Source organism: Polistes fuscatus, unplaced genomic scaffold, assembly GCF_010416935.1.
Source record: "Polistes fuscatus isolate 324 unplaced genomic scaffold, CU_Pfus_HIC Scaffold18, whole genome shotgun sequence".
In the NCBI taxonomy this organism is placed as follows: Eukaryota; Metazoa; Arthropoda; class Insecta; order Hymenoptera; family Vespidae; genus Polistes; species Polistes fuscatus.
Window position 1 is genome coordinate 2,155,048 of NW_025113086.1, and position 144,179 is coordinate 2,299,226.

A 144,179-nucleotide genomic window follows, 5' to 3' on the forward strand; every position below is an offset into this window, starting at 1 on the left:
GGGAGCACTTTGGAAATCAGATTGCACTGGGGGGAAAGCGTGTTCTTCCTCTCCCTCTTTCTCTCTCTCTCTCACTCTCACTTTATCTTTCTTTCTTTCTATCTCATTCTGTTCCTTTACTCTCTATCAAGTTAGATGTTCAGATCTAGAACATCGACTAGAGACAACTACGAGAAAAAGCATCGAATCGATTCATGTAACCGAACAAAACCGTTTCTACTATACTACTATACTTATTTCTAGGTTATGGTAGAATACAGTTTTTCAATTTATCGATAACAAAGATAAGAATGAATTAAAAATTAGGGTCCCCTCTGGGAACCGGAAGCTACTAATTATTCTTTTTTATTAAGTTAACAAAATAACTTCAAAAAAGAAAGGAAACATATTTTCAATCGATCGATATATTATATATATATAAGAAAGAATAAAAAGAAAGATCAAAATCACTCTCCATTACATTTTCCCCTACGCGCCAAAAAAAGTATAACCTCAAAAATATAAAAATATATGATTTTTAAGATTTAATAAATTTATAAACTAATTTGTTTAATAAATTCTATATTAAATGTGAATTTGTATGAAAATTTATTTACTTTTCACGGTTATAGTAGAATAATTTTCTTTAGGTTATTAGTAAGAAAGATAAAAGTGAAGTAAAGAATATAAATATATATGATTTATAAGGTTTAATAATTTATAAAATAATCTGTTTAATAAATTATATATTAAATATATGAATTTGTATGAAAATTTGTTCTACTATATATAAACCTACTTCTAGGTTATGGTAGAATAATGTTTTTCAGGTTATGAAAGGTTATGAAGTAAAGAAAAATAAAAGATAGAACGAGAGTGGAAAGAGGTGAGGAGGAGGAAAGCAAAAAAAAGGAAAAATCTAGGAAAGGTTTTTGAAAAGCGATTCCCCTTGTTGGAAATATTCTTATATCGAATCGAATCGAATCGAATCGAATCGTAATACGATATTTTAAATCGAGTAGGATCTACTACTCGTTTTCTTGAAACCCATATCAGAAAGAAAGTTCTATGACTTTTCAAATGATCGATCAGTTTGATTTGAAACATTAGATCTATTCGTTCGTTGAAAACAAAAAATAAAAACAAGAACAATTAAACAATTGTTTATGCGTAATCAATTGAGTATTAGAATTAATAGATAAGCAATTTCAATTGTTTTGTATTAAATTAAATAGGATTTAATTTGTCATCTGTAAATAGATCGATTGATTAATTAATTAATTAATTAATTAAATATAACCAAGCGTTAAAAAAACGTTTTACCAACTTTGACAAAATGAAAACGGAAATAATCGTTTAACGGGAAAATTCTTATCTGTTCTTTTCGAATTTAACCACGTACATCGACAAATCTTGGAAATTACATTAAACAAAAAAAAAAGAGAAAGAAAAAGAATAGAAAGGAAAGAAAAAAATGGCTTTGCTCTCAGAAATGTTTATCGAAGGATTTTAAAATAATCGTTTAATAAATTATGAAATAATTCAGAGATGCGAATAACACGAGAAAAATTTGGAAAATTTGACAAGCCAAACGAAACGAGAAGCAACGAAAAACAGGAGAGGAGGAGGAGGAGGAGGAAGAGGTGGAGGGGAGGGGAGAAAAACCGGATAGATCAATTCATTATGTCGAGGTGAAAAGCATGTACGTGGCATGTGTCGGCGGAAAAAAAAAAAAATTCTTCGCGCTATAAATCAAGACACACAACTAGTTATTAACTATACGTAAATAACATTAACAAGCAAAACGAAAAAAAACAAACAAAAAAAATACAAAAAACACGTAGGAAGAAAATAAATCAAAAAAAAAAGAAAAAAAGAAAAGAATATTACAAAAATGAAACAAAGAGAAAACAATTTCGACGATGTGCAGAATTGCAAAAATTTTGTTTAAACTCGTACATCGAAATATTCTACGAAAAAAAAAAAAAAATAGGACAACCAAATTCTCGAATTAACGATTACGTTGAAATAAAACAATACGTGTTTCTAAGTTGTCGCAAAAAAAAATGAAATATGCCAAAATGTATCGACAAAAATTGTTAATTTCGTTTAATTATTGAATGTTGCAAAGAAAAAAAGAAAAAAAAGAAGGAAAAAATTAAATAGAGAGTAAAAAATGAATCAGTCGCGTAAATAAATCCTACTTGTTCTCTCGCGTATTTGTATAATTATTATGGGATACTATTTATTTAGTATAGGTTAGTTCTTCTGAAAGCCCATTTTCGAAACATGCCAAGTTACAAATGGAGTTACGACGATGTTAAAAGAAGAACCGAACGAGTTAGTTTTACAACGTGTAACACGTGTGAAAACATCCCCCTACGATACTACGAAATTTTGTTATACAGTTGGTAATAGTAGTAGTAGTAGTAGTAGTAGTAGTAGTAGTAGTTGCTACGTCAAACGTACTAGAGTTAACCGAAAAAAAGCCTCTATGCTCGATCGAGGGAAAAGAAAAAGAATTACAAAAAAAAAAAAGAAAAAAAAGAAACGATTGAAAGCTGATCGAGGGGGGGGGACACAAAAAGATAGAGAGAGAGGGGGAAACACACACACGCGCGCGCGAACGCACAAAAAGGGCTTGAGGAGGGTGGGGGGGACGGAGACGCGAAGTTTTGCGACAAAGTAACGCAATTCGACGTTGGCTTATGATTTGTCATTTTGAATTTCTGTCGAAAACTATAATTAATTATTATTCTCTTTTTCGATTATCGTCGATCGCAAAATTTCATTATGAAAAAAATGAAAATTAATTCGATTGTCGCAAATTCGAAGCGAGTACAATTTGCAATTTGTTCGTAGAAATGAAAACAAAACAAAAATATATATATATATATAGCATAGACATAATATTTTGTTTATCTACGAAAATGACATATTTGTTAAACATTAATTTTTATCAAAAATATTTCATTTATTTTCAAAAAAAAGAATATAAAATAATCGTTTCGCGTAAAAATAAATATAAAAGAACTTTTATCTTTATCGTATTAACTATAAATCATACTAATTAAATAAAAAATACGATCGCATTAAAAATTCGTTATGTAAATTCTTGTAAACGTATAGAAATGTACGAGTTGAATTATTTTGAATTATCCTCATCTTTCTCTATGCAAATCTATTTCCATTTATCTAACTCAATAATTACCTGCACGTATATTGAATACTATGAATAATAGTGAACACCAACGTTAGAATTCATTGAGTGATTAAATGATTAATACGTAAACCTTCTGTACAATCTGTTAGATAGTATTAAACAATAAAAGAAAACACGCAAAAATAAATAGATCAAATTGGATCGGATTTGTGTACAATAAGAACACGTGAATAAGGATTTAGGTTATGTTTTCTCAGTATTTCGATAAAAACTAAAACATTTGAGAAAATGGAAAACGTTGAAATTTAGGAAATGCGAGTACACGTGCATAGACCGAAGAAAAAGGTGCGTAATCTATCCGAACAACACGTCATGCACTTAAAACACGACGTAGAAATATTAGTATCTATCTATCTATATATATATATATGTATGTATGTGTGTGTGTATTGGATAAAGTGAAACAGAGGCGCCGAACTTTTTACAAGGTAGTCTGCGATTTAACAAATCGATTCAAATGCTACCACGTTTCTTAGAAACCTAAATTATTTATGCTACCGTGTATATTTTAATTAATTAATACTAATATATTATTTTTATTCGTATTCTTATTTCTATACGAAGATAAATATTTGTTTGTATGAAAACATTTATGTTAATAATATTTTAATTCAATACAATAAAGATTATATTTATCGATAAGGTGTATGAAAATTTATAATTGTACGCAATAGAGATATTAATATATTTATATTTATATTTTTATATATTTAAATTTATTCTAATACCTATATACATATACATAGTATAATATAAATTTTAAATTATATTTCTAATGAAAAAAAAAAAATCCTCATACACTTTCTACTCAATTTGCAATAAAAATTTATTACTTTAATACTGACAACATTAATTATTAGAAAAACAAGAATAAACGATTAAAAGAAAAAGTACAAATAATTGAGACGAATAAAAATTCGTGCCACGCACAAAGGATTCAGGTGGTAGGAGCGTAATTTTAATAATAATAACGGGCGTTTCGATGCATCATCGGATGATATTATAGTAGTGGTGATGATGAAGGGGGAGGAAGGGTGGGGAGTCGAGAACGAAAACCGAGTTGGGTGATGGGAACGTAGAAATTGAGTTTACAACGTATAACCAAAGTGGATTATATTTGTTTCGCGATGTATCTCGCGACGCAGTAGAGATAAATTTTCGGGTTCTAGGGGGCCACCCAATACGAACTAACCCATCCAGTTTTCCCCTAGCAAACCCTTCCTTCATTCCCTATACCACCACCATAACCTTCGTATCCATCCACCAATGCTCGTACGAGCCAACCCTAAAATCCCCAACCCCACTTCGCAACACCCCAACAACCCCCGGCCCACACCCCACCACCCCGTGTACTCCTCGTCGCCTCGTTCATCCTGAAATCTAATCTCGGCTTGTCGTGGTGTTAGCGTATTGTTAATTATTTCACGAATCCGTCCCTAACAAAATTTCCTGTTTTGCGTGTAACCTCCTAACGGATATTCATCAGCGAACAACTGACTGACTAGCCGGGTATATTGGCTGGGAACGTTGTTGATACGTGCCTATGAATTTTCGAATACCAGAGAAAGAGAAATAGATTATATTGGGTTACATGCACGTACGTGTATACACACACATACACACACTTACAGACACATAAAAAATATTCCTACAAATTTACATATTTCATTATATTATTATTGTTATTATTATTTTGTTATTTCTTTTCTCCAAATCTCGTGGCACAAACTATTCCGGAGGGGTACTTTCAAATAATATAATTATTAACGATTTATTTAAATATTATTAAAAATTCTTATGTTTTTCAATTAAATATTATTATTTTTGTGTTTTTTTTTCTTTAAATTAACATCAATTATAATTAATATAATATCAATTATTATATGTAGCGTGTATGACACGAAACGCATTAAATATATTCTGCAATCGTATATAATTTTTATTTTTGTTTCTATTATTATTATTATTATTATTATTATTATTATTATTATTATTATTAAAATAAATACAATAAAATAAATGAACAGATGAGAATGATAAAAGTCGAGTCTAATCTCACGTTAGTTTGATAACTTTGTGAAGACAATCCAACTATCTTGTACATAGTAGGTATAGTTAAGTAAGAATAGAGAAGGAAAGATTATGTGTGTAACCATGAAGATGATAGCCGAAGGCTTCTAAGATCCAGCACGTAGACTCAAACTGGTGAACAAGACCTCTCTCTCTCTCTCTCTCTCTCTCTTTCATTTTCTATCCGTCTGTCTATCTTTCCTAGCGTTTCGCGAATTCTCACTATAGTAAATGTGACAAGGAAAGGTTGTTAGAGAGAGAGAGAGATACAGAAGAGAGACTTCTCGGACTTTACTTTCGTAATACGCGTTCGGTTTCGTACAGAAGTTGTTATAAGTTATACGAGCTATCTTGACTTTACTTATATAGGGTGAACTAAAAATATACAGACAATAAATGATAAGATTTATATAATAATTTTTGTATACTAATATTTTTTTTAACTATATTTTATTTAAATTTAATTCCCTTTTTTTTCTTTTTAGATAATTTCAGAAGATTCATCATAATGATAAATAATTGAATTGTATCTGTCGATATATATATAATTGTATATGTAATTTTATCGTTTAATGTCCATCTACTTTTGGTTCACCCTATATATAGAAATATATCTTACGATTATGATACTATTTGTAAAGTATGCGTATATGTGTAGATTTAAAAAAGAAATTCGTACTTTTCTTATACAGAAATATTCGACATGTTGAAAGCTTTAAAATTCTAACCTAAAACTAAAAGTACTGGTTGGTAAAAATACACTGCCAAAATAGTTGCTTGGTTTAATGTTAAATAATTCATAATTAGACTCCTACTCTTGTTCTGTTTTTAATCCAACAAACATGCACATAACATTTAGGTAACTTCCCTAAAACAATTTTATGTTGATTTTATATATATAAAACAAAAACCTAATAACCTAAAAGAAAAAAAAAGAAAATAATAAGAGAAACCTATAAAACATCGAAAAGAATTATCGCAATTTTACATTGCTATCAGTTTCGAGAAACTTTTCTCAAGTATTATTGAGTTATGCGCAAAGCTTTGGAGATCTTGGCGTAGAACTTCGAACGTGAATATAAAGAATTCAGCATTTGAGAAAACGCGCGTGCACACTTCAGTCATTAATAATAAAAAAAAAAAAAGAAGGAGAAGAAGAAGAAGAAGAAGAAAGGAAAAGAGAATTTGCGACTTCTTCATTAATGATAATGATCGCGTTCTAGAGAAGTCTTCTTCGTGAACTAGCGAAAGGAAACACCACGATTTGTATTCAGTACGACGATATGGCCGAATTTGTAGGTTAGGTGTATATCTATATAAGAAAGTAAGTAAGTAAGTTAGTAAGAAAAGCATACCACGGAACAAGATTCGAGCCAAGTCTCGATCCACCACCACCACCACCCCTCTCTTCAACCCCCAACCCTCAACCCAACTCTCCAACCATCCTCAAGCCCTCAGAAAATCAGGGGTGGATTCGCGAAATAAACTGTAACGATGAGGGTTGCAAAAGTATAGAAACGGGAATGAATTAGGGTGGGGGTCGTAGAGGTTCTAGGAATTTTAGGAGGTTGTGGAGGGTTTTTAAAGAGTGGGGATAGTTTTGGTAGGTTGGTCGTCGTTCCCGTGCTTCAACTTCCGACGATAAAAGTGAGCTAAGACCAACGCACACACAGTTATCTTTTAACATGAACGTAACATAACGCTATAACTGTACTCGTACTCTTATTTTTTTTTTTCTTTTTCTAGGCTAACATTCTGGGGTGGCCTTTTAGAGACTTTATTTGGCGACGTAACTGTTCTCTATTTCTTTCTTTCTCTCTGTGGCTCATTGCACACCATAATCGAACTAAATCGATGTATAAATAAAAAACACGAGGATAGGGAATATCGGAATAGGTGATTTCTTTGTATCGAATGACCTAAATGAACAACGTTAGATGTGCATTTTATTTTTATCTTGATATTTTTCTATACTTTATTTTTCTTTCTTGGTATGTGTTTCTACCCCTTGTGAATTTTGAATGCACGTTCTATAGGAGAAATGACTTCCCATAGACTTTCAGGATACTGAAAAATGTCCTTCGTATTATCGATTTAGGAAATGCTGAGCTATTCTCTCTTACGATATTTCTACTTTCGTATCTATCAAATATTTCTCTATACTATCTATCTATATATATTCTCAAATCTATTGTTTATCGATCAACATCGAGGAAAATAGCTAAAGCTTTAGAATTTTGCATGCTCACGCTTTTAAAACCTCCACAGATGTTTCTCTCCGAACGATCAAACAAAACAAAAAAGCAAACTTTTCTATCATAGATTCGTATTTGATAGATTTATCTGACTTATACCTACAAATACACATACACATGTCAAAAATATTCACATAAATTATGTTCATATTTTTTGATTTTAAATCGTATTAATAATTTATTATTTATCGATCAGCATGTAATTAAAAAAAGTTTTAGAAATGTTAAGAATTTAATCTTAAAACTATCACATAAGTTATTTTAAACAAACAAAAAGATATAAAAAGATCCATTCCTATTATATAAATTATGAAGAAAACTGTATAAAATATTTTTATTATAATAAAAGTGTCACATTTTTACCTTTACAGAAAAAGAACACGCTTACGTTTATTTTTTAAAGTCTTTCAACATTCGTCAGTTGTAATTAAAAACGTTCACTCGAATAATTTACAAATGGCTGACATAAAACAAGATGTCGGTCTCGTTATATTTTACATCATCTTTATCATAACCTCTAAAAAAAAGGAGAATACTATTCGTATGCAAAGTTGAATTTAAAAAAAACAAAAAAGAAAAAAATTGCTCGTAAAATGATAAATCCCAATGAAATTAAATGATAAATTGAGAAAAAGAAAAACAAAAAATGGACAACTAGGATGCAAACTATTCGATTTTTCGAAAAGTAATGCTAAGATTTTGATTTATGCGTGGTATAGAATACTATGCAAGTATTCGTATTAAATTATCACGTGTAAACTACGTCTCTTCGTATGAGGAGTATATAAGTACTTGCGTTCGTTAGTTTATACATGTTAATTTCATGCAAGTACTTGAGCTAGTTTGTAATTCTCGTGAGTTTACTAAGCGTACGTATTGCGCGTGTATGTTATGAAACCTTATATATGTATATATAATAGTTAGAAAAGGGACAAGCATAACTAAGGAGTCTCAAGCCTCTTGACTTATACTAAAAGTATAGGCGAATACACATATACAGTTATATACAGGTAAGTATAATAGAATATATATATCTAATCGTTAGAATTTATGCTAAAAAGTCAATATATTAAACCTAATAATACGTACAATTAATCATAAAAATATTTTAATAATTTTATTATAAATTTATAGAAAATAAATAATAGTTAATAAATTTGAACCCATTCGTAATGACATACTTTAAGATTCATATATGGGTCGGTAAAAACGAAAAGATTATTAATTTTGATTTTTCAAGTAAACACGTCAATTAACACACGTTGAGTGTGCAACGTCAGTCAACTGAACTTTCCGTTTAGGCCACGTCACCCACCGGTGACTGACACACAATCGTTTTTTTAATACTAAGTAATGCGCGTGGCTTGACGGGGATTATAAATTTGCGTGACATTCAACGTGTTCAAATACAAAAGGGAGAATAATATTAAAAAATCTATATCGACGACAAATGGTTGACAAAAAACAAGATGTCGGTCAGGTTATATCAAAATGTCGGCATCATAACCTCAAAAAAAAACTATTTAACATAATATAATAATTTGATGTTTAATAATTCGTAAAAAAATCTAAAAAAAAAAAGAATCGGAAGAAGTGTTAAACGTCGAACATGGTGAAACAAACAAGATCTTAATCACGATTTAAATTTGATGTTAAATTAAATGGTGGATAATAAAAATAAAATAGAAAACGTTTAAAGAGATAGAAACGTGGGGTAAGAGTCTTTTGTTAATCGATCATCGTGATTTTATCTTATAGTCGAGAATGGTAGGACACAATAAAAGCTCGAGAAAGAGAAAGACGGAAATGAGGTTCTGTTCAGCAAATAGAAGTCCGTTGCTTTGGATCATTTTCCTTTTTACTGGCACGTCTAGTATCGATACCAGAGAAACGTCGGGTTAATTACTGTCGAACTTTACGACACCTCGCGAGCTACGTCTATCTGTTTTAAACGATAAAAGAAGAACAAGAGAAAGAGAAAGAGAGAGAGAGAAAGAGAGACACTGATTGATTGCCTCGGGGTTATCGAGATCGCTGTAAAATAAATTCGTCAATGCGAAAGAACGAATGGGGAAAATTGTTCTAGGTTAGAAAACGCCCATGAAATAAACTTAATCAATCCATTTACGAAAATACTCTATCAGATTTTAATAATACAATCCAATTATTATATATATCAATTTTATAATTATTGTTACATAAATTCGCTCGTAAAAGCGTATTTTTTTTCATCTAAATGAATCGATAAATCAATCGTTACGAAATTTATGCATGGTAACGAAAAGTTTGATAATATTACAAAAAAAAAAAAAAACAAAATTAATTATAACCTACACGAAGAAAAATAAAAAAGAACAAGAGAATAATAGAATTCAAATAAATATTTATATCTTCTTAATATCAACCAAACCATCTTTCCTTACGAAATCCCGAACGGTAATTTCAAGCGTAGTTATTTTTGGAATGACATCCGATATGTCATCCAATGGGAGGAGGGAAGGAACAAGAAAATGTATTTTGAAAAAAAAGAATCGGATAATATTGATAATCGAGTAAAAGAATAAGCATAAAAAAATAACACGTTAAGTATAATACATTTATCTGCAAAGGTTCAAATTTATTTTATCGGATATATACCGATATATATATATACATGTATATAAATCTTCATGATTCATTTGGAAAAAGAAGAATAGTAAGATTGCAGATAGTTTCGTATCTAATCTCGAAATGAGCTACTGGTCATCACTTTACTGGTCCATGCTCTCTCAGGAGGATTAGTCAAATCCCAAAATAATACCGTGGGCGAGCAGTACCGTGCAACTGTACAAATGGTAGTAGCAATGTAAATCAGTTTCCTCTGTTTCCCTATCATCCATCTATCTATCTATCTCCATCTTTCTCTTTAAATCCCATACCCCATCCCCCATCCCCCATACCTATCCCCATCCCCATCCCCATTCCCATCCCCATTCCTATACCATCAGTTCCTATACCTCACCGAATTTGAACGATCTAATCGGCAACGATGTCGGTAACGTCGTAGCAATAGAAACCAGCACAGTAATACAATTAGAGTACATTACCGCAGCTTAGAGAGCTCTACGCTTTCTTAAGCAAATATCCTACCGATTGAATGGGACGCGCTTATGGTTCGAGGTTCGAATCCTATAGGACAAACGCATGCTTAATTCCTAACGGAATAATCGAATCGTTTGGCTAACACCTCCTGTTGGAATTACGGAATTCGTTGGATTATTAGGAAATTCATACTTCGAACCTAATAATCCTGATTTTAGATAATAACCGAAGATTTCATCCCCGAAATGTTCAGAATTAATTTATGTTTATATCTGTAACTCACAATAAAAAGGATTCTCGTGTTTTTAACTAGAACTATTCGGCTGATCGATACGATTATGAATGGTTGTTGTTGTTGTTGTTGATTGACTTTGAAATCAAACTATCTAAAACGAATAATTCCATTTATCTACAAACCCAAAAACTTCTTCTATATTTAAATCGTCAAGAATTCTCCGAGACAACCTCACCCCCTCCCCCAATACATTCATTCCGAAATATAAATACATATTTTTCTTCTCCTACGTAGATTTGTTGTCTTCGTTTCTTGTCTCTTTCCTTCAACGAGTCAGTTTAATGAATTTCACAAGAGTTCAAAGGGGTTGGTTGATAAAGTAGAACCAAAATATTGGCTGGGATGGGGTGGGCTGTGGAATATACCATAGAAATAGATATTCCCCGTTAAGGAGTGGAAATGGCGATAACGCGAATGGTCACTGAACCACTGACACAATATTTTTTCATCAAACGATCGTGTCATCCGTTGAGACCTCACGATTCTCTGTTTTGATTTCTGACGGTAGTCGTACCAAGAGAAACAGAGACAGACAGACAGACAGACAGAGAAAGAGAAAGAGAGAGAGAGAAGGTAAAGAGAAGGAGAGTGGACTTGAAATAACTCGTGCCAGGAGAAACGACGTCTATTAATAGTTGCAGAAGAGAAGAGCATCTTTGTCGGGAGTTTGGTATCCCGTGTCTCCACAGTTTTTATCCGAAAAATATAAACCATAAATATTAGTCGTCTCCATTCCTTTGTGAGTTTCCGATCATTCGATAATTCCACCATACATACATTTGATAATTCAATCAGATTGTAGTTTATAAATTAAAGTTTAACGAGTACTGGTTGGTGTGCTGGTACTACTGCTGAGGAAAACAAGCAGGTCTAGTGTGGTGAATGTACGATGTGCCTAGACTGTTACAAAAATAGATCTAGGGAATTAGAGTTGCGGTTTGGAGTAGAAGAAAACTAAGAAGTAAGAGAAGAAGAAGAAGAAGAAGAAGAAGAGGAGGATAGAAGGGTAGAGAGAGGTAAAGTTGAATAGTTGGACAAAGACGTAAGAAGACTTTGGGAAGACAGAGAAATAGATTTTGGTTTAGTCGAAGACACTGAACTTGGGATGATTCTCGGAGGTTGCTACAGCAATAAGCCGTTGCTACTGGAACGAAGTTAAAATCACGTTGGTGCGAATCTAAATAAAGAACTATGGTTAGGAATGAGTGAGTGAGTGAGTGAGTGAGTGAGTGAAAGAAAAAAAAAGAAAAGAAAAGAAAGAAAGGAGAGAGAGAGAGAGAGAGAGAGAAAGAGAGTGGGGGAGTCATCGGTGTTCCAAGAGAGGGATTTGTGAGTAAGAATGGTAGAACGAAACGCGTGCACCAACAGCACCAGCAGCAGCAACAGCAGCAGCAGTAACAGCAACACCAGCAACGATAACAGTAACAACGGTAATATTATTAACAACAGTAGTAACGTGAATAAGATCAATACCGTGTCCCTAAATGGCGTGTCAAATGTTGCCCGTGAAAGTGGAGTTTTCGAGGAAGGTGTTGGACTGGATGAATTGACGAGTTTGCGTCGTGCAAGTGGTGCGAGATTTTCTATTTTCAAATGGTTCAAACGTGCCGGTAGTCGGGCTGCTACGATCGAAAAAAGAAGAAAGATACTGGATAAGATTTCACGTAGCGAAGAAAAAGAAGAAGGAGAGGAGGAGGAGGAAGAAGAAGAAGAAGAAGCAACAGCTGAAGCAAAAGAAAAGGAAGAGGAGGAAGAAGAAGAAGAAGAAGAAGATGAAAATGGAGGACAACGTAGCGTATCTTCCAGTGCGGAAAGTGTAGACACGTTTTATAGTACAACAACGGTACGAAGTTTCGCATTTCATAGTGGTGGACTAATAACTGGTAAAGAATTGTCATTGGATATTTTGAAGCAGGCAGCTGAGGTAGGACCGTTCGCAGCTGGTGCTTCGAAATTGGTTGCTAACAAAGAGAACACGGTCGCGGATGTCGCCTGTACGTTGCCTTCGAACGTTCACTCGCGTAGAAGGGATATCACTGCGAGATATTCCCTTCAACCAACAACGACAAGTTACTCCTCCTGCGATAATTTACCATTACCTGAGAAAAGACCACTTTCCGGTTCCTTGAGAATAAGACATCAACATCATCATCATCATCATCATCATCACCATCATCATAATCATCAAAATAAAAGGAATTGGATGGTATAGAAATAAACGCGGTTAGACGTAAAGTTCACGTTAAAGGTAAAAGAAGAGCACCGAATCCACCGGAGGAAAAAGAATTATCAACAAAGATCACCGAGGTCGATGTACTACCACCACCACCACCACCACCAGCACAATCACAACCACCACTACTAACACCAGTGGTTGTCTTAGTAGCGCCATCAAAAAATAGCAACAGACGAAAGAGACCAGCGCCGAGACCACCAGAAAATCACGATACTTTATCCCGTTCTTTGTCCCTACAAAGAAATCTATATAACAAGCCAACAAATATCACCGATGGTGGAATGGACTCGAAAGATAATTATCATAAAAAACAAGAAGAGGGACAGGTTATCAGTAACGATACTTTGATATTACAGGGCGGTCTTTTGCACTCGAAAAAACATTTGGAAAGGCAAAGTATTAAAAAAGATCATAAAAAAGATACGACAGTTTCGAATAACAATTTAGGTCTAATTGGTGTTGGTACTGTTGCCGGTGGTAGTACTGCTACAACCTTAGAAAATATTCAACAGGATACAACGAACTTTCGAATCGTCGGTGACACGGGAACTATTTGCACGGCCATGCCGCGACCTTGGTACAAACGTAGCGTCTTTGAACATTCTCGAGATTCCACGACGTCTAGAAAGGCCGATGTACTTCGTACTTCGAGTACGACAATCGGGACTACAGATTCCAAAGATGAAACAACTTTAACCGGTGCTCAATCATTGTCATCCAGCTTAACATCCTCGTCTACTTATTCCGTGGATGCGTCCTTGTCCAGATTAAGTTTTTTTCATCGCGGGGAACGACAGACGGAGGAAAGGAAACGCGACGTCAAAAGAAAATCAGGATTATCAATCTTAACGAACATAAGCGAGCTCGACAAGGAAGCGGCAGCCATCGTACAAGAGGAACAAGCCCGTGCACGAGCATCGATGCTTTTAAAAACTTCGAGATTCACGGAAGCTTTCGAAAGGACGAGTGACGTTAACGAGGAACTCGTACAGGACATGATCGCATCAGCGATGGAAAATTCATCCCCCAAACAACGCGGTACGCGTGCATTGATATCTAAATTCAATGCTATCAGTAATATAACCAAGGTCACTGTTAACAGTAACTTCTTTGCTAGTAGAAGGGATCAACAGGGTTCCAAATTTGAACAGGACGTTATCAGAAAGGCTAGAGTAGAACAGACGGAATTTAAAGAAAATTCTTCAAAATTTAGCCGAACCTGTCAAGGACAAAACGTCAGGGTATACGACAAAGATATTTCCAAATATTTTTTACCCCAGCAACCAAAAACTATTACGACGAAAGTTGACGGCAAAGATTTGGAAAGTAAATTGGCGACGTCCGAGAATAAGTTTACACCGAAAAAGGATAACAATGATAGATTGATAAAAGAAACTTCCAGTAGGATATCATTCTTACAAAGTCAGTTAATTGCAAATCGAATGAACAGCGAGCCTTTAGCTTCTGCCAAAGAAACGTTCCTACCATTGATGGAAGAAAAAATGAAATCTAAGAAGGAACAAGTTGGGTTCAACGATAGAAGGGAAAAAGAAAGGAAAAAGGATAACGTTGTTTCGGGAGGAATTGGGGGAGACGGGGGTGGGATAGGATACTTGTTATCTCGTCCGCGTGATTCATCTAACCCTAAAAGCATAGAAAATGTGTTAACCAAAGAGCCTAGAAAATTGAACGAGCGTAACTTCGAGAATACGCAAAAAGAATTTTCCAATATTTTCGACGAAATAGAAAGACAGTTGCGTACTAGAAAAGAATCGAAACATGCCGCTCAACTTACGCCAATTTCCAATCTCGAGGTACCCAAGGATAGGGAGATATTATCTATCGAAGAAGCAGAAGAGGCAGAAGAGGAGGAAATAGAAAAAGAAAAGGAAGAAGGGGAAGAGGAAGAAGAGGAAGAAGAAGAAGAAGAAGATGAAGGAATATCGAGTAAAGTGACTAAAGTGCTCGACATCCTGGTGGAAGCCGAGAAAGATGGGAAAGCAAAGAAGGCGATTATGCGAGCGACGAAATCGATCCCGAAGGAAGATGAGATTCATCGTAGTTTGATCGAACCAACTTACAATAAATTCAAGCCAAATAAAAAGACACCGGGCTCGTTGTTGAACACCGTGGAAGACCGTACTACGACAGATTTGAAAGAAATGTTGAAAGAAATGAAACATTCATTACCGAAACGTCCGAAACCGAAGAAACCTAGGTCAACCGATGAAGTATTATCGATTAACAAAGATTACATGCCGAGTACTAGCAAGATATCTTATATAGCTAAATCCGTATTGAAAAAGGAAGCAACCCCGTTAAATCAAGTCCCTCAGTTGGATTATGAGATTGAAAAGCAAAAAGTATCCTCTTCCTCGCAAACGAGTGGAAATGTACGTCGATTGAATCAACCGTCAACATCTTCATCTTCGTCCTCTTCTTCGGTTTCTTCCTCTGCAGGATGGAAACAAGAAGATGTCGTTTACAGGACATCCGGTAAAGCTGTCTCGGGTTTGGCATTAGCTAAGAACACTTTTCAATTGATTCGTCCTCGTGATTTCGCTGTGATAGAAGCTATTAAGACAACCAAGGGACAACAACAACAACAACAGCATCAACAGCTACACAAGGAAAACACTTATGCGAATGTAATCGAACGATCGCTTTACGCTAACGCCTTTGTTCCACCCACGACGAAGCACCAACGTGATGAGGAAGATCCTTCACGTGCTAAGGGGGTCCTTCACTCTTCTCAGAGTGATCTAGGATTACCGAATATATCTCCTTCGAACGAACGACCATTTCTACAATATGACGAGGAACCTAAAGAAGGTTATTCATTCTATAATAATCCAATAATTAATGATTCATAATTAAGCCAATCTAGTAAGCTCAAGTTAGATCGATAAAATCAAATAAATCAAATCAAACGCGAGTCCCGAGAAAAAGAGACGCGAATTAATTCGATTAATATTTTAATATCAATAGGGGGTAAATATATATTATATTATTATTATTTATAATTTTTCTTTTCTCTTTCTTTTATCTTTTCAGAAGACACGACGAACAATAACATGAATACCTTGGCGATAAATCGTTTGTTGAGAAAATTGGAGGCAGCAATAGCTTCGGGTCATCATCAGCAAGCTGCAGGATTAGCAAAGGAATTGGCAAGATTAAAGATTCATTGTTCGGTTATACGACAACGTACAGCTCGTTTAAAAGATCGATCGATAAAGGTTAATATGTACATAGAGGATAAACTAGCGCATCAAGGACCTATACCTCTTCAGGTAAGTCGAGTGTAATTGTGCATCAACCACCCACCATCAATAGGTTGATCTAGGTATCTGAGGTATTTGAAGTCATTTATTAAATAACATTACTTAGAAGTTCATTAAACGAACCCAACGCACAACCTTTATCCTAGCTACCAACGAGAATGACGGTCGCCGAATTGAAGATTAAAGTCTACACGGAATTCGAGATACCAACTAACGTGCAACGTTGGATTATTGGAAAGAATTTAGCTGATCGTGATGAGACTACGCTCGAGGAATTACAGGCGATCGATGGTTCACCTATTTTCTTATATCTCGTTGCACCGGGTAAGTTTTAAAATAGGAAAAAGGAAGGAAAGAAAAAAAAAAGAAGAAATAAGATAAAAGACAAAATAAAAAAAAACAAATATCGTGATCACTTTTCTGGATAATTAACTACCGACTAGCTGAGACGAAAAAAAAAAAAAGAATAAAAAAGACGTCCCCCCTTTAACCCCTTCCCCCTTAACCCCTCACCCCGATCTTATTTAGAATTGCAAAAGGATTCCGTCGTAGTGCAAGCCGGGAAATCAAACTCCCTGGAAGAACTTTCGAAGGTTGAGAAGGAAATACGTCAACCGGAAGAAAAAGTAATAACGACGAAGGAGGAAGTTAAACCGACGACTGTCACTCCTTACGATAAACAGGTAAAATTGATTAACCTTGGCAAAAATAAAACATATATATACACATTAATGTTTAAAAATCAATCCAAATATTCGGTTTTTTTCATCAACGTATTGAGGTATATGTTGACATTTAACAACGTGAATCTTAACATTCTCCAATTTCGGTTTTTCACCTTAACATTTATCACTGTCCCCTGTATTTCTTATTTTTTTATCGAGAGTAAAAAAAGAATTAAATGAAAAAAACATATGGGAATCGATAGAAGAGAGTTAACATTATCGATTGCATTCGATACAGATTTATAGATTTTCGTTAACGAGTCTTCTTCATATTTTTCTATACCCTATTCTGTATTTTTTTCTTTTTTTTTTTTGTATTTCTTTCATATGGAGGGACAGGTCGAACCTGAGGAGGAACAGACGCCTGAGGAAGTCAAAATGGAACGTTACGAGGAACTAATATCCTTGGAAAATTGTGATGTTATACCAAATTCCGAAGCTATCGAGTGTCCAATATGTTTCGTAACTTATGGTCCACGCGAGGGTGTTATTCTTAGAGATTGTTTACACATGTTTTGCAAGTATGTCCTATTATAAAACGAGAACTAATCATTTTCATCGAATAATCCTATAATTATTTGTTTTTTGTTCAGATTATGTATAGCAAACACAATAAAATATTGCGAAGATGCTGAAGTAAAATGCCCATACAGGGACACCGAGTATACCTGCGAGTCAACGCTTCAGGAACGTGAAATAAAAGCGGTTAGTCGATTATGATTAAACATTAATTATAAAAATGAGTAATTATTAATAAATATAAAAATACAATGAAATAAAACGTTTAGCTCGTCGAAGCTGAAGTTTATCAGCAACACCTTGCTAAGTCGATTGCTCAAGCAGAGAACAATGCTGGGAATAATGCATTTCATTGCAAAACACCGGATTGTCCTGGTTGGTGTTATTACGACGATGACGTTAACAATTTTCTCTGTCCCGTTTGCGGTATTAATAATTGTTTAACCTGTCAGGTAAGAATATTGTTTCTTAATTCGATCTAAAATCAATACGAACAAATTCAAACAAAATATATATTCGTTAAAATACGTTTTTAGGCCGCGCATACTGGAAAAAATTGTAAACAATATCAACAAGAATTAAGATTATCCAAAGAAACCGATCAAGAATCTCGAAGGACAGCAGCGATGCTCGAAGAAATGGTCGACAGGGGTGAAGCATTGGCGTGTCCTACTTGTGCAGTTGTTCTCATGAAAAAGTGGGGCTGCGATTGGTTGAAATGTTCAATGTGTAAAACAGAAATATGTTGGGTAACACGAGGACCACGTTGGGGACCAGGAGTAAGTTCAAATACATTGGCAACAATGATTTAAACAAAACTATACTTTCAAACGTATACATATAACAGTTTTCCTTTATCGATCCTTTTTTATCTTTTTCGCAAACCCCAAAGGGTAAAGGTGACACATCCGGAGGCTGTAGGTGCGGAGAAAATGGAGTCAAGTGTCATCCTCGTTGCAATTACTGTCACTGAGAACCATCGAAAGTATTCTGCTTATTATCTTATCAACGCGGAAAAACACAATGCTCCTCCTCTATCTATTCAAAAACGTCAAGTCGACCCACTACTATTGCTGTTGATATTCTAACGACGCTAGAGATTCAAAGTAACACGTCGTTGTATGATTTCAAAGTATGCCAGAAAGAATGAGAACAATTCAACTCGTCATTATCAATTTATAATTAACAAGATTTGTAATAAATGGATAAACCATCAAAAAAATATCATTAGTCTTACCTTTAAAATACCATACATCTTATTCATTGTAATCAAATGTTCATTTTTAAACTCACGAGTATACTAAAATGTGCATATACCTTTTACATTTGTTAAATATAAAATTGAAGTATCGCTGAAGTAGTACAATTTCAACGAAAGACAAAATGATGATTGAGTAACTGCAATTGTATTGATTGAAATTAATTGGATAAACCCTTGAACAGTATTAGTATAAGGCCTACGAAGTTAATGATCTTTGGAATAAGCTGATTTAATTGTAACACGCTTAGAAAATGTTGTAAATAATATGAAATAGAAAAAAACAATCGTAGAACGTGTAACGTGTTAAACATACACACACATGTGGATAGGTAACGAGTTTTATTTGTGTGTATGTTCTAACAGATGTACGTATACACACGTCCGTTGTCATCGAATTTGAAATCCTAACATTGAACGCGTTATGCTTTACGTATTTTACCTCGTACAATTGAAATGGACGAGATTGGGAAATGAAAGTGTGTGTCGACACAACGGAACTAACAGGAAATATATACATGTATATATATCGTGTAATCGAATTTCTGCATTTTTACTTTTCGCGAAAACATTCGAATCGACATAGCATCGAGGAGAATCCCCATTTTATTTGATGGTATTTTTTTTTCCCCTCTTCTTTTTGTTGTTTATTTTTTATTTTCTGTCTTTTTTCTCTTTTTTTTTTGTTTTTGGTCATTTCAAACCAACGAAACGGATCTCTGGGGGAAATACATTTTTTTATGTCTTCTTTCGTTCACTTTAATAAATTTATATTTCATCGGAACGATTATATTTTTTTTTTCTTTTCATCGAAATTAATATTCAACAATTGTATATTGAAAATATGATTGTAATCTAATTAAAATTATAACGAATTGTTTTTTTTTTTTCATTTTGAATGAGGAACGTAAAAACAAAATATATATTGTGAAATGAAATTTGATGAAAAAAAAAAAAAAACTGTAACGATTAAAATTCGATTCGATGGAATTGTATTTGTGTTTGTGTTCGATTGAAAATATTTCCAACGATATTCTCTGCAAATATTTGTAACAATTATTAATGAAATAATAATTAACACGTTCGTATTACAAACCAAGAATAAGTTTCCTTGGTCTCCTTGGAAAAATTAACATCAGTGATTCGGCCCAGCTTTCAATTCCTAAACTTTCCCTAATAAGTAAGTGGCTTTTTACGAGGTTAGGTTATCAGCCCAACACTCAACCCCAATTAGTCGCCTTTTACGACAAGCAGGGGATACTGTGGGTGTATTCTAACCCCCGACCCACAGGGGGGTGTAAGGAGGGTGAGGAATTAATTTACCATTATAATCATCTATTTAATTTTACAATTAATTAATTTTCTATTGATACAAAAGAAAAAACAGAAGAAGACAATTTTTCACATTTACGATTTATTATAATTTATATTTATTTTCATTTTTATATTCATTCGTTGGATAATCAATTTCTTTATCTGTACGTCGAATAATTGTCACACTTCTTTTTTATTTTAATATTTATTTTATACACATAATAACGAATATTTATATTATATTTAATAAATTGAAGTATCTTTTATCTTTCTATCTAAAAAAAAAAAGAAAAACGAAAAGAAGAAAAAACCTCTCTGATGCGTAAATACAATGAATTTAACTTCTTGTTAAAAATACAAAGAAAAAATACCATAATTTGTTGCCATGGAAAAAACTTCATATCGTTGAATGCAAACAACCGTTTGAAACATTGAACACATATTCACACGCACACTTTCGCATTTATCGTTTCTATTTTATTTGTTTCTTGTCTTTTATCATTGCAAAATGCAGCTTGAACTTAAGAAAAAAAAGAAAATATTTATGTTAGTTGAAATCGTTTCTACGAGATGTCACGTCGATTACAAAATATCGAGTATCGACATTGTTTTGTTTATGAAATCTAATCTTATTTATCGATTTATGTATATCAGAGACCTCCTAATGCATGGCATTCGTAGTTTAACCACATTGACTGGTGCATAGTGTTGTTTGATGTGCCTGAAAGGTTTTATTTTATAAACGAAGTAAGAAGAATTTAAAAGATAAAAGTAAGAATTTTGTACGAGAATTGAAGATGAACTTTCCCACGATTGATTCAACACCAATTTTCCCTGAAATTGGGTATGTGTTATCATATTTTTATTTTAATATTACACATATTCGATTATTTATTTATTACTGTTTTTTTTTCTTTTTTTTTTTTTCTTTTTCGGTAGGCGGATATTTTTTTTATTTCAAACTTAAATTTTTCTTACGAACAAAATTCAATGTAAATGTAATTAATAATTTCTTGGTCTTTTTTTTTTATTTTTTTATATTTCACACTGTGATATTTCTTCTTCTTCTTCATTCTTTAATTTAGACAAGTTGCCTGTTTCGTAACGACGTTTTTCTGCCTATTGCACTGTTAAATTGTCGCACCATCGTTTTCGTGGGCGCCCCGCACTTCTGCGGCCAATTGGTGATTTATCCCGTGCAATTCTGCCGATTCTTGTTGTCCATTCTGCTAATAGACAGAGTGTCGTTTCTATGAGCCGCAAATGATATTTATGAATAGGAAAAATAAAAAAAAAAAACTCTAATTTTTGTTCCTAATAAACTTATTGGTCGATTATTAAACAAACAAAAAGCGTACTGAAAATGTTGAAATATTTATTAATTTTAATTTTGTTATAAATATTTGTTGTTGGTCGTTATGGAAATGACGCCATTAAAATTGAGAGTTACAAAATACAAAAAGAAGAAAAAAGAAACAAAGAAACACCGAGTTATATATCAATTTATATACGAACACATATACGAAAACGCGTACGTATATTCGATTTATTTGTTTTATTTATTTGTGTGTCCTCTGTGATTATAAGAAACCTAAATGTTTTCACATTTGCGTTTATTTTTTTTTTTTTTAATTAATATTAATTATAAAAGAAAACATAATTAATTTTACTTTACCAATTGAAATATACAATTTGTTGCTTTTGCTAAACGCGTATTGTATCTCAAATAAATAAATAAAAAATAATCAAAAGAGAGACAATTAAGTAATAATCATTAAACATATGTATATGTGTAATAAAAAACAAGTTTAAGGAGGATAAAAAAAAAAGAGAAAAATATCCAAAACTTATGCGATTTTTTTTGTTTCATTTTTTTCAGGGAACATTTGGAATCTATATATCTTGTAAGTAATAATTAAATAATAAATACCGATTGAGATAAATTAATTCGTTTATAAATATATTAATTGAATTTGTTTTTATTCGTTCGTTATTTTTTTAATTTTTTTTTTAACTAAAAATTAAAACTACAAATGAATTTAGGAAACGGACGATAAAACTGAAACAATAGTTAACACGCAAATTGATGAAAATCAAGAAGAAGAAGTAAAAGTTATTGAAGAAATTCAAATGGAAGGAATGAAAGAAGTTAAATATGAAATACCGAATAACATATTAGTATTAGAAAATCATGCTTCCTCGCATGAGATTGAAAATATCGAACAATCTAATGACAAAGTAACAGAAAATAAAAGTAACAATAACAGAAATGGAAATGTCGTGGAATTCATGACTAAGGTGGACCAATACGTGGTAAGAAATGATTTTAATTAAATATATTTTATTTTATATATATATATATAAAAGATTATATTTTGATTAATTATTTATTAAAGGTAAAATATGACGTATTAAATGAATCTTATAAATGTCCTCTTTGCAATAAAGAATTACCGTGGTATGGTGAAGGAGTTACAATTACTCTGGATAATTGTAATCATGTTTTCTGCGGGTAGGAATAGGTTTAAAAAAAAAGAACAAAAAAATAATAATATAATATCAATAAATAATATTAATCAATTATTTTCTTTAGATATTGCGTATCCAATTTGTTGGAAAATATAATTAATTACAAAACGGTAGAACTTCAATGTCCGTATCCAGAATGCAACGTATTGATTGATCAAGAAAAATATAACATTGAAGAGGTGAGTTAAAATAAAATAAAAACATATATATATATATATATGAAATAATAAATTGTTCGATAAATTATATCGTTTCTTTTCTTATCTTTTCTTTTTGGCTACCATTAAACATTACTCTAAATTTCAAAATTATTTTACGTTATTGTAAATTAACGAAAATTGTGAACAATGATTTTTTTCAGATGGTCGATCCGATACTTTATAAAAAATATTTAATAGTATGGACTGAAAGATCGAATAATGGTACCGAAAGTAGAATATTTCGTTGTAAAACTTTTCTATGCGATGGTTGGTGTGTCATTGAAGGTTACAATGTAACCGAATTTTTATGTCCAATATGTAAAAAAAATAATAATGTCAATGTGGAAGTAAGTATTAACAAAATAAGAAGAAAAAAACAAACAAACAAAAAGCAACAAAATTTAAGCAAAAGTTCTCAAATGATCTTTAAAATGAAATTGTAATTTTTAAATCTGATTGTAAGAAAAATTAGCTTAAAACAAAGTGTCTCTTGAAAAAAAAAAATAATAATTAATTTATTAAAAATCATTTATATATAGAAAACTTTGATGGTCCATTGTGTAAGCGTGTTATTTTATCTGATAAATAAATGAGTAATACGATTTTTTCTTTTTTCTCTTTAAGCTTGAGCAAAATAAAAAGGATGAAATTGGACAAGAACAAATTGAAAGATACAAAGAGCTTGTAGCATTGATGGAAAATAAGATGGTGCCAAATTTCGAGCCGTTCGAATGCCCTATTTGTTTGATTTCTTATAAACCGTTAGACGGATTGGTATTAAAAAACTGTTTGCACACATTTTGCAAGTAAGTCATTAATTAAATCATATTTTCAATTAATTTTCTTTATCTCTAATATGTTTTTTTGTTTTTTCTACATATGCATGACACACAATGATCGTATTTATTTTTAAAATTGACAAAATTTGTCTATTTATACCATATATATTATTTCTTTTTGTTTGTTGTTCCTTAGAGAATGTATTTCCAACACGGTGAATTTTTCTGAAGACGTTGACGTTAAATGTCCATACAAAGATAACAATTATTCGTGCAACGCAATTATCGAACAGTGCGAAATCAAAGAAGTAAAAATATAAACGTTTTTCAAACTAATCCAATTGAGAATTAATTTCTATTTAAATCTTATTCAAATTCAACGTAATTTTAACTTTATAGGTTTTAAAGCCAATTGATTTTAACAAATATTTGGAAAGATCGATTACTCAAGCCGAAGCTAGAGCTGGACAATCAGCTTTTCATTGCAAAACACCGGATTGTCCTGGTTGGTGCATTTACGAACCGTGTATTGACAATTTTACATGTCCAGTCTGTAAAAAAACAAATTGTCTTCGATGTAAGGTAATTTTAATTAATTCATCTAGTGGTTTTTATGTTTCACTGCGTATTTTGTTCGTTTATTATTTGTGTATAATATACGTTTTTTATTTTAATTTCTTTTTTTTTTTTTTTTTATAGATGATACACAAAGTAAGCTGTATAGAAGATAAGATTAATTTCGCTTTGTCGGATACAGAAAAATCTGATCTATTGATAAATCAAATGATAGAAGAAAAAGAAGTAATGTTATGTCCTAAATGTAAAACATTGGTTATGAAGATAAGTGGTTGCGATATGATTATTTGTGCTGCATGCAAAACTGAATTATGTTGGGCAACACGAGGATTTCGTTGGGGTCCTAATGTAATTTAATTATCAAAATGTATATATCTATGATTGTTCGCAAAGTAATTTCGTTTTGTGGCTAACGATAAATTTCTTTTCTCGTCAATCACCACCACATTTATCGATAACACCATAAAAAACCTTACTGCTAATCAACAACCCCCTTTTTGCGGATGAGTGTCGGTAAATAGGCCATCCAAGTTTTCTTTTTTTCGTCGTATTGTAGAACAGCTCGCCTTTGTCCATCATTATGAGCTTTTAAAATACGCAACGGTATAATAAACTAAAGAGTATCACGTTCGTTTTGAAAGGAAATTAGAGATCTTTAACGATGAAGTCTTCTTATCTTCCGTTTAATGTAAACTCGCAATGGGGGATGATAATGGCCGAGTAATGGCCTATGCAAGAATTTAATACGTAGTTTTACATTAACATAGCAAAAAATATTAATTTTACTTAAATAAAGTTTTCATTTTTATAATATGTATAATTTTCTCAATACCACCTCTATCGTTTCGGTGTGTTTCTTTCGATTCGTCAAATAAGTAACAAAAAAAATGAAATTACTTTGCGAATGCATGTATTATTAAATACAGTCTGGGCCAAAAGGTGATTCTAAATAATGTTTGATTAATCAATTGTTATTATTTTTTTTTCTCAAACTTTTTACAAACCTATTTATTGACATAAAAATTTAAAAGTATATCGAAAATGGATGAATTAAATTTATAAATCATTTCTATATATAACTTTTGGTCCCAGATATTGTATACAATATTATATATACAATATTGTTACATTGAAATATTACGTAAATTATTACTTACTAACTTTAGGGCACTGGTGATACTTCTGGAGGGTGTAAATGTTCTGTGAATAAAAGGTGTCATCCATTGTGTCGGAATTGTCACTAACTGTGTTCAATATTATACGAGTTATGAAATAAACATATATTTTATAGTGTAAAAATATAATGTTTAACACTTAATAATTACTTTTTAGTTATATAATTTATATTTGCTAATTATAAAGATATTTTTGTTACTGTATAAATTCGGATTTTGTTAAGTTGTTCTGTTATTTTTAACAATTTTATAATAAATAACAATTTAATATAATATTATTTTAAAACTAATCACTTTCTTAAAAACTTCTAATTATTCTAACTATAAAATTTTAGATCAATTATAATTCTTATCTATCAAGCAATTCCAATTGATAAATTACCGGCCGTATTAAATCTAAAAAAAAACTTGATACAATTTTTAAATACATTTATCTATTATCGAATTAATTTATAAAATACAAAAACAAACGATTAAAATAAAAATCAATAAAAAAAAGCTCTTTGTTATGATATGTTTTGTAAATCATTATTGTACTGATATTTTCTTTTTATTATTAATATTATTACAAGATACTCGTTAATCAACTGTAGCTCTTATTTAAAGCTTTACTTACAAATCTAACACGTATAATAAATTATAAATTTAAATGATTGTAAATCTGAGACCTAACAGATTACTAATTAGCTTTCTTGAGAAGGCACATCACTTGTACCAATTTGTCGCAATTGACTAACCAACTTTGATGGATAATGAATGAGTTGTTGGTTTAAATTATTACCACCCGCATTTTGCAATACTTGAACTAAAGATACTTGCGCAGAAATAAGATCCATTTCACCGTAACGTTTAAAATCATTAAGGTTCAAAAGCTTTCCCTCTAATATTCCAGCTATAATATAATAGATTAGGATTAAAAATGATTTAGTAATAAAATCATTCTTGTACAGAATTAAATAAACTTACCCATTAGAATTACTTGTGGGGTCTTTTTAACAATTTTTTCAAGATCTATTACATTTTTTTCTGGACTGAATACTATATAAAATGGTGCCTGAAATAATGTCTTTACAGCTTCATACTTCGTACCTTTTAAAGCCAATTTTAAAACAGAAGATGGATAACATTTCAAATACATATTTTTTCTTTTCAATAATACAGCTAAATCAAAAACGTCTTCTTGTTTTATTGAATTTCTATGAAGGAAAGCTATCATCTTAGAATTATCGAACCAATTTAAAGCCTCTCGTGCCAAAATTTCATGATACGGATTGTGTGTTTCTTTACGAGTTTTTTTAGCTTTGGTGCATAAATCTATCAACGTTTTGCCTTCCTTATAGTTTGGATAAAACGGTGTGAGAAATGTTTGATGTAACGCTTTGACATAATGCGTTGGTCTAGGTTTTTTTAAATTAATTTTCGCTCTAAAACGCTTTTGCTGTAGGAAAAGTTGATTCGGTAATGAAATCTGAAATGCTGAAACAAAATATTAAAATAATCATTAACTAAATTTATTCCGATATTATTAAATATTAATTTTTATTAAAGTATTATAGTACTACCCACCAGTACTATTACTTGGATCCCATTAAATTTAATCTAATACAATATAACTTTAACATTTAATAATCTAAGAGCGTGGATTGGTAACAAGAAAATAATTAATGCTCTCAAGCATTATTTATTTGACTGAAAAATAGATTAACGTAGTTGACACAGAATGTAAAAAGGAGACGAGTATAAAATAATTATTTACAGAATGATTTATTTCATTATTAACGTTATAAGGCACTTTGGGACAAAATCGTACATGTAGATAAAAAAAAATATATATATACGCATATACGAGAATAGGTGGTGTCATATTTGTATGTATGCATGTATTTATGTACGTATGTATGTATATATATATATATAAATGTATTTAACTCGATATGTATGTGTGCAATAAAAATTACTAAATATATATATGTATAACAGTTTTACTTATTAATCTTAATTTAATATTTATTTAATCCTACTTTGTCTTTAGTATTATGCAATATAATTAATTGTTCCACTACAATAATTACTGCTTTCATGACGACCTTCGATATTGTCACCAAAATTAAGCGACTTTCTATTTTTTCCAAGTCTTAACATCGAACGAATTCCACCTTTCTTTCTAGAACGTTTATATCTATCATCCAAAGCTGAATTAAGTGACGCTTGTTTAACATCCCCACGAGTATTAGAAAATCCTTCGTGTTCATCTTTGAAATGATTAGTACTAGATATATCTCCATGAACATCATCAACAAGCCAATGCTTTCTTGGTGAAGTATACTTATTATTACATCCGGGAATAGTATAAACGTATTCCGATTTAGTCGGATCTACCGACTTTTTATCGTAAGATTTCATATTACTATCACATGAGGTACTTTCAGTTACCGTTATTTTAATACCACTTTTATCATAATTATCAGTTTTACATTCTTTTCTAGAACCATCTTCCACTTCTCCTGATTGATTGTTTGATTGTTCTACATTTTTATTTTCTCTACCTTCTCGTAATTTTTTATTTCTTTTGTAAGTATCTGTATTTTTAGCGTCAAGAGCAGCGTGCCTCTTCTCCGACATACTTTGTCTACCCAAAGCATCACGTGAAAATTTATTAGACGAAGAATTGAATTCTTCTAAAGATAATTGACTATCGTAAGTTGGATCGCCAGAATACTGACTATCTTTGTCATCCACATTTTTCTTAGTTTCTGCCGGCTGAGAACATTCGTTATTAGATTCCTCTAACAATACAGTCTCTACCCGATCTTCTCTTGGTCCTATAGTAATTTTTTTAACATTGCTCACAGTGACCGGTTCTATCCATGTTTTATTAGTCGCGATACAATAACTCTCGTTTCTTAAACTATTTTTATTATATTGTTCTGTTAATCTATCAATAACGGGATTCCATGGAGAAGCTGTTACACAAGATAATAATCCTGCATTATCGAGTGTTTCCGATTGTGAATTTAAATTGTTTTTTTCCTTAACTCTACCGTCATTGACTTTAGTGGAATCCGAAATGTATATGGAATTAGAAGATTCTATTTTACAATGAGAAGACATATTATCGATGATATTTTTATCGTTAGTATCGTACGACGACGACAGACGCCTAGCAATTGTAAGAGTAATAACACCGGTGACTGAACTATTTGTATTAAGCATTGCTCTTCTTAATGTTTCCATTGCATCAGAATTTGACAATCCTAAAAGTGATACGCCGTTAACGTTAAGTAATTGATCATTGGTACGTAAACGACCATCTCTAGAAGCTGCACCGCCATGAAGTACACTTTTGATAAAAATTCCCAAATCCATATTAGTATTATCGTCTGTACTACTTGTTTTACCTTTAACACTGACACCCAAGCCAGCTTTTTCCGAATCGTGTACTGGAATGTCTAATGTTAATATCATACGATTTTTACGAGGAGATAATACGATATCCTCCGAAGGTTTGACAGCTTTGAACGTACACTTTTCATAATCGTGTACATTTAATTTCTCTTGAAAATCATTATTCTTATTCGTCGGAGATCTATCCAATGCGTTCCAATATTTGGAACCCTCTAATACTTCTAACGGTTGATTAACAGGAGACGTTTGACAATGTGAATCCAAGGAACTCGAGGAGACTTCTTCTTGACGCGAAACCACCAATCTAACTTTACCACCAGCTGGAATACTTCTCAGCAAGGAAACAACTTCAGCTTGACTTTTACCAGTCATTTCCTTTTTGTTAACTTCAAGTAATCTATCACCAGGCCTTAATCTACCATCCTCGACAGCAGCACCCATAGACAAAATATTTTTAATATAAATTGGACAATGCCCTCCTGCAGGATTATCTCGTGTTGTAACACTAAATCCCAATCCATTATTTCCTTTAGTTAATTCTATTTCTATCATACGACCAATCTTCCTGGTATTCGCCGTTTGTAATATATTGTAATTGCTGCATTGCAATCTCTTGACATTGTCTTCGTTCTCAGATTTGTCAGCGCTATCATTAGCATTAGAATGATTTTTCCTAACAGATTTATCATTGTGAGATTTTTTATGCTTAACAACAGATATCTTTAAACATTTTTCAGTCATACAAGTTCTAAAGATATCTTGAACTTTGGAAAATGGTATGTGTAACAGATTATGCCTATTTATTTTAATTATCTTATCATGTAGATCTATCTGACCATCACGAGCTATACGTCCATTAGGTTCAATACCTTCCACTCTGAGACCTTGATCATTACCCAAAAGATCATAACACGGAACGACGTGCAATCCTAACGGGCCAGCCTCATTCTTAATCACAATTTCACGAATCTCTCCTTGATCCAACGGATCAATATTGGCACTTGCAAAATCGTAACAAGCTTTGGCATCTTGTCCTAAAGGTTCTCTGCGTCGAGATTCTCGAGGTAAAGATTGAGCAGAGTACGTAGTTAAAGTTGGTTCTCTGTTAGAAAGTGCATGCATAGACAAACGTTTGGCTCCTTCTCTTTTGATACTACTGTTCGATATGGATATATGAGTGTCGATCATATAACCTTGATCTTTCCCATCGGAATGAAAAAAGTCTGGACTGTTGGTACCAACCGAGCTTGCTCCATCACCACCAGCATGTAGGACATCGTTGCTTGTAAAATGTGCAACAATTTGTTCTCTATCATCAGCAACATCGCATAACCTATCATCAGGATCAAGTAATCCACCACCGGTCAACGTAGACAAACTATTAATGGTTATACCAGTGTCATTTTTTCCAGTTGCCTTTTTATATCTTAATATGGCTTCATGCATCAAGTCTTTGACAAGCAGTGTCCCATTTCCACATGGGACTACCACTCTAACGTTTTCAAAACACACAGTTACCTTCATCGCGTTAATTTCATTATTTAAGAAAATGATAATCTTACTTTTGACATAAGCGTTTTTAATATCATATCACCTTGTCCTAACTTTTAATTACGAATAATTAATCGGATAAAATACTCGTGTATTTAGGAAAAATAATTTCAATTAAAATGCAACGTTGGTGTTAATATCATGATGCAAAATGCACAATGCATTTGTTTAAGATTAAAATCCTCATAATGCACTTGTAGTCGCTCCGTTTACCACCATATCTTCCGAGTGAATCATCGACGTAGCAATCACTATGTTTAAGAATACACTTGACAAACGTATAATCCTTATCTTCGATAAGATAACCGTACTTTTTTTTACATATATTTCTAAGGAAAATAAAAGTAACCTGGATAATGTAAATAAATTGAACAAATATTTGTCTATTAGTTCGATCATTAAACGGACGCTTATGGTCTGAAATACTTCGATCCTATCAAATACACCGAACAGACGCACTCGCCATTACGACATTTTGTTCCGACGTTCCGTACACGCGGAACGATAGGAATTCGAAACGAAACGTAAATCTTTCTCTCGACAGGTTAGCCAATACACAAAATATTCATTTATAGAACGTGCCGCTAACGCTATCGTCGATATTATATTATTAATTAATCGATAATTCTAACGAATTTAATGATAATTATAAATTACCTTTATTTAAAAGTCGTGCCATTTTTCAATAACAACGTATTACTTCAATGATTTGAATTTAAATCGAAGATACACGTGTGTGTACGCTTATTTTATCCTCTTCTTAACACTCCATCCTTATTTATTCCCCAACTACACAGGAATGGTCCAAATCCATTGATTCTCTCGACCAACATATGGTCCAATTTTAGGGTTCCTTTACAATCGAAGTTTAATTTCACTTGCAAGCAATAAACTTCTTTTCTTGTCGAGTTCGATCTATCGATTATCGTAACTTAAATCTTTTACTTTAAATTACTCTTAATAAAATATATTAATAAATATTGTATAATATCCTAATAATAATATTAATTAAATCGAAATACCAACTTAAAATATCACTAGTAACTTAACAAATATATTTATCAATTAAATAAAAATCACGTAGTCCTTGCTATCTTCAATATGCGTAAATATTTCTATGTGTGTGTGCGTGTATAAGAAAAAAGGACATATTTAAAGCCCGTTTGTATCTTGAAATATTAACCTTAGGAGAAAATTTCTAGTATCTTACAGTAACCACATTTTTTTTCCCCTACGTTCTCACCTTTAAAACTAATCTTCTCTCTCAGGCGTATATAAAAATATTATAAAATTCAAATAAAATTAATCGAATTGGATATATTCTCTTTACACAATGAAGTGGTTCGAAGAAAGTATACATCTTGCTGTACATAAATCCAAATCAACCAAAGCAATTTTCGTTGTTTTCGTCGAAGGTGAATATGTTAGTCCTTCTTTATAGGTTATGTTAACAAAAATTCAAATAAATTTCATAGTCATCAAGATTATATATATATATATATATATATAATCACTTCTATCATTATTATTTATATAATTATTTTTATAGGAAAAGATGATGCTTCGGTTCAATTTATGCAAGCATTGAATGTTACTGAAGTTTCTAAATATTTTGAAAGTGAAGATTTTGTAGCTGTTAAATTGGAAAGTGGCAGCGAAGAATACAGATTTTTCGCACAGATTTGTATCCTTTGACTCAATGTTAATCTAACTTTTGATTTTCGTTGTCTTTATTACTCTCTCTTTTTTTTAAAGGTTTTACAGACCTTGACAATACTTTTTCATAGGCTTTTACACACCTCTTTGAAATCAATAGTACACTGTGTTCTAAAGTGGTCACCCATCCAAGTACTAACCGTCTTCATTGTAGCTTAATTTCAAATGGAAACTAATTTTTTCAACGATATTGTTTACTTTTCACATTGTAGTCATATCGATCCTTAATATTTTTCCTTAAACATTGTAACTACAGATCACCTTGTTCCAGTACCGTCTTTATTCTTTATCGGTGTCAATGGTATACCGCTTGAAATAATAGTCGGTAGTACAACTGCAACTGAGCTTACATCTAAAATCGAATCTGTTTTAATTAAAGCTGGAAAGAAATGTTCAAATAGTTCTTCTGATTTAATTGAATCAGAAAAAAAATCTTCAGAATTGACTAACACGCCGGATGCTTCTACCAGCGAAGTAACTACTGATACAGAAAAAGTTACAGAAAAGGAAGATGTACCAGAAAAATCAACAGAAACTGTTACGAAGACAGAGGTTGAAAATAAATCAGAAGAAAGTACATCTACGGATGTAAATGAAACTGATGTAAAGGAAGCAGATTTAAAAGAAACTGATGTAAAGGAAGTAGATTTAAAAGAAACTGATGTAAAGGAAGCAGATTTAAAAGAAGAGGATTTAAAAGAAACGGATGTAAAAGAAACAGATGTAAAAGAAACGGATGCACCAACTACAAGTAACGAACCTAAGGAAGACAGTGATACGGATTTAACGATGCAGGTATGTAATTTATATAATTTTACTATTATTTCTTATTTAAATAAGAAGAAAAAAAAATAATCAATTATTAATTGAACGATTCTAGGAAAAGTTAGATAGAGCTAGACAATTGATAGAAGCACAGAAAAAGCAGCGGCAAGAAGAGGAAGAAAAGAAACATAAGGAAAAAGAATTGGAACGTCGTAAGTTGGGACGGGAAATTCAAAAGATGAAACAAATGCAACAAGATTGGCAAGTGAAGAAAGCTCAAGAAGAAAGGAGGAAGGAAAAAGCGGCTGAAAACGCTGCCAGAGAAAAAGTTAGATTACAAATTGCTCAAGATAAACTTGAACGGAAACAAAAGGAATTGGCTTTGCAAGTGCGTATATGTATATAAACGTATATTATCAAACGTATATAATTATAATTATTATACTTTAAATAATCGTTATTAAGAAAAAAAAACAAATAATTATTGTTTACTATGTTAGCCTAAACAATCATCACCGCCACCCGCAGAAGAACCAAAAGCACGACCAGCTTGGTTGACTGATGCTACTATAACTAGAATTCAATTCAGATTGCCATCCGGTAATCCCCACATGGCACCGTTTTCGCCATCAGATACTTTAAGCGTTTTACGCACTTACGTTACCGAAAATATTGATTTACCTTTTCGTCAATTCGTCATGTCAACTTCATTTCCTAGAAGAAATTTAACCGACGAGGACGACAAGAAAACTCTCTTGGAATTGGAATTGGTTCCACGAGCGGTGATTTTAATCCTACCGTTAAAAAATGTAAATATCATTGAAATCAAATATCGTATAGAATTAAAAATATAATTTTTACCAAAAATATCTATTTTATATTCGTTTTTCTTTTCAGAATAATACAAAAGCAAATACAACATCTGTAACATCCGCTCAAGACGTTGGTTTTTTCTCGCGTTTCATGTGGTCTCTATTTGCTCCTGTAATTGGCATATACAACTATCTGATGGGATATTTTAACAGGACATTAAATGGCAATACAGATCCAAATAACGAAGACTCTGCTAATCCCTCGAATGGTTCCAACACTGGTGAGGAATCAACTTTTCCAAATTTACAAAATATAGCTCGATCAACAGGGTAGGTTTAAAATTTTCTTTGAGAAATTTCTTTAGAAATTTATCTAGATCAATAACTTATCTTATTATTATTGTCCTTTTTTTTTTTTTTTTTTTTTTTTTTATGGGTGGGATTGGGGATTAATCCAATTTAGACGAAATTTTAGCAACTTAAACGGTACGACGATCAGAGCGCAAGGTAACATACACAGACTACATACTGATGGAGATGATAACGATGAAAATAATACTTGGAATGGCAATTCGACGCAACAAATGTGAATGATTTAGAAAATAAAGTTACGATGCGCCGAGAGTACTGCTACCAACTATTACTACTATTATTATTATTACTACTAACAACTTGTTAAAATGACTCTTTCGACTTAATTTTTAATGAGTACCTAGATTTTAATACGATCATGATTAAGTATTATATATATTTCTTATATAATATATGTTCATTTATTTATATATTTATATTTATATAAATTATATATATATATAAAAATATAAATTACACATATATAAGTATATAAATGAATGTAGTTATTTCTTTTTTTTTGCCAAAAAAAAAAAGTATCCAAATAGTATCAAAACGCGCAAAAGATTAATATATGCGAATGGAAATAAAGTTTATATACGAAATACATTTAATACCTCCATTTTAGCAACATTTATGCGAGAAACGTGCATATATAAATGTTAAGTTTTGTTATCTATCTTGCTCTATTTCTGATTCTATATATACATGTATATATACATATATATGTATGTATGTATTTAGCTTTGTAACGTTACACTAAAGAATAACATTTCGGCCTAATTATATATGGTATATGAAAAGTGAAGAATGTATCTAAACTATCGAAGAAAGGTATAAGGACCAAAAGTAGCGAACAGATTATTTCGCAGGTACTGTCAAGATGGTTAGAACTAATATAATTGATAATAGATTATTCGTATCTATATGTATACATATGTAGTTTGCGCATAATCAATTTCTATAACTGGTGCTAAACAACAAATTTTGATTATCTGTGTATCTGTTTTTCTCTTCGTTTCTTTTTTTTTCTTTTGTTCCATTTCATTTAGTCGGTGCAATCATCAAACCGTGATTTATTACATTCACAATTAGTGATAAACCACAAGAACATCCATCCGCGCGCACACATACGACACATCATAGAAATTAGGTTTAAAAAAAGAAAAAAAAAGAAAATAAAAAAACCTTGCTAATTAATCTGTATAAATATTTATGTACTCTTATAACGTTATCTCTTCTATTTTCACTTATTTTTATTATAGTAATTATATCTACTACTATAATTACTATAAGTAGAAACTATTATACTATATGATAATCTATTGTAATAAATTTTCAAAGTAATACATATATATATATATTTATGTATATGCATATATATATATATATGTATGTGTATAAGTATATATATGTATACAAATAATATATTAAACTAACTAAAATAAATATAAAATAATAGCAAAAACCATTTTTATCTGTCAATTTATCTCTCCGACTATAATAAATATATCTGTAATATCTTATTAGCTTCATCACACATGTTAATTTTTATTTCTATGTATTTAATTATTATACTATTGTAGATGAGAGTGTTCAATAAACGAATCCTTATCTTGTATCTTATGAAGTATTTTTTTGTTCTGTTTATATATTATTCGTACGTATCGATAATATTTATTTTGTGTACGCATAAGTGAATACTGATTGAGTACTTAAAATGAATTTGCGAAAAAAGAAGAGAAATGTAATCCTAATGAAGAGAATGATTAATATCTTTCTTCACAAACAGAGGAAGCTCTAGATCGTGACAAAAAATGAAATGAAGCGTTAAATTAAACAACTTTCAATATGAATCAAGTTTCTAATTGTGGGTCTCAACTTTCTTCCAGAATTAGACATAACTTCGGCTGTTCTAAGTGTAACGTGATATTTTCAGACACACACCCACCATTTCTACGAGATACCACGTTTCACAAAATAACTTAACCAAAGAGAAAAAAAAAACAAATAAATAAAAAAAGTTGATGATTACAATTGAGTAATAATTGTTTTTACGTTAAGCTTAAAACTTTTCCCACCACCACCCCCCTCTCTCTACGTTCACGTATTTTAATTATTTTATTATTATTATTTCATAATAAAACAAAAATAATAAATACAAGTAAATATATTTATAATTAAAAAAATAATTATTGTATAATATGTAATTAAGAAATATGTATAAATTATTTGATAGATTTGTAAAATTTGATATTTTCCCAATGAGTTATACAATTAGACTCAATTTCATGATAATCATCAACTCGTATATATACTAATGAATATTATTTTGATTGTATCAATTTCTTCATATTAATTTTTTTCTTTCCTTCTCTTTTATAGTTCGCAATAGTAAGATACAAAATTATAGAATCCTATTTCTACAAATGTCGTTAAAATGATACTTTATCGTACAGCTGGTAGGTGCATAAATTGACTCACTTGCACGGTACTATGTAATACGAATCATGCATATCAACAACAAGAGATATTCAAGCTAATAATACATTTTATTTTTCGACTGATTTATTCGATTACTCGTACTATAAACCGATTTGCAAGAATTTCAAATTCGAAGATAAAACGAATGGAAAAGTGGGGTGTGTGTGTGGGGAAAGGGGAGGGAAAGAAGATTCGAGGTAAAGACTTCTAACATAAAATTAAATGCATTGCGAGTTCATAAAATACAAGGGTAATTCACCAAAATGTAATTCCTAAGTTATACGAACAAATGTTTTCAAATCTAAATATCTTGATAATAAAATGAAATATTTTTAAAATAATTGCTACAGCTTTTTGAGCTTTTTCAAAAATAAAAATGAATTTGACCGAAAAAGAATACATCGGTATTATCTTATATCGAAAATTGTTCAAACAATTTATTCATTTAGGCGTAAATTGTAACACGCTGTTTTTGATATATTATACAATTTTCGTTTAAAATATTTGTAATAATAATAATAATAATGATCTAACGAATAATTCATTAATAATTTAAATGATACACTTTAAGATCAATTATTCTATAGAATAAAATATTTTTCTAACAATAAATCATTGATTTAAAATTGAAAATTATTCGAATTATAAGTAAAATAATAAAAACTTTAAATTGATTCTAAACTCATTTAGATTTACTATATTATATGGTGGTAAAGTTCATTAAAAAAGAATTTATTGACGTATTTACAATGTTGATTAAATCATATTTGTGATGATTGGTGTCTTAACAACCCTTACTCGAATGTATTTAATATTTATATTTAAAAAAAAAAAAATAAAAAAAACTAATATCAAATTCCGACTGAATGAATATTAAAATATTAAATAAATTTAAAATATTAATAAAAATAATCGACATATAAAATCAAATACACAATTTGTACTCTAAAAAGTAAATTTAAATTTACGACGATAATTGATATTTTTTTGTGTATTAAAACGTATGTTAAAATTCTAAGTAATAAAACAATGAAGTAATAAATCGATCCTTAAAATTTGATTAAACGACCTTCTCGGGTGTATAATAGTTGACAGAAATTTATGAGCGGCTCATTACCACCGTTTAGTGGATTCTACTACCGTCGTATTCCTACGAGATCATTAAAACCACCTCTCACTCTCTCTCTTCTTCTTCTTCTTCTTCTTCCTTTTATTTTATTTTCATTCTCTTTTTGGAAGAAACCCACGTGCTTGCCAAGTTACGCCCAAGTTAACTTGCTATTGGTTAATCTTACGATGACGTTGTGAGCACGTGGCTTTTTGACACCGCCTTGGAGAACCGCCGAAGAATTTGACTACTTCTTGGCCGCCAAGAATGAGAATGAGAAAGAGAAAGAGAAAGAGAATAAAAAAAAAGAGAGAAAAAAAGGAGAGGAAGAAAAAAAAAATATTATCCTCTACACCTCGAACTATCTCGACAAACAGTCGTTTCTGTCGAGTCTAATCTCACGAACGAATCATCCCGCCGCGATCATCGATGATTCAATTTACCTTTCGATATTTTACATTTTTCGTATCGTTAATTGGTTCCCACTTTTTCTTTATTTTTCTTCTTTTTTTTTTTTTCTTGTTTTTTCCGAAACATTAAATTTAATTTATTATTTTAATCAATGTTATTTTTTTGCATTAAAAATAATTAACGATTTATAATTCGTTGATTTTTGTTTTTGTGGGATATTTAAATAATGAACAAATGTAGAATGATGTTTGGTGCTAATATTTGAGTACAGTGTTACGTGTTATTATGAAGGATTTGGTGAATACGTATTTGAATTAGATGAAATTGATATATTGACGTGATCAGAATGATCGAATGTGAAATGATTTTTTTAAATGTAAGATAAATGATTTTGTTTATTCATTATGTCGGAAGAACGTACGATTGGTTCGGAAACTTCGAAAACTGGAAATAATGCTGTTGATGTTTCTAAGGTTTCGTTTAGTATTGAAAGATTACTTGCACCTATTGTGAAACCCATCAACGATGACAATAATTTATTGCAAAGGGCTCAGTTTTCTTTGCGCGTTTGCAATTGTAAGTATAACGAATAAAATTAGTCAATAATTAGCGTATGTTAAATGTTTTTTCTTTTTTTTTTCAAAAGGGTGAGTAAAATGTCAGAATTGCATTCAAATGAAACGAAAATATGTGCATTTGCGTTTATGGAATAATCTTTGTTGATATTAATAATAATTTTATGTTTATTTTCATACAAAATTTAAGCCCTTAAAATATTTTATTCTTCTTTTCTATTTTTATCACCCTATATTTAATATTTTAATGCAAGTATACTTGTTATTAGAAAAATGTAAATTTGTTATTAATAATTAATGATTTAGAAAAGAAAATAATTATAATACTTAATATTTGATATTTAAAATAATATTAATAATATTAAATATTTTATATATTATTAAATATATAATTTTATTTTAAATAATATCTCAAATATTGTGATGTTAAGAAATTTAGAAATTTTATATTTGTGTTTTTATTAACAGCAAACGATTCCAAAAACCATCTTTTTATTATTACTTCTCTATCTCATTTTATATTATATCAATAATATTTGAAATCTATTTAATATTAAATTTCATTAGAAATATCAAACATTATAATTGTTTTAAATGATTTCAATATTTTAATTAACAGCAAATGATTCAGAAACAAAAATATTGGTAAGCCCCGACTCGTCGGTTTCAATGGCGGAAGAAATCGAGCTTGATGATACCGATATGGTTTGTTCTACTTCACCTGAACCAGAAATGTGTTATGGTACGTATCCAATTGTTATCTTAAATATTAATCAACGATTATTTCGAATCATAATTATCCATATTTTTCATTTGACGTTTTTATTTTTTATTTCCCTTTACGTCTTCCACTCGTTTTGATTTTCTCATTAGTTTTGATATGATGTTCTAAATATTCGTTTTATATATTTGACGTCATGTTATTTGGCTAATAAAATCTTTTCGAAACAAGTAGGAAATTAATGTATACGCAGATGGTAAACACTTGTGTCTACCTTGTTAAATCAGCGATGTAATGAAGACATATTAAGAAAAGATGATGATGATGATGATGATGATGATGATGATGATGATGATGATGATGATGATGATGATGATGATGATGATGATGAAAAGATAATAATTTATAACATTTATAATCCAGTAAATATAAAGAACATTAAATATAGAAAAGAAAAAAAGAAAATCTGCTGCGTGTGGGTTTTTTAAAGGAAAAGAAAAAAAAGAAAAAGAAAAAGAAAGGCCAGCTTTTAATTAAACAAATTGAATAAATTGTTTAAATCGATATTGAAATTATTATCTTATCAGTAGTATTATCTAGAAATACATTTATCGATTTACGATTCATTATCAGTTTTTAAATGGCATTTAATTATTATTCGCTTCTTTTTTTTTGTCTCTCGATCATACTTAAAAATGTGATTATAATTTTATGCTCGATATATTATTTTGTTCAAACAAATGTGAATTCACTTGAAATGTTTGCGAATGAATAATTATATTTCGTTTTATTTTGGATAGTAAGAAATAAACTACTATCGAATGTTTTGAAAATGGTGGATGTTACCTAAAACATCTCAATTAACTTAGGTGACCAAGTAATTGATACTAAATTCAAAGTTATCGTTCTTCTAGTAACGAATACGTAAGGTTAGTAAAAAGGAACATGGTTTCACGAGTTTGATCCATTACTTCCTGTGGGCTCCACGCCCACTCAATGTTCCTACTTCTCGTCCACTATTTATCTGTCTCCTGCTAATTCTGCCATGGAAATGCAACTATACTTGAATACCTAACATACGCGTATCCACAAAAATACAAAAAAAAAGATAAAAAATAAATAAATGATTGAATCGACGAGTATCCATGGATTCTTAAATCAGCCATTTTGGTTGCTCTAATTCAATTCGAATTCTATCGAGGAAGGAACAATATTTTCTAGATTTAATATTAAGAGATAAAATTGTAAAATGAATTTTTCATCGTATTCTTGAAAGATCAAATTTAATATTTTACACGTACGCACAAAAATCAGACGAGTGTGTTCGTGAATTCTTAAATCAGCCATATTGGTTGCAAATTCAATTCGAATTCTATCGATGAAAGAAATTTATTTTATATTATTATGAAAACACATTGTTAAATAATTTTGTCATGCAATATTTAGAGAATAAAATAACAAAGGATTACAATAGTATATTTAAGATTCAATACTTCACACGTAAATATAAAAATCATACGAGTATCCGTGAATTCTTAAGTCAGCCATGTTGACGATTGCAAACAAAATCCTAACCTCATCGAAAGAAAAAAAAAAGTATATTATAACGAATACTATTTGTTTAGAAAATATTTCAATGCTGTCGAGACGAGAAGAAACGATTGATCGATTGTTTTTTTCTTAAAAAATATTTCAAATCAAACAATATATTATTGAATCAATTATATAAATTATATTCTCATTTTATATCTTAAATAAAACATATTCTCACACAAAAAAAAAAAGAAAAAAGAAACGAATAAAGAGTCGAATATTTTTCAATGTAATTTTAGTTGGCAATAAAATGACAAAGGATTATGGTTGAACGTTTAAAGTATAATTAATAAGATGGTTTAGCAGAGCAAGACTCTCCTCTTGGTAGCATATTCATACGAGAAACTTTAAAGTCGACTAATTTCTACCCGAATTGTGCCGTTTCTTGTGATTTACATGGCGTAATGCTCGGCACAATAAATTCGAGATCTAAGGAAAGGACAATTCTCGTTTGCGCCATGAGCTTGGACTGAGATATGTGGGACGTCGACGTTCAACCACAAAGCCGTCAACGTTATACGTAAATCTTAAACGAGAACAACTCGAAGAAACGAAAGAGAGAATAACTATCCCTCTTTCATGCTGGCCAAAAAATTAATTTCCATATTATTTTTTTTTTTTCTTTTTCTTTTCGTTAACCAACAAAATATATTTCGATATCGCAATAATTTTCTTTCGTTTTCTTCTTTTTTCTTTTTGTTATTTCTATGGTTATTAAATTAAAAATATTCTACATTTAAGAAAAAAAACAAGTAACGAATGTCACATCTAACGAACAAAAATTAAGAATTTATATCTATCTTTTATTTTATTTTTTTTTTTTTAACCTAGACGTATAAATTTATAAGCGTATCAAACGAGTTTATTTTTTCTTTTTGTTTTTCCGCTGGTCAAAAATTAATTATCGAATTTATAATGTTGCCAAGATTATAAATTTAAATAGAAAAAAAAAAAGAAATGAAAATTTATGATATTATTTTATGAAAACCGATGCGCGTGTGTTTGCACGTTTTTTACGATTAATTCAATATGTTCAAGTTCTCGAAGAATAATATATTAAACGAACGTTTAACGGATGAATAATTAATGATACTTTTTATTTAAAACAAACATTACGAGTCAAGATAATATAATGTTACGATTATCGATTTTTTTCATCCTATCAATTACGAAATTAATTAACCGTGCGTTGTTCGGACGAATCGAAAATTAGGCAAAACTTTATTGCGTATTTTTTTCTCTTTTCAAAAAATTCTAATGTCATTCATCACCGAATAATTAGAAGACAAGTTCACCGTGGCTCGCGGCAATTAGGTAAACTAGAAGGCGTGGTGTTCTATTTCCGCGACGTTCTTCTCTCTTCTCCGAGGTTTTTTATACTTATTTCTTTTTTTTTTTATTTCTTTTTTGTAAGATTTCTTTCGTTAGTCTTAAGAGTATCTTTTTGCAGCCGTTTATCTCATCACAGTTTGGTCCCCTCGACCAACCCTTTTCTTACTTCCTCCTCCTTTTCTTCATCTTCTTCTTCTTCTTAGAGCTCGTTCGTCAATGCAACCGAGTCAGAAACTTGACGACAAATGAGCCAAACGTGTTTCTTTCTCCTCTTATACACTAGAGAAAGTACTTCTTCTCTGATATCACGCACACATTCACATATATACATGAATGTATATGTACAAACGTATAGGAGAGGTAGAAATGTGATTTGATACTCTCACACAAACACACACACACACATACACAGAGTACGAATGCAATTTCGTACGAACTTTCAAGCGAATCAAAGACACGGGTACGATTTTAGCCGCGGAATGACTCCGTCCAGTTTCTACAACATGCCTGAGTTCGAAGTTCTCGAGAAACATGCGAGAAACGCGACAATTACGTCCCCCCATCTGACAATTAGTACCCGGTTAACGTTAACTACGATTTTTTTTTCCCCGATTTTTCTTATTTCCCTTTTTGTTTAAACGAAATATTTATTACCCATCTCCAAAGCAACCGATCTAATCTAATTTTAAATAATTTAAGAGATGCCACGTGTTTTCTTATAGAATCCTTCAACACGGTTTACTATCAAACATTAATAAGAGTAAATATTATTTATTATAGATTTTAAATAATTTATTCTGATTTGTTCAATGAGTCTAACAAAATTATAGATAATTTTTTTTTAAATCTTTAACAAAAAAGTATATTTCCTGATATTAATACAAGGAATATTAATACAAGGATTGTAATAGGTTATTATTTTTTCCTGTTCTATTTATTAATCATTTTGCAATATTCAATAAAATTTTCTTACTTTTCAAAGACTCTATTACCTAGAAAAAAATTATAAACATTACAAAAAGAATTAGATTTTGTTTAAACAAGATCTTTCAAAAGTATATTTCCATTAACATATGCGCACAATATTGGAATTAATAATCTCGCGAGTTTGTAAAAATTACAAAAATAAATATTTATTATCAATTTGGAAAAATTCGATCGGATTTCTCGATTATCAATGCATCAATGTTATTTAAAAATTATAAACAATATAATCGTATATAAATAATACGGATATTAACGCGAGATATGTAAAACTATTGGATACATAAAAGACGGTTTTACGTCGGATGACGAATGGGCAGATAATTAGAAGATGATCCTCACCGTTTAAGAGCTCACAGACTTGTTACCAGAATACTAAAAGAGAACTTGGAAGACATTCCTCATGGTTAAACCGTGAGACTTGTCTTGTACCACCGTCTTGTAACTTCAGATAAGTATAAATATAAACAAGTTTGTGGGATATAAAGTTTCAAGATTAATGAGTGTACGGCAATTTTAGGGTAGTTAATTGGAAAGATTAACGATGAACTGCAAACACCCACTTCCAACCCAATCCCTAACCTCTAACCCTCTACCTACTTTTTTTTCCTAACCTATCAACATTTTCCAAAATACTTTATAACGCGAAACATATTCGAGAATATTGATTATCCGATCGAAATTGACCGATTGATCATCTTCATTTGTTTACAGAGGCTTGTACGAGTAGCAGCGGAGCCAATTCTACGACAGGTGTAGAAAGGGAAATTCAAGAAAGAACTGCCAACGCGATTAGCGACGATGAGAGGAAAAAAAGACCGCGTACTGCGTTCACAGCTGCACAAATAAAGTCATTAGAAGCTGAATTTGAAAGGAACAAGTATCTAAGCGTTGCGAAGAGATTGCAACTTAGCAAGACTTTGAAACTAACTGAAACTCAGGTAAATCTTGCGTTTTTTTTTAATTCTTTGCTTTTTTTTGGGTTCTTTTTTTTATAATATAACAAAATATGTATAACACGTGTAAAATATGTGTATGTGTGCAAGGTGTGCGTCGAAGAGATAAATTTTGAAAAAGTTGATTAAGAAAATAAAAATCTTTTCCAATTTACAGACAGGATATTCTAACCAATAAATCGCAATAATGTCTCCACCAACTTCCTCAGAGTACGTCACCTGAAATAGTTTAACTTACACGCATCCAGAGTTCTTTCTAAGGAATCAACTTGACTCTAAATTATTAGTTAGTAGTTTTAGTCACGGACCATATGTGTTTAGGCGCCGATAGAATGGCGCCAAGAGGGAGGATTGCCCTTTAAGACCAATTAGCACTTATCCACCCTTCTTCCTTTCATTCACCTAACGAAGAAAGTGAATATGTTTTTCTCAAATCTTTTTTCTTCACTTCCAAGAAAGTAATATTCTTTGAAGATAATCCTTAGTCGAAAGAGTTTAAATCATGATTTTTAACAATAAAATATCAAATCGAATCTTAACGCAATTCTATTTCTTATTAAAAAATACTCTCCGATCATTTACATTCAATAAAATATATCGATCATTTACTTTGAAAAAATACTGAAAATAAATTCGAAAGAAAAATCGTTGAAAAATTGTACACACCCCAAAAATGAAATGTCCAATAATCGTACAATCGTCGAACATCAAAATATTCCTACATTGAATCTAAAACATTAGCACGAACAATTATCCACGATATATACATTGTTCATAAATATTTTGATCATATATATAAATATATTTGTGAATAATATTAATTAGAAAATAAAATCAAATAAAATTAATTGTTTTACGACGATACCAAAAATAATAATTAAATGAGGAAGTGTTGCACGTAGAAGAGTATCTCAAACAAAATATCCGGTGACTCGATAATTGTTGTTGAAAGAGGTCGAAATATTCATACACGAGATCTAGAACGGGACGGATAATTATCCGGAGGATCAGGAGAAAAAGGGGAAGACGATCAGACGACGGATCAGAGGGAAGAAGAAGAAGAAGGAGACGTGTCGTACCGCGGACGTAACTGTCACAATATTTCTCAGAGTTAACGAGCCAGCACCGAGTTGCTCCCCTTCTTCTTCTTCTTCTTCATCTTACTCTCTTACTCTTTCTGTCTTTCTTGATCTCTTGCTTTTACTTTATCTTTCTCGTGCAAGCACGATGTTACATAGAACGTTCCATCGTTTCTTAGCCTTTTCTTCAAGTAAACGTACAGCAAACCGACGGATGCTGTGCGCCATCCGAGGCGACGGACCGGAGAGGCGTCGATTTTTTAATTAGGATATATTACCAACCGAATGTCACGTTTTAAACGGACTGCTACTTCTGAAGATTTCTTCATGAGGGAAATTATCCTCATGTTTTTCTTCTTCTTTTGTTTTTTTTTTTTTTTTGATAAATTTTCTTTAATCTTATTTTACATTACTTATACTTCTAACGGTGTCTTTGATAATTTTACATAGTTAAATATATATTTTCTAGGGGTGGTTGTTGTTGTTTTACATTTTATATTTCAAACAAAGTAACCCTCGAATCAGCTGGGAGTACATTTTCTAAAAAATAATCCGGTTTGTTTATTGGAATACTTCCTTTGTTCTCTTAGGTTAGCTTGGTGTCTTAAATTTTTACCTTTACTCACTTTCCAAAGATACTATTTGCACCTAATTGAAAGAAGATCACTTCTTGGCCTGTGGACGCAGTTTAATGTCATGCCCGGGACACCTAGTTATATATAAAACAAAGCTCAATTACTTCGAAGCTTTTTTTATATAAAATTCATCTCATCAGATGAATATAAAAAAAAAGACAGTTCATAACTATTAACATTTGAAATATTTTAAACCGATAATTACTTGATCTATAAATGTTATTTTCAATTAAAAATTATATTGTACTATTATTTTTTAATATAATTCATCTAATGATATAAACGTGAAGAGGTTCTCACAAGAGCCTCGGTAGCGCAGTAGGCAGCGCGTAAGTCTCATAATCTTAAGGTCGTGAGTTCGATCCTCACCCGGGGCAATTCTTTTTATTTTGTTACCCTTTACCACCAGTAGGGTAGCAAAGATTTTCTAAGTTTTACTATTAGGTCTTACCTGACGAAAATAAAATAAACCATTTGGCATTCGTTTCCAACAGCCTCGGTAGCGCAGTAGGTAGCGCGTAAGTCTCATAATCTTAAGGTCGTGAGTTCGATCCTCACCCGGGGCAAATTTTTTTTCGTATCTTCATTAATTTTTATAAATTTTTATATTTACAGATTAAAATATGGTTTCAAAATAGGCGAACCAAATGGAAGAGAAAATATACTAACGACGTAGAATTATTGGCGCAACAATATTACTCGAGTTTGGGTATACCTGCACCCAGGCCAATTTTTGTTGGGGATCGTTTATGGTAAATTGAATTTTTTTTTAATAAATAAATTTAAGAAAATCTAATACAAAATAAAAATGAAAGGATATTTTTGTTTACAGGTTTTTTAATTATCCAACACAATCTCAACCAAGCGCTACATTTTTTCCCCAACATTTGACGCCAATGCCTTTACCACCAGCTTTGCCAATCGTACAACCGTTACCCAGTAATTTACAAACTGGACAACAATCTACGATTTTTCATAATATTCCTTTAAGTCATCCCACGCATCATCTTACCCAGAGATTAGATTTTAGGCATCAGGAACCTTAAGTTAAATTTATTAATTATTATACTAAAGAGGTGAAATGTGTGTGCGTGTGTACAGAAATTGTTCATTAGAAAATTGATATCACCGTGTTATCTTTTTATAATTGCATTTATAGTAAGAATACATGAACATAAAAAAATAAACAAAAATTATTTAATTAGAATAATTAGAGTATATGCATATAAAAGTATAAAAAAAAAAATAGAATAATACTTTAATCAAAATCCAAGTAGTATAGGTATCTCATTATTTTATATTTATAAATGATCATAGAAATATTTTAAACAAATTATTCCAATGAAGATTGCTAATGATGAATACCTATACCAATTTGTATTTCATAAAGCGGATGGAGAAGATAACATTTTATTAACACCTAAAGTTTTTTCATCGTGAGCCGCTTGGTCCTGTATAATTTTGGCATACTTTTCATCATCTTGTAGATCCTCTTCTAGCAGCATTTCTTGCATTCTTTGCTTGTATCTGTGAAGAAATTATTTTATACAAAAACATATTTTTAAACGTCGACGATTGAAAATAAATTACTCACATCTCGCTGTCTGGATTATTTTCTTGATTTCTACATTTGTCTAATTTTTTTTCTATCGCTCTTACAACATCACGCGATGGTGGTTCTACGCATTTAGCCATTGATCTTATTTCTACAATATTTACACGCAACGATACGTTATTTTATTCTATTACATTTAACTATACGACGAAATATCATTGATTATTTTACAACTTACTTCTAACTGCTTCTATTATGCCTCCTAATTGTTCGCTTGAAAATAATGTATCGGTAACATAATTGTCTAAATTCGCTGATGCTCTGGACGCTGCATGCAAAGTCGCAGCTAAAGCGACTTGACTTGGTGCATAAATTAAAACACTGTCCGTTAAAAAAACTCTTTCTAAGAATTCATCTATGTGTGGCCTCAATTTTTCTGGATTCTCTAATGAAGTATAACGAGTCTGCAAGTTACAACACAATGTGTTAGCAAACACGTCTATAAACAATTATCAGCGATGAAAAATCAATACACCTTAATATCAATCATTAATCCTTCGACGGGCCTGAACGGATTGTGAATTGTTAAATTGTAATTTAATTGTTGCATGAGTAACAATTCATTGTTAAGAATAATATCTGATGCTTTTTCTCTATCGCCCTTAATATTAGCAACAAATTGAGATATTGAAACATTAAATTCTTCTACCTGTAAAAATGACAATGTTACATCGTACAATCTTAATTGTCTTCTATATACAGTACTAATTTTATTACAATATAAAATGATATTAACTTTACAAGCTAAGTATACGCATGTGACCAATATCTCCTTTGGATGATAATCCATTACGCTGTTTCTCAAATAAAATCTCTTGAAGTAATGCAGCGCAGTAGCGACGGTAGCTTTGGGCATTGGAGGTGTAAAGCGACGACAGAAATCACGCAATTGTAATTCATAAAATCTAAGTAGTGTACGCTCTTCGTTGTCTGAGAGAAAATGTGCTTCTCTTTCTTGTGGCTTTGTAATGATGAAATAAAAATATACAAGTTATCCTGTACATTTAAGAAAATATGAAATACATGTTAATATTAATACTATCTACGAGTTCTGTTTTATCGACAGACTCAAACGTAAACATGACATTATTTGTATATACAGTATTACGGAATTTAAACGCTAAACTGTTAGTTTTTATTTAGGTTTCAACGATGACATTAATTAACGGTTTGAACATTAAATAATTTTTATTAGTAAAATGTACTCCTAAAATTTGTATAATGTATCGCATGGAAATAAGAAAGATTAGGATTTTACAATGAGGTTAGAAACGATAGATAATACAATACGAATAATCTTAATTAATATAATACGATTATTTCTAACAAATAATTAAAACTTACCGACATATTGGCACCATGTTTATTGATGAATTCCGCATTAGTTTTTTCTCTTAATGCAGTTAATTCATTTTCATCTCTAAACATCCAAAATCTTTTTTGCGAACTTTGAGGAAACATTCTTTTAGATTAAACAAGAAAAAGAACAAATAAATTCGAATGTGAAATTAAATGTAAAAATGTATAAAAATAATTGACGACGCCGACAGGTGTTACACGTGCAAGCTCAAGAAGTACTAAATATTTCTATGAACAACTACCTAGAGGGCAGCACTGCTAATTGTTTCGAGCGTTTACAAATCGATACAATCGATAACTGCATTTTAAATTTACAAATTAAATTGTTTTAAACAATAATATAAGATCGTTTTCTCGGAAAATTTGTAAGAAACTTATAAAAAGAAAACGTATTGTTAAACGATAAAAGTGATTATTTTAAATTTAATTTTTTTACAACAATTTTTCATATAACCTAAAAAATAAAATGAAGATGAAGTTTTTGAGATAGATGAAGTTTTTGAGATAGATGAAGATTTTTTTAATCTTATTAATAGAATACAATTAATGATTAAGTAATAATCAAGTGAAAATATAAGACAAAAAGCGATAAATATTAATGAATAATTTTAAAGTACTATAATGTTAAATAATAGTTGGTAAAAAAAAAAAAGAGAAAAAAAAAGGATTAGGAAGGATGAACGAATACGATGTTTTCTGGCAAACTGGCCGCCTACGCAACGGTAATAAACAAGATCGGCGACAGGAAGAGAGAAAAAGAAAGAAAGTAAGAAAGAAAGAGAGAGAGAGATGGTGGAATGAGGTAGAGCCGATTTTAATATGGACGCCTCCCCCAAGCGGTTGCACGTCCGATCTGAAGGGGCGTTCCAACGACCCTTTGTCAACCGACAACGCCGCTGCATCTTATCACGATCGAGACTTGGGATCTACCCGTTTTGCTTCTCCACCTCGTTTCTGAACCCTTAGGCCATCGTTGGCCGTTCGAGCTGCCGCTCGTTCTAAGAGTACTTACAGACCTCACCCATAACTCTTCCTCAATATTTTTTTTCCATTCTTTTTATCCTTTCTCTTTTTGTTTTGTTTTTTTTTCTTATTACAGGCTAGTTTACGTTGCTTTCACGTTAGAGGTACTTACACGACTCCTTCCGTTGTTGTCCTCGGTAATGTATCCGAGACTTGGAATATATTGATTTGATCAATCTTATGATCATTGTAGGATCTTAAGTTTCTTTGGTAGATTATATCCAGCTAACATTCACTTTACTTACTGTATTTATCATATTATCTTACATCAGTAGAAATCATAAACGGTTAGTAGCATAAGGAATCAATGTGTAATTTATTTATTCCTTCCTTCGTATGAATTTGATTTTTAAATCAACTACTGTTGTACTCAAATATTTTCTCTCATTCTTTATTTTTAGGTTAGATTTTTTGTTGTTTTATTTCGTAGTAATAACGTGATAATTTGTTAAGCAAATTAGGATACATGTACACAGATCTGCGTGGTATGCATATTGGTATTATACTTAGATATATAACTGTACGAAACCCTAGCGGTTTCGCTTCCGCCGAAATCCAAGAAAGGAAGGAAAGATATGGGCTATCCCCGAAAGTGAAGTACATCCGCCATTAATCTAACATTGCGGTTAGCAGCACCCTCGAAAAGTTCGCGTGTTCCACCACCCTTTCCCTTTTATACCAAAGACACGCACGTATGCGAGTACACTCTCTCTCTCTCTTTCTCTCTCTCTCTCTTTCTCTTTCATTCTCTCGTATTATTCTCTCTATATACATACACCCACGTTTCCCAATAATCGCGTTTGCCGTAAGGAAAAGGGAAGTCAAATGGTTTACTCGCCTCGTCCTAATGCAAAATCAATATTCAACTTGGGCTACCGAGGTGTGACGGATTAAAGTGGATTACTTTCAGTGTGTTATCCAACTTGCTTACTTCGTCGTAATCAAGAATGACTTTCTCGTATACGAATGAACCACCCTCTTTCTTTAACGTCTGACAAATTACCTGGCTAACTGAACAGACATATTCTTACTTTGGTTTACAACATTCAATGTATACTGATTTCTGATACGTTCCAAACATGACTAATGATTATTTTTTCTTTCTTTCTTTCTTCCTTAACGAGATTTGATCAATATCAATATTTTTATTAATACCCTCAAGCTGAAAATAAAATGAATTTAATCAATTTCTAAGAAGGAAGAATATTTAGATTTTACTTTGGTCTGAACCTGTAGCATTTGTGAAAGAACTTTCATGAAATACGTACGTGACCTAGTACATATTGCATGACCGTTAACCATGCTATAGTGGTATCGTCGTTGGTTAACCCGCAAAAAGCGGTATCACGCCTGATTTTAACACTCCTCGGGGTTTTGGCTTTGGCTTGACTGCTTTTCTCACTGCACGCAAACCTTCCGTGGTCAAAACGTCACGTGGCCTGTTCCTCATATGTCAGGACCTTTTGTGTTTCTCTATTGTACTTTTACCTGTATGCAAATCAATTTCTCATGTTTCATCACGTTCATGTAAATGGATCAAATATTTAACCAATTCGAAGGTCTTGGAATACATCGTATATCTAATTGTACACAGTTTAGATCAATATTTCGTATACTTGCAATTTTACAATTTGATAGAGAATAAGGAAACAAAAAAAATGAAAAAATATTGAAGAAAAGATCAAAATTGATTTTCAAAACGTTATTTCTAATAACTTTTGATCAAACCTGTACTTGTTTCTCCCTGTTGCTACCAGTTTTGATATTTCGATAATCTCGAGTTGTTTGATAAATCATTATCGACAACCAAATGATTCGAAAATCACGAGTCTCTACGTTCACATGTAGAAGAAAGACAAAGGTAGACAAATAAAATAAAATAAAATAAAATAAAATAAAGTAAAATAATAATAATAATAATAAGAGTAGAGTCTGAAGAAGTTCGGGTGCAAAGTTAGCCAGAGGCATAAACGAAGAGAAAGATCAGCAAGCAGTGAAAAAAGAAGATACACAGAGAGAGAAAGAAAGAGAGAGAGAGAGGAAAAGAATAAGAATAAAAATAAAAATAAAAAACAAGAAGGAAAAGAAAAAAAGAAGAAGAAGAAGAAGAAGACAGCTAGTACCAAGGAAAGTCGAGATGGAAGAAAGAGACAGCAACGAGGTGGGTTCGTATACATGGGTGTATAATTACAGAGGACAGAGAAAGAGAGAGAAAGAGAGAGAGAGAGAGAGAAGGAAAGAGAGTGCAGTGGCTAGACCTACTACAGCAAGTTTGAACGTTGCCTTGAGGCAAAAGTATACTCCAAATCGGTGAGGCCCCCCGATTCTTTAGCGATCCTTTTCGCGATCCTTTCGCGACTCTCGTTCCTAATTCTTATTCGTGCCTCGGGTGAAAAACAGGGACGAGGAAAGAAGAATTGCTATGGTGTTTTTATGCTACCGATTTTTCCCTTCCCATAAACTTTTTATCTTGTTTTATTTTTTTTCTTTCCTTTCTTATCTTCAACATTTTCAGGGCCCACCTATTTCTTCATATTTCTTTATTCTTTTCTTTTTTCTCCAACCCCCTCCTCTCCCCCTTCCCGATCCTCCTTTTTTCTTTTCAGGAATTTTGAATAAAAGCAAAAGAAAAAAGTAAAGAAAAGAAGAAAAGAAAACATTTATTGAATAATAATTTATCAGGATAATTTTGAAATAGTTGAAAAATGCAAGCGCGGGGTGACTGCATTATGCATGAAGATTATTATCCGTTGGTAGAGTCATTAAGAAAATAGAAGAAGTACGTTTGGCTTGATATTTTACGAAGGATTTCTCGATAGATTATTATGATCATACGCATACGTACAGAGGATTCTATTATAGAGAAGCCTAACTACCTTTACTTGGTCTCTGGTGCGCATATGATGCGTATTGCACGTAAATGTTCGAACCGATTTCTTCTTACCACCACCGACATGTAATATTATTTTTTCTCTCTCACATTGCTCATCCTCTTCTTCCCTTTCGTTATTATCTCGACTTAATTCGCGAGAACGAGAGTTGTGACCTTCTGAATCCTCTAATTTTGGCTGGCCGCGGTCAGGGCGATAATTAACGAACTATAATCAACGGCCTACTCGACGCGTAACGCAACGTAACGTAACGTAACCGAGAGGATTCACCTTTTCATGATGTATGCTTTTACCGGGGTGAGTACATTAAGGTGCATACACATAGAAATTGCACATTATGGATTTTAATCGAACGTTTTCAAATGATTCTAACTGGTAATGATGTAAAATAATTGATCCTAGTTTGTTGCTTTAGGAATGCAACCGTTAACAAACTAACTGTAATTGAATTTATTTAATTTATTTTATTAAAATAAAAATATTTGTTGTTCTTAATATGAGTTAGGACACATCGAATAACTCAAAATTATCCACTTTTGCGGTAATTCCCGTCCTCTAAGGCGCACACAAGTTCGCGCAAGATGGCCGCCGCATGAAGAGTTCCGATTGGTGACGGCAAAGCGGGCTATTTGAGCGGCGGTTGGTGGTTCAACCAGCGGACCAAGGTACGAGTAATTTTGATCGCGATTATACTAATTTCATAGTATGCCCCTTCTCGGTGGCTTAACCACTCGTGTGGCCGAGTTCACACGAGTAACGCCACGAGACAGGAGTAACGTGTGCTCGTGATATGCACACTACTGTGCATACTTTTATTTCGAAGAAAAAAAGCATTATTTATTTTCCCTATAACGAAGAAGAAAATATCTTTTTGAAGGAAAAACTCTCGTGGAGTGTTTTACATTCGGACTCGATTATTACGAATCGTAATTAGAACTAAATCGTGAGTAGTTTACTCGATAACACGTGGCACCCAATTCCTGTTTATTTCAAACATGAACGATAAAGTAATAAAAGGTATAAAAATGGAATAGACTACGTAACTGTTAACGTGACCAATGGTTGGTGTACATGCATACATACTAAGTTATCATATCAAACTAGTATAATCGTCTCATGTCTATAATCGTTAGCTGTGGTCGTAGTCACGGGCAAATAGGCTCTTCCCTCTCTTTTCATCTGGCAATCTCGCGAGGTTCGCCATCTCCTTCACTTCCTCCCCTACCTTTCTCTCCTCTCTCTCTCTCCCATCCCTCTTATGTTCTCTGGGCTCTCTTCTCTCTTCTCTCCCCGTGGGCAATGAGCGGAGGGAGCCTTGCCGGGTATCGCGCGGTGGGGGCTAAATTACCACAATTTTGTACTTTTTATACCGCGAGGGAAAAAAGAGGATAATTTTTGGTGGAAACGCAACAATTTTATCGGCCGTTGTTATGTGAGATCAGTTGGTGTCTACTGCCGCTACGCGTTACACCTGTCCGTTCTCCTGCGTCTTTCACTAACAAAATCTAACTTATGTTACTTTTTCTTATTATTATTCTTTTCAAAGAATCCTATCGAGAATCATTGCATTTCGATCGATTTCATTCCAATCATGGATTCCTTCCTTCAGCCCGGCGCCATTTTGGTAACCTTGGACTTATCATTTCTCGATTTCTTATAAACGAACTTACGATTAGTTCAATTTCATTTATCGATTTAGGTGTTTTATTTGCATTTTATTGTACTGAGTGTGATGATCGTAGAAAGTGAAACTTATGTGATTCGATCAGTGTAATTTGGAAGACTTCCCAGTCGCCATTTTGGGAAACGTATACTTACTCTGTAACCAGAGTTTATGGTCATTGGAAAGAAATTATACGAATGTGAGTATTTAGTATGTAAATACTATAGATGATTAGAATTTATGAACTGAATATTACACTAATCCTTTATCCATTCAATTTTCTATCGACATTTGTCACGACATGATCAAACCTGACGATGTCAACAGTACAGACACACATTATGTCCCTTTATTTTACTAGCAAATATTCAACACGTTGATATTCTAACGTACTAAACATTAGCCTAGAAAATCTGATAAGATTGACGTTCTAACGTTGATCATTAGTTGGTCGTTGCTACTGGTAGTTAACAGTGTAACTTGATAATACCTTTAAGTTATTCAACAGAGAAACCTGTTTGCTAAGATTAAAAATCAAGGTTCGTTTGACAGCGTGGGATATAATAACATCGAAGATATAAAAAAAGAAAAAAAAGAAAAAAAAAAGATTATTTAAAATAATTATTAAAATCTCGACCGGTGTATAGAAAAGATGTTTATCTAAAGTAGAAAATTATTACTTTTACGATAATTCTCTCCATCGAGAATTGGTTATTAGATTTATAAGATAAGAGGAAAATGTTCATAAAAAAAATGTTATGTAATATATATAGAAAATTTTGTATTACAGGTTTATGTATCTATAAATATAACGCGCAATATCTATTGTTAATTTATTATCTTTATCATAAAGAGTATTCGCGCGGTATCAATTAAATGCGATAAAGTATCTCTAGTCTGAGATGTTATAAATTCATTACTTATAAATATTCAACGTATCCTGAGATAAACATCTCTCTAGCACGTTGGAAGAACATATTTTTTATTATGATTATTTGCATTACGTCAAAATTTATCTTCCATTTGTATTGAACTCTAACAACAAATGTTATCATATTACTTTTTGATCTAAGCTAAAATGCAACAATTATAAAAAAGGACCAATCATGGTTGTACAATAAATAATTTTGGCTTGGACAATATTACATTGTTTTAAATATAAACTGAAGTGCAACGATAAACAAAAAATGTAACCCAAATGAACCAAACACAGTAATTAAAAGAGAGGTTGTTCAATAATCGAAATTTTTCATTTACGAACAAAACAAAAACCAAACAAAGTAATTGAAAGGAAACCATGATTGTCCAATAAATAATCTTGAATTAAATCCTATGTTAAATAAAAACTGAAATGTAACGATAAACAAAAAACGTAACCCAAATAAATCAAATACAATAATTAGAAGAGGAAAATTGGGGATGCTGTTATTTTTTCATCTACAAATATAAAGTGTTGTTTAATAAAATTCAAAGTATTTATATCAGTTTATCTAAAATAATCCAAACAATCATCGTATTATTAATTTAACGATAAACAAAAACGTAACTCAAATAAATCAAATACAATAATTAGAAGAGGAAAATTGGGGATGCTGTTTTTCTTCCATCTACAAATATAAAGTGTTGTTTAATACAATTAAAAGTATTTATACCAGTTTATCTAAGATAATCGAAACAATCATCATATTATTAATTTAACGATAAACAAAAAACGTAACCCAAATAAATCAAATACAATAATTAGAAGAGGAAAATTAGGGATGCTGTTATTCTTCCATCTACAAATATAAAGTGTTGTTTAATTAAATTCAAAGTATTTATACCAGTTTATCTAAAATAATCGAAACAATCATCGTATTATTAATTTAACGATAAACAAAAAACGTAACCCAAATAAATCAAATACAATAATTAGAAGAGGAAAATTAGGGATGCTGTTATTCTTCCATCTACAAATATAAAGTGTTGTTTAATAAAATTCAAAGTATTTATACCAGTTTCTCTAAAATAATCGAAACAATCATCGTATTATTAATTTAACGATAAACAAAAAACGTAACCCAAATAAATCAAATACAATAATTAGAAGAGGAAAATTAGGGATGCTGTTATTCTTCCATCTACAAATATAAAGTGTTGTTTAATTAAATTCAAAGTATTTATACCAGTTTCTCTAAAATAATCGAAACAATTATCGTATTATTAATTAAACGATAAACAAAAATCTTGTGCTTAACTTCTGTGATTAATTTGAAAAAATAAAAAAAAGAAAAAAATAGAAAGGAATTTGAGCGAGTATATATGAAAAAATGGATTCTCCGTAAAGATGGTAGGATAGAAGTGAAGATACCCAACTCGTTATTGATGCCGAGGGTATCTATCGCTCCCGGGCTTGAAGGACCAACGTCCACGTTCGTTGAAAAAAAAAAAACTAAAAAAAAATGAAAACATAGAGCAAGAGAGAAAGAGAGAGACAGAGAGGGATGGGGGAGGCGGGTGGGAGTGGGGGGAGGAGGAGGAGGGTAATAAAAATGCAAGGGCGAAAAAGGACGGAGGTAAATAACGGTGGAGTAGGCGTGGTTGGCGCGATGCGGCGCCCTCAAAGCATGATCTCTTACCTCGAGGGTGTACCTTTTAAAAACCCTAAGGTAGGAGAAGAACCCTCGAAACTGGGAGCACCAGAGATAAGATCCTCCTAGTTATCGAACTAACTCCTGTTCTTCATCGAAACTCTTCTTCCGTCGGCATACTTTAACTTGGATACAATCGGTCAACCTTGATCAATCAACGCAACGAATCAGGGGAGGATCAGATTTATTCGAGTTATTTCCTTGGAATGAAGAAATTTATAGAAGGTATTTTAGAAAAGATAAAAAAATCATCTGCAACGTTTTCTTAAGAGGAAATATTTTTAAACGGGAATGATCAAATTGTTCTAAATATTGACGAGGAGCAAATTGATTTTACATATTTTTATTTTTCTTGAAAATGAAGATTAATTATTGTCAATTTGATATCTTGTTAATGGTTCAGATATATGTTATGCGAATCAATAATTAGATTTAAATATATTTATCTTAAATTCTCTCTCTGAACAATGTTCTGGTAAAGTGAAATATTAAGGAATTAATTTGTTGAGATGATTTAATTGTAATTTCTTTGAAAATGACAAAACTAAATGTTTCAATCGAACGTTTCATAAGATTTTACAAATGTTCGATGAACAAATACCCAATTAAACATACTTTAAAATCGTAGCAAATGCAACAGGAAACAGAACGAACAATAATCACGATATCGACATAACCTCAAAATAGTTGAATTTTCGTCAAATAAAAAAAAGTATAATTATCATTTTCCTGAAAAAGGGGAAAAAGGAAACTATTAAAATACTGAGACAATTTGATGTCTCAGATGTTCTAAAACGATTCAAGCAGATTAGACCCTAAAATCATATTAAGAAAAGGAAGAGAAAAAAAAGAAAAGAAAAGAAAGGAAAGAAAGAAATAGAGGAAACACTAACGACGATACGATGAACCCGCGGCTACGGAAACAAAGACGTAAGAATGACGGAATATACGGCATTTAAAGGCCCTAATTACAGCCTCTTCCCTGTATCTCGATACGAAGGAACGTGGTCGTGGCAGATGTGGATAATGATAGCCCAAATCCGCCGATCTGTGTCCTCCTTCGAAGGAAACCGAGTTCCACGGATTCTGGCGCCATCGATCAGACATTTCTACCAACCATTAATCGAAGTTATCGAAACTTAAATTTTCTGATCCTGCCGACGGGATATATACGCACCTTCAAAATATACACCTTTCCATTTCGAAACTGAAATCTTTGATTATGTTTTCGATACTATTTTTTCATTTATTTTTATTCGTCGCGATGTGATCCACATTTCTTCTTTCCTTTTTATTAAATATTAGATTTGTATTAGAACGTTCATTTTTCTTCTTCATTTGGAATAAAATAAACAATTAGATTTGATTAATATCTAATGAAATACGTTTCTCTCCCTACGTCTCTATTACTCGAACGATATTCCATCTATATGCAGATTTACTTTGGGTTTTGTCGCTTTCCTTGAAATTCAATTTTGTGGAGTCCTGTTTTTTTCTATACGGGACGAAAGTCTAAACGACGACGACGAAGGACCCCGTTGTCTTGTTCTGTCCACCAAAGGAAAATAAAGGAAAGGAAAAGAAAGGAAAGGAACCAAAGGAATCGAGGAGAGCATGCCTCTAAAATGCCCGCCCTTCACCTTTACCGGCCTTTAATTACTCCAAAATTTTACGAGCCGCGCGTTCTGTTCTGTCATTTGTTTGCTCAAGCCACGCCGGAAGTTCGAGCTAATTGATTATCTGCTAATTTGTAACGTTCCCTGTTTAGATCATGCCGAGTTTATATTCGAAAACTGTTTTGCGACGGTTTCTTTCCTTTTTCCAAAGGACACTTTTTTTTTATTCAGGGCCCGCCCCCTCCCCACTTCTCCCCCCGCTTCTTTTTTTTATTATTATTATCTCATCTTCCAAAGTTTCGTTAATTGTTTATCCCGGAGAAAAATGAGATTCGTTAATAATAATATTACTATATCTTATTATATTTTAATTTAAATAAAACCGAATGAATTTTGTTAAATAATTTAATATCAAATTCTCGAATTATGCGTTGCATAGCAGATTGAGTACTTCAATCAAACTACGACCTAGGGGGACAACGTAATTTATGGTTGTTATCCATGATATATTTACGATGTAAATAGATGCAAGAGGAAAATTCTTCAGACGTTTTAAAGGATAAGAAAACGAACATTCTGATTATCTTTGATAAACTATCTTTGACGTATAGATATACCCCAACTATTGCCATTTATCTTGTTCATATGGAATGATAGAATCCATCAGATTCCGATAAATTATTTATTTTCACGTTAATAGAAAAAATGATGATTCAAAATCTTTCAGATTTGACACGAAAGATCTTCCCACTTGTTGCCCAAAAATACATTAGACAATTATAACAAATATTCAATCCTGTTTATCCAACTATTGTCCACACTATGATACTTGATCAAAAGTAGAAATAATTAGAAAATATTAGAAAATAAAATAAGAAACTAAACGAAATCATCTCGACACGATGCGAGCCTGAGTGAAGAAATCAATCATTTATTTAGTATTTTTGTGTTCAACGCGAGAAGAATAAAAGAAAATATTGAATAAGAGAAAAAGAGATGGGTTGTATGGACCCTAAGGGCTAACTGGTCTTCTTCATAAGACCGGAGGAGAGCTCTGGGGAGAATGCTCATGGAGAAGCCGATGGGGCCTTACGTAGGACCGTCTACACAGGACCCCGCGTAATAACACGGCACCGCACGAAACAAACCGACGAATTAGGAGGTACTACTACTATCGGGGGTTCTGCGAAAGAGAACTCGACAGACGGACGTAGCAGGACGAACCGACAGCTAGCCTCATCGAGTGTTAGTCGAGTCGAAAGAGCATGAGGAAGAAGATAGCGTAGGGAGGAATGAGGGAGGAGGAGGAGGAGGTGGTGGTGTTGGTGGTGGTGGTGGTGGTTGCAAGAAGAGGAGGAGGAGGAGGAGGTTAGGTGGTGAAGAATGGTGAGGGGTAGGGTGTAGAAGAGGATGGATGCTTCGAAAGGGCCCGGCCTCGTGCAATTACGGTGCCTCGGCAAACCCCAACATTATCTCCAATTATCCGCTTGCGTTTTGAGGTTAGGTTTTCGGTACCCCTCGAGGGCCCAGCAACAGCCACCACGAGGCAACGCGATCCACGAACGTCCACGGGGCTCGATCTTCGCGAAATTTGCCCAGAGACAGAAAGCAGTTTCTACTATACTGTTATATTGGGTAGTAGAGAAAGTTTGAAAGAAAGAGAAAAGAATATATGGTTTGATGTTTGGGTGTATACGTATGTATGTATGTTTGTGTGTACTATGGTCGATCCCATTATGTGGCGTCTGCCGACGGATCGATTCGAACGTTTTCGTCCTATGTGCCCTTTTTCGTTTTACCGCAAGGCATATAACACCGCAAAGGATCGACTTACAAAAGCCACCTAACTATTCTGACTGACCGCAGATCGAATATCTTTTCTTTTTCTTTAGTTTTTTCTTATTTTCTAATCGCTTGGAATGTCCGTTGAATATTTAAGGTTATGTTACACGTTGAGATATGTTTGCTTTACTGTTGGATATTCCGTTGGATGATAGTTTTCAATTACAAATAATAAGATCGAATGACGTTTTCGTTGATAGGGGGATGAAATTTGGATTTAAATTTATATCAAACTTTAAATACTATCAATATTTAAATATACATTCAATTTTTAGCAACGCGTCCAATGAAAGATATTGAACACTTGGTCGAATTCGAATGAATTGTTCGTGAAAAATGTTTGTAATACTTGAAAACAAAGTTATCAAAATAATAACAAGTTATATTGTAATAATGACGGTATAGGTTACTCCCTTTGCAATTCGAATTTTTCGTATGATTCGAGGGTTCGATAGAAGAAACTACCATCTTGCTAACCTTTCAGTAAGATCATCGTGCTGATGAAAATAGGGCAGTTTCGAGTACTCTAGCCAGCGTTAGCGTGCTAAGAAAGATTTACAGTCTTTAGACCGGAAAGGGTACCGTGAGGGTGGTTGCTGCTGGAAGAATGGTTTCCGGCGACGGTAGCTCATAGTCTTCTTTAGACACTGTTACTATGGTACACCCACCGAACTGATACACGTGCCGACGCCTCGAATATTAAACTCCAACGCGATCGTAGATCAAATTCTAAGATTTCTAAGTAATCCTATTTGAATCGTGTGTTTCGACGAAAATATAATAATCAAAATCTAATTGCAACGATATATTATATTTTCTTTTCTCATCCCATCGTTCGTTTATAATACAAAATCTCAAGAAAACATTTGATCATATAAATTCGTTGAATAATTTTTCTTAACGTTGCATAGACGATGTGGTCGTTGCTTTTTTATATTTTTTCTTTCTTTCACGATACTTTACAACGCATCCGAGAATTTCAATTACAAAGCAGATACCACTAAACACGTAGAAAGAGTCTTAACATGATTACCAGTTACCACTTCCTTCTTGTCTTCTTTTGCTTTTTGTTTTTTATTTTTTTTTTTCTGTTTTCTTCGGATTTTTTGTTGCGTTTATATTTTTTTCTTTTGGTAATCGCGAACCATGTGTTACGCTGGAAGCTAACATTTCTCCTCGAGCCTTCAATCAGGAGGAGTCCAGACGTAGCATACTCGATACGAATTTCACTTAAGGTGTTATCCGTATAAATGTGTGTATGTGTATATATATATGTGTGTGTATGTGTTTGTGTGTGTGGTAACTAACAGTGGCCGGAATCGATTCAAGCGTTACACCTTTTGAATACAATTTTCGTAATGATATGCGAAGAGAAAGAGAGAGAAAATACGGTAGATATACATATACCGTATGTTTCCACCTGGCGTTTTGAGGGAAACAGGCAGACAGACCATCCCGATGACCAACCGATGTCTAACATTCGTTATTATAACCACCTCTAACCTATGCTTCTTTTTTTCCAAAAGTTCTGCAACATTCAAATTTTTTCCAATGGAACAACTTAAACTCAATGTTTATCGTCAAGAATTTTTACCAACAAAATGTGATCTTTGTTTCTCTTTAGTTTATTAATTAAATGAATTAACAATAGATTATAGAATTTAACGATACTTAAAATTAATAATTTGTTAAAAGAAAATAAATCCAAAAAAAAAAAATCAATTATTAAATTTAATTAATTTAAATTAGATAATTAATTTAAATAAAAAATAAATAAATTGTCGATTACAATTCGACAATCGGTTTTGTTGATATAATTTTTCTATAAAAAAAAATGTATATGGGGGTTTGAAAAAATGTAGTTTCGTTTCGTTGCATGTAATAAAATAAAAAAACTGGGGGTGGGGGTTAACTTTCTGGTCTAAATTTCTTAACGTGAGAAAGAAAATACAGTGACGAATGAACATCGATATTCTTTCTTTAACGCAAGTGCGAATCTTTGGAAATATTATGGTGTCCTGCACTATAGTTCGGTACCTATCAATCATTTGACTCATGGTCCGGCAATAAGACTTCTCGAAGAAGGGGTTATTATCCTGCCAGACTCTTGTGATGCACGACCTCCATGGGTCCAATACTGGACCTTAAGCCCTTTTACCTTCGTGCAAGTCGTGCACGAAAATTTCTATGGTGTTTTATTGTAAAAGTAAGTAAAGTTAAAGCAAGTTAAGCATTTTATTCTAATCGTAATATTTTATAATTTCAATAAAACTTCATCAATTTGTATTTTAAACATATTTTTATACTCGATAATTCAGCCAAATGAATCAAACAATTTTTGTTTTATAAATTGCATTAATTATAAATATTAATATGAACATTTTTAACAGTATACATTTTTTTTAGAAGATACAATTTAAAATGAATATAACAATAACAAATACAGTAAGAGATAAAAAATAAATGTAAAAAATATCGAAACAAACGAATAATACAAAAAGTTGTCAGAAATGTTTCCAAATAAAACGAATATCTGTACAATTATTATAATATAAATAAATATAATATAATTATAATTAAAAATTATATTATTATAAATAAATAATTGTATGAAAAATGTTAATTAAATTTTATGAAAAAATTAATTAATATAAATAAATAATAATTTTGTTTGTTTATCCTTTTAAACTTCAATTATTTTCGTAACAATTGACGAGTGAATATACTTATATTCACATAATATTCTTATATATATATTGGTATTATCAAGGTAGAAAGGAATTATGATAGAAAGCTCTCTGGTTTATGGCAGCATAATGAAAATGCAGACACGTATCATAAGTTAAAACCGTCTGGAAAGAAAGAGTGATCGAGCTCGTTCTCCTTTTGAATATTCATACGTTCCTTCCTCCTATCACGATAGAAATACTTAAAATATCGCAACAAGATCAAGAGTCGTTGTTATCGTATCAAGGTTGCCAATAAATAACATTTCTGATTAATACATATTAAAATCATAATAAATTATCATCGAATACATCGCAAACGTTTCATTTTATTTATTCAATATTTCATTAATTAATATATAATTCTAATTGATTATACTCTAAATTTAACTAATAGATTAATAAATCAACCAAATTTTATCTTCTTCTGATTAATTTAATCAAATAATCAATATTAAAATCCTAATTTTTGTATTTAGAACAAACAAAATAATTAATTAAAATACATTTTAAATACAAAAATCGAATGAACGTAGTAATAAGTATTAAATATGTATAGTATATATTTAATATTATTATTTTTATTATTATATATGATATAAATATTAAAAATGTTATCTTATCGTTAGATAAAATTACTTGTCGGTGTAGTTGCGTTTGATCTATCGTACATTGTGTGTAACATCGAGTAGTAGATTCGTTGATGGCGTGCGTGAATGCACTTTTTATGCGTGTACATCTATGCACGCGTGTCCGACGGTGCGAAACTTCATTAGAAATGCAAGTGTAATGTTGCCTTCACAAAGAAAGAGAGAGAGAGACAGAGAGAGAGTACCTTAGACCGCAGGGAATTCACCAATCACGCAAAGTTACTAATTTTCTCCCTTCCTTAAAACCCCTTTTTCAGTTTACTTTGCTCACATTCACTATTTTACTTGCTAATTTCACGATCTTTTCCCTCGTTTGTTTATGTCAATTAAAGTTGGAAATTAAACGTTTCAATTAATCGATCTATTTTAATTCGTATTATTTCCATATATCAAACTTTTTATATTTAAAATTAAATTCATTCAAATAAAAATGTTAAATCGTTGCGGGGTATTCATAGTTCAACACGTTTACCCTAATTAAGATTATTTTTTTTTAAATATAATCATTTAGTTTTTTTTTATTATTATACAAATTATTGTTCACAAATATCGAACAAACGAATTAAAAAGTATCGTTCAGTTGAACAAATAATTCGTGACACAAATTGGGCTGATAAGTTTTACTGGGAACAAAAAAAAACAGCTAATAACTAATAAAATGAGGATAAACAAAGGAGATATTGTGAAATAAAAATGAAAAATAAAAGGAAAAGAAAAAAGAGTTAAACCGAAAAAGAAAGAATCGTAGTTATAGAATCGTATATTACAGTCGGTTCAAAGAGTACGTGCTGTGTGTAATCGTATTTTGAAATGACATGCAAATGCAATGGGCATTAAAGGCGAGCCTGGTTTTTCAGGGCGTTACCTTTCGGAAATTCTGGTCGGTTGGTTGGTCGATGGTGAACGTCGAGGGCGGCGCATCTGTCGGCAAAAGATTTATATCCCGAGGCTGAAGTTCCTTCTACGGGTTTCTCCCCGTTAGCGCGAAGTATTACCTCTGTTAGGCACGCCAACACACTTCGAGAAAGAGAAAGAAATAACTTTAGCGATTTTAAATCCCTCTCTCGTCTAAATATTTTTCTTTTACATTCCTATTCCTTTCCCAACTAAACTAAACTAATCGAAATAAAAAGTAAAAGAGGATTGCAATTCTTGTTCGGCTGGAAACTAAACAAATTACGAAGAATTCATTCAAATAATGAAACTCATCATACATGACTGGAAATAGTACATGTTTGTATGAACACAGGAAGGAACAGATTGATAATTTTTGTTCAGTGATATTTTGAACAAATTAGGAAGAATTCATTCAAATAATGAAACTCATCATACATGTCTGATAATAATGTTTGTATGAACACAATAATAACAGGTTGATAATTTTTGTACAGTGAAATACTGAACAAATTAAGAAGAATTAATTCAAATAATGAAACTCATCATACATGTTTGGAAATAGTACATGTTTGTATGAATACAAGAATAAACAGGTTGATAATTTTTGTTCATTAAAACATTAAACAAATTAGGAAGAATTAATTCAAATAATGAAACTCATCATACATGTCTGATAATAATGTTTGTATGAACACAATAATAACAGGTTGATAATTTTTGTTCAGTGAAATACTGAACAAATTAGGAAGAATTAATTCAAATAATGAAGCTCATCATACATGTCTGGAAATAGTACATCTTTGTATGAACACAGGAATAAACAGGTTGATAATTTTTGTTCAGTGATATTCTGAACAAATTAGGAAGAATTAATTCAAATAATGAAGCTCATCATACATGTCTGATAATAGTACATCTTTGTATGAACACAAGAATGAACAGGTTGATAATTTTTGTTCAGTGATATTCTGAACAAATTAGGAAGAATTAATTCAAATAATGAAACTCATCATACATGTCTGATAATAGTACATGTTTGTATGAACACAAGAATAAACAGGTTGATAATTTTTGTTCATTAAAACATTAAACAAATTAGGAAGAATTAATTCAAATAATGAAGCTCATCATAGATGTCTGATAATAGTACATCTTTGTATGAACACAAGAATAAATAGGTTGATAATCTTTGTTCATTAAAACATTAAACAAATTAGGAAGAATTAATTCAAATAATGAAGCTCATCATACATGTCTGATAATAATACATGTTTGTATGAACACAAGAATAACAGGTTGATCATTTTTGTTCATTAAGACATTGAACAAATTAGGAAGAATTAATCCAAATGATGAAACTCATCATACATGTCTGATAATAGTACATCTTTGTATGAACACAGGAATCAACAGGTTGATAATTTTTGTTCATTAAAACATTAAACAAATTAGGAAGAATTAATTCAAATAATGAAACTCATCATACATAATACTGAACGAGTTAGAAAAAATGAACTTAAATTATGATATTAATTCAATGTGTACTACACATTGATACAAGAACTAACAAGATGACGATTATCGATCACTGTGAAATTGAACAAATTAGGAAGAATTAACACCAATTAGGTTATTAATGATACATTTACAACTGGTAACGTTTACAAATGACTTACATCTTTTTAAGAAAGATATATTATCGACAGTTAAAATAACAAGGTATAACTCTGAAGTAATAAATGTCACGTTCACCAAGATAATACCTTGCATATTAATTTTGATACCTCACTTTAGAGATTCCCTGAGAGTTTATAAAGACATAAGTTTTAACTCAAACGTTTTTATGCTATACTATATTACTCTAACTATTTAAATAGACTCGTTTAAAAAAAAAAGAAAAAAGAAAGCTCAAAAAATAAAACAATGCAAGCAATCGATCGATCTCAAGAAACCAGATGATATATATTTTTTCTCCAATCGTGTGCTTCAAAGATACTGACACTTGCGAATTAGTAAGTCTCTCGTGATAGTAATTAAAGTTCCTAAAGAGAACAAGAAGAAGAAGAAGAAGAAGGAGAAGAAGAAGAAGAAAAAAACAACAAAAGTGTAAGAGAGAAAAGATTCTCACTGTGGTTCCCATGGTTGGGGCTAGCTTGGAAGAAAACAACAAATAAAAAAAAACGAAATAAAATAAAAGAATACAAAAAAAAAACGAACGTTCAGTACAAAGTGGAAAGAGAAGGGAAGAGAAGAGTGGTTCATTGGTAACCCCATGAACAACACGTGGGGTATAAGAAGAAATTCTTTCTTGTGATCCACCAACAGGGTCGTGAGAGCAGAAAAATAAAAAGAATATGAAAAAAGGGAGATGGTAGTAAGAAAGAATGAAAGAAATAAAGAAAGAAATAAAGGAAGGAAGGAAGGAAGGAAGGAAGAAAGAAGTGGAGGCTGCGGAAGAAGAAGAAGATGAAGAAGAAGAAGAAGAAGAAGAAGAAGATACCATGGAGGGCAATATTTACGAGAAGGGTTGGGTTCTGAGAGTTTCAGCTACAAGACGTAATTGTACCGCCAGGTACAATCTGATTTATTGGCTTATTACCGAAGCCGAGCAAGGAGAACCCAGGGCACGTGGTATATGGGGGTCTTCTTCTTCTTCACTGTTTCTTTTTCTTATTCTTCTTTTATTTTTTTTTTTTTAACATGATATAAATATTCTCTTCGTAAATTTACCAAGAAAAATATTGCAAGAAATTTGATGATTGCATTTCTTTTGTCCTTTTTTTTTTATTACTGCGAGATAGTAAAAAGTGGATATTGAAGTTTTCTGAGAAGTGTTCTATTGCTAGAGGAATATTATGAGAAATGTATTTTTTTGAAATAGTATTGGATCATTTTTTAAGAATCAAGTTTAAGTTTGACAAAATGGTTTCTTTTTTTTTTTATAAATGTCACGATACTATTTAGATTTGGTCTTAAATATATGTTACAGTTAATTCAAATTAAACCGACATACTTGTACAAGATTCATATTAGTGATTTTGTTTGAAAATAATTCGTAAGTACGAACATTATTATAAAAATAATTGACTAAATTCAATATTACATCAATGGTTCATTATTATTTCGATTGAATCATTTTGAGATCTAAACGGGCTTGAAATTATTTGACAAAAATATCTAAAAATAATTAATTTGTTTAAAAAACAACAATCCAATAAATAACAATTGCGTTTAACAATTTTCCAATTACTTGTATCAAATGAAAACTTCGTTTATCATATTTTACTACGAACTATACGTTTATTAAATCATTTTTAAATCCGATTCGACAAAACTATTCTCGTTACGATTCGCACAAAGTCGAAGAAAACAAATTCTATACGATTCTTAATACTTTCTTTTTTTTTTGTTTTGTATAAAGACAAACGCGATTCTAATTTTGTAAAAGAAAGAAAAAGAAAAAGAAAAAGAAAAAGAAAACCAAGAAAAATCCAAACAAAGGAATACACTCCTTAAGGGTCACCAGTTAAATTGGTTTCTTTTGAAAATGATTCGAGTCATGCGAGACGTACGTTTGAAAATGACGACGTGCCTGTATAAACTGACAGGTGTATATCATTCGAGAGACACACGAAATTCTATCAATTTTGTCATTCTTAGTGGAAGGTTGAAAAGAAGGGTCTTTGATGTGAGTGAGTTTATTATTCTTGACAGCCGGTAGGCGCCATTACTGCAATAATATACCAATGGTTCCAGTTTGTTACAACCATTCCGAGTTGTTTCTTTCTTTCTTTCTTTCTTTCTTTCATTTATTATATTTTTTTTCCTTCTTTTTTTTCTCTCGAATACCGGGTGTCGTATTACATCGACAGGATAAAAGCTGAAGGAGAGAAAAAAAGGATAAAAACAGTCTCCTCCCCTTTTTTCTTTTTATTTCTCTTTTTATTCTGTTCTTTTTCTTACGATAGCAACCAATGAATACGAATATCGCATGTTTCTGAACGATACAACATAAACGTTCACGATTATTGACCAATAATTATTCCGAAAAAATGGTTAGTCTCTCTTTCCTGTGATATTAAATAATGTTACTAGATTATTATTATTATTATTATTATTATTATTATTATTATTATTATCATCTACGTTGTAAATGCATTAATGATGTAATACGAATCATTTTGGTCATTAGTTAGTATCATTCGCACTATCCTCGTAAATTACAAATTGATCTTATGTAATAAAGAAAATAATACCCGTAATAATACTTTTCGATTGATTAGTATTGTTAACTAAGTGACATCATTGTTATTGGAATTATACGACACTGTTGTTTCTTATTATTTTGTTGTTTTTTCAAAATTAATTACAAAAATATTCATTCGAAATAACCTGTGAAAGATTGTCCTTGAGGAATTTGAGGTTAGGTAATAAATGATAAGACATTTCTGTTTAATACTAATCAATAAAAATTCATTCTCAAGGGTAATATACGTTTACTAATTCTGTATTTTTAATCTTAATCATTTTAATATATACTGTGATCTAATTAAAAAGAAATTCGAAGCATCCCATAGGTTTATCCTTGAAGAATTTTGGAGTTAGGTAATAAATCATCGAATGGGGGGTCTTAGGGGAAAAAATAGAATAGGACGAATCAAAAAACACTAGAGTATACATTCTGCCAATAGATTTACGAGCCTAACCGTCTTTCTGATGATCATTTCGCGCAACGTGTTTGAGATAAAAGCAGGTCTACCTACACACGCACACATTTATATATTACATCTACAAATATATGAAATATATATATACAGTTCCCAATGATCAATATTTTTAATGAAAATTTATTGATTTTTTCACCAAATTTAATTCTAACTGTGATATATTTATTGACTAGCAAAAATATTATTGTCGATTTTGAAAAAAAAAAGACAATGTATTTATTAAATTATTAAAAATATCAATCAGTATGAATATTTTAGGCAAATCCAATAGTGTAAACGATAATATATAAGAAAAAACACACACATATAAACTCATATAAATACATATGTGCATACGTAATATTATTATTGTGTGCATCGATGCACACATATACATATAAATACACGCATACTGTATTATGTAGGATCTTAGATGAACAGTAGATTATTATAACTCACGGGACATAATTGTTTCCAAGGAATTGACTTACATGGCGAAGACTATGCCATGGGAACTCCGAGGTGTTAGAAGCCATTTATACAGGACGTTTCAACGATAGTGCCGATAGTCACGAGCCTCAACAGAATAGATTCTAATCTAACATCAGCGAATACTAAATGTCTTCTGTATAGTCCTATTTTCATTTCTTTTTTTTCTTTTTTTTTTACGGAATCATGAGCGTGCGAAAATTCTTAACTAAAATCTCACGTTATTTCATTTTATTCTGACTCATCATTATCTCGGAATATTTTTCATTTGTTTATTTATAATACTCGTAATACAATTTTATTTTATTTAGTTTGTTAAGATTTTATTTAATAATGTTATTAACCAAATAAGTAATATTCATTTAAATTGATACAATTTTTTTCAATAATACATCGATGACACATTCTAACCTCACTTTTCATCCGAAAGATCAACTTCAAAGTATTTTTTAGGATTTTCTGTTAAACGAATTGCAGCCAAAATTGGTAAGGAATATTTCATTATTATTTCGACAACATTTATTCATTCAATATTTCGAAATAAAATTATATTTTGAATCTACGATTTATTCCTACGTGATGTTGTACAAGAAATCATTACATTTTCATTTCGTATTTTTGTTACAGTTTTGTTAATAAGTAATTTACTAATTCATGTTTATAAAACATTATTTTAAAACTCTGTTCATTATATATTACAATAAATATATTTGATTTTGATTAAAACATGTATAATTAAGATTTAATAATATAGTAAAATAATATGGTAATTAAATTACTATATTCAAATAATATAATTGCGTTATATTTTTCTTTCCTTTTACAGATATCACGGAGAAGACTATCTCGACCGAATGAACATGTCAATTAATCAATTAGTGTACAAAAAGCTGTTTTAAATATCATACAAAATGTAATTGAAAATAACCATGATGTACGTATTTATTAATTTATTAAATAAAGATAGAAATAATATTACGAAAAGAAAGATCAATTGTTCATATCTTTTTCCCAATCAGAACTTCATCGCCGTTAGTTGTTCGCTTGATTCAAAGAAAGAAAAAAACAAAAGCAAAAAGATAAGATGAAATAAAATAAAATAAAATAAAAAAATAACAAATAAAAAATATAAAAAAGTTTTCAACATGAACCCGGAACGAGGGTAATCCTGCATTAATCTTGGCACGCCCATAATACACGTTGCTCTACATATATTTATATACATATTTACATACACGCTCATGTATTACACATGCACACACACACATATACATAGACACAAATTTTCTTTATCCTTAGGATTACGTGGTCAAGCGTGCGTATTAATGGTAATTAAAATTCGAGAAAAATGTATTCCAAGTTTTATTTTTCTTTATTTTTGTATTTTTTTCTTCCTTTGCCATTGCGGAAGAACGTTTCGTTACGCGGTGATAGTCACGCATTCATGCTAGTCACGGATCATCTCGTTTAATTACGCCACCGGTTGCCTCGTGTTGATCCTACCGATCTATCAAAGATAAAGATAAAGATAAAGATCACGGATCTTGTCGCGAATGTCAATCAATGATAATCATTCCTTTCGGAAAATAATTCATTTTTTGTTTTCCATTTTTTATTTTTGGTTTTTACTTTACTTTACTTTACTTTTCTTGCACTTTTACGTCATTCATGTTAATAAATTTTTATTCGCTCTCGCGTAGATGTTATTTTTGTTTTGTTTTCTTCATAGTAGATAAACAATGCATTCCTATTTTTACGAATAATTAATAAATTATTTCTTGACTTTTAAATGATAAATTATTTACAGTTTTGTTTTATGATTTATTAAAGTAAATGTGTTAACATATTTCACGTAATTGTGATATAATTTTTACGTATTGCAATTGAATGGTTATATTCTGTTTTTACATTAATATTAGATACAATAAATAACAATAATTAGATAACACTTTAAAGAAAAAAAGAAAAATATTATTTAGATTTTTGATTAATAGTTGAAACAAATGTGTTAACCAATGGCGGTTCAAGTTCATGTTGCATTCAACCTATAAGAGTGAGCCTCGAAAGGGGGCATGCCGACCACCATTTTGAAAGATAGCTCACGCTGCGGTCCGTGTTAAGTACACCCACGCGAAGGTAGAAGGTAGAAGGTAAAAGGTAGAGAAAGAGAGAGGAGTTGTTCGAGAAAAGCCGAGGGCCCGACAACCACCCACGTTCGAATCCCATTGGTCGTATAACGTTCTCACCCATGGGATACTACACCACCCACGAGTCAAGAATTCATGTACCTTACTGACGAGTTTATACAACGTGTTTCTTATAAACCTATCATATTTTCTTTCAACATTTAAACATTTTTTTCAATCATTTCCAAATAATTACAATCAATTATGATTTTTAATAACAACTTTCTTTGACAACGTGTTTAATTTTAAATGCTAAATATAAAAATGAATGTTCGCGGTAAATGAAATTTTAGGTTAGGAATGAAGATGATTATTCGTCGTAATATTTATATCGAATTATATTTTTTTAAGTGATAAATTTAAATATGGTTTTAATAATTGAAATTTTAGATACATTCTATCCTGAAACATATGATTTACTAATAAAATAAATGATACGAAAAGAATACGAGCTATTGTGTTCTCAACGTAATGCAGTTGTTATGAAAATATGTGAATGCAATGCAACTTTTTGTTCTGCACGCATAACTCGAATATGTTAGGCGAATAAGAAGATTTTGTTATGTTTCTAAAGTAAATTCGTATTTTTCCTAACCTATAATTGCACCTAACCTTAAATTAATGTAACTTAAAATCTAACTCGTATCTGTGAGTTAAAAATTGTTCTAAAAGAACCTAATGATCGATATTAACGACTAGCATTAATCGAATTTGAATCTTCCCGATCAATTATGTCAAAAAACAATAATTCTAAAACAAAAATCTATAATTGCATCTCAACTTAAACCAATACACTTATGATCGTAACATTCTTTTGAGCTTACAACTCACCTCAACTAAAAAATTTACTAACTCGTATCATGTACTTTAAAAAACTGACATTAATGATAACCATAGCTAGAATTTGAATAAAAAGATACATTTCCTTCTTTATCTTATAACGAATAAAATAAAATTAGAAAAAAAAGAATCACGTTCTCGATACTTTAGAGTTTGAAAAAAAAGGAAAAGTAAGAAAAAATAAAAAGAAAAAGAAAAAGGAGTATAAGGCGAGGTCGTTCGGCACGAGTTTGCGGCTTCCCCTTAGCCAAGACTTACCAAGCGGATTACTGTGGGCTAGGCCAGGGCTAGATTATCTCAGTGACGGTAAGTATAGGTTTAGATCTACGGTTCTCTCCGACCATCTCGCGGCCGTACGTACCAGCAGGAGCATTGCTTCCCCGAACACGTAAGACTTTCTCGAGGCATGCCAACCAACGCGATAATTCAAGGAAACTTTATGCTCGCCTCGTGTAATGCCAGATACTTTCTTTCTTCCTTCTTTTTTTTCTTATTTTTTTTTCTCTTACTTCTACCCCTACCCTTCACCCTTGCTCCCTTCCCTTGACTCCCTCTCCGAGCCCTCTCATCGTCCATTTTATTTTTCTCTACGCTTACTTTTTTTTTCTCTTACTTTGTTTTCTTTAATTTTTATTATTATTATTATTATTATTATTATTATTATTTTTCGTCTCTGGAACAACGTCGATCCGTTCCATGAGTTGATGCTAGGGGCTCTGCAGAAAGAAAAGAATCAGAAAGAGAGAGAGAGAATGAAAAATGGATTCAAGGTCAACCACTTTTACGTGGACAGACACAGAAGATACATCGAACGCAAACTTGCTTTAAGAAATCTTTCTCGAAATGTGTTCTCTTATTTGTCTTGCAACGTTTTAATCAATGTTCTCTTTAGTTTTGAAACTTTTTAATTATAATTATCGTTGGATTTTGATATTTTTCATTTTATTTAGTTGTGTCTTTCGTCTAATTAACTTTCATGGTTCGTACTACGTTTATTAAATTTCTTTCTCTTTCTTTCTCTCTTTTTGTATCTGTTGTTGTCGAGAGAAAATGTAATGTAAGTATTATAATACTACAATATGTCTACGTATTACACGTGTAATAGGTTATCTTGATCTCGCTGAATAATAAAGCAATTTGTTCGACATGGAAAGTAACGATCGTTAAATATAATTTCAGGGATTAGATTTTAAAACAACCGATTTCTTATCTCTTTCAGTCTCTCTCTGTCTCTCTTTGACACGAGAACAAGTCGAATGAGGAGAGATAGTCTCTTAGGATAAATATATTTAAATTGATCGACATTTATATTCGATCAATAACGAACGATCATCTTACGAGAAATTATTTGATACCAAATTTTCGGCCCAATACAAACAAAAAAAAAGAAAAAAGAAGACACGACTAACAATTTAATTACAAAAACCCTTGCAAAAAAAAAAAAAGGAAAAAAGAAGATAAACGAACGAGTCGACCCGGGAATTTTTTCTTTTCGTTCGTTATTTGCGAAGAAATAAAAAAGAAAAAGAAAAAAAGAAAGAAATCCGATGGTTATCTTTCCAAGGAGAAAATTTATGAGCGCGCGCGCGCGCGCGTGTGTTCGTGTGTGTATCTGTGTGCGCGTGTCACTTATTTTGAATTATCTTTTTTTTTTTTTTTAATTTTATTTTATTTATTTCGTTTTTCGTTTTTTTTTATTTTCGTAATAATTTTTCTCTCTTATTGATTTTGTTGTTGCCGTTGTTGTTGTTGTTTTGTTGTCTTTATTTTATCATCCCTCGCTCGATTATGGTCACGAGCAATATTTCAATTAGTTGTCAATTTAGTTGTCGACGCCTGATGGACGCGAACGGATTATACGCGTACGGGGAATAATTAACAATAAATTATCTCCGGGAGCTATCATTACCGACCAGCTAATCGTAGCAAATTGACCGTTATATTATTAAGCAGCTTACCGGACGTTAATTGCGAGCTCCGTGTGAATCGTCTCTAAGAGAGAGAGAGAGAAAGAAAAGGAGAGAGAGAGAGAGAGAAGAGAATGCGACTGATGTGAGAGTGTGAAAATTGGAGAAAATGAACTCTTCTTCTTGTTTCCGAATGAAATAATTGACTAATCTAAGTAAAATGATATCGATATAAACCCTTTTAAGGATTTCGAATTGATCCGTTTAATCCTTAAACACTTTTTTAATAATCTAGAAAATGTTTAAATATTTTCACTTAAAATGTGGAAATGTTAGATAATTTATCTCATTTTATTATTCTTATTAAGTCTATGGACGTATTTAATTTGGTTTTATTTATTGATATTGTGTGGATGTGTATGTATGTGTACATGTTTGAGCGTGTATGTAAGAAAAAGAATAAAAAAACAAATAATAATTGAATTGTATAAATGAATAATGAGTAAAATTCGCGGACAAAATTTGAACGATTGTTCTTGCGGGTAAAAGGGTTCAAGTGAATTCCGAGAGAGGTCAGCACGCAACATAATTCAGCATTCAAACAAGTGGACTTTCGCGATAAGAATGAAGATGGCGTAGGATGTATCGCAACTCAATCGAGATCGATTAATTAGACATTCTATATCGTTTTTTTTTTTTAAATTTAATACCGCGAAAAATATAATTTTCATATCCTCGACGAAAAAAGGATTATCATAATTTTACGTTATAATTCAAGGAGACGTTAAATGTTTGTAAAAGAAACAGAAAATTGTTATTTGAATAAATTTGTAGTGTCGCTACGTTTAATTAGATTCGTAATAATAATTGTTGTTCGACTACTTTACACGTTTCATTTATTATTTAGACGAAAATTATTTTACAAAAAATTGTATTGCAAAGGAAATAAATTTAAAAAACTAAGGAAAGTCAGACCAGTTTTGCGTGACCATAAAACGCGATACGTCGCGTATCGTCCACATTCGCGATCACCTTAGCCATTAAGTTCAACTGGTAAGTGGGTTCGTATTAAATCGAATGACTTAGCGCACTCTCAACAACAATAAACGTAAGTTGACAGTTAAAGTGTTTATACTATACGTAGTCGAAAGATAAAGAGAAACGAAACGGTACGCAAATTATTGCACACCGTTCTAATTCCTTTAAAGAAAAATATAGTTTCGTTATTTTTAGTTGTAAAAAGAAAAAAAAAACAAAAGAAATGCAACTAAAACCCAACCGATAACTTTCAAATCCCAAATAGAAACTAAATTACAAATAATAAAAATGACTCAATTGAAAATGATATTCTAAAACAATGTGCACCGACATTTACCTATCATTTTATATTAAAAACAATAAAGTGAGGCTAGAATAATATTACCTGACTTCAAAAAATTCAAGATCGTCAAGTCAAATGGCAATAAAACAACAGTTAGAAAATAGTTCAAATGACTATAGATATAAAATTGTATTGTACTTACATTTAAGTTTTACGCCATATTGAGAAAATGTGATTTTGAGGTTAGAATTTAAAGAAGCTAAGGAAAAATAAAAGAAAAAATACAAAAGAAAAAACAATGACGAATCACTTACGGGCATTGTAACGTAAAATATTTTTGTTAAGATTAAAAACCGAATGTTATTCGATTCCCAATAGCAAATGCAAATTCCTGATCAAAGTGTGTTAGCCGCTCACGATCTCGTACAATCGCATATCCAAGCGAGTCGAAAGTGCGAAGCGTTTACACCGGTATTTGAACTTCGTTGATGACGGTAATCACGCTCGCTCGACGCTTCAATTGCACGTTTCGTCGAGTTTCTGCGCCTCGGTTACTTTACGATCGAGAGTAATCCACCATGGTGGTCAGGATCAAGTCCTTCGAATCTTCCTCGATCGATAGGATTATATATAACACTTTTGTTCGACCCGGTTTATTCATTTCGTTTTCCTATTGTTTTTCCTTTTCTTCTTTTTCATTTCTTAAAGGGATAATCAAAATTTGACGATAACTTTTTCTTATATTTGATTATAATTATTCGTTACTTTGTTATTATCGATCGAATGAACAATTTTTTTTATTTAAAAAACGCGTATCTCTCCTACATTAGATAAAACGAAATATTTATTTATACTTAAGGGGAATTATTTATTTATTTATTTATTTATTTATTTATTTTCTTTTTTTTCTTTTTTTTGAAATTTCGTTTCAAATTGATTGGAATTTAGGCGAGTTTCTTAGCGACTACTATATCTAAGAAAACACGAACGCATCTTCGTGTTGTGTCGCGAACAAATTCTAACGTTCTCCAAACTACTTACTGTGCGCCCACACACGAGCATTACACGAAGTGTTTCTACTATGCGGATGAGCTATTACGGCAAATTACTATTGTTACGACTTCCCACCGCCAAGTTACCGTAATCTTTTTGACGCACCGAGCGCCATGACGCTTTGGATTTCGAATGAGGCAAAATTTAAATCAGTTTCGTTTAAATGTTCTTCAATTATTATTATTCTTATTATTCTTATTATTCTTATTATTAGATCGATCAAAGTTATCCAATTAAACCAATCTTATATTTAACAAAACATTACTTAATCTACGAACTAAGAAAAATACTATAAATGTTATCAAATATTTTGTTGTTGTATTATAATTATACAATATTAAATGTAATTATAATGTAAGAAAATGTAATTAAAAACCTAAACCTAACCTAGACAAAATAAATACTACTATTATTGTACTATACTATATATAATTTATACGTATAAAATATTAATCAACGAATAAAAAAAAAACGAGACATAAAAAACCCAACACAATAATTGTACTATACTAATATTAAATATAATATCGAAAAAAAACGACCATAAACTAAGTACATCATTTCAAAACCTAACCTATATAACTAACATTATAAGATCAAAAAAAAAAAAAGAAAATAAAATAAAATTACATATATGGAAGTAAAGAAAATAAGTAATAAATCACTAATGATTAATGCAATGCCCATCGATATAAATTCTATGACCAAAACCATGCAATATGTATTAAAACCATGGTTATATTCTCATACAGGAAGCACGAATGGTCGCGCCTCTTCGTGTTCACCGGTTCGACCGGAATCGAAACTCCATCGAAGAGTCCAGAGTAGTCGATCTCACACATACATAACACGCATACTTACACAAATACACACACATGTATGTATGTAAACGTACACGTAGAAAGACCAGCAGTCGGTGGATGCTTTGATGTGGCCGACGCTGCTACCTTCACCACCCTGAATACCTTTATACATCTCTCTCTCTCTCTCTCTTTCTCTCCTATTTTCTTTTTTTCTTTTTTTTCTTCTTTTATTTTTCTCTTTCCCTTTCCCTTCTTCCTATTCCTCCCTCTTCTTTTCCGCACGCTCGACCTCTCCCACCTCCCTTTCGCTAACCCTTCCTCACGTTCAAAGGGTTGTCAACGTGTTCTACGAATTTTGGTCAACTAACGTTTCTATACTTTTATTTATTTAAATTAATTTTTCATTTCATTTTGTAATAATACATAACAATTATTTAATCCCACTTCGAGCTACACACATATTAAAAAAAAAAAGAAATTAATTTAAATACAGTAAAAAAAAAACTTTAAAGCAAGTGTCCCTAAAACGATGTTCCTGTATTAATTCAAAATAAATAATCGTATAATATTGTAAACGAAAATAGGTATATATATATATATATTTTAAAACAAGGATCAGAGTTTTACTGACGGAAAAGTAAAATAAACCCTTCGGGATATCCAACCTGGCCGGAATGTGGGGTGGTGGTGAGGGGGGAAGACGCAGAAAAACCGTCGGCGTTTTACTAGGTAGTAGGGAACGATAGCACCAACGCACAATGATCTCGCGTTCCTGCAGGATCAAGGAAGAGGGAGTTGCCTCTGGCAACTTTCAACACCACCTGTAACGCATAACAGTGCGTCCGTCCATCTGTCCGCATCCGTACCCGTAGTAGCCATCGGTGGGAAGGTAAAGGCTTTGGCTTCTTGCAGTGCAATCAATCGAGCCGCGGACGTTGCCAGCATCCAACCTAAATTCCCCCTCCCTCCCAATCCCCTACTCAAACCCCACTAACATCCACCAACTCTTCCTATCTTCTTTTTATTCTTTTTATCTTGAAAACAAATCGTTACTTTTAGTAATATTAAGGGTATCGAATGTTAATCATTGCTTTAATTGTTGCATATTAATTTGTTCATGTTTTGTCAAGTGATATCGAAAATTTTGTACGAAATATAATTGTACGAAATTGTTTTCTAATTATATATTGGTTTTATATAATATATATTTAAATGATAATTTAAATTAAAGAAAATTAAAATCGTTAATATTATAAAGACTCGTTTGCATTATATTTCAACGAACTGGAGTAGAAAAATGATTTCGTGTAAATAACGTTGGAAACGTCCAAGTGTTTATCGCACGCGTCCAACAACGGTAGTGGTCCGTGAAGTTTTTAGCAAAGGATTTCAGTGTTAATAACGTATCTCGTGGTTCCCTTTCTCGTAAATGGGAAAATATCTGTTACGTGTTGCACGGATCGAGTATAAAAATCGTTACATAAGTTATAGTCTTTCTCAACGACCAAAAAAAACAACGGCCTTGAAAGAGAGAAAGAGAATTTCGACGATTTTTCAATTCAACGTTTGAGTTTGCCTTTGATCTCACCGAGACAACTTTTCCTTACCGTGAAAATTGTCATGCTTATATTTTCTTCCTAAGATTAAAACCATAAATTCAATTAATCTTACATCGATAGCCAATAAAACGCGTTCGATTAATTACATAGATATTTTGGATGCAATTATAACTCGTTGACTGGTCAAAATTATATTACCTAACCTCAAACATTCCAGGTAAAAAAAACAATTCATTTGATTCGCAATTTACGAATATTAAAAAAGAAATAAAATAATTGATTGATACGCGACCAAACGCATTTTACATTTAACCCCATTTGAAAAAACAAAAACAAAACTGGACCCGTGACAAATAATTTGATTACAGGAGCCATATTGAAAATGAAAAATCAAGAAACAAAGAGAGAGAGAGAGAGAGGTGGAAAGAGAAAGAGAGATAATAATTCTCCCGTAAGAAATAAGAGATCTTCAGTATCTCGACAACACATATATAAAGGTTAATTAACAGTAGCCGAGATGGTAAAAGCGAGGACAATGGCGGCAGTTCTTTGATAGCAGTAGAACCCCCCCGCGAGGTTAAGTTAATTTATTATTTTTATATAACCGATCTAGAGATTCATTTTCTATGGTATATCCATCACTCCTATGGACCCATGCATGCATGGGCTTTGCTTCTCAGTTCGTCCCACATCAGTCATTCTTCAAACGCCTTTAGGCCCGGCTACAAAACATAGAAGAACTAAAACGAAAATGAAACGCGTGTGCTGTTGTGATCGGTAGTAGAAACGAAAACTTGGATTCGCGTTAAAAGATGAAACGTTGCCGATAAACAACAACAACAACAAAAACAACAATAATAATTTCCTTTTTTTATCATCAGTTTAATTCTCTTTAAATGTATTTTCTATAATCGTTGTTTTAATAATCATACGAATTAGAAGCACGAACATAACCTTAAATAGTATTTCAATCACGTCAAAGAAAATTCTAATTTTTGTTTCCTCATTTCTTTTTCTTTTTCGAAATAATAATTAGGCGGTGTACTTATTGGACATTTGCAATCGTAGGATAGTAAGGATCGTTTTCAGGTTTCTTATTTGCATTTAAACGGGCTGACCAGGGTTGACAAATGAGGCTGATATTATCGGGACAATCGATTGCAATGCTCAAGGAATCGCTTTGGTTGCATCCGCCAAAGCCAACGAATGAATCTCTTAACTTGGCGATTCTGTTTCAGGAAAAGGCATGAGAAGAAGAGAACAATCGGTCCAACGACATGCCACTACAAGCGGGTCCCGTGTTCCTCGGCATGCCACCATGTCTTCTTTCTCTTTCTTTCTTTCTTTCTTTTTTTTTTCCAATGTCTCACGTGATTCATGTCCCCGATCTACGTCTATGGGAAAGGAAGAAACTTCTTCGACAATATTTTACACCAGTGGTTCTTAAAGTGGGAGTATTGACCTTCAACTGGGTGAGGTGCAGGATCCGCTAAACAAATTTGAAAAATTGCCCCACCTTCTATTTTTTTTTTTTTTTTGAATAAATTTTCTACCCTGAATACAAATTCGTATCTGTATGTTAATATCGTCATTGATATCGTCTATTTTCTTTTTGTTCTTTTAACACGTTGCAAGTACCACGATCATTGTTAGTCAATTTTCAGTTCTCCTGATCATTTACGTACGTATATTTTCAAACGTGGTTTATTAAATTTGTATTATAATAAAATCTAGACTTTGTGGAATGTTGTTTATAGATTGTTTATTGGAAATTTTTCAATTTGAAAAGGGTTCGCGAAATAATAAAGTTCAAAGAACCACAGATCTACCAATGTACCATCATTTTATTACTGAATTCTAATCAAATTATATTAATATTAAAGTAAATAGAATAGGTTGTTCTAATACCTTTTATGGGGTTGCATTTTATTCCTGACTGTATTCAGGTATTGCATTATTCAAATAGAAGTATACGAAACGATCAATTAGGTTAGAAAAAACTAATATAAAAATTGAAAGAAATATGAGCAACCGAAAAAAAAATCATTCGACGTTGTATAAAATATTTGAAAGATTGCACTTTCATCTCGATATAATTCAGTATAGTTTTATTTGAATATTAAAATGCAAATTGATTAATAAATATGTGGGAAGAAAAAAAAAGACATAACCTAAAAATTGGAGAAAGTAAGTATGAGCAACCGAAAAGTCGTTGATCCAAGTTTCGTCCGGTTTCAAGGTCGAGAGGTTTCTGAACCCCTTGGGAATCGAATCGGATAAGACACCAAGTCGTCGGTGTATGTCACGGAGGAAACTCCTCAAAGGCAATTACAATATTTCCTACGTTGTGAAAGAGGATGGGCTTGGCTGACACTCTGACAGCCCGTAGTCAAATGTTCCACGCTTCCTTGCTTCGAGTCACCATAAAGAAAAAGAAAGAGAGGGAAAGAGAAAGAATAAATGAATGAGAGAGAAATAGAGAGAGAGAGAGAAGAGTCCACAAGCTCAGTGTGTCCTTATGCACACGCCTGTTTCCCTAACAGTAATTCCTTTTATGCTTAGCAGCTCTCGCATACCGCTTACATTAGAGAAAGAGAAACACATACACACACGTGTTGCTGCAATTAAAGTAAAGGGACCTTTCACTTGTTTCATAGGAGTACGTGGAAAAAGAAAAGAAAAAAAAAAAAGAAAGTCAACAACAGGACGATGATTCCAGCGAGTTAGGTTTATACCTTTTTTGTTTTTTATTGTTTCTTCCTTTTTTTCTTTTCGTACATTTCAATTATACATTCCGATTGTTAGATGAACGTTTACATACTTGTTCGTCAAAATATCGTGAGATAAAAAATATTGAGGTTAGGTCTATTATAATAGAACAGAGAATAGGTTAGTTTTTTGAAATTGGATTTTAGATGATTGACGAAAAATTATTATTAGAAATAAAATATGTATTTATGTTGAATATTTTGTTCAAGTAAATTAATTAAATTATTTCGTAGAAAAATTTTAGAGAATTTAAATTCATCTCTCTAAAGAATAAAAAAAAATAAGGAAAAACCAATGTAATATATCAGATGTCTTGAAAAGGTTGAATTTTAATTAAAAATTATTTTTTTGACAAATATCAGAAGATTGATGGACATATTAAAGATGATGAAAATCGTGTTAAAAATATAATAAGTAATCTCAAACTTAACTATAATTAAAAGGGACTTATCTACTCAACACCCCATAAAATCAATCGTACACCCATAAAAATCTTACACCTTCTCTTTTATTTTCACTCTATACGTATATAATATGGTTTTTTAATTTTTTTTTTTCTTCCAACACATACATACACGTATACACACACACGAACACACATGTATATATATATATATTTTTTTTTTTATTTTTTTCTTTAGATAAAACTCATGAGAAGGGGGAAAATATGCTCGCACAGGTGGAGTCAAGTTGCGTAAGCCAAAATCTCATTATCGCGAGACAAAGGTGCGACGATTAATCATCATCATCATCATCGTCCGTGAATCTTCACGGACACACCGCGGGTTGGCTTCAAGCGGAAACGCGAGATGGAGGATCTTTAGAAGAAGAAGAAGAAGAAGAAGAATAACACGATCAAGAAGAAAATGAACAAGCTGAAGAAGAAGAAGAAGAAGAAGAAACAGAAGAAGAAGAAGAAGAAGGAAAAGAAAATTGATGAAAATACGCGACGTTATTCTTCATTATCATAGATAGAAAAGGGACACATAAATTGTACTTCTTTTGAAAGAAAGAGAGAGATAGAACAATTATTGACCTAACGCGTAACTAAAACAGCGCAACGATCTTTTGTTCATCGTTCTTTCTATCTTTCGATTCACTACATTTTGTTTTAGTCTTTTCTTTTTTCTCTTATCATCCTTTCAAAGACTTTCTTTCGTAATTTTTTCAACTTAACAGAAACTCAATTTCTTTAGAAGAAGAAAAAGAAGAAGAAGAAGAAGAAGTTGGTGATGGTGACAGTAGTGGAGGAGGTCGAAGGACTCGTGGTGGGGGAAAAAGGATGACGATGATTCGATGCAGTTCATTTGCTTATCTGCAACCCCCTCCCCCCGCGGGCCCCGTCTAACAAAACGATCTGATCTTTTACGTTTCGTTCCGTCGTTGACCGAGTTAAATTAGTAATCACGTTTTACCTATTGGAAGTAATGATTATTATTTTCAGTATAAATAAGAAAAAAAAAGGAAGTGGGGGGGGGAAATTCCAAAAGATTATCTGAACGAACACAAAAGATGTACAATGATGGTCTAATTTTTGTCTCTTGGAAAGATAACTTCGTTGTATAGGGTATCATTAATAATCATTTTTATCGGTTTGTTTTTTTGTTTTGTTTTTTTGTTGCGTTCAAATCCTTTCTTGTTATGCCCACCAACGGTGGAATCGAGAAGTATAATTATGTGATAGTCTTTGGAAACGGTCTTTTGCTTCTTGCTTCTGTCGACGATGAAAAATTCTGGAAGAAGAAGAAGGATTAATTCTCTTTCTCTCTCTCACTCTTTTTGTTTTTCTTATTATCTTTATCTCTTTTGACGTCGTAAGAAATATCCTCGAGGTATTCTTACCAGCTGCGAAAAATTTTTCTTACATCTTATTCTTTTTATTTTCTTATTTTACCTCTACTTATATATTATATCTTTTTCTTTTTTACATTCGTTTTTTATTTAACATTATTTTTGTATTTATTTATTTATTTATTTATTTGTCGTGAAAAAAATATTTCTAGTTGAACGTAAGCGTGGGTCTACTCATCATCAATCTTGTTTATGCATATCAGAAATTACACGTACGAGATAGTAGGTATTATATTTATATATATATATGCATGTATTTATGTATGTATGTGTGTGTATGTATATGTATAGTTAGCTGATACACGATATCGGGAGCGCAAAAAGGGTAAACTACGTTGTCGTGCATCAATCTTAAAACGTGACAAGGTTCTTATGTCATCAACCGGTTTCGCACGCGGTGAATCTTTTCCGTATAATATTATTAGATATTATCGCGAATTATACTTTATCCAACATGGTTATCGTAATCTTAATCATTATTAACAGCTATTATTATTACTTCAAGAAAATAACTTATTTTTTACTATAAGAATGTGACTCGTCTTATTACATTTAAGTTTAATAAACAAATAATCATAAAAAGATCTGCTTATTTTATCAATAAAATTATCCTTACGATAAATGTAGATCGAGAGTTGATTAAAATAATTATTATAATTATAAAAACGTGTGTGTTGTCTTAAGGATTGATAGGGATTTTAATTATTTAAATAGCACGCTAAATTAACGTATATTACAATACAAATTTTTGTTAACACGTTGATACAACTGTGAATTAAATTTGTACCATATTTTATGATGTGCTTATGATTATTGATAATCAATTGAGACAATTGTTCATGTAAAACTTGTTTTGTACTAGTCACTGATTTTTAAGATATGTAAAAACAGTAAACTGATGAAAGAATATTCATTGAAATTTTGTATTGAGAATAAAATACAAAAATAAACATAACCAAAAATGTTGCACAAGTGAGGATTTACTTTGTATGGAACAAAATGATGAAAATAAATATAACAATTTATATATATTAATTATATAATAATCCATTATTATTATTTTCCTAACAATGAAGTATATTAAATATACTTTTTGTTTCATTCCTTGTTGTTTTATTTATATATATAAGGTTTTAATGTATTAGTTTCAAAAAAGAAAAAATATGTTGAAAGAAATATTGAAAAATCAGTAAGAATATTTTGTTGTAAGTACTGGAATACATATATACATGTTATATACAAGATAAGATTTGAATTATATTCAAGTTTGAATGTAGACTAGCTGGTATTAATCTCGATTCGTCGTGTGTCACCGGAGGTGGTCTCATGATGATGAATGCGAGGCCTTAGGCAGACTTTGAAAATATAGCTGGTAGCCAGGTAGCCGACAACACACAGCAGGGGGTTCTTCTCACTTTTCTTTATATCTCTCTTTCTTTATTTATTTTCTTTACTCTCTTTCTTACTACCTACTTACTACTATACTATACTACATTATAGGATAAATTAACATACTCATATTCGAGTTGTAATACAATCAAAATGATGTTCATTAGATAACAACACTTATTATGAGATAATAATCTAATGTAATTGTTAAAACGTTTTAAATACACATACTATTTATAATTATATACTATTTACAATTTATAATTATATTTATTACTAATTCATTATAATTTACTCAAGAATTAGTCTAATTTATACTATTAATTAGATAATATTAACCTAAAGGAGATAAATTAACATACTCATATTTTTGAATTATATTATAATGCAATTGAAAGATGTTCATTGGATACAAACATTTATTATAAAATAATACTTGAATGTAATTGTTGAAACGTTTTAAATAAACATACGTTATCTAAAAGATATAATAACTATATTTATTACTAATTCACTGTGATGTATTCAAGCATTAGTTTAATTTATATTATTAAATAGATAATGTTAACTTTTTACTTAACAATCTGAGTGATGATTTGTAAATTGTGTAAAAAGAGAATTAGAAAAAATTTTAATTATAAAATTATCATCATACTATGCTTTATAATGCTTGTAAAAGAGAAAATAACTATGTTTATCCATTGTACCGTAATTTTTTGTATCTATTTCAATTATTACATAAAAATATCTTTTATTTTTTTACCTTAAGGACAATTTATAATGAAGTAAATTCAAAGAATACAAATACATATGATAACATAGAAACAAACGTAATGTAACATTAACTGCAATAATTATACTTATTGTAAATTCATGATACCAAATCTATTACTAATGTTTAAACTTGTAGAAGTTGATGCATAAAAATCGAGCTTTTACAATTACATAAATCCAAGAAATACAAAATAATATGCTAACAAGGAAATTAGTGTAATGTAACATTAACTGCAATTACTATACTTACTGCAAATTCATGATACTAAATCTGTTACTTTTGGTTGTCATTTTGATAACAATATATAATTACATAAATCTGAGAAATACAAAAAAATATGCTAACAAGAAAATTAATGTAATATAACATTGATTTCAATAACTATACTTATTGCAAATTCATGATACTAAATCTATTACTAATTCCTAAACTTGTACAAGTTGTTGTATAAAAATCCAACTTTTACAATGACATAAATCTAAGAAATACAAAATAATATGCTAACAAATAAAATGAATGTAATGTAAGATTGATTTCAATAACTATACTTATAACAAACTCATGATACTAAGTTTGTTACTAATTCCTAAACTTGTACAAGTTGTTGTATAAAAATCAAACTTTTACAATGACATAAATCTAAGAAATACAAAATAATATTCTAACAAATAAAATGAATGTAACGTAAAATTGATTTAAATAACTATACTTATTACAAATTCATGATACTAAGTTTGTTACTAATGATCTAAACATATAAAAGTTGTTGTATAAAAATCAAATTTTTACAATGACATAAATCTAAGAAATACAAAATAATATTCTAACAAATAAAATGAATGTAACGTAAAATTGATTTCAATAACTATACTTATTACGAATTCATGATACTAAGTCTGTTACTAATTTTTAAACTTGTACAAGTTGTATAAAAATCAAACTTTTACAATGACATAAATATAAGTAATACAAAAAAATATGCTAACAAGAAAATTAATGTAATATAACATTGATTTCAATAACTATACTTATTACGAATTCATGATTCTAAGTCTGTTACTAATTTTTAAACTTGTACAAGTTGTATAAAAATCAAACTTTTACAATGACATAAATATAAGTAATACAAAAAAATATGCTAACAAGAAAATTAATGTAATATAACATGATTTCAATAACTATACTTATTACAAATTCATGATACTAATTCTTTTACTAATGATCTAAATACATAAAAGTTTCATAAATATCTGTTACTTTTTGTTGTCATCTTGATAACAATCTATAATTTCATTAATTTAAGAAATACAAAATAATATGCTAACAAATAAAATGAATGTAATGTAAAATTGAATTCAATAACAATACTTATTACAAATTCATGATACTAAGTCTGTTACTAATGATCTAAATACATAAAAGTTTTATAAATATCTGTTACTTTTGGTTGACATCTTGTTAACAATCTATAATTTCCTTAATTTAAGAAATACAAAATAATATGCTAATAAATAAAATGAATGTAATGTAAAATTGATTTCAATAACTATACTTATAATAAATTCATAATACTAAGTTTGTTACTAATTTCTAAACTTGTACAAGTTGTTGTATAAAAATCAAACTTTTACAATGACATAAATCTAAGAAATACAAAATAATATTCTAACAAATAAAATGAATGTAATGTAAAATTGATTTCAATAACTATACTTATTACAAATTTATGATACTAATTCTGTTACTAATGATCTAAATACATAAAAGTTTCATAAATATCTGTTACTTTTGGTTGTCATCTTGATAACAATCTATAATTTCATTAATCTAACAAATACAAAATAATATGCTTACAAATAAAATAAATGTAATGTAAAATTGATTTCAATAACTATACTTATTACAAATTCATGATACTAAGTCTGTTACTAATAATCTAAACATATAAAAGTTTCATAAACATTTAACTTATTGTTGTCATCTTGATAACAATCTACAATTACTTCATCCCAAGATAAAGAAATAAAAAAACTGTTTAATAGGAAAATAAGCGTAAGACGTAATATTATCACGCTCGTAACGAAACTCAGGTAAATACGTCTTGTAAAAAAGACAATAACTATGTACAAAAGTGTGTGTGTGAGAGAGAGAGAGTGAGAGAGAGAGAGACAGAAAGAAGGAGATAACTGAAGTTTTAGTTCAAAGGTTAAAAATACGGTAGTAGCCTATGACAAAGGAAGGAATCTACAGGAAACACGAGCGAAGGTTCCTTTGATGTTACATTGCAGTACTCTACAGACTGTTAGTATACACAAGAGTAAGTATACGTAACGCATACGTACCCATACCATTTATACATACGTATGCAAGCGACTGGTATCTACAAAGAGAATCGTGGTAGCTGATTGTGAGCTTGAAAAAAAAAAACAGAAAAAAAATAGAAAAAAAAAAACAGAAAAAGAAAAAGAGAATAAAGAAAGAGAAAGAAGAAGATAAAACGAAAGAAAGAAAGAGAAAAAAAAAGTTGCCCGATATAAACAGCAATTAAGTAGGAGTGCCTCGTGGATACCTTTCATGGAAAATACAAACTGTACGAATCGTGGGAGAATGGTCGCGAATTACTCTTGCAAAAAAAAAAAGAAAAAAGAAAAAAGCAAAAAGCAAAAAAAAAGGAAAGGACAAAATAAAAAAGAATAAAAGTAAAAAACAAAAAAAAAATGAAACGAAGAGGTAACGATCGGTAAACGACCTTCGAACGCGTAGGTTAGGATCGAGGATGGATCATTGTTCGAAAAAAAAAAAAAAAGAAAAAGAAAAAGAAAAAGTTACAGGAAGTGGCTAATTCGAAAGACGATTTGCCCACTCGTTGACGTGTAATTGTAATTAAGGATATGGTATCTTCTCTTTAAATACGATTTATTTGATACATCTTTATTCATTCGACGATCCCATCAAGATGGTATAATCATGGGTAACAATTCACTTCGATCATTTGTTAATAATGATTGCTGCATTAAATGATTACCGATTATTTCGTACATGTGTGTTTCTTTTGTTTCTTTTTTTGTTTTCTTTCTTTCTCAAAGATCGCAAAATCAAACGTAAGATTGAATGATTATTCTTGATCATTATTTAACAATAATAAGATATATCCGATAAAAAGTTATCAATCATTTCGTCAATTATTTTATATTTTCCAAAAAATATTTTCATGATTGATTGTACTTGAACAATATTTAATTACGAATAATCCAATTTTCACCGATCTAATGTAAACGAAGATCTATTTGTCATCGAAAAAAAAGTCATTTGACTTTCTTAAAAGAAACAAAAATTAATGACGGATCTAAAAACTTGACTGATCCGTTCGAGTTGTGGTAGATCGATATCTCGAGTGAAAAAAAAAAAATAAAATAAAATTCTCGTGTGAACAAGATGAAAGAATACGATAAGAAGAATTTTTCTTTTAAAAGAACCAAAAACCAATAGGTTGACTTTCCTAGGATATCATTAAGGGTCCTTAAATGTGCCTTTAAGGGGTAGTAGATGGGAATGTCGTGGTATGGTTTAGCAGAGGAGGGGTTAGGGGGTTTCGAGAAGAAGTGCCTTTTAGGACAACTTCCTGTTCTTCTATGACGAAGGGATTTTTTTTTTGTTTTGTTTTTTTTTTCTTTTCTCCTTTTTTTCTTTCCTTCCACCTTTATCCTCATCATTTTTGTGTTACAGGTATGCGTGAGTATCTGTGTGTATGAGAAAAAGAAAATTAAATATCAACCGATATTCTTCTCAAGAAACATTTCTTCTATTTTTTTTTGGTTTTTGAGACATTATATCAAAAAAAAAGGGGCAACCAACTTGATTAAAAATAGAATTTTTCGAAATGTTGTCGATGCACAATATTATTTGTCAAATTCAAACTCGATATCTCGAATCGAAACGATTACTATTATCCATCGAAGAAGACTTCATGCGCAGGGTTTGCATGGGTAACCCTAAGTGGAGTTAAAAGGGCGGGTCGCATCCCCATGACAACGGTTGGCCTTGCTGATAAATCGACTTCGTACACGGTACCTCGAAACACCCTCTGACTCCCCCTCATTCCCACCCCCACCTTCTCACCCCTCCACCCTTTTCGTGTTAAATACGATTCCCATTATCATTTTTCGTTTTCTAATTACTTTTTCTAGATATTATATTACGATTAAACATTTGATACTTTATTACTTTAGTTGTTTTGTTGTTGTTGCAATTGTTTTTTAAAAACAAAACGTTCATAAATATTTCAATCGAATATTATTCGTCATTTGAATGAGGGATCTATAAGAAAAAAAAAAATGAGAATTTCAAAAAAGCTTCGTTTTGATGATGATTGAAAAGTGTAGGATCAATGTGAGCATTAAAAAATTTATACCAATAGAATCAACGCATCGTAAATGTTTGTTTAAATACGATAGATAAATTTTAATATAAAAATTTATTAAATAATATTTGCAATATTTCATTCAAATGTTCTCGTTGTTATTTTATTTAAACAATTTTAATCAGAACATAATATATAAAGTAAGATTTAATTATATATATGTTTTTAAATGTATGTGGAACATGAATTATGTTTTCATAATAAAATAAAAAATAATACTCATGTGTATGTGTGTGTATAAAATAGGATTACAAATACATACGTATTCCCCCTTTAAACGAAAGCTTGATGTTTCGATTTAAAAGAAAAAGAAAATATAATACAGGTTCAAAGACTAACTGCAGGATATAAAAATTATAATTTATTTCTCAGCGTAAGAGTATAAAATAATATATATTCAACGAGAAAAAACGTGACAGGTCGATATTGAAACTAAATATTATCCGTCATTTCTACAAGAGAAAAGAAAAAAAAGAAAATAAAATTCATCGACGTAGGAAGGGTGTGACCGTAAAAAAAAAAAAAGAAAAGAAAAGAAGAAGAAAGAAAGGAAAAAGAAACAAGATAAAATATAAAAAAAAAAGAAAAAGGGAACGAAGTATTCAGAATAGATATTAGATGGAAAGAGACAGGAAGAGCAACGGTGACAGCATTTGACAAAAGATAGAATGAGAGGAGATGTAATACCAGTACACACTCTCCTTCTCGAAGGAAAATTTTCAAGCAGGAGGAGGAAGATGGATCCGCTAGTAGAAGTCAGAGCGTGCTCTTGCAAATGTATCGCAAATTGTCGTTGCGAAGTGCTTAATGTAGGAGTAGTAGGAGTAAAAGTAGAAGGTGAGGGGGGAGGAGGTGGGGAGGGGGAGGGGGATGAGAATGAGGAGAAGGTAGAGAGAAGGTAGAGAGAAGGTTTGACGAGGTTTCAGAAGGTGGTGGTGGTGGTGATGGTGGTGGTGGTGGTGGTGGTGGTTGGTGCCCGTTCGCAGTTGTCGATATGCTTTGCAAGTGAAGGAGAGGAATGCTCTTTAGAAAGGGAGTGAAGACTACGACAACAACAACAACTACCCGAGAACACGACGTGGTGGGATGATGATGACGAGGAGCCCATTTCGACGAGGATTCGCACCCCACCCGGCCACGTTAACGGAATTCGAGATTTGCTTGACGTTGTAGTAACAGAAAGATATATATATGTATGTAGATAGATAGATAGATAGATGGATAGATAGATAGATAGATAGATAGATAGATGGATGGATGGATGGGAAGAGAAACCACGGGAAAATCGTGAGAGAGCAACGACAACAACGCGGCAACGATGAAAACGTTGACAGCAACTCGAAAAGGACAACGACAGGCATCTCACCAATACCATTACTACTACTACTACTACTAGTATTACTACATCACCCTAATGGTTTCGTAATGTTGCATGAACCAAGTGTATGACAATGTGAGAGTAACAGAGAGACAGATAGATAATCGACTCACCGAGGAGAGATCTTCGGTCGTGAGCTTTTCTTCATTTTCGTTCCGGTTCTACCACCACCTTTCCCCGTGCCATTTTTCATACTGAACGAACACGCATAACTCTCTTTCCTTCTATCTACTCTTACAAGGAGAAACCATTTTCTCTAGTTTTAGGAGGAAAGGATAAGAATGAGAGACGAGTGTAATAGAGAGTGACAAAACGTTACTGTTCATACACATTTGTTGCACTTTTGCTAGACTCTTACTATACCTTCAAACGTATATATCATCTATTGTACTTACTATGTTCACCGGAATGAGTTTCTTATTCTTTATCTTGAAACATTTTCTTTGTTCTTACGTTTTCATTTGTTACTCATTTTATCAGATTTCATGTTAAATGATCATCATTTGGGTCATTGTTTCGGTTAGAATAATCTGAGATTTAATATTTTAGATTATAATTCTTATTAAATAGATTTTTAATTATTATCAAAAATATATCTTGTTATATATTACTTTATTGTAATATTATATATATAATAATCCCTATTCTTGCAATTTAAGTTATTCCAAGATATAAAAAAAAACTGTTAATAATTAATAGTTCTATTTTACATTAAACATTATCGTAATTAATAGAACCAATTATTCGTACACTTTAAATTAACAAAATCCCCCTTTTTTTTTATTATAACAATTAATTATAAAATCCTGATACAATATGTTTAACAATATGCAACAATAATTCTCTTTCTCTAAATTTAAATACATGTAGAATATATTGTAACACATAACTCTAGCATGATAAAGATTCGATCATCTTGAGTGCATTCGATATGTGTTGCCCGCAGCGCAACGAATGCGCACCGCGCAACATAATGGCCTCAACAAGCCAAGAGGGGTTGGGTCGGTGGCTCGGTTGCCCTCAAATCATCGCGGTAGTGTGAGACAAATGACGTTCGACCACGCGGAAGTAACGCGATAATGGCAGCCATGAAAGGCTGCCCCACCGTGATATCTGGCGCTTTGATGTCCTCCTCTCTTCTATGTACCTTCGAGCCCTTCATTCATTCACACACACATACACACACATTCTTTCTTTCTTTCTTTCTTTCTTTTTCCTTTCTTTTTCCTTTCTTTCCAAATCATCGATATTGTTTCTTCTTTTTTTTCTTTTTCTTTTTATGTCCTCACATCAACCCAACTAAACTCCTACTCTTTTTACTAGAAAAATTTTATTCAATTTTAAAATCATACTAATTCAACATCAACCCACTCCAATCTAAATCACATCACACTCCGTTTATTAGAAAAATTTGGCTCAATTTTAAAATCGCACAAACCTAACCTAACTTTCTATTCTTTTTTACTACGAAAATTTTGCTCGATTTGAAAATCATATTAATCTAACCTAACGCACCGCCCACTCCGTTTGCTACAAAAATATTCAACGATTTTCAAATAAACGATTATTTAATATTTACAATTGGATAAACGGATGATTAATGACAGATTGATTTTCGAGAGTATTAAATTAATGGTAATGTAAGATGATATTTTAAAAACCATTAACGAGTATATGGAAGCTAATGAAAAGGGGTTACGATAATCGGACCTAATCTTCCATTGAGAAAACTTAGTCAAGCTTCTACGCGTAATTTGCTACTTACATTTTATTCAATGGACACGCGTAGTCGAGTAAGCACTGTACTGTATTCTAATGAATGGGTACTGTATAAAAGGTCGAGGGTGTCAATTTTAATCGTGTCTAAACCTTCCAACAGCATTCATCTAACTAACTACAAACGATATTTTCAATGTTATTGCATTTATCTATGTTTAAACAATAATTACATTTACTATCATTGATTTTTTAAGATCATTGTCAACCTGTATTCTGTGTTAATAATTAATCAAATTTATGTTTATTAATAAATAAAACACTGTCGATTAGTAAGGAGGATTAAATGAAAGATAACGTGCAGTAGTTTTTCGATAAAAATGTATAACAAATAAAAGAAACCTGTTAACTCAGTTGACTCAATCAACAGACCAAAACAAGGGACTATCTAACTGCATCTGGTATCTTTGTTAAATAAAGAAAACACAATCCTACATTCAGAAATCTTCAAACAAACACAATGAATCCTAAAATGCACAGTTCTAAATACAAAAGCAATCATCAAATCTTTCTAACCTAACAAACAGTAATGACCAATTCCAAAAACAATGCTAGCATAATTACTTTATAAACAATTAAAATAAATATTATTTTAGATTAGATAAAAGTGTAGTGACCAAAACAAAGGACCACCTAACTGCACCTGGTATCTCTGTTATAAGAAAACACATATTCCTAGATTAAGAAATCTTCAAACAAACACAATGAATCCTAAAATGCACAGTTTCAAATGAAACAATATTTCTAACCTAACGGAGACAAAACAAAAACAATTTAAGCTCAATACTAACTAAATTCTTGTCTAAACGATTCAAATAAATATGATTTTAGGTTAGATATGAGTGTACCTCCCTGAAGTTGGTCGTAAGGTCGCTGGTAGTTTGTCGGCCAATGGGACCAGCCGGAAACGCAATCGCAATGCAGGCCAATCCCTCTCTGGCTTGTTCGTCCACCCGCTCTCTCTCTCTTCCTCTCTCTCTCTCTTTCTCTGGTATTCGCTCGCCCTCCTGTTCCCGGTAATGACAATCATTACTGAGAATGATTGCAGCGTCGGATCCGCCGACCGAGCCGAGCGCTATTCGGGGGATGGAAAGCACCTTATAGAGTCTCTCCTCGGTCCTCGATGCGAACGGATTGTCACATGCAATCCCCAGTGAGCCCGTCGCGTTAAATTTTAACCTAAGTTTTTCTTACCATATCATATATGTCACACTAATTTCTATTTAATATTATTACCACGAAGATAATCTCTCGAAAAAGTTTCCTTTTGTTTCTTTTGTTTTCGCATATGGTTGTCACGCAGTGAAATTCGGGGTTTTCTTTTTTTGTTTTTATATTTGTCTCATTGGAATGTGAATTGTAAAACAATTTTCTTTTTTTTTCATTAACAATGATTATTTTATCACATAAGGAATTTATAAGTGTACGTATATTGTTTATTCGTTAGAGTTGTCACGGGTTTTTTTTTTTATTCATAAACTTAATGGTTTTAAAGTGATTTAAAGGTTTTTTTGAGAGTGAGTATTATAGTCTAATGATTTGATCGACTGATTTTGGTATATATATATGTATGTTGTTTTTTTTTTTTTAATATATATGTGGGAGTATATTTATTCGATCGATAACTATACTTATTTCATTGTGAATTGTATTGGATCTTATCAATTAAGGATGGTAATCACAGTATATCTGTAAACCGATTCTGACCAATCATTGGAGTCTTGCCAAGTTTGTCGAGTAACTTCAATACTGTTACGAATCGAACTTTAATTGTCCTCTACAAATCGATTTATTTCTGATTGAAACTTATCCACGGATTATTATTTCAAAAATAATCTTTTTACAAATGTACGGTCTTTAATTTTGACTTTTTTAATTATGATTTTCTTTAAATTTATATAACATCTCGTAATAACAAATTTTGTCAAAATTTGAAATTGAAAAAAAAGAAAAAAAAAAAGACATAAATTGAACTACATTGAAATTAACTGCACGCAATTGTTTTTTAATACTCGACACAAATTGAGCAATTAAAAATTATAACCATCATTTATATCGAATAAATGAATACTTATATTACTCATTAAAAATTTATTTACGATTACTTAAAAAAAAAAGAAAAAAAAAAAAAAAGAAAAAAAAACCCAATTACACATTCATTAACAATGTCTTGAAATATTCGTATAAAATGAGAAAGATAGTAATCGTTACTAATGCATGGGATATAATTTGTCGGAATTGTTAGAAAAAAAAAAGAAAAAAAAAAGAAAAAAAGAAAGAAGTATAATATATTCAAATAAAAAATTTCTAATCGTTAATTCGGGGGCTTACCGTGTTACGCTTAATACTAAAACGTTGAAATTATCTCGTTGGCTAGCGGCAAGCGTGAAATTATAAAGATGGATGCACACGATTATATTAACTCACGTGTGAATGAACTTTTAATATCTTGCTTCTTTTTAATGATGCGAAAGTATTCTAAAGAAACTCTTCTTTATAAATTATTAGAAAAAACAAAATAAAATATTATCGATTTAAAACATAAATCCTTCCGTATACACGTACAAACGTGTACACCGAAACACACGTAAACGTAAAATACTAACCTAAAAATAGTGAAGTGAAAGATAAATCAACGAGTCATAACTAAACGCGTGAATATTATAGCAAATGAGAAATTATTGTGAAAAAAAAAGAAAAAAAAGAGAAAAAAACCAAAAGAAAAGGAACAAAACACGAGTAACATTGTCACGGGTGAAAGAATTCTCGTTAATTTCACGCATTATTACATTTGCAAATATTTCTTATGATTATTATCATTATTATTATTATTATTAGAATTACGATATTCTTTTAAAGAATTATGATAGGGAATTTCCGTGTTGAAAGTCGCCAAATCCTATTGCTTCGTGATCAGAATCGATTCGTTTCAATCTTCTACGTTATCAAGATCCAATTCTTTGATCGTGAAAGGAAAAAGAAAGGGAAAAAGAAAAAGAAAAAAAAAAACGAAACGAAACGAAATGAAAGAAAGAGAAAGAAAAGAATAACTGCTTTTGAACGTAGTAAACCGACCTATCGAAACCGCAGATCGTTGAAAACGCATCGTAAAAAAAAAGAAAAAAGAAAAAAGAAGAAAAAAGAAAAAAGAGAGAAAAGGAAGAAAGAAAAAGAAACCCTGCGAGCAATTTACGAAGCGAGAACGGAAAGTCGAAGAGGAAACACGGAAGGATAAGCTGTTTTTTTTCTTTTTTTTTCCACGAAACCAACTCAGAAAAACTCTTAGGGGGCGCAAACTTTGTAACAATAATATATTTCTAACTTTTAATATTATTTTAAAACGACTCGGTTATTTCCATAAATTATTTAATATTCATTTGAAAAAAAAGAAAAAAAAGAAAACAAAACGTGAAAGAAAATTAAAACAAAAATCACGTTTAACGCGTAAAATTCGTTGAAATTATTGCAAGTATTTGTCGTTGACGCATCTTGTATAAAACAAATTCAAATTAATCTTAATGTTAAAACAAATATAATAATAAATAATAATTATTATCAATACACGATGATCTATACGTGAAATTACGAATAATAATTCTCGACAGATATATTCTGGTCATCCATTTAGAAACCGCAGTAACCAATTGTTAGGACAATTTCCAATATTATCGATCACCGCAAAAGTATATTCTTTCAAGACCACAAAGCATACAAACTTTAATCCTACGAGACTAAAAATCGAACGTTGTTATAGAAAAAAAAAATAAAGTACGAACATAGTATCCAACTTTTCAAAGATATATCAAATAGGTTAGGGGGGGGGTAATTATCTAATATATAACTGTAATTATATATATATCTAACATATATATATATAAGATGAAATTATTGATAATATTTCAATTAACGTGCATATTTTTGAAACTCGGCACAAACTTCGTCAGGAAAGTGGTGGGGGAAACTATGAGAAAATTTATAGGTTAATCGAAAAATTTTAATCGATTTCGATCAAAAATGAACGTTTAAGAGATATTAAAAAGAAGATAAAGTTAAATTGAACATTCGTACAAAATTTGTATTTAATTATGGCGGTATTAAAAGTGTCCCATCGATTTTGATGCGTAAATGTGCACGGTTCGATTATTTGAGGTTATCTATAATAAGTAACACGGTTAACCTATAACAAAAAATTGAAATTTTTATGTTTTTACATAAATATTATTTCTATATTAATAAAAATAAATCAATTTCGTGCAATTATAAATTAAAACAAAATATAATTTACCTGCAACATACATGAGTCTTTTTATTTTCTAAAATTGCATGCCGTAAAAGGTTATGTAACCAGATTTTTAATATAATAATAAAAAAAGTTTAATCAATTATACGAATGATTAAATATTAAAAAGAAAAAGAAGGAAAAGAAGCAAATGTATTTCAAATAAATCGGTTCAAAATAGTTTTAGATACCTGAGAAAGAGAAAATGAGATATAGGAAGAGAGAGAGAGAGTGAGAGAGAGAAAGAGAAAAAGTTTGTGTACGAGAGAGGGAGAGAGAGAGAAAGAAAGAAAGAAAGAAAGAAAGAAAGAAGGAAAGGTGAAATGAAAGAGCATGCGAGAGAAAGAGAGGAATATATAGGAGAAATGTTTCGTAGGTATATACCGAGAGTTGTTGGTTCGTGTGCGTTCTTTCTCGCCGCGGAAAATATAATGATGGCGAGCGTTTCGTTCGAGCGGTACTAGCGTTGGAAACCTGCGATAAGGAGGGAGTGTCTACTGCCGCCATAATGATAGCCCTGAGCAGCTCTCTGACTCCGGTACGCGATGCACTTGCCTGTTGTTGTACGGTGCACCGATTGTATGCACACTCATACAAGCATAACCACTCGTTCGTTCTCTTTTCTACAACGACGATCCATGTCCACGCACTTTAACGTCTTACGAAGGAGAAACTTTTTCAAAACGGGGAGAAACAACAAAATAGAAAGAAAAATGAAATCTATACGAGTTATTTCAGAAAAATTATTATTACTCGATAAAATTCTAAATTGAAATTATTTTATATTATTTGTCATATTATAATTGCTATTGTTCATTTGTTAAATAGATACATCATTTTATTTGGTATGATTTTTCTTCAATCGATTAGATATATTTTTATTTATAAAATCTGTTTGGTCTCTGCATAGTATAAAATTGTAATTAATTAATAAATATCTATATAATTTGATTAATTCTTAATACCAATTCAAGTTAGAATTCTATCTAAAATAACATAAAAAATATAATTTAAGAATTTCAAACAATCAAATATAATCACAGCACCTCACATATTTTCTACAAATTAAAAAATAGAAAAAAGTAAAACAAACCCTAAACAATATTTAAATTAATAAAAAGAGAAAAAAAAGAAACACAATACGAATCGGAGAAAAATATCGTAGAAAATAATAATTTAAAAATATGATAAAACGAAATTCGTAGGAATAGAAAGTATGAAAGAAACGAGACTAGTGGTGATAAAACCAAGAGGACGAGTATCGAAGAGGGTTAGGATCGTGAACATAGGGCTAGCAACGGGATTGGTTGGGCCCCTTTGGATTCATTAGCACGCGAACGGCTATTGGCTGTCCTGGTACCGAGGTGTACGGTCCTTTTTGCTTTTGGGGGGCAACGTAATGACGTGCTACGTTCTCGTCTCAGCCTGTATAAGCTAGCGATCGTACGCGAGATAGTTATAGTTGTATACTATCGGAGCCCTATGCGTGTGCATCAAGTTTTGCCCTTCAACATAGGTCTGCGCATACTTCCAAAGATATCTTCCTAACCGGGGTGTGGAGTTCTGGCTTCATCGCAAATGGCTATTCGCCACGCAGTTCATTTTACAAACTATAACGTGTATATATATATATTTTTAGGGTGCCAGGATTAAATATGGCGTTCTATACTACACGCACACATGCGCACGCATGCACGCTTATACATACATTTATTATACAGATATATTTATTGGATGAAAGTTTAGTATCTCAATAATATTTTGTTTATATTATTGAATATATTTTTGTTCGGTTTAAATAAAACCGAAAATAATAATAAAAAATTTAAATATTCGTTTTAAATAAAACTATTGATAGGAATTTGTTTAAATGATCTATCTAATGGATTGAAATATTATTTCTAATAATATAATATATTATTTATGTTGGATACAAATTTTTAAACGATTTTGAGTAATCTTTATTTTAAATTAAATATATTGTATTAATCTGTAAGAATTTTTTCAAACGATTATATGATTTTAAATTATTGTTAAAAATATATATTATTTATATTAAATAAATATAATATTTCATAATATTCTTGATAAGTGTTAGTATCATTCATCTATAAGATATGTTGTAAAAAAGTGATTATTTTATTTAACGTTAAATGAAAAAACAATATAAATTAAATAAACAATTATTTATACTTGCGCGAATTTATTTAAAATAATTCAAACGATGATAATTCAAACGCGCACGTTTTACACTTGTCACCTCTTTGAATATTCTTAGAAGATTGATCTCAATGTTGTTTACAAGACGGTATTGATTTATATCTTACCCCACTTTGTCTACAAAGTTATTATCGTCGTATATAAAATTACGAATTATGTTTATTTATGAAGGACGTTATCAAAAACGTATAGAAAAATCATACATGGTTTTATTTGATATAAATTTATCGATGAATAAAGTACAGTAACAGTATGTTACAACTTTTTAACAAAGAAATTATTAAAAAATATTAATCGAATAAAAAATAAAGAATATAAAAAGTGCATGATTAGAAAAATAATTTAATTAATTTTTAAACCCATAATTGATATTCAAACATTCCAACAAATAATAAAATCATAAAAATAACGATTAACATTAAAATACTTGTAATAATCGAAAGGGGTCAATTGATATAATAAATTTGATTAAAAATAATGATTAAAAAGTTGCATTTAACAATTTATTAAATATTGAATGATGGTTCCTTTTTGTCATATAAATCATGGTAGGAAACTCATCCTACCTAAAGTACCACCACAGTACACCCCTATATTCGCGATTCACGAGAAGTGGGCTTTGGGGTGCTTTTTTAAGGGCTCTTTAAAATGTCGTCGAACGGTACTTCTCATTGCACTCTAGAAACTTCTTACTAATGCGCTGGTAACAATTGTTTTTTATTAACGAGTACCTTTCGTTTCTATCTATTTTTTAACTCGTTAAAAAAAAAAGAAAGATATTTGCAACATTAATTACGTCGAAAAAAAAAGGAAACACTATTTTATTTTTTTTTTCAATCAAAAAATTCGTTCGACAAATATGAAAGTTAAAAATTGAAGAAGAATATAATAAAGAATTTCGTGTTAGAATAGACAATTGAATTATTTTATGATTTATATCATAGATTCATAGTAATCCATTTACCTTAATCACAACTACGTTTAGAGTAGTAATATTATTATCGCGTGTCGACTATCTCGCACAACATGAGAGGGTGGTTTAATTTAACTTTTATATGTATATGGTATCACATAATATTCATAAGGGTTGTTGTTTTTATAGATAATCAAGATAATATACATTAACAAAGATGTAATTGCATCTTGCATGCGTGCATGCTGCATGATTACTCGTACAAATTTAGTATCCTCATTAATAAGCTGTATTAAATATTATCCAATAAAATAATACTTCGATTTTTTCAAATGAATTATTCGAGAAAGAAAAAAAGATGATAATAATATTTGTAAGATTAATTTATCATCAAATCAAATAAATAATAATATTAAATTCATAATGAAAATTAATGCATGATTACTCGTACAAATTTAGTATCCTCATTAATAAGCCGTATTAAATATTATCCAATAAAATAATACTTTGATTTTTTCAAATGAATTATTCGAGAAAGAAAAAAAGATGATAATAATATTTGTAAGATTAATTATTATTCATTAAATCAAATAAATAATAATATTAAATTCATAATGAAAATTAATGCATGATTACTCGTACAAATTTACTATCCTCATTGATAAGCCGTATTAAATATTATCCAATAAAATAATACTTTGATTTTTTCAAATGAATTATTCGAGAAAGAAAAAAAGATGATTATAATATTTGTAAGATTAATTATTATTCATCAAATCAAATAAATAATAATAATAAAATTCAGAATGAAAATTAAAATACGCTAAAAAATAATTCGTCAAATAATATTCGTCAAAATAATTCGTCAAAATAATTCGTCAAAATAATTCGTCAAAATAATTCGTCAAAATAATTCGTCAAAATAATTCGTTTCATGAATAATGTTTCTTAAGTTTTCGATATGAAATGTACAATTTTTATCGTGAATTATTGAATACATATATATAGATATATATAAGTATACAAAATGGCCATTGAAAGGTGGTTTTGCAGATATGGATCGTGTCCTCCAACAGAGGGTTGGTGGGATCCCTCTGGTGCAACGAGGGGTAGTGAGCGGTTGATGTCGTCATGGCAACAACGATCCCTCAGTAGCCGAACCCTCCTACACCCTTCATTCAACTCTGCCACCCCTGTAATCCGCTCGAACCCGAAGACAGCCACTACGCAATTTTCGCGAGAGGATACGCATTTTTTCTACGTTACCTCTTAAGAATAACAATAAATCTTTTTTATAATCCGTACGTATCTTCGTATAATTAAATAAATTGAACCAATTTTTTTTTCTTTCTTTTTTTTTCTCTTCAAAACACACTTTAATACGAATAATTTTATGACGAATGAAAGAAGGAAGAAAAAAAAAGAAATGAAAGAGAAAAAACCCGAAGAAATGTCATTGAAAAAAATATTCAATGGGGATGGTCAAATGTTTAATATCATCGATACGATAATTGCAATTGATCTAATTGAATAATAAAATTTGTATTTTTAGGTAAATAACAGATATTTTGATTGATAATCGAGAACACAAAGATGGCAATTAAATCGAGTTGGATAATTGATAGGTTTGCATGTCCAAATATATATTCCTGATAATTATTGAACTATCATAGATATTGGTAATAGATATCAAAGCACGAGTAGTACCTAAATTAATCAATAAAGCCCCATTTACAATTATTTAATAAACTTTAATACAAAAATAAGGAAACGATTCAATAAATAAGAAGAAATCATAAAAATGGAACTACAAACTATAGGAGTTGCAAAAAAATCTGTTTATAAAAAAGAAAATTACGACAAAAAATAATATGAATTAATCTTAACAAATCACTTTAAAAAATAATCATTGAATACGGAAAGAATTGATAAGAATAATTATAATCGAACGATGCTTATATTTTTACAAAAATCATTCTAAATTAAATCGCATAACAAAATAATTAAAAGAAACCCATATAAAAGTAAAAACTAATTACAGAAGTAAAAAAGGTAAAAGGAAACTACGATACTGTTCGGTAAACTCACAATTGTCATACTTACAATTCTGAGCATGCGTTCTCGTAGAATTGTTAAGACCTTGATATAAAAAAAAAAATAAGAAAAGAAAAGAAAAGAAAAGTTAAAAAGAAAGGAAAGAAACGTGTGTACAGTTGTAAGTCATATGTAATATATAAATCTTTCTCTTCGATGAATCGTGGGAAATACTTGAAACGGAGGACAACAGAAAACAACGGACATACGAGGATAGGAAAGGAGGGATGAGGGGGGTGGTGGTGGTGGTGGGGGATGGGGGGAAAGTAATGTAAGTACGGTTACGGTTAGTGTTGTTCCTCGTGTTTCGCGAGCTACGCGATCCTACGTAATAATCGGTGCCCCGGAATTTCAAGTATGTCGGTGGACCGTGGTAAACTCGCTACGATAAATAATTGTCTTCCCTTTTTCTCTCATTTTGTTTTTTCTATCCCACGCAAAACTCTGCCAGTACCAATTCCCCACCATTTCGCGCAAAACTTTGCCAATTGGCCTTCCCCGCTAGTCCCAATAATACATTCATTTGCCTATCGCGCGAAATTCTGCTAACCCCACTCCCCATCAGGCCCCATCAGGCCCCATTTCACGCAAAATTCAACCAGTTGTCCTTCCCCACCAACCCTTTTCCCCATTTCGCGAAAAATTGTGCTTGTTGTCTTTCCCGACTAGTCCCCATTTCACGTAAATGATATGTTCATCCGAACATCACGCGAAAATTTGCTAATCCCACTCCCCATCAGGTCCCATTTCACGCAAAATTCAACCAGTTGCCCTTCCCCACCAACCCTTTCCCCCATTTCGCGAAAAATTGTGCTAGTTGTCTTTCCCAATTAGTCCCCATTTCACATAAATGATATGTTCATTTGACCATCACGCGAAACTCTGCTAACCCCACTCCCCATCAGGCCCCATTTCACGAAAAATTCAACCAGTTACCTTTCCCTACTAGTCCCCATTTCATTCAAATAATATATTTATTTGACCATCACGCAAAATTCTACTAATCCCACTCCCCATCAGACCCAATTTCATACACCTTCATCTTTATCTTCGAAACTATCAAAGAAACATTGATAGATACTAATATACGCGGTGCTAAATAATATTGAATAGTTTCACATCAATCCGTGTGAATTTTACGAGCAATAAAATTACTATACTTCAGTATTATATATGTATATGTGTCTGTTAGATCATCAGATATCTGGAAGCCAATAATCTTCGTACTTTCGATAATACTTATTTCCTTCTATTTTAATCGTACAGGAGTTAAATTTCTTCGATGATATTCTTCGAAACGGTTTACGATAAAATGATTACGGGAATAAATAATCGGCGGGGGAGTAGCGGGGGAGGGGGGGAGGACAAAAAATATTACAAATAAAATGGGCTGGATCAACGATCGTTGAATTTTATATTCCTATCACCTAGTCTGTTTCCAACAAAAAAAAATTAAAAATAAAAAAAACTGAAAAGGTAGGAAAAGGTAACGATAGAAATGAGATATTAGGAATAGGGGTAGACTTAGATAGTCCGATCCTAATTCGATCTTAGGCTCATTATGATCTTAGAGACCTAGCATTAGTATAAACATGGATCTAAAGTCACCCTATATATATATACACCATATGTATATCATTATTGGGACCCTTAGTGGTGGCCCGTTTTGAATACGAAAGAAGAGATATTATGTTAATCGATCAGACGATATTCTTTATGGTCCCAAACTGGATGACCCAAGGCTTCTTCCTTCCTTCAGCCATTGTTATATTTTTATATTGAAATTCGTATTATGTTTTTATTCTTATTGTTATCTTTGGATTATTCTTCTCAGATCCCATGAGCACTCGCCCCCCCCCACCTCCACCCCCAACCTACCCATCTTTTGTTCTTTCCTTTTTTTTCTTTTCTTTTTTTGGATTCATCCAAGAAATCGTTAATAAAATTCGTATGAAATCAATTGGGGTTAACTATGACGTTAAACATTATCAAAATTTGGAACTTGATATTGGGTAGGATATTATTTCGGGTGAATACTTGTAGGATCCTATCCCCGTTCTACTCTCTCATGAATATTTATTTAGGTCAGAGTCTCGTCGATTAAAGCGGCTTTTCGACGCTTCGTTAAACCACCGACAAAGCCAACTACGTTTCCACGTAGTCTCTTTACCACGAAGAATAATTAGACCTCCCTAACTCTTCGTCTATCTATCTATCTGTCTATCTGTCTCTCTCTTTCTTTCTTTCTTTCTTTTTTCAACCCTCGTCGTTCCTTTTACTACTTTCTCTTTTCTTTCTCTTTGATTATGTCGACGATTTTTTTTTTCTAAAAGTCGTAGTAAAATATTTCACGTTTAATCGGCACAAATTTTTCAGCTCATATTTTTCATCATTTTCTTTTCTTTTCTATTGTTTTCTCTTCAATGTACTTCAACAAATTGAAAAACATTGCAACATACGTTCCCATAAGGTATCCTAACACTATAGTAAAATATAATTTACTAAAAAGAAAAATCTCAGCAAACTGTAATACATCGTACGACGTAAAAAACATGCTGTTCAAGCACGCACAAATTACCGTAAAAGAAAAAACAATTTCCAAATTTGCTCGAAAAATCTACGAATAAGACGAATACGAAAGAAAAAAGAAAAACAAAGTAGCGATAAAAAGAAAAAGAAAAAAAGAAAAAAGGAAACCACGGCTTTTATTTTCTTCTCCCCCGCCCCCTTGTTCGAGATAATCGATAAAGAAAGAAACAAAAAAAGAGAAGAAAAAATCGATAGATAAAGATTATGATCGTTACTATATAAGAAGAAGAAGAAAAAGAAGAATAACCCGTCCGCGTTGTAAAACGTAATTCCTTCGGAAAATAAATCAACAGTTTTTTCGCGAAACGAGCTTAAAATCCTTCTTGCCTCCCTCCCGACCCGCCCCCACCCACCCCTCTTTTCCCCTCTCACTGTTAGAAGTGCCATTAGCGACGGCAGGCAAGTACTTTAGAAGCTTCCACAGCTTTTCCGTCTCTTCTACTCTTCCGTTGTGCTTTTCGAGAATGCTAACGCAACGTCGTAGTCGTTGTCGTCAATGATGCTCGCGATATTGCACTCATTCCATGGATTCTTATCGTTCTGGGATAGGGAAAGAGGATTCAGGAAGAGAAAGAGAACGGGGTGGAGGGGATGAGGATGGGGGTGGGAAAGGGGTAGGGGAAAGGGGATAGAGTTGACTGACTGAGTTGTTATCTTCTTATCGTCAACCATGATGTATTACGATTTCATCGAATTGATCAACATTTTTACAATATTTCGTGTCCATCGAATTGGAAATTCTTTTTTCTATCTAAACGCGATCGTTGATTGGTTGATCGATCAATCGATTGATCGAACTGGTTTTGAAGAATATTTCGAAAGATTTGTTTTTGAACTCATAACCTAACTTCTTTTTTTCTATCGGATTTTTGTGTATCCATATTGAATTTTGTTGGAGGGTAAACGCGATCGTTGATTGGTTGATCGATCAATCGATTGATCCAAGTGGTTTTGAAGAATATTTCGAAAGATTTGTTTTTCAACTTATAACCTAACTTTTTTTTTTTCTATCGGATTTTTGTGTATCCATATTGAATTTTGTTGGAGGGTAAACGCGATCGTTGATTGGTTGATCGATCAATCGATTGATCCAAGTGGTTTTGAAGAATATTTCGAAAGATGTTTTTCAACTTATAACCTAACTTTATTTTTTCTATCAGATTTTTGTGTATCCATATTGAATCTTGTTAGAGGGTTTTTTTGTTTCGAATCAGATCCCAATTGTATTTTTTTGTAGGTTATATTCTTAAATGTGAGTTATATCGATTGCATACGCTGTTCGGCGAATCGTATAATTCGTTTTAGATGAAATCTAATTTTGTATATTTGTTCTTTTTGTTTTTTTCAAATTTCTGAAGGTAAGTCGAATCGATTACGTACACGTGAGACTTGACGAGAAGTTACGTAATTCTATTATACAATATATACGAAATATTCTAATCACATTGTTAAAATGTACATTACCAACCGCATTTAAGCGCGAAACAAATGATTTCTTTTTTGTTTTCTGGTTTCTATGATAAGATTGAAGAAAAAAAAAAAAGAAAAGAAAAAGAATTTGTATTTCATATTGCTAAATATAAGTTAGACGTCACACTTTTACGTATCCACGTTGTTGAAGCTGTTTAAATGGACACGAAAAGTGAAAAAATATCCCTGAAGAATGTGTAATTAGTTCTACGAAATCTTCCACTCCTTAAAGTTGTCGCCGTTGTGTTGAGTAAAAAACTGCGAGTGTGCGATAATAATGCAGTTGGTGGGTAGCGAACGAGCGCAACGTCTTCTTGAAATCTTCGCGAACTGTACGAAGAGAAAGAAAAAATGAAAAAAAGAAGAGAAAAAAAAATAGAAGAAGAAGAAGAAGAAGAAGAAGAAGAAAATGAAAGAAAGAAAGAAAGAGTGAGCGAGTGAATCCAGCATTTATTTCTCTCGTAGTAGTCTACGTAGTATATGAAGCCTACGGATTCAGGATTAATGCGTTTTTAATAGTGACATAACTGCACCCTTGCTGGTATACCTTTTTCTCTATCTTTATCTATCTACCTATCAACATCTGTCTCTGTTCTTACCTTGGTATTACATCTTTCTTGAAAGAATTTTTAAACACGCGTTCTATCGAAGCATACTGAAAATTGCACGAATACATTACCTCTACCTTTACTTAAACAGTATCCACTACGATATTCTACAGATTATTATAGTATTTTCTAATAAAAAAAAGAAGAAAGGATAAAAAAAGAAATCAACGTTCAATTATTTCCAATGATTTATCAAGAAAATTATTATCAAATTATTTAATAAATATGTTAACGAATTATTTAACAATTAATTTAATATATCCGTACGTTGTACAAGTTAACATTGTCGAATTAAATCATTTGTTTAAACATTGTATCAAATATTTTTATAAATACGATTTATAAACAATTTCTCCTATGATACAATATTACGCATCGTTGATAAGTTAAATCCTTGAAAAATCATAGAAAATATTTAACATAACCTATATAACCTATATTTTTGTAAATCATAGACGAATCATAGAAGTAAAACAAAACAATTATGAAAAATATTCTAACAAACGATATTGCATAATAAACAACTCGCATAACTTAATCGTAAATTCGCACAGTTAAGTTTGAAAGAAGATAATGGATCTAAGAAAGGGGGAACGTGGAACGTGGAATGGGGAAGGGTAAGATGAATTATTATTAGGATTAAACAGGTTGGTCGCCGCGCCTTCTACCAAAAATTTTCTTCCCTTTTTCTTTTTCTTTTTCTTTTTCTTCTCTCTTTCTCTCTCTTTCATCTCCAATAATTTTACCTTTAGATTCGCCGATATACCTAAGTACTTACGAGGAAGGAGAACACCAGTTGTTGAGCGAGATCCGGGGTGCCTTTCGAATTTATTTTCTTCCTTTTCCTTTGGCCAAGGAATACCAAGGGAAAAAAATCTAATTGGCTGGACCGAAATCTATCTCGCGAGGGAGGAGGGTTAAAAGAATAAGAATAAAAATAAGAAGAAGAAGAAGAAGAGATAGGTACGAGGGTGCGAGAATTGAAAGGAACGGAACGGAACGAAAACCAGAAGAAAAAGAAAACAAAAAAATAACGAAACAACAGGAATGAACACCAAAGATCGGAACGGAACGGAACGGAACGGAACGCTAAGAAAAAAGGAATAACCTAAAAACTACGTGCGCGAGCGAGACGACGAGATGGGGGTAATAATAATAATTAGGGCGACAAACGGCTGGCTGGGGCTAAGGGTGAGCCTGAAAAGGGCGGAGGGGGGGGAGGATGAACGAAAACAAAAACAAAAAAAAGGAATAAAACGAAACGATAGCGGCGAGATGCGAGCTGGTGGTGGTGGTGGTGGTGGTGGTGGTGGTAGTTGTATATACGCCATAAAACTCATCCACAAAATGGCGCTTCGTACCGAAGGTACGAAATTTCTCATCCGTTTTAGTTTTTAATCGATATTCGATATCGATCGTAATCACTTTCGATATCGATCTTTAAATTGCATATTAAATTTCTTTCTCGAACGTTCTTTTAACCGAGCGAGAGGTGGGGGAAAGGGTCGCGGGGGGCGGATTGAGACGGGGGACGTGATCGTGGGAGGGGAGTGAAGGGTGAAAGGGAATTGTAAGGGTAATAAAAGAAAGCTTGTCTAATACGAGCGAGCTGAATTATTTTCTCACACAAATTACACATCTATCAGATATCTAATAATAATTATGATATATATATAACATATGGTTGGATTGTTGTAATAGTGTAAAGAAATAATACGAACCTAACCACCAACGGTACAAACATAAATCTGAACGAGTTTCGTTATCATTGTATCTTCGAGCGAGTTAAGCCCAAGAGGGTTGACCCTTTTTTCCCCCGTTTGGGATACTCTTCCTTCTTCGATACTACCATAAGAAAGAGAAAGAGGAAAAAGAGGCGGAGGAGGAAGAGGGTCCAGCATTGTTCGCGGACAATGTAAGCATGTACGGAACGAAGAGTGGTAATCGAGCCGTGTAACATTTATAACGTAATGGGAGGGCCTCACCGAAGGCCCATAATAATATCAATTACATGGCCAAAGGATAGAAAAAGATAAAAGATCCGACACACTGAGAAAGAAAGAAAGAAAGAATGAGATAGAAGACGTTCTATCGCAAAGCGCATTCGCGAATCTGTTGGGAAGAAAATTGACGATGCACCCCATCCATTCAGTTTTTGTAAGCCAACCAGCTGTTTTTTGAGTTTTGTATTTTTTTTTCTTTTTTCTTTTTTTTTCAAGATACCTAACACCCCTAAATCTGAAACTTTTTACATTTTCTTTTTTGTTATCGTCAGATGATAAATACTAATGACGAGATTAACCGAGATATAAGCGTACGAGGTCGTTGCGTTACGTCATGCTCCGAATGCACTCGTCACAACCGACCTATCTTACACCTAAACTCACTATAATACTACGTCGTACACGCGATCGTAGTAGCGTTAACTATCCTCGCATGTTGCATAGAAATATATAAATAATATAGTTGGTGTAGGTATATACTAGTGGTTCCAGTGTATATGGGATGATACCGGTCCGCCATGACTGTTAATGCTGAAAATTTAAAATGGCAGACTTAACCTAGAAAACATTAATATTACAATAATTCTTATTTCATGCCATAAATTCTAAAATATAATAATTATCATTTAATCGATGCATTTTCCAAGTTTCTAGAATACTAAAATTAAATTTCAAATACGAACGCAAACTAAACCAATGCTACGAGTAATAAGAAAATTTACAAACTGCAAGATTCATAAAACGAAAACAAAAAAAAAACAAAATACTACACCTAATCGAAATACATCGAAATTAGACAAACTCTTGCGATATAAAAAAAATCCGGATAGAAAGAAAATATCGAAAAGATAAAAAGTAAGGACAAATGTATCGAATAATAAAAAAGAAAAAAAAGAACACGAACAAAACAAAACCGAACACAGACATCCGATTCAATTTTTAATTTGACTTTTCTCTTTTCCTTTTTTACATCAACTTCTACTTCTACTTCAACATCTACTTTTTCTTCTTCTTCTTCTTCTTCTTCTTCGGAGAGTTTTGTTTAATGGCGAAGGCGGTAACCGCGCTCAAAGCAGTCAACCAATGAGGGGCCTGCTGGAAATCATACGCGGGATCGGTGGCCGCGCGTCGGCCTCCGAGAGTGGAGGTGAAGTTAGCTTAGGCGAGGTTACGCCGCTCCTCCTCACCAACACCAGCACTACCACTGTTGCAACCCTCTCTTCACCTCCCTCCTGCCCTCCCCCCCCCAATCACCTCACCACTCCTCACCTCACCTCACCTCTGGCGCGTCCCTCAGCGACTCCTTAACATTCGACGGGCCTGTCCCGACGCGCATCGTTCTCATAGAGGTGGGGCTCCCTCTCTTCGATCGACGTTAGGCATTTCTTCCCCCCCTCTCCCTCTTTCACACACTCTCCCTCTCCCTCTCACACTCTCCCTCTTTCTCTTTATGTTAAACTTTTACATATACACATACTTGGATTTTTGTTATTTTATTTCAAAAGAAACAAGTGTTCTGTGCTGTCAAATATTTCGGTTCAATGCTAAAAATTACAAATCTTATACATTTCTATCTAACACACATACATATAACTATGAACGTTAACAATTTAGGATTAATTTATTTTATTTGTTGATAGATTTTGATTCATTTATTCGTTCTTTTTCTCGCTCTTCAACTTTTAGGTAGACACATACTTCAAATATTTCGGCTAAGTGGTAAAAATTCGAGATCTTATACATTCATATCTAACGTACATATTTATTAACATACACATTATTAATTTAGGATTAATTTATTTTATTTGTTTAATAAAAATTCACTATGATAAAACATTGATTATATCTTCGTGAAGTTTTCGGTTAATGAATCAATCGTGTAAGATAATCAATGTAATAAATGAAATATTTATCAATAGAATTATAGATGAAAATGATATCTAACATCTGTTCTTCGATAAACAACCATGTTTAAATCCCCCTATCAATAATCATACTCATATTCTGCCATTGAAATGATAGAAATTATCAAATAACAGTACTTCCCATAATTTCGCTAAACCAAAGATACAACCGACGCGCATTACCAACACCGCTATCAATCCTAACCTCACTTTTTAAAATCATATCAAATTCCCTTTACTTTCACGATATAATTTAGATCTCTAATTCAACTTACATTAGTTCAAGTATTTAGACCAAACACGCCTCGAATTAGAAAATTGAATCATTTTTCAAGTGAAAAATCGATTTAACTTTTAACGATCATTCTTTTCATTCTCGGTCAATATCCCACGGTATGCTTTCTATAATAATAATAATAATAATAATATCAATAATAATAATAGTAACAAAAATAATAACAATAATACTTTTATTACACAGAGATATTAACGCAAAAATAACAACAATAACAACAACGAAAGAAAGAAGAAAGAAGATAATTACTTCGAAACGTTAAAAAAAATCATATAAAAAAAAAAAAATGAACGCGTAATAGTGTTAACTCGAAAGCGACGGAATGGAGTTATAATCACCTTTCCATTATAATTACACCCAAGTTTTTCTTTCTATCAAGATAATTGGCTTATCGTATTAAAACCCACCCTATACCCCACCCTCCATTACAATCCAGCATCCCAGTTAATAAACGTCGGTTTAATTATTGTCTTCGTTAACGTTCAAATAAGTACTCACTTACTCATACAATACTATCCTACTAGTTTTTAAGTTACTAATTTACAAGGTACTAACTTATTAGATATCGGTTACTCTAACTTAATCAATATTTATATAATATATTAATCATAAATTACACTAATTCATAGAATATTAATCTTTTGCACTCGAGTGGTTTCTATCGGTCACCAATTACCTGTAAAAAAATGAGACACATGCATTAATTTATACATTATTAACTTATTAAAATATACAATAATATTTTAACTTAAACAGTAGTAACCGTATCTTACTAATTATTAACTTACTAAGTACTAACTAGTAATAAATTACTAGATGTGTCCACATAATGATGAAAGTATTCTAAGTCATATATTTCTTGTTTCGAGATATTTAAAGGATTACATTTGAACATTAAATGAATTTTATATAATATTAAAATAACAAACACTATCTAAAGGTTCATTTTTGACAATATCGTGAAAATTATATTGAATTAATTTAGTTGAAAATAATGTTATGTGAAATAACTAGTAAACTCATTTTTTGTTTTTCATTTTGACTTAGAATACTTTCATAATTATGGTCACATATTACACATATAAACTTATTAGTCAACAAATGACTATATTAATAAAATATTAAATGACTTTAATCAAATGTTAAAATATTAAAAAGTCTGATATTGAAGGAAGAATTTAGTGATATTATTTTCTTCGGGTTAGGAAGAAAATTATGGGGTTGTTATAAGGTACGACGTGGGAAGTGGGAATGGCGATGGTTGAAATCCAAGAAATTGTTGGGACCCATCGATGTTTCCAAAGGCCTTCTTCCATTATTATTAACTTTGAACAACTTTCGAAGACGTTTTTTGAATCCACGTTATATGTATGTGTGCATTTTAAATGTATTGGAGTACATATAAATGGATAGAAATGTATAAATGAGTGAGTTGAAAACCCTTCGTTTGAAAGAAAGTGAAGAATTGACAATTAGTCGAAGAATTCGTGCAGCTTTGTCGATCCTCTCTCTCTCTCTCTCTCTCTCTCTTGGGAGAGAAAAAAGAGAGAGAAAGAGAGAGAGAGAGCAATTTTCGAATCGCGTGCCTCATCACCTGCTGGACTCTCGTTTCTCTACAAACAACACACCAATGTTGTCCTACATAATTTTTCTTCGAACTTGCCCGTTTTATTTCATTTTTTTTTCCATATATTTTTTTCCTCTTGCAAAACGTACCCTCCTTTCACTGTAAAAAGAAACTATTTTATATAATAATTTTTCATTGCAAATTTATTCGATATCTTGAAAACTTCATTTTGTTTTATTAATGCTATTTCATTGATTTTTTTTTGATATAATTTGTGTGTGTATGTGTGTGTAAATTCGAACGATTATTTGATCATTTGATAAATATTAATAATATTATTATAATAAATATATTATTATTATTATTATTTTATTGATTTTAAGTTTCTAATTTGTTAACAGAAGTCTCGTTTAGTTGTTCACATATTTTTTTTTGTGTACGACTACAATTGTTTATTAGATAATTAATAAATATACGATATATTTATAAATAATATAAATATATTATTGCTCGCAAAAATAAATAAATAAATAAATAAAAGTTCTTTTCTCACGAGATGATCGAAGGGAGAAGAGTTTGCAGCATCGCAATCACGTTTTCGCGTCCTTTCATGTTGCAGGTGCACCGTTGCTTGCAAGAGGAGGAGGAGGAGAAGGAAAAAGAGGAGGAAGAGGAGGAGGAGGAGGAGGAAGATGAAAAAGGGAAAAAAAAAGGAAAAAAAGAAAGGAAGGATGGAGAATCTTGGTTTAATCGTAAATGGTGCGGAGTGAAAGCCGGCCGGACATTAAAATTTTCTCGATTGACGTACGAACGATGAAATTACCGATTTGTAAATCCGACCGAAAGAAAAAAAAAAAATATCTATTTAATAATACTCGTGAAGAAAACAACAAAAAAAAAGAGAAAAAACAAAACAGTATCTCTCGTTAAATAAATAAAAAAATGAATAAATAAATAAGATACTTTTTTAAATTTTGTTTTCAAAAATCCGATCACATTCGTAGAATTGATTTTTAATTTCATATTTTTTTCTCATTCGAAATTACCACAATTGTGGTTAGTTTTTTTTTTACATATTATTATACATTAATAATAATTAATAAGTTCAATGATCGATCAATCAGCGTTAATTTCATTTATTTTCATTGAATTTATTTCACCTGCGCGCAATTTTGTAATTTTTATTCGATTAAAACGTAAATAATTTTTCATTTATATATGGGGATAGAAAGAAAGGATTACATTTATTTATTTTTTTTTCTTATTTAACATTCCTATTCTTTTAATTATAATCATACATCACTGTCTCGATTAATAAATTCAATGTTAAATTTATTAGACAGATGATAAAGATCGATTACTAATTGAAAATATTGACGCGAAACAAATTAGGCTAATGATCCTCCTACCTATTGGTATTGACGGATAAATAATACGATAGAGGATAAAAAAAAAAAAAAAAAGAAGAAAATAAAAATTGCAAAATAACAAAAGAAAGAAAAAAGAAAAAAATAAAAAAAAAAATAAGAACGCATTGTTAAAGTTAGAGTTGCATAAAGCAAAATTCTCTCTCTCTGTTACTTGGATCATTATCGATCATTATTAGATATCAATGAGATATCTCTTGTAATATTACAAACAAATTATATTTCTCCGTTTATTTCCATGGAAAATCGGCCAATTATTAACCGCATATTTCGTGCCTATCACTAAGGATTTTAAATATGTTTAGGTATGTGTATACATACACATGTATATGTGTACATATACATATGAAAATGTGTATTTATACATATGTATAGGTGTACTTATGTGTATATATGTGTACATAGGTGCTTACGTCATCTTTCTATATATTTATCCTTTTTTTATTTTTTTTTGTTCATCTTATTCTTGATATTTCTCCTATCATTTTTTTATTTCTTTCTCTCTCGTACCCTCGTCTTAATCTTCCGATCCTTTTGTTTGTATTTTTTTTTCTTTTTTTATTATTTCATATACGAGACAACAATAACGGGCGCAACTTGTGGATCTCGAAGATGGTAGAAGAGACGAACGATGGATGGATGGATGGATGGATGGATGAGCTTTGTGAATTGTACGAGACAAGAATAAGACGGAATAATAATCGATATCATCGCAATCTACAGTAATTACAGATAGTTGATGCCCATTACGATTTACGATTTCTCGAAACTCGCAGATGGGAAACGCAGGACACTCTTGCACCCATCTTCCAGCTACGTCTAGAAGAAGAAGAAAAAATAAAGATAAGAATACTGAAAACGAAGAAGAAGAAGAAGATAAAAAGTAAGGATAATAAAAAAAAAAAAGGAAAAATACTTAAAAAGGAAGGAAAAAAAAATATATATTTATGATTTTTCAACGGAGGATAATTCGATTGTTATTCGCACCGTGTTGCAGTTCTACGTTGCTTACTTAATTGTTAATTAACGTATTAGGTTTTTCTCTTATTTCTTTTTGCGGTCATGTGTAGGTCGTAATCAAATTTCTAATAATAGAATTAGAAAAAAAGAAACAAATTTATAAAATTATAATAGCGAAGAAAATGTGTTATTATGTTACAAGTACTATCGTATAAAAATAATAATATTTGTGATTTGATTTATTTCGATGTATTAATTAATAAATTAAATATAAACACTTGTTATTCCTTCTTTCTTCTTTTCTTTTTTTACAGTTTTTTACAAAATAACTCAACCAAGTACTATCGTATAAAAATAATAATATTTGTGATTTGATTTATTTCGAGATATTAATTAATAAATAAAATATAAACACTCGTTATTCCTTCTTTCTACTTTTCTTTTTTTACAGTTTTTTACAGAATAACTCAACTAAGTACTATCGTATACAAGTACTACAAATACTATTGTATAAAAATAATAATATTTGTGATTTAATTTATTTCGAGGTATTAATTAATAAATAAAATATAAACACTCGTTATTCCTTCTTTCTTCTTTTCTTTTTTTACAGTTTTTTACAGAATAACTCAACTAAGTACTATCGTATACAAGTACTACAAGTACTATCGTATAAAAATAATAATATTTGTGATTTGATTTATTTCGATGTATTAATTAATAAATAAATATAAACACTTGTTATCCCTTCTTTCTTCTTTTTTTTTTTTACAATCTATTACAAAATAACTCAACTTCTATCACCAAATTTTCGTCTAATTTTTGTATTTAATTTTGAAAAAAAAACTAAAAAATATATTTGTATATACATATTTTTTTTTTTTATATTAAAATAGTTATAAGTGTCGAAATGAATAAATATTCTTTTTTTACAATTTTTTACAAAATAACTCAACTCCTACCACCAATCGTTCGTCTAAGTTTTGTATTTAATTTTGAAAAATAAAAAAACTAAAAAATATATTTATATACATATTTTTTTTTTAAATTAAAATAGTTATAAGTGTCGACATGAATAAATAAATCAAAGTATAAATATCATTCAAGAAAGGAAGTTCACGATAATATTAACTTGCTAAAACGATTGATCGAAAGGTTGAGATGGTGACACCTAACAGGACAATAGCATGATCATCGTAATAGCTCAACCATAATGATAGATAAGATCACTCTATCTTTTACTCTTGTTAAAGACTTTTGAAATATAGTTAAGAACACACACTCACACATATAAATATATATATATACTCGAGTTCTCAATTTAGTTTCCATATTACTTTTTTTTTGGAGAAGCTATGGCACACCATCATTTTTATACACGTATACATACACGCGTACGCGTGTACTGATTACTTGCACCTACGTGTTTACGTAGGTTGAAAAGATATGATTGTTAGGGCGTAAATATTCGATTATTTAAAAAAAGAAAAAAAAACATAACGATCTTAAGATTATTCTTCACGCGTAGATTGAGTCATCTTATTCGTGTTTTCAGTACTGCAACGATCATAATTTTTTGATATACTAGTATTACTTTTTACAAATTTTTTGTTGATCCAGAAGAGAAAATAAACCGTGTACAATTTAATTTATTAATTTTTATTTATTTTATACATAATTTTATTATATAATATTAATTTAATTTATTAATACTCGATTGGGTAATCAAATTTTGGTAAAATATTAATTACAATTAAACAAACAATCTTGATATTCGTATACGTATACGTGTTATTATTTATTTACGATAACCGAATCTTGATAAAAATGATATATTTAATTAAAATTTATCTATCACGTTGACAATATATCAACGAACGTTAATAAAATATTTAATATTATGATCTGACGATATGAATTTTTTGAAAATTAATTTTTTTAACATATCCACTTGAGATTTAAATAAAAAAGTAAAGAATAAAATTTAGAATACTAGTTTAATGGTGAATTCGGTAGGATAGTAAAATTCTTTCGAGAAACACGGAACCAGCTCCAGGAACATCGCGTGCCGCCGAAATATATTAATTACAATTAAACAAACAATCTTGATATTCGTATACGTGTACGTGTTATTATTTATTTATGATAACAAAATCTTGATAAAAATGATATATTTAATTAAAATTTATCTATCACGTTGACAATATATCAACGAACGTTAATAAAATATTTAATATTATGATCTGACGATATGAATTTTTTGAAAATTAATTTTTTTAACATATCCACTTGAGATTTAAATAAAAAAGTAAAGAATAAAATTTAGAATACTAGTTTAATGGTGAATTCGGTAGGATAGTAAAATTCTTTCGAGAAACACGGAACCAGCTCCAGGAACATCGCGTGCCGCCGAAATATTCCAAGGAATATGCTAATTCACCAATTAGTCTGTTTCTTATTGCCACTGCTTTCGTTTTTAACAATCGTAAAGAAACAAAAAAAAAATAGAAAAAAAAACAAAATAATAATAATCTATTCTATTTCTTTTCGATTGAACCGAACAAACATAATTTTATTTTTTCCAAAATAATTTTGTCAACGTTTCCAAACGCAATGGAAATTATACAAAAATATTCTCTGATAATTATAAATGATAAAATAAATAATAATAATAATAATTGAAAAAAGAACAAATTATTAAAAGTATGAAAACAATAAAGAAAAAGGGAATAAAATTTGCTATAAAAAATTATATAAACAAAAATAAATATATTTAATAAAGAATAAATTAAATACGAATTAAATTTAATACGAATAAATTAAATTAAATTTAAAAAAAAATTAAATTAAATTTAATACGAATAAATTAAATTAAATTTAAAACAAATTAAATTAAATTTAATACGAATAAATTAAAAAAAAAAAAAAGATTACAATTTAATTAACAATTGGATATGTTGAACGATTAAATCAAATCAAATCAAATTAAATCAAGTCAAATAAAAAATGAAAAAAGAAAATAAAAAGCAACAATAATACGTGATAAAGAGATTAAAATAAAACATCCTAAGAATGGAAACAAAGAAATAATGCAACTGGTCTAAGGTCTCCGATTAAACGTCGAGTATTATTAAAAAGTGTACAATTACAGTAATATACTCCAAGCACTGATTATACCACTGGCAACGAGTTCTTACGCATTTACTACACTCCTTGTGTATCCTAGATCTATGTGAAGCGTTAAAAGTCTTACCCCTGAACTCTCCTAACACGCAATCATAAATATAATATCGACTTTGGCACACATATGTTTCCTAAGAACGGTATATTCAAAATTCAATACAATTAAACCCTTTTTTTTATTGTCTAAACACCAACCCTAATCCATTACTATATTTTTCTATTAAAACATACATATACACACATAAACGTATACCCACATACATGAATTATTGAATAAAAGTATGAAATTTAAAAATTAACTACACCGATAAATTAAAATTAATAAATTTATCTTATGGTCAGAGTTAATTTGAATTCATTTTTTTTTTACTAAAATATTAGAATTTACATTTAAAACATTTTATAATTCGTATAATGTATGCACAAATGAATAATTTTTATAGTTACTCTTGATCATCGACCCTAATATTTTTTTTCTTTCACTTGTACATGCACTTACACAAACACACATACATACATATATATATTTACTATATAAGGATGTACATATGGTTGTATTTGTTTCCTTTGATCAGTATAGCAGGTTCGAACAATTATGCTAATAAATTATTCAAAAGAGATAGAATGAGAAGAAATATTCGACACCTTAACTTCTTTGTTACATACAATGTGTTCTTATTCTTTTTCCTTTTTTTCTTCTTTTTCTTACTTTACTAACTTACATTAATTATACCACCACAATGTATAACACGTTCGCTCTCGCGTTTTGAGAACGTGACCCCGTGTATCGTAGCTCGACAACATCCGCCCTGAATTAATTGAATACTTTACACGCGAACCTATTGCAACCCTCGTTACCAGAGACCATCGGAAGTTCGACTTGAAAAATGATGAAAAATTTCTTTTTTTTTTTTACATATTCATAAATAATTTTATATATTTTTTTACATTTCTATTAACATCGAATTGAATTCTAATCATTTTTATTAGGATTATAAATTATCAACGTTTAGATACATTTTCAATTAGATTATCGAAAATTCAAATTGACAAATAAAGAAAATGTTAATATTATAATTATAAATAATAATTAAATAAATATAAAATATATTTTATAAGATAAGTATGATTTAATTATTAAAAAATCGCGACAGTTGTCTTGTCTTGATCATTTTTCTAACGTTAATATATTTTATAAATATAATACTAAATCTTCGAATTACAATATACAATTAAAAAATGTATCTAAAATTGATCAAAACAGTTTGTATACTTTTCTTTCAAAATGAACGTTAATTGGTTAATATTTTAAACACATTAAACCGTGTTTTTAACTAGAGAGTAAACTTTCTTAACGATTTTCATACGTGTATGTGTGTATAATGTATAATACATTTAATCATTAAATAATTTATGGTATTTACCTTTATAATACGAGAGTAAGGACTCCATAAAAATGTCCACCTAATTATCAGAGAAACGTGACAGGTGTTATCTTGATCATCCTTCGAACGTATATCACTTTTTATCCATACACACAAACACAAACACAAATACACACACACACACACGCGCGCGCACATATGCATATCACTTGCATAATTAAAAAACTCGTACACTTATACGCAAAATAAATTTAATATTATTCTAATACCGTTCACACACCTCTCGCAGTGTTCGAATAAGACTGAGCGTAATAACTATGCTTTATACTCGAAGGTTACCGAATCACTTTCCGAACGAGCACGAAGGTCAAGGAGTTTACAAGTTCGACGGTTAAATTCTCAACGGTAAGAAACAATAATATTGGAGTATAGACAACGGCTGAGTGGGGTGAGATATGTATACATAAACTAAACATTCAATACGACCGAGAAAACATTTTTTTCTATTAGTTTAACGTCTATCTTCCCTTCCCTCTTCACATTCGTCATTCTTCTTTGTATCTCAACAGACGTGTTCGAACGTATTCCTGCTACAGGTAATATACATTTTTCTTATCTCATTTTTATTAAATATAATGTTTTAAATCATTTGTTTTTTAATTATGCTCTAATTAATAATGTTTTTTGTTTCATATACGTATACATGTATGTGCACTAATACTACACACACACGTACACGTATGAATATTTATTTGAATAGAAATATAATATGTACACGTATATGTGAAATATATTTAATATTTTGTTTTAACATCAATTAATAAGTTTTAATTTAATTTAATATTTTGTTAAAATCGATTAATAACTTATTAATATCGAATATAATGTTTCGTAGTTCAATTGTTTAATAGTTTTCTTTCGTTGTCGTAGGAAACTTTTAATTATATTTTACAATTATATGTTAATTAAAATGTAAAATTATATCTTGTATTTTTTTGGTTTATCGATATTTATACAAATTCTAACAGATTATGCATTCAGATACGATAAATAGATAATAAATTAAACGTTAAATGAGTAGTAAATGAAAAGTGAGGTTAATTTTTTTGGCGCGAATTAATTATGTGAAAAATAATGTTTCCAAATAATAATTTATTCGTTTGTGTGTTATAGAAGAAAGAAGAAAGTAAAGAAAACATCAAAGGAATCATGAGACGTGGAAAAGAGGTGATTCTAAGATACAATCTTATACGTAAATGGATGCAGAATAAGGGTGACAGAAAATGATGCAACATGGATGATGATTGAAGGTAATGGTGCACGAAAAATCGTAACTGTGAGTATAAAATCAAATCAATACAATTATGTAAAAAAAAAAAAATAGTTAATCAAACAATTTGTTTTACGATTATCATTCAATAAATTTCCAACTACCTATCCCCACCATCCAAAATTAAATCACATGATCCTATAAAACAGTATGTTTCCATACTACGCTATACCATATAAGATAAAAATGTATAAATAGTTAAATACTTGATAGAATTTATGCAAATTATTAGATTTTTTTAATTCATGCAATAACTAATTAAAATCTGAAATAACTATACTATAATAATTACTTAGAAATAAATAATTATGATATGAAATAAAAATTTGATTAATATATTATATCAAATAAAAAAATACTATTAACGAAACCTTGTTTTTCAAAGTACTTGCATTATTATAAAAAGTATAAACAAATTTTTAAGATAAATCAAATTGCAATTTCATACTTAAACGAATTCATATTTTACTCATTGATATTCTAAATCATATTATCAAAATTGTTTTGATAATATTTTTCTCAAATGAATTTTTAGTTATTTCAGATTAAAATTAGTGTATTCATGATTTAACTGAATTATATAATTTAACGCGTTGATGTATATAAACCGGAAACGAGGGCAACTCTATTATCGCCCTTCGAGGTTATACTAGGTAGTAGTTCTTTCTACCTAAGCTCGTAAGTTCCATCGTATCTCTGTTCAGTTCCAGGTAGAGCAATATGTTGTTTTATGATGCAATCATCGACGCAGTAATAATCATTAAATCCGTTCTAACCGAAGCCGCGAGGGAAACAGACGTGGTTTTAGCAAAAGAGAAACACAAAGATAGACGTAGAATGAAAAAATACAGAAAAAAAGATTAAAAAAATGTAAATATACTCTGACTTTGCTTCTGATTCGAACGAGTAGTTCTCGTCGTTGCGTTTAGATTGATTCGTTGGATTCAACATTTCTGTTGCTTGTCGTTAAACTATAACGAGATCACTATAGGCGGTCACCGTGTACCTCGTTCATCATACTTTTTTTTTAATTATTATTTATAACAATGAAATTATTGAAATGAGAAAAAATAATACTACGATAAGAGATAATTGATCGATTAGTTTTTGAAATATTTTTGGGGTGTATATTTCGATATAAAAGATTTTTATAGGAAATTTTATTCGAATTGGGATTGAACGAAATTGTTAACTTAATTTTGTAATTATTTAATCTCTTTTGTGTGTTTGATATTAATTTTGTTAATTAATACATTTATTATGTTGTAAGAAATTCAATTTTTATGAGTTGTTTTATATTTGGAATATTTTAAAGTAAAATATACAAACTTTAAATTATTTTTTATTAAATTGGTATTATTTAAAGAATTGATAATGGATTGAATATAAACAAGTCGTGATTTTTATTGAATTATTTATTTATATACTCTTATCTATCTAATAATGAATAGTTAATTTGTTTGAAAGTACAATATGTATAAACTTTTACAAAGAAGAATAATTGTTACAGTCCCACTGAAACTTTTTTTTTCATTTCTTAAAAAATCCAAATTTTCTATTTACGCATAAATATAATGAGTCATAGTTTCGATAGATTTATAATTGTTTTCTTAGAAAGGAAAATTTCAAAATTCAAGAAATAATTGTTACATCAATTTCAATTGAAAATCTTAACAGTTTCCTTCAAGCCCAGTTAACATTATTTTTCATTATTTTCAAAATACGTCATTTCTATAAATTATGCATTTAATAATTTATTGTCAACCTTTTTTATCTTGAAAAAAAAAAAACGAAAAAACCATAACAGTAACGAAACGATGAAAGATCAAGAATTGCAATTTATTGTCCAAAGAAAAAAAAAAATAAAACATTTGTTTCTATGACAATTTTTGTTAAATCCCGTTTAAAAAATACGCTCGAACCGATTTCTACGAAATTTATTTACAAGCTACCTGTTTCCATTATATGGTGTTTTTTTTTTTTATATTGTCGTTTCTTTAAGTCTCCTTATATGAAGAAATTTCTAAGAATTGAGAGCAAAGGATGTGGTACGAGGTGGTTAAGGGTTGTTCGATTGGAAGTTGAAAAGAGAAAGAAGAAAAGTTCGTTGAGATGAAAAAAAAGAAAAAAAAGAAATAAAAAATGGAATAAAAAAAGTTGGGTAATCCTTGACATAAGAGGCGGCTAGTTAGTCGGTTATGGTGGTCATAATTGCGGTTTATTGTCTCTATAAATATATACGACACACGCCGCGAAAGATAAACCAGAAGGGTTTGGGGTTTAAGTCAAACGAAAGACCGGATCCGTTCGACTTCTTATTATTATAGTTTTTTTTTTTCTCTTTTTTTTTTTTTTATGAAGAAGCAGATTTTTTCCATGGGATTTGAAATCAAGAATACGTACGGGAAGAGTTTTATGGGGATATTTTTAATATGTTTTATGATGTTTCATCTCTGTGTGTCTGAAGTATCATATTGCTTAAGTATAATACATCGAGTTTGAAATTGTTACGGAACCGGAAGACTTCTAATAATAATTTTACTATCCATTTATTATTTATTATTTATTTCTTTTTTTTTTTTTTTTTACTTCAAATAGGAATTACGCGAATTGCAATAAACCATTACATATATGACAGGACTATATTTAAAAATATTAAATGAAAATGATCTATTTCCTTTAGTAATGATTTTAGTATCGATTTAAAAACGTCACTTTAATATTATTCGATTGTTTCAAACGTAAATTTAATTTGCCATAAGGGGGGGGGGAAAGAAAAAAGTTTCTCTTCGGATTTTTAATTTTTATCAGCTTTTTAATGCACGTATTGGCATGGAATTTTATTATTAATTAAAATAAAAAAAAAGATAAATAGTTAAAAACTATAATAATTTTTTGGCTGTATAAAAATATATATATTTAAATCATCTCGTTAATTATATAATTAAAACAAAAGTATTATAAGTGAATAAATATGAAAAATCATTGAAAATAATGAATCGGCATTATTTATTCGAGTCTTACAAATATTCCAAATTTCCATACCAATTTTCAATAATAATAATAATAATAATAATGACATTAGCAGTTAATAATAATAATAATAATAAACAATATGACTAATGGTTTGATAAAAAATAATGAAAGGAAAAAAATAAAAAAAAAAAAAAAAAATAAAATATCTACTTGCTATTATTAAATGACCAAGATAAAAGTTGTAGCATGATAAACAAGTTGACTAGTTTCTACGAGTGTTATTAGACTGTTGAACAAATTTTCTTAACGTTTAAATATAAATAAATATAATATAATATATATATTTTTTTTTACAGCCAATAATTAAACCGTTCGCTCGAATACTTTTAAATCTGACTTTTTTTTCTCTTTTGTTTTTGTTTTTTTTCTAATTTATTTATTTTTAATATATGGGAAATAAATGAAATTGTTAACAAAAAAAAAAAAATAAAAATTACACGCTCGTGTTTGCGAGTAATAAAAGTTTAAAAAGAAACGAAAAAGATAGAAATTTTCAATCGATATTTTTTGTAAAACGTAATATTTAAAACGTCAAACGATAGCTTACGTACACACACATATACACACACAGATACGTGTATATCAGTTTATCGAAACAATATACTAAACGATACCAAACTGTACACATTTTTACTGACTAATTATTGTTAAAGACTAATTTGTCGAAGAAAATAACCGGACCAATGGGTTTTAACTTATCATGGTAGTTTACTTAAACGACGATAAATTTGAAAAAAAAAAAAAATTAAAAAAGTATTTGTGAAATACGTACGTGTGTACTTAAGAGTATCCTTTGTCCTCGTTTATTGGCACGAAATTACAGTTAAAAGATTGTAGACTTATTAGAAGAAAGAAGAATACAAAAAAAAAGAAAATTATTACTCGAGTCTTTTTTTTATAAACATTTTTCCAATATTCGTTCGTTCTATTTGTTTTACTTACGAATTAATTTTTTTTATATCGGTTATCAGATATATTCTAGGAGTGAACATTTTTAAATACGCACAAGTGTGTGTGTGATTTTACATTAGTTTAATTAAAAAAATTAATAAACATTTTCTATTATTTATATTTTAATATTTAATATATTTTATTCGTGTTTAATGTTAAAGTAAAAATTATTCTTACGTTTGTACGTTCGATTATGTATGTTATGTGTTGTGTTATTTGTAGGTTATGTGTTGTGTTATTTGTAGGTTATGTGTGTGTGTGTGTGTAAATTAAAGTGATTTAGAATTGTTGTAATTAAAAGACAGGTATATGCGTTAACGAGATTAGGATTAAAGGCCCATTAGCTTAGAGAATGACTGGTATAATACTATAATAGACTTTAATAAACGCTCTAATGTCCCTTATTTACCGATAATCGGTCTTTTATTTACTAATAAGGGCTAAGTACACGTTGGGAGAAATGTTGCGTGCCCTTTTCGACTATAAGACAAGTTTGACTTAGAATCCTCCTGTAATTTTCTCTTTGAGATATTATTCCTATCTCGGTACAAGTTGTTCGAATCGTTTACAAATCGCAAACACGATTTAATTTAATACGAATCGGGATAATTTATAACTCATTTGGAATATTAAATCTGTCGTCGGAATAATAATAATAATAATAACGCGTTTATATAATTAATATATTTAAATAATAATAAAACAACGATAACGCTGCGATAATAAAAAGTTACAAAAAATATGAAAAAATTAAAATAAATCTTAATAAATTTCGATCAGTAATTTTATTCCTTTTTTTTTTAAAAATGAATAAATAAATATATAAATAAAATTAGAATACGTTATTTTAAATTTAAATTAATATTAGACTATTAAAAAAAAAGTTATTAATCGGCATAGTATTCGTATTAATAAAAATATCATTAAAGAATAGTAGGAAAAAAAAAACACATACGATTCGTATAATTAATTAAGACAAATTATGTTAACTAAATGTCGCCTATGGAAATAATTATTACCCGAAAATTACCAGTATTAACAGGATCTTATCGAATGGAGGAAAAATAATTTAAAAAAAAAAAGAAGAAAAAAAAACGCGACAGAAAGAAAGAAAGAAAGAAAAAAATATAGCAGCAGGAAAAAAAAGGAAATAATTAAGATACAAGTACGCTAATGAATGATGACGTATTAACTATAAGTATATCACTTATGGTATAAAAAGTAGTTAACCTTCTTTTTTATTAATCGTATCTCTTGATCGTCTTTATTTCAGTAATCCTGCATTCAACTTTGATGCACATGATGGATGCGACGGCAAGAATGCAGTCGTTAAAGATTGCAAGGTGTGCATTCTCAAAAGAATATGCATACGTATAAAAATACGCAGACACACGCATACACACGCATACGCACGCAACACGGAATTGTGTTAAAATAAATTCTAATAGACGCGCTCGTAATATTAAAATTAAAATAAAAAAAAACAAAAAATAAAAGAATAAAAATTAAAAATAATTTCCACACACACACACACACATATATAGTGGTATAATAAATTATTCGAGTTGTGTATAAAAAAAAAAGTACTTTTGACGCGCCATCTTTGAGGAAATCGTTGAAAGTTAATTCCATAATTTTTGTATAATCGGTGTTAAAATTTAAAATTATAAATAAAAAAACAATCGACATACCGGTAGATTTTTTTGAACTAATAGAAGAATTCAATGCTGCAAGAAGAAGAAGAAGAAAACTAATGCGTAAGGGATAAGATAACTATGAAACGCGTATAAAACGTTAACGGTCTATCAAGGAAATTAAATGGGACGGGAAACGTGCAATGATGTTCCATAGAAAATAAAAGATAAAAGAAATAAAAAAACGAATAGAAACAAAGCTGGGTCGAGGGGTGGGGGGAGGCGGACGGGAAAGGGGGATAATAAAAATAAATAACTTAATCGATTTAATTGTTACCACGAATTATGTGATATATATATAAAACTTGGTTAGTTTCAATTAATCCAATGATTTTTCTACGATCATTATTGTTTCTTTTATTTAAAAATTGAAAAACTTTCATACGTGTGTGTGTATGTGCGTGTTTGAGTATTTGTGCAGTAATAAATTATTTTGTTATACTATTCGGTACATGGTATATTAAATTTATGAAATATCGTTGAAATTGTTGAAATAATATGAACGAATATCTCAATTTATTTTTCTAATTGTTAAATTAATTTAAAATAATATTGAATAACGATAATAAATTATTAAAATAGGCAGACAACGACCGGTTATATACAATTAAAAATCTAATCATTTTTAAAACATAAAATACATTAGGAGCAAACATAACCTAAAATCGATGTCATCGGAAAAGAAAAGAAACAAATTAATATTTCTTTCGACAAGTATTAATAAAATTTGGTCTTAAAATCGTGGAATAAACAACGAATTAAGAATTGAAAGTAATTTTTTCGTTGGTTCGTGATGAATGGGGAACGGATGGGGGGGGGGTCTGGATGGAGAGGGACACGATGAAGAGAATGAAAGAGAAAGAGTAGGGGCAGGGGGAAAGCAACAAAATTGTTAGAAGATACAAGGTGTGTAGGAAAGAGAGAGAGAGAGAGAAAGAAAAAGAGAGAGAGAGAGAGGGTGAATGCAGTTTTCCATGAACGTCGGACGGCGGCATCGTTTGATGCTTTTTACTAAGAGTCCTGGATACTTAACGTTCCTATGGTAGGATTGGCTCCTTCCATGGGTTCTCGATCGGTCATTGGTCCTTTCCATCAGTGGATGATCCATCCAAGCAAGCAACTTTTCTCAAAAGTCTTGGACTTTTAATCGGAGATTCTACTAGTTCACAGTGTGCTGTTCACAATAGGAAAGGATCAAACAAGTTAAAAAACAAAAAGAAAAAAACAATACGAAGATAGAAATTGAAGTCCTTTTACTGTACATGTGTATGAATGTATGTCTCTCTCTCTCTCTCTCTTTCTGTGCGAATGTGTCTTTTTATTTGTAAATGTGTATGTGTGTGTGTGTTGTACGTGTAACGTACGTTTACGTATCTACCAAGAAACGGTTGACATTCTTTCGAACATGCATTGCTAGCTTTTACGACCAAGCGTTTACGACGAAAATGAAATTGTCTTAGTTTCTTGCCCCCTTCCCCTTCCCCCGTCCTCCACATATTAGGATTTTTACTATTGGGATATATACTCGAGTAATGTGTTTTCACATTCGTCATGTTTGCTTCGTTATTTATTATTATTTCTTAAAAGTAAATTTAAAACAAACGAACAAAAAATATTGAAATTGTTTTTAATATCTCGTCGATAACTCGATCGATAGTTTTGTTTTGTTTTTGTTTTTGTTTTGTTTAATCAATAATATTAATTATAAATATTATAAATATTATAAAAATAAAAATAGAAATTATAATATTAATTTAATATTTGGTCGCAGAGTAATATTTAGCGTATACAAAAAAAATTTTGTTTAACGAATCATCCTCTTCGTGGGAAACGAGTATTAGGAAAAAAAAAAAAGAAAAATATTTGATCATTGTTTAATATTATTTTCAGAATGATATGAAAATACTTAAATGAAAAGATTAATTGAGAAATGAAACGTTTTGCAAAGGAAGTACGAATGATTTAAATTTTCTTTTTTTTTCTTTTTTTCTTTTTTCTTTTTTCTTTTTTTTTTCTTATGTCTAACGAATAAATCTATCTGATTTCGTTTATCAAAAGCACTTCAGGACGATTACAGACAGTCGAGTTAATCGAGAACGGAGGAAAGTCGAGCGTAATACGTTTTACACGCGATCACTCTGTAGAGTTGATTTATGGGACACCCTAAATCAGACGAGGGAGGTCTTATAAAACGGCACGAACGGATTCCCCTAACCTCTTATACTTTGCTTTTAGTTCCATCCTTTACTCTGAGATGGCGCCAGCTTAGACTTATATGTTAAACTGTAATAACTCTATATAAACACCATATATATATTTCCCCTCCCCCCCATAAACAAAAGTAATAATTAACCAAACAAACAAAAAAGTCAAAAATTATTTCAAAAATTTTATTTCGAAAATAATTATTTATTTAAAAATTGTACGTTTTTAATGTGTAAGTTAAGAAACAAGAAAGAAAAAAGAATACTTTAAATTAAATTTAAATTGTAAAATAATAAAATAAAAAAAAAAAGAAAGTTATATACGTTGTTCTAGTAAAAGAACGAAATAATATAATTGCACAAATCTTGTAGCTCGTTTTATTCCGAGGACAAACGAATATTTGAAGAATTTCGCATTTTTTGTTTTGTTTGCCTTTACGTTGATAATATTGAAATAACTCGGTCATTACGGGGGGAGGGTTGGGGTGGTGATGGTGGTGGTGAAAGGCCTCACCCACGTATACTATCGTAATTATAAATCTTTTTTACGAGAGGTAAGCATTAATTAAGCTCGCAAATCTTTATCCTTATCCTTTGATGGTGCGACGAAAGTGTGCTCACAACGTCGTGCAATGAAATCGTAATCGTGCGATCGCTGGTTACGATGAATTAGCCGCATGCTATCCCTATTTGTAGCCACACGTCGGCGTATCAAGGCATTTTATTAATTATGCAACAACAACTTCGTTCGGGCCTACAAATATATATATATGTACACGCATAATATACATGTTATATTTTCACATAAAAAAAAATATAAATTTAACTGAGTACATTAAGCGAAGATATATTTTATATTTAAATCGACTGGTTCGTCCGTTTAATCTTTTTTTACATTTTTTTTTCTCGACAAAAATTATTTATTATATATGTATATTAATATTTAATAATTATATAGATTACTTGGAAATTTTATTTTGTATATTTTTGATTAATATTTTTTTAATACATTTTAAATGATTTCGAGGTTCTTGAGAAAAAAAAAATTATACCCCTGTTTGTGAATTTTTTTTCGTAATACTATATTTTTTTTTATATTAAAATGTGAGTTTATTCAAATAAAAATTTTTGACGACGTTTTAAGTAATAATTGGACGAAAATAATTAGAAATTATTTAAATATATATGTAAAACATTGAACAAAAATTAATGAATAATTGTTATTTGTTCCTTTTTTTTTGTTACAAATCAGCCAATTAAATTCTTTCTCATTATTTTCTATATTGTCGTGATATTTATTTAAAATAATTTTAACGTCGTATAAATCGTAGATAAACGTGTATATTTGCCAGACATACATAATATTATTGAATATTCTTGAAATACTGGTTTAGATGTTGTTTACAAGATCGCATTGTTTTATATACTTCACCTGCGTCATCTTGTTTACGAAATTAAACTAGTATAATTTAATATTGCTCACTGCTAATAGAAATACGTTGATTTATAAATAGAACGTAACAGACTGCGTGAGCGTGAAAACAAAACAAAAAAAAGGAATTATTATGTACGTATGTAAGAGTTTTATAAGACAAAAAAAGAGAGAGAGTAAAAAACAAAAGAGAAAAAGAAGATATCGGAAGATCGACAAGTGAAGTACGATAACAAAATATCGAAAAGAAGAGCACTAAAAACTTTCTAACGACGAAGTGTTTTAGAAAACATGAATCGAACGGGAGATAAAGAAGGATAGGAAAAAGAAAAAAAAGGAATAAAAGGAATGAGTTAGAAAGAGATAGAGAGAGAGAGAGAGAAAGAATTCCCCTTGCTGTTCCTTCAATTCAATTGAATTCTATTCCAGCGTGCAGTTGATATCATTGAGGTCGCCACTTAAACTCTCATTGTCGTTCGTCGCTTATTGTTTCACCCTTCGCCCGGGTACCAACGAATGTATGTACGTTCGTACGTTTCTCTTTCACATCCGTACCCGCACCTATAGCCAAATTACTAAAGAAGAACTTTAAGAGAGTTCAAGGGTCCAATATATGCTAGTACGAGTTTAAGAAAGAAACTGTTACTACCTTGATCCAACATACACATGTATAACATGTATATCGATAATATTTTATTATGAGAAATTAGATTAAAGTTATCAGTGAATCGATATAATTCTATGATTTTTTTAATTATATATGATATAAATATGTTCATGTAATAATCAATAATTATTATGTTGTAGATTTTTTGTAGATTTTGTAGATGAATTCATAAATAATATTCATTTATCTTATATGTAATAATTATTAGATTATTATATTTTGTAATCTTTTTAATTGATTGTAGTCGCGCGACTCGTATTTAATTAATTAAATCAATAATTAGTTTATCATTCTCGTAAGTCAAAGTATCATAAATCAAATAAATTCAGCTATCTTAAATATCACTGAATTCACAGATATCCTATACCTTCTTATTTAAATACTCATCAACCTAATTGATTTAATTAATCCTACGATAACTACATTAATGTATTCTCTAATTCCTGTAACCCGAAACTTCATAAATCAAATACATTCAACTACCCTAAATATCACTTAAAGCACAGATTTCTCATTCCTTCTTATTTAATTCTTCATGAACCAAATTCATTTAATTAATAGAATGACTGCATTAACATATCCTCTAATTCCTGTAACATAAAACTTCATAAATGAAATACATTCAGCTACCCTAAATATCACTGCATACACACATTTCTTATTCCTACTTATTTAATTCTTCATGATAACCAAATTCATTTAATTAATAGAATGACTACATCAACATATTCTCAAATTCCTATAACGTAAAACTTCATAAATCAGGTAAAATAACTGCAAGCACAAACTTTCAAAATCCATAGAACCCAACTTACCATACTAACCGAAAAATTCGACAGTTTGTAAAACTGAATTTGGTTCCTAGCCCATGTTATGTTACCCCAATAGAAGAACAAGTACAAGAAGAAACAGAATAAGAAGTATAGAAACGAAATAACGAAATAACGAAAGAACGAAGGAACGAAATAAGAAAATAAGTGCACTAGAAATCGGTTAAAGTGTTTCGACTCGACTTCTCGAAGTTGTTAAGTTCTGTTCTCGCAGGTAGCGCCATGTCGATGCGAGCCGTCGCTACTTGCAAGAGACCGTAGCGAATTTCGAGGAGTGTACTTGAGGTTCTTTCAACGTTGGCCGGCACCGTTGAGAACCCTTGGTGCACCTCGGGGCCGGTGTTGTTGGCTGCGGAATACCACCCCAACCCCCCGCTTTAGTTTTCACCCAAACCCTCCTGCCCCTCCTCAGCTCCCTCCCCGCCCCACTTCTCCTAACTCTTCTTACCCTTCCACTCTTCCTCTCTTCATCTCTTCCTCATCCTTCTGCTGGGTTTCTCTCATCCCCCATTTCGTACTCTCCCTCTCTCCCTCTCTCTTCCTCTCTCTCTTTTGCTACCTCGACGTTAGCAGCACCGACGTGGCCACATGAAAACGTGTACGGAATAATGGACGAAGTGAAGTGCGTCGCGGCTGCTACCGAAGTGGCCATTGTTGGCCCACATGCTCGCTCGAACAAACGGGGCCGATCGACTTCGTAGGGACACATGAGAACGTCGACAATCCCTTTTTTTCTTTCTCTATTTCTCTTTCTCCCTCATTCGTCTTCTTTTCCTCCTTTACACTTCTCTCGGATCAAATCGACCTTAAAAAATGTAACCGAGTATCGTAATATTTATTATTGATCGTTAAATATAATCCTTACGTATATTTATTCTCATTTACTTTATATATTACGTAGATAATATTTGATTATTATTTAATGATTTGTCACAACCCCATCCTGTCAAAAAGTTTATAACAAATTCAACTTTACTCGTATTGTGATATATTAGAATGAAATATTTCCTAACTTTAATGTATACCCACTAAAATCATATTACCATTCTATAAATAACTACGAAATAAAATAGATAAATAAATGTGGAAGTGTATGAAAAGATAGGAATGATCATAGCTATCATGTTCACTGAATTATCCTATCTGATTATGTCGTCATTGTTATTAGGATCAGATAGAGATCACCTACCATCTTCCTTCCCCCACTCTCTTACTCTGTCTCTCTTACTCAGTCTCTTGTAGCCACCTACGGTGTGGCACTGTTAACAATCCCACTTGATTTCGTCATTGGCGACGTTGGAGTTCCTGAATGAGTTCGTAACGAGATGCACGGCCAGAGGGCTGGCCCAACGTCGGGGGTTGCCAGCACGTGTCTTCAATGGACCAATCAAAGCTCCACCCTCTTCTCCATCATCTCTCACTCTCACTCTCACTCTTATTCTCTTTCTCTCACTTTTACTCATTCTTTCTATCTTTATCTCTTTTACTTTCCACGTTAACCCCTCTCTTATTCTTATTCTTATTCTTGTTCTTGTTCTTGTTCAACAGATTATCTTTAAACGTGTCATTCTTCTCGTATTACATAGTTTAAGCGGCTTTGATAGATTAGGCTAATACGATCTATGTAAAGAGGATTTTTGTGGTTCGAGAAGTTAATTCTTGGATAGAGTCAGTTTTTATTGAACTTGTTCTCGTGTTTTTATTAATTCATTTCTATCAGAGAGATAATTAATTGCATTGACATTTTTCAGACAGATAAGACAGATTATATTGATAGGATTGATTATTTGTTTATTAATAATATTTTATAAATTGTAAAACATATGAATTCGGTGATTTAGGAACTTCTACATAACCTTAATGCAATTTTTGACGATTTCAAAATGTTAATTATTTTTTTATTTAAACATTAAGAATGAATTTTGTTTGTATCGTATAATATTATTGATAGGACTGTTTATTTATTTATTAATAATATTTTATAAATTGTAAACGTATGAATTAATCGATTTAGGAACTTCAACATAACCTAGATGCAATTCTTGACGATTTCCAAATGTTAATTATTTTTTATTTAAACATTAAGACTGAATTTTGTTTGTATCGTATAATATTATTGATAGGACTGCTTATTTATTTATTAATAATATTTTATAAATTGTAAAACGTATGAATTAATCGATTTAGAAACTTCAACATAACCTAGATGCAATTCTTGACGATTTCAAAATTTGAATTATTTTTTAAACGTTAAATGTTAATTATTTTGAATCGTATGACAAGTATCGATAAGATTTTAGTAACTTTCAAGGTATACAATAAATTTATGGTAACGTTAAGTTACGTTAAACGTTAAAGTCAGCAGCACCCTTATTCAGATAACTCGTGTCGGACATAAATTCAATTAAACCCGAATGGTAAAGAGTCGAACGACTGAAAATCAAGTACTTACACTTTGGTGCGTAGTCTCTCTTTTTCTCTCTTTCTCATTCTCTCTTTCTCTCTTTCTTTCCTGACCCTAACGCAACGTAAGACGAGGGTGATTTAATGTGGCCTGTTGAACGTGTCGAGTGGAGAGGATCACAGCTCTTCTAACGTAGTTCAAGCTTCACATACGATCCGCGATCGGTGCTTACACGAGCGTGAAAACGCGACTGATGATGATGGGAAGTAAACTTCAATCGTTTCGCACGTTGTTCTATTCGAAAGATTTAATCGGGTGATCTCGTTCCTCTCCGACGAAAAAAAAGATAGAAAGAAACAAATGAAAAAGAAAATTTATTTCAGACGAACGCCTAAACTAGTTTGTTTCGTCGATTATACATTTTTCAAATCTAAACATCATTATATTCAACTTAACACGATAAATTTTGCAAGTTAATTCGGATAATAAACGAAGCATATTAGACTAATCAATTTTATAATATTGGATTGGCAATTAAATGATCCTTCCTTTTTAAAAGTAGGAATGAAAGAGAGAAAGATTAGGTTTTATTTTAAAAAGAATTTTTAAAATTTATATTTTAATTATTTCTTTATTATATAAAATTATAAAAATTATAAATTTTTATTAAAGTAACCATGCTCACTTAGTTGTCAACTAAAAAATCCGCAATCATTTAGTTGCTAACCCAATAGTATTCATTTGTGTTAAAACGCTTTTGTAGATTGTACATAAATCATTATATTTGTTGAAATTTATAAAAATTTTTACAAAAGATTTTGATGAACGTAAAACACTGTATTTCAAAGGGTAATTTTTTTGTTCCTATTGTATCGAAAAATCTTAGCACACGATTATTAATCACTAGATATCCCTAGATAAAACGCGCCATCTACGTTAAATTGATTAGCGCCATATTTAACGATTTGTTCTTACTAGAATATGATTTGATAAAAATGTACAAACGAATTGTTTGAAATTGGTGTTATAAAAATTGTTATTAAATTGATAAATGTATGTAAAATTGTTTTTTTGAAGATTGTTTGATTATGAAGATGTTATATTTTAAAACACGGTTATAGTATAGCATTGAAACGGTAGCCATTTCGTCGATAAGAAGAACCTGACCCGATCGCGATTCCTTCCGCGATACGATAGATTCATTTTATTGTCGTAATCGCGGAAGAATGGCATATCCAGAGGGTAAAATAAAGGAAAGTCACGCGATAGTATGGTTGAAATACATTGGAAATACTCTGCGTCTCGGTGATATATATACATAAACGTTTTTCAGAGAAAACACAGACACGAATATCAGATCGAATTTGCATCAGGGTCGAACACGTGAAGAAATCGTGATACCAGTTCACATTCTAACCACCATCGTACTACCATAGTTTTCGAAGTGATCATTCCGAAGTGGAATCGTAGACTAATCTAACAAAACAAAAAAGAAAAAAAGAAATAAAACGAGAGGATAATTCGAAAAGAAGAAAAAAGAAAAAACTAAAACTTCTAACTTTTCCAATTCCCTAAAAATCATACAAACATCAAACAATAATAATTACGAATTATGTTCTCAATGATAAGAATATGATTAAAGCTAGTTGACAAAAATTGTACGCTTAGCCGAGAAAAAAAAAGAAAAAAAATTCATTCCACTTAGTACGTACCCTAAAAATTTTCCAGAGACAAAAATATCCCTAGTAAATATTCCACTGAATTCACGATAGTCGTTTCATGTGGTGCGTATATTCAAACACACTGCGCTTCTTTTATCCTCGTAAAAAACTCGAAAAATTATAATTACCCTCGTAACGTTGCTAGACGAGTAAGCCCGAAAAAGAAAAGAAAAGAAAAGAAAAAAAAAAGAAAAGAAGAAAAAAAAAAAGAAAATATAAAAGAAGGATAATTTCATACGTTCTTATAATCTACGTGTACGTTTGCGAATGAAAGTATTCATAAATAGGTATAGTCGAATGATTAGCGAAAGACTCGAAGTTGCGTAGTTGAGTTTCGCGATGGGGCTTGGCGAATAGAGACAGACGACTTGCGACATTATAACGAGTACCTTACTCCTCGACATCTATGAGAGAAAATTGTTACATCGAAACTTCAAAGAGAATATTTTTTTATTTAAAGAAGAAACTACAAAAAAAAATAATAATAATATTAATAATAATAATAAATTAATTTCGAACGCGAATCACGAGAAATGATTTCGATTTGAAAATATAATTCATACTAATTATAAAATAATTGTCACGAATTTTAGTAATTAAATGTACGTTTAGATAATTTAATTTTCATTTTAATTGGATTAACCCTTAAGTGCAAATTGATTTTTATTTTTAGATAAGTAACTTTTTGGACCAATCAAATGATAGTAGATGTTTACGGTAACGAACATAGATGTTGTTTAGTATATAACATCTCGAGTTAGCTTTCAACGGACGGAATGACATTAGTACGAGCAATTGGCCACATCTGTTGACTGGTCACCCGGTAACCTCGCCTCTTATCAAATGCGTTGATGCGATAGAAGTCGAGAGGTCCACTTGTAGTGCGTTAATCTCGGCCGAAGAGAGGGAACGAACGAATATGAATGAACGAGGGAGAAACACGATACTGTCAAAAGTAGTTTAAAGGTACTACGAGATCGGGGCCCTTTTCTATTTTTTTTTTCTTCTTTTTTAACCAAAGGGTTGTTTCATCGTCTCTCGCGTACAATCCTCATTCAAATAATATCCGATCGAAATATAAATCCTTGAAAGTATTTGCGACGAGTAAAAAAATCGATTAAAAATACATATACGAATTGAATTTGACCGATTTGTTAAAAAAAATAAAAGAGAAAAAGAAATTGTAATTTAAATTAGAATCAATGTTTGTTTTTACGACGACACATTGATTAAAATAAAAATAAAGGAATAGCTAAAGAAAGAGTAGAAAACAAATCAATCATAAATAAAAACAAATATAAAGTGAGGTTAGGATGAATGAGTTTGATAATGGTTCTCACATATTTCAGGTAAGATAATTAACGAAAAGGGTTTCTTAATCGTAGTTAAGACCTGACCGCACCTTGTTAGGCACGAATAACGTGTAAATATATATGTAACATGTTAATTAAGTGAAGTTTCGTGATTTATATATGAAGAAGGTTCTTACTTCGCTAACTACACTTTAATCGAATTTCACGGAATATCAAATGAATGAATGAAGGTTAGGTTAGGGTAGTGAATAATAAGAAAAATAAATAAGATCTGAAACGATTAATTTGAGATCGGTCTGAGCTTTCAAACGAATCGCACACGTGCACTGACGTTTATCATATATACGAATAGTATATAACCGCGTGTATGCGTGCGTGTTTGTGTGTCGTAGGGTTAATTGAATCAAGCGGCACGCAAGCAGCTCCGTATACACTGCCGGGTCATCCGAGGTCAAATCGGTAATGGGCTGACCCTTAATTCACCATGTGGCCGAACGCCGATACATCGTCGTTCCTTCCTTGGACATGCGACTCTCCATCAGAGACGATGGCCTTGAACTCGAAATACTTAGACGTGACTATGGATCTCAGCCAACTTTACCAAACTCGGCCCTGTATTGGTCTCTTAACTCTCATAGTAAATATATATTGACCACTACTCTAATACCTCGTACACTTAATTGCTCTATTTCTTTCATACTATTCAACACTTTTATTTTCAGGATGTCTATTGTTAATTTAGGCTTGATAATTGTTGAATAATTTTTCTTTGATAATAATTATTCGTAGTTTATTGTTATATGTTGGGATTGTTAAATGCGGTTTTTAATATTTATTGGAATATGTATTTGATAAACTCGTGAAGTATTAATTTTTGTATGTTAGCAACGATTTGTTATAAACATAGAGAATATAGTTATAAAAAATGGAGATCTCCTTTTTATTTTTGAGCACGAATTACTAAAATTTGTATAAAATGACATAGAATTATTCTAAAAGATAAGATAAATTTCTTATTGTGGCGCCTTTGTTGCATGAACAGGAGCCAAGTGTGACCAATAATTCTTGATTAGAAAGTCGCTCGCCTTGTCGGAAGAAAGAAAAGTAAAAATAAGAATAAAAATAAGAATAAGTAGGAAAGGAGGAAGAAGAAGAAGAAGAAGAAGAAGAAGAAGAAGAAGTAGAAGAAGAACGAACGAACGAACGAATGAACGAACGAAGTTGAGAAGCAGAAATACGAACGTTAGGTGAAAGAAAGAGAAAGATAGTCCCATCTGGTTCGTCGGGGACCACTCGGAGCGAGGATCCATCAATCATGGATGTCCCGCACCTTCTGAGTGCTGCCTCTCACCGGTAGCAAGAACCAGCAGAACCTCAGTTGCTTTTACAGCGGCACCGTGTACTCGAGGAAGTCCACAGGACGCGTTCATTCTACCACCATTCGGTTTCTTCTTCTTCTTCTTCTTCTTCTTCTTCTTCTTCTTCTTTCAGGGTCGTCCGTGCAAAAAGTACGTAATAGTTCTTCTTCTCAAGAGAAACAGAGATAAAAGATTCTTGCTGACTCGGCATAGAATTTAGAAAAATCATTTCTCCGTTTTTATTCATCCTAACCTGCACTATTAGACATTCTTATGATCTTAAAATTTTATATTTATGCAACTTTATAGGATTATATTCTTATTAAGTTCATTCGAATTTTTTCTTCATTTTTATTTTTACTATTTAATATTCTTATAACCTTAAAATTGTATACTTATGCAATTTTGCGTGATAAATATTTTTATAGGATTTTTTTATTATTAAGTTGATTTTAATTTTTTTCATTTCAACTGTTACTATTGGACACTTTTTATAACCTCAAAATTTTATATTTATGTAATTTTGCGTGATAAATATATTTATAGGATTGTTCTTCAGTTAAATCGAATTTTCATAACCTCAAAATTTTCTTATTTATGCAACTTTGTGTGATAAATATAATTACAAGATTTTTCTTATTTTAAGATCTCTCTTAGATTAAGAATTTTAAACATTCAAATGCGTTAAATTAAAAGTATGTTTTAAGGTAATACATTTTCCAAAGTAAACATTTTCAACAAATTAAAACCACATTATATTGAAGAAATTTGTAAAGATCTTCTTCTTCTTCTTCTATTTTTTTGGCTTCTAAAGATCATCGAACTTTCGAATAGAAACAAAATAAAGAAAACTACATTAGGTTTATTAACCGGAACGTTCAAAAAGAAAATAAAAAAAGGAAAAGAAACCACCCCTCCCCTTTAAAACGTTCGATAAATCAAAGCAACCGTAATAAATATAAAATTATTATGAAATACACGTATAGATATAAATGAAATATATTTTAACGATGATTAAGTACATCTTGTAAGTTGTCCAAATAATGACTAGTCGAGACTAGTACCGAAAAATAAAAATAAAAAAAAAAAGCAAAGAGTAATAATACTACTACTATTACTACTACTACTACTACTAATAATAATAATAATAATAACAAGAAGAAGAAGAAGAAGAAGAAGATTAAGATGAAATAGCAATTTAAAATCCAAGAATAAACTCGTGGAGAATGGAATTAGTAAGTAATTAGCTGATACCTTAGACCAAGATCTATAAGAAGTTGGGAACTATTTCCAGAAGCATTTCGATGATGATTTATTTCTTCGTTACGAAAGCATTGCCGTCGTTGCGATCGGCTTTTGAGAGAATGAAAGTCGGTGGTGGTGACACGAGGAAAGAGAAGGTAAAAAGAAAACTAAAACGAATAAGAATAAGAAGAAGAAGAATCAAAATAAGAAGAAGAAAAAGAAGAAGAATATGATCCAATGGCGAGTTTGAAAGTGTGAAAGAGAAAGAAGATGCTCGATTCTCTCCGAGAGAGGGACAGAGAGAGAAAGAGTGAGAGAGAGAGAGAGAGAGAGAGAGAGGCAAGATTGTGTGTTAATGTATGGCTGGCATTCGGACGACAACCGTGACAAATTGCTTTATTAGGTTGGCAGCCCGGGAGCCTTTCCACTCTTAGCTCGCACCTCAGGGCCGCCACTCATCGTGATTGTACGGTCTATTCTCTTCCTTCTTCTTCTTCTTCTGTTCATTCGTTTACTTCTGTTCCTTTCGTTAGGTTCTTCCTCTTTTCCGAGGGAAGAAAACAGTAACAGGTATCTGCGTATGAATGACGAGAAGGTACTAGGTTAGGAACAACTCACAGCAGGGTGTCCAATAATACGATTATTCTTCTTCTTCTTCTTCTTCTTCTTATTGTTATTATTATTATTATTATTTTTATTACTTTTTTTGTTTTTTTGTTGGTTGTTCTTTTTAGATTTTTTAATGAAATCGAAACCCGAATTTTAAATCCAGCCCTGAAAAATAGTGTAACGTATTCTATTGTGTACGATCATGGTTGGAAAATAAATTGACTTTTAAGTTCCAATGTATTATGGTTAGTAGTACCTGTTTTATAATTAACGATCTAGGATGCATATAAGTGTGCGAAGAGTATGAAAAGATTACGAAATGAATTAAGGAATTCTAAAGACGAGACCAACCGTTCGCCAACTGTCGACATTTATATATATATATATATAGAAAACGGGATCTCATCCTGATGACTTTGATACTTTTTTTTTGTTTTTTTAGATAACACCATTTCCTATTCTCGTAAAACATCTATCCGCGTGCGAATATTTCAATTCAGGAAGTCGGAAATGATTTCGTTACGTCATATGGATAGACGAGTTTAGTTTTTAAAGGTTCAGAGTGACATTTTGAAAATCCTTCTGGGTTTCTCTTTTATACGCAAACCTGTTGGATTATTAATGTTCACAGAGGTAGTCGTTAATGGATCAGCTTCTTTCAGTCGAAGTGAGAACTGACGAGCACAAGTAAGCAAGCAAGCAAGCAAGCAAGCAAGCAAGAGAACTGCTGAGGGAACGTAGAATGCGGGTCCAGCTGTGAACGTGTTATAAGGTCCTTTTTTGCGAGGTACAATGTCCTGAAGACTCCCGGATGCGGCATCATTAAGCTGAGCCCACCGGCACTGCTACACACCGTTCATGTAAACTTCCACTGATTTTTATCTTTTAGATTTATCAAATATTCTAGATCGTGTTTTACAAATGTTATATCGTTACCTTTTGCATAACAAATTATTCTAATTATTTTAATCTAATCTTCAGCTAAATTTTGTCGATCATAGATACCAGAATTTTGTTCCTAACCTTATTTATCACGATACCCAAATATTTAGGAACCTAATAAAATAGGACAGTTACTATATCAAAACGAATCATTTTTTCGGATATTTTAACAAATGCATTTTGTTTTCTCATTGTTTAGATGCAAAGCAACGAATAACATTTTTTTATTAAGTTGAAATTATTACTTCAATTGACGCTTTCCAATGAACAAATAGAAGTCAACTAACTGGTCAGTTGAAATCAAATGTAACTGATAATGTACAGTTTGAATATACTTCCTGAACGTTTCTGAAAGTATTTGAACTTCCTAAGTCATGAGGAAGTGCAGAATAGGCATGAGCCCTACTACTAACTTATCAGACATCGTCTAAAGTCAGACGCGTGCGATTGGACCAAATGCCATAAGTGGAACATGGGAACAGTCCGGATTTCTGGTCCACAATCACGTCGCGCATGTCGGCCTCGTCAATGAATAGATAACGAAGGAGAATGAGCTAGTTGAGTCGGTTTGATACATCGGCGACATCGCCGCAACATTCATCTGCATAATTCATTCTTATCAGTACGATTCCCTCAAGCAGAGATTCTCAACCGATACTCCAGAAAAACTCCCATCAAATTCGATACGAATTGTCCTGAAAAATTCCGTGTCACGTCTAATAACACCCAAGTATACTTTTACACCTAACCAATTTGTCGTACGTACTATTAATTGGTCAAAATATTTGACAATTGGGTTAGGGTAATTTGATTTATTAAATTAATCAATCAATCAACGAGCTTTTTCATCTTATACGTTATTTACAAAAAAGTAATGAAAACATAACCTATACTTAACCTAAATAATAAACAAAATGGCCTGGAAACGATCATAAATTTATCGATTATGCATCGAATATTTGGTTAATGATATTCTGAATCGTTTGTTTTGGTTTGGTTTGTGGGAATTGGTTTGAATGAATTGTACGCGTTAAAAGTTTGGGATATAATGAAGACGAGAATGAAGAAGAGAGTAACTATAGTAAGCGTTGGGTTTGACGCGATTATGTGCAGTTCACAGGTCGCTTGGATCGCGTTCTCCACACGTAGATAAGGCTAAGCCGCCCACCGTATTTACCCGCTCTGAATTCCTCACTCTTGGTTCGCCCCCTCGCGAATTGTTGCGCAGCGCAAAGCCCAAACTCTTAACTCTTAAGCTCGTATGACTCTCCGTCGTTGTCATATCTACGGGGTGTCGATAAATCACGATTCTAATTCTCACGCGTTATCCGATTAATCGATCCTAACTAAATCACGTTTACACGTTTCTCGTTAATCTTAATTCGAAAAATAAAATCAAAAGGAAAAACACGAAATATTAATTCAAATACAGAATG

At 30.9% G+C, this 144,179-nt stretch overlaps 7 protein-coding genes, 4 long non-coding RNA genes and 2 other non-coding genes across 21 annotated transcripts; 8 read left to right on the plus strand and 5 right to left on the minus strand.

The window, feature by feature from the left end:
• Window positions 1–12,158: 12,158 nt before the first annotated feature.
• Window positions 12,159–18,889, plus strand: LOC122515535. The gene is made up of 10 exons (XM_043632925.1): window positions 12,159–13,058; window positions 13,115–15,971; window positions 16,194–16,432; window positions 16,570–16,747; window positions 16,952–17,106; window positions 17,479–17,669; window positions 17,742–17,853; window positions 17,937–18,119; window positions 18,204–18,446; window positions 18,560–18,889. The coding sequence occupies exons 1-10, from the start codon at window positions 12,243–12,245 to the stop codon at window positions 18,638–18,640; spliced, it is 5,055 nt and encodes a 1,684-aa protein (XP_043488860.1). The 5' UTR covers window positions 12,159–12,242; the 3' UTR covers window positions 18,641–18,889.
• Window positions 18,890–21,036: 2,147 nt separating this feature from the next.
• LOC122515592 (ranBP-type and C3HC4-type zinc finger-containing protein 1-like) lies at window positions 21,037–24,067 on the plus strand. The gene is made up of 8 exons (XM_043632992.1): window positions 21,037–21,083; window positions 22,119–22,143; window positions 22,283–22,552; window positions 22,636–22,751; window positions 22,833–22,947; window positions 23,130–23,315; window positions 23,593–23,774; window positions 23,944–24,067. The coding sequence occupies exons 1-8, from the start codon at window positions 21,037–21,039 to the stop codon at window positions 24,065–24,067; spliced, it is 1,065 nt and encodes a 354-aa protein (XP_043488927.1).
• A 523-nt stretch (window positions 24,068–24,590) lies between these two features.
• On the plus strand, window positions 24,591–25,622 carry LOC122515445. The gene is made up of 2 exons (XR_006303266.1): window positions 24,591–24,671; window positions 25,490–25,622. It is a non-coding gene; the product is annotated as an uncharacterized LOC122515445 (long non-coding RNA).
• A 407-nt stretch (window positions 25,623–26,029) lies between these two features.
• Window positions 26,030–31,294, minus strand: LOC122515444 (39S ribosomal protein L10, mitochondrial). The gene is made up of 3 exons (XM_043632809.1): window positions 31,112–31,294; window positions 26,465–26,974; window positions 26,030–26,390 (listed from the first exon to the last, which is right to left on the minus strand). Exons 1-3 carry the CDS (start codon window positions 31,131–31,133, stop codon window positions 26,182–26,184), a joined length of 741 nt encoding a protein of 246 aa, XP_043488744.1. The 5' UTR covers window positions 31,134–31,294; the 3' UTR covers window positions 26,030–26,181.
• Window positions 27,509–30,978, minus strand: LOC122515442 (partitioning defective 3 homolog). The gene has a single exon (XM_043632803.1). The coding sequence runs from the start codon at window positions 30,425–30,427 to the stop codon at window positions 27,533–27,535; it is 2,895 nt and encodes a 964-aa protein (XP_043488738.1). The 5' UTR covers window positions 30,428–30,978; the 3' UTR covers window positions 27,509–27,532.
• A 199-nt stretch (window positions 31,295–31,493) lies between the features above and the next one.
• On the plus strand, window positions 31,494–34,371 carry LOC122515443 (UBX domain-containing protein 4). 4 transcript variants are annotated; one of them, XM_043632805.1, is made up of 7 exons: window positions 31,494–31,869; window positions 32,004–32,138; window positions 32,427–32,965; window positions 33,051–33,323; window positions 33,436–33,744; window positions 33,833–34,077; window positions 34,223–34,371. In XM_043632805.1, exons 1-7 carry the CDS (start codon window positions 31,788–31,790, stop codon window positions 34,335–34,337), a joined length of 1,698 nt encoding a protein of 565 aa, XP_043488740.1. In that variant the 5' UTR covers window positions 31,494–31,787; the 3' UTR covers window positions 34,338–34,371. The 4 variants fall into 4 exon arrangements, with proteins under 4 accessions (XP_043488740.1, XP_043488739.1, XP_043488741.1 ...); XM_043632804.1 differs by having other exon boundaries at window positions 31,495–31,869; window positions 34,211–34,371; XM_043632806.1 differs by having other exon boundaries at window positions 31,495–31,869; window positions 33,833–34,028; window positions 34,211–34,371.
• A 4,134-nt stretch (window positions 34,372–38,505) lies between these two features.
• LOC122515594 (NK1 transcription factor-related protein 1-like) lies at window positions 38,506–44,440 on the plus strand. Its single transcript, XM_043632993.1, has 4 exons — window positions 38,506–38,677; window positions 39,296–39,418; window positions 44,021–44,247; window positions 44,420–44,440. The coding sequence occupies exons 1-4, from the start codon at window positions 38,506–38,508 to the stop codon at window positions 44,438–44,440; spliced, it is 543 nt and encodes a 180-aa protein (XP_043488928.1).
• A 1,840-nt stretch (window positions 44,441–46,280) lies between these two features.
• Trnam-cau lies at window positions 46,281–46,353 on the plus strand. Its single transcript has one exon. It is a non-coding gene; the product is annotated as a tRNA-Met (tRNA).
• Window positions 46,354–46,469: 116 nt separating this feature from the next.
• Trnam-cau lies at window positions 46,470–46,542 on the plus strand. Its single transcript has one exon. It is a non-coding gene; the product is annotated as a tRNA-Met (tRNA).
• A 253-nt stretch (window positions 46,543–46,795) lies between these two features.
• LOC122515506 (cyclin-H) lies at window positions 46,796–49,187 on the minus strand. 3 transcript variants are annotated; one of them, XM_043632885.1, is made up of 7 exons: window positions 48,936–49,186; window positions 48,328–48,552; window positions 48,067–48,240; window positions 47,770–47,995; window positions 47,571–47,682; window positions 47,397–47,503; window positions 46,796–47,017 (listed from the first exon to the last, which is right to left on the minus strand). In XM_043632885.1, the coding sequence occupies exons 1-7, from the start codon at window positions 49,050–49,052 to the stop codon at window positions 47,010–47,012; spliced, it is 969 nt and encodes a 322-aa protein (XP_043488820.1). In that variant the 5' UTR covers window positions 49,053–49,186; the 3' UTR covers window positions 46,796–47,009. The 3 variants fall into 3 exon arrangements, with proteins under 3 accessions (XP_043488820.1, XP_043488819.1, XP_043488821.1); XM_043632884.1 differs by lacking the exon at window positions 46,796–47,017 and having other exon boundaries at window positions 47,096–47,503; window positions 48,936–49,187; XM_043632886.1 differs by lacking the exon at window positions 46,796–47,017 and having other exon boundaries at window positions 47,096–47,503; window positions 48,328–48,587; window positions 48,936–49,024.
• Window positions 49,188–51,101: 1,914 nt separating this feature from the next.
• Window positions 51,102–65,003, minus strand: LOC122515470. Its single transcript, XR_006303277.1, has 3 exons — window positions 64,857–65,003; window positions 51,242–51,461; window positions 51,102–51,135 (listed from the first exon to the last, which is right to left on the minus strand). It is a non-coding gene; the product is annotated as an uncharacterized LOC122515470 (long non-coding RNA).
• Window positions 65,004–95,193: 30,190 nt separating this feature from the next.
• LOC122515468 lies at window positions 95,194–116,342 on the plus strand. Of its 4 annotated transcripts, none has more exons than XR_006303276.1 (4): window positions 95,194–95,627; window positions 98,766–98,927; window positions 102,576–102,823; window positions 116,057–116,342. It is a non-coding gene; the product is annotated as an uncharacterized LOC122515468 (long non-coding RNA). The 4 variants fall into 4 exon arrangements; XR_006303274.1 differs by lacking the exon at window positions 116,057–116,342 and adding an exon at window positions 114,672–114,712; XR_006303273.1 differs by lacking the exon at window positions 116,057–116,342 and adding an exon at window positions 109,036–109,221.
• Window positions 116,343–133,635: 17,293 nt separating this feature from the next.
• Window positions 133,636–135,876, minus strand: LOC122515471. Its single transcript, XR_006303278.1, has 2 exons — window positions 135,604–135,876; window positions 133,636–133,956 (listed from the first exon to the last, which is right to left on the minus strand). It is a non-coding gene; the product is annotated as an uncharacterized LOC122515471 (long non-coding RNA).
• Between the last annotated feature and the right edge of the window lie 8,303 nt (window positions 135,877–144,179).

Bases quoted from the DNA above. Each gene is read 5' to 3' on its own strand.
- LOC122515535 (XM_043632925.1), top strand. From the start codon at position 12,243: ATGGTAGAACGAAACGCGTGCACCAACAGCACCAGCAGCAGCAACAGC. The intron at 16,433-16,569 runs GTAAGTCGAGTG...CCTTTATCCTAG, and splicing joins AAGGACCTATACCTCTTCAG to CTACCAACGAGAATGACGGT. The intron at 17,107-17,478 runs GTAAAATTGATT...TTCTTTCATATG, and splicing joins TCACTCCTTACGATAAACAG to GAGGGACAGGTCGAACCTGA.
- LOC122515592 (XM_043632992.1), top strand. From the start codon at position 21,037: ATGAACTTTCCCACGATTGATTCAACACCAATTTTCCCTGAAATTGG. The intron at 22,752-22,832 runs GTAGGAATAGGT...TATTTTCTTTAG, and splicing joins TGTAATCATGTTTTCTGCGG to ATATTGCGTATCCAATTTGT. The intron at 23,316-23,592 runs GTAAGTATTAAC...TTTCTCTTTAAG, and splicing joins ATAATAATGTCAATGTGGAA to CTTGAGCAAAATAAAAAGGA.
- LOC122515442 (XM_043632803.1), bottom strand. From the start codon at position 30,427: ATGAAGGTAACTGTGTGTTTTGAAAACGTTAGAGTGGTAGTCCCATGT.
- LOC122515444 (XM_043632809.1), bottom strand. From the start codon at position 31,133: ATGGCACGACTTTTAAATAAAG. The intron at 26,975-31,111 runs GTAATTTATAAT...ATTTTGTTTCAG, and splicing joins GGCACGACTTTTAAATAAAG to CATTTCAGATTTCATTACCG. The intron at 26,391-26,464 runs GTAAGTTTATTT...ATTATATTATAG, and splicing joins CCCACAAGTAATTCTAATGG to CTGGAATATTAGAGGGAAAG.
- LOC122515443 (XM_043632804.1), top strand. From the start codon at position 31,788: ATGAAGTGGTTCGAAGAAAGTATACATCTTGCTGTACATAAATCCAAA. The intron at 31,870-32,003 runs GTGAATATGTTA...TTATTTTTATAG, and splicing joins TTTCGTTGTTTTCGTCGAAG to GAAAAGATGATGCTTCGGTT. The intron at 33,745-33,832 runs GTAAATATCATT...TTTTCTTTTCAG, and splicing joins TAATCCTACCGTTAAAAAAT to AATAATACAAAAGCAAATAC.
- LOC122515594 (XM_043632993.1), top strand. From the start codon at position 38,506: ATGTCGGAAGAACGTACGATTGGTTCGGAAACTTCGAAAACTGGAAAT. The intron at 39,419-44,020 runs GTACGTATCCAA...ATTTGTTTACAG, and splicing joins TGAACCAGAAATGTGTTATG to AGGCTTGTACGAGTAGCAGC. The intron at 44,248-44,419 runs GTAAATCTTGCG...TCCAATTTACAG, and splicing joins TGAAACTAACTGAAACTCAG to ACAGGATATTCTAACCAATA.
- LOC122515506 (XM_043632884.1), bottom strand. From the start codon at position 49,052: ATGTTTCCTCAAAGTTCGCAAAAAAGATTTTGGATGTTTAGAGATGAA. The intron at 47,996-48,066 runs GTGTATTGATTT...TGTAACTTGCAG, and splicing joins GATTAATGATTGATATTAAG to ACTCGTTATACTTCATTAGA. The intron at 47,504-47,570 runs GTGAGTAATTTA...ATTTCTTCACAG, and splicing joins AATAATCCAGACAGCGAGAT to ATACAAGCAAAGAATGCAAG.